The following is a 133,870-nucleotide window of genomic DNA, read 5'->3' on the forward strand; positions in this document are numbered from 1 at the left end:
GATAGGAATGAGGATGAGAGATGAACAGTCGATGGGAGATGGAGGGGGGAAGACAGAAAGAAGGAAGGGGAGGGGGTGCCGGAGAGCAATGAGTTTGGGAGGCAGCGGGTGTGGGGGGGGGGAGAGCGTGGAGGGGGGGTCACATGGGTGCTGTTGTGAGGTGGGTGGCATTATGTATTCCGCCTGCGTATTTGGAACCCAATTAATCAAGCAGAAGAGAGGAGAGATGCAGAAAGGATGAGATCGCCCTTCACGTTGATGAGGCCTGGCTGGGGCAAGCGCTCAACCACCTGAGCTCCTAACAGCCGTGCCGACACACACTGGAATTATGGCAATACCTTTACACACGCACGCGCGCACACACACGCGCACACAGACGCTCGCTCACCCCACTATGTGGCTCTACCAAGACAGAGTTTCAGGTTCTCTTCTAGGATCTTTAAGCGCAGGGGTCTCAAACACGCGGCCCGGGGGCCACCTGAGGATGCGCCCACGGCGTCTCAAAGCTGAGAGATCTCAATTTGTCACCATTTCGAAGCCTGATTTAATATATATTGTGAGGTTTTTTTGTTTTGTCTTTCTCATTCATTCAAATTTGGCAGGCTTGTTAACAACACTCTTCTCTGCGGCATGTCAAATGTATAAGACATTTATACTTTCACTTGGACAGACTTTGTTGATTGCGGACAGCCACAGATAGTAGGTTAACCATTCACCCACTCGATTTTCTACCAGTTAGCGAGTAGCTCCCATGTGCAACCCCTTCCTTGTTGAACTATCCATTGGTAGGCTAAATAAGATGGGAGGAGGATTATCAACACCTAGCGTTTGGAGCCATACATACTTTGGCCAAAGATACAATATAATGCATTGGATATAAACTATGAAATGAACTCTAATGATGTGTGCTTTTTGTGTTCAAGACTAAGATTTGAGGTTAACATTTATAGTCCGAAGTTTTAACGATTGATTGAAAATGTAAAATTGTGGTTCTTCACTGTGATAACTACTTGAGGAAAATCTTTAATGTACATACAAGAAGAATTAACACCTTCAAAATAAAAGCAGTTTTGCTAACATGTTTGCGGTCAGACGTTGCGATATCGACTATAGTCGCACAACAAGAGAGCGACTTGACTGAATTAGATTTACCTTCACTAGAATGCAAGCCTGATGTGGATGCCTCTCGGACGCCTCCCTGGTGAGGTGTTCCGGCCACGTCCCACCGGGAGGAGACCCCGGGGACGACCCAGGACACACTGGAGAGACTACGTCTCTCGGCTGGCCTGGGAACTTCTCGGGATCCCCTCAGAAGAGCTGGAGGAAGTGGGTGGGGAGAGGGAAGTCTGGGCGTCCCTGCTAAAGCTACTGCCCCCACGACCTGACCTCGGATAAGCGGTAGAAAAGGGATGGATGGATAGAATGCAAGCCAACAGGCGCTTACATCAGGGATGGGCATTGTGGCCAAATCAACTTTCCACATTGAGTGGTGAATTTTGTTGGTGTTGTTTTTTTTCAGAACAACTGGCTGCTGAAGTTCCCTCCTTTTTAGATCTCCCGCTGTGTGTTATTTGAATCCCGACAAGTTGGAACACAGGTCCCCGACCTACCTATCTTCTCCACCTACTCGCGGCTGCACTGAGCGATGGTGGGACCCGCAGGTCTCTAGTTGCCCACGCCTGATCTACATTGTGCTCCACACAAAAGGACTCTTTATACTCCCGCGGTCGCTCGGCCGACAACGCCCGCATTGCGTCACGTGACCGACGAATTCCCCCGTGCGGCCCCTCTGCATAGCTTGATTCGCACACAACAAAATTTGTTGCTGCGCGTCGAACGCCGCGGAGATCATCTCTCAGGTTTGGTTCGTTTTAGTCACATGCTGTGATGAGGTACCAGGGTTTTAAAGTTTCCAACAGTAATAATCATCCTAGCATTGTTTATGGACCTTGCTTTATGTACTGGGGCACAGCCATGCTTGAACAGAAAAGGGATTTCCTTCTCCAGAATGTTCCCACAAGTTGAAAGCAGGTACTTGTCCAAAATGTTTGATTGACTGATTGATTAATTGATGAGGAGATGTCTTGGAAGATGACTTTTGTGTGTGCGTGTGTGTGTGTAATTGAGTAATGGCCCTAAAATGAGAGACATAAGTAACTTTGTTGCCACACTTTTTGCGTGTGGGCATCTTTAAAGCTGTCATCATCTGTAACTTCAGTGAGGATGCGTTGATTTGACCAAGCAAAAGTGTGCAGAAGGACAACTCCAAGAAGTTTGTTTTTCCACTTCCAGTTTGCTGGAGCCACATTTTTGTTTATCCCACATTAAGTGTGAAGGACAGTTTCCCAAAATATCCCCTGCGAGTTATCTCTACTCCATCGTTTCCCCACATCGACTTTACCCCCCCCCCGCGTCGCCCCACACCTATCTGTCACTTCCGCTGCTCACCTGTCACCTCATCACGTCACAAGCAGACACCCTCTATCCTTTTTTTTTGGGGGGGGGGGGGGGGCGAGAGGGGGATATGAAATAATTTTGTTGTGGGGTCCCCGGGCGGTTTTGTAATTTCATGCCTGTGTATGATAATTTTATGCTGTCCTGCGTCGCGTAATTCAGGGCTGCCAAAAGCTGACAGGTGATAAATATGATCTTTTCCGCCCGTGTGCAACAGACCAGCAGAAAAAAAAAAACAAGCAGGAGGGGGTATGAGGTTTGTAGTAAGGGCTCCTTTTGTCACTGAGGCCTTGGCGGAAGTAGTATGCACAACAGTGTCACCACTGATGAAGCAGTTGCTGTCCACACCTTTCTTCACTTTGGATTCACTCCCTCTATCTCCCTGACCCCCCCCCCCCCTCCCCCCCTTTACTCCACTCCCCTCTCCATCCTCTCTCACTCTTCCTCCGCCCAGCAGAAGCGGAGAGGCTAAGAAGACTCTGGCAAACTTGAGCAGCAAGCATAGTGATCGAAGCATTTGTGGTGCACACAGTAGTCACAGGAAATCAACAAGCAAAGGTATATTTGCACACATTCAGGGATAGCGAAAAGGTGGAAGAAAAGAGGCAGACAGGAATAGCAGTTGTTGTTGGGGTCAAAAAGGACAAGAAAGTGACCCAAGCGTGGAGGACTGATGGCTTTGTGAGTGACGTGATTATTCGCCTCCTTGCGCCACGCAGTTAGAATGATGATATCAAAAGTCCAGCCTGTGCACGTCAAACGTATACAGAGTACACTGCGACCTTCACATTATACCAGCACATCATGCGTATTATCGTTGATTGGTTATGGCACAAAGATAGTTCTGTCAAACGCAGTAAGGCTCACCACTGCCCAAAGACAGATGTTTTAAATTCACCTTTCTGACATTGACTGAAATATATTCATCCCTTATTTCCATTTTTGCTTCAAATTAGATGTAGCTACAATTCCTTTTGATTGAATTGATCATGAAGATCCCCACAGCATATATTCCGACGTGTGCGGGTGATTTTCTACCAGTTAGCCAGTAGCTACCATGGGCAACCCCTTCGTTGTTGAACAATCCATTGGTAGGCTAAATAAACTGGGAGGAGGATTATCAACGTTTGGAGCCATACATCCTTTGGCCAAAGATACAATATAATGCATTGCATATAAACTATGAAATGAACTATAATGATGGGTGCTTTTTGTGTTCAAGACTAAGATTTGAGGTTAACATTTATTGTCCTAAATTTTAACGAATGATTGAAAATGTAAACTTGTGGTTCTTCACTACGATGGCAGCATGTCCAAGAAATCCACTCAATCAATCGTGGGGGCTCGGGCAGCACGACTGCGGTTCCGAGTCATTAAGCAGCCAGAAATTAATTGACTTCATGGTGCTTATATGGCTGAGCGTGGGTTTAACCCAGGCACGGCAGCCTCTATTAGTATTGCGTGTGTTCCTAGAGCTGCACAACTGGTGCACATCATCCACCTCACCTCAGCAAAAAAAAAACTGTCCTGTGAATAATCAGGTGATCACATATAGTGATAAAGCACCTCAATGATACATTGTAAAAGAAAGGTTAATAACGCATGCATGTATGCGTGCATATAATCTGAGCTCATTATGCTGCTGACACTGTAGCAGTATGTCAACACGTCCCAGTATCGTTTCCAATGAGGTCTGGTGTTCATCAAACGGATGACAAAATGGAAATTCCCGTTTTAGATCCTTCCTGTTGTACACTTTTCCCTGTTCGGTACAAGTGGTTGGAGGAGACGCACATAAACAAAAACAAACAATTCCATTACATTTTGGAAATACATTCGCCACCACTGTTCTATCCAAAACGCATTAACTTGAAATTATTAGGCTTGTCGTTCATGAGGAACACCTTGTAAAACACACACACGGATGTACGCATTCATACACACATAGATTCGTTCGTACGCACTACACAGAGAGGCGTGGCCCATCCTCAAGGCGCTCTTTGACCTGTGTTTGAGCTCACTTTCAGAATCCAATCACACGGAAGTCTCCAGAGGGGAAACAGCGCAGGAAGATGAGAAGCAAACATTCTGAATTCGGGGAGCAACAGGAGTATCAAGTTAATATAAACTGGGTCCATTTCTATGTACTGGATGCTGATAGTCTATGAAGTCAATGAATAAGACAGACCACTGAAGTGTATACAGAATGTGCAAAGTAAACCGCTTACAAGACAAACATTTATACAAAGTGGGAGAAGGAAGAATACAATATTGTGAGGACTGAACTATTCTTTTATTACAGCCAAAAACAACTAGGACTGACATCACACAGTAGTAAAGGGGGAGATGGCTGTTTGGTTCAGCTGCGTTAGAATTTAGAACCCGACTCCAGCGTTTCAGTGGCACGATTTCCTCTTTGGGCTATTTTTGTCTCTTTTCTGGTAACACTACAGTGCAATATCAATGACGAAAACAGATAGAGTGGTAAAATTATAGCTTTTAATCAATTGGTTATTACATCATTTTGTTTGTTTTCCCAAATAGGGCATGGGCTCTAGAATCTCTTGCCTGCAGCATATTTGGTGAAAATGTGTAAAAGGGGAGCAGAAAATGTGGTCAATTATGTGAGCAAATAGAGTGCCTAATAAGCAGAAACCTACACGTTAATCACCTAAATAAGATATTGTTTCATTTTAATCCCATCAAGTTAGCTCTCATATCCACCGATAGCGCACAAGCCAAGCTTAATCTCCGTCTTGATTTAAAAATCCATATATTTACCTCTATGCAGTAGGGATAGAAATCAATAAAAGGGTGCATCAAATGTGTTCTGTGGCAGAGGTATTCATGTGTGTGCATGTTATGGATTGGCCTACGCAGAATGCGCTTAATAAACCTAATCATTAGCATCATGTCAAGGAAGAAGGCCCACTGTGCTCAATAAAACAATATGCTAGTTATTTCACACACAATAGCCCTCTGCTTAAAATATACAAGTAAAAGGGCCCTGAGTCTCTTGGGCCTCAGCGCTTGGGGGGGGGAGCAAGGATTGTTTTACATTTTCACCAGCTGGTCTCCTAAAACAAGCTGCTCATACATTAATGTGGCAAGTTTGGATTTTTTTTTTTTTGCCTCTTGCTTTCTTACATACTGAGAAGTCTGACAGTGAAGGAGATTAAGTCCCTTGCTCTCTTAACATGCGTTTTCATCAATAAATCACAATCAGAAGTGGAACCGAGGGTCTCACTCCCCACATGGCTGTCAAAGACACAACCTATGAAGCATTGAACTGGTAGATATAGTCGTCTCTGGTGGTTGAGGGAGGTTTCAGTTGGAGGAAGTTGCATGTGCGTGCGTGCGGGTGTGTGGGTGTGTGTGCGGCAGGACAAGGGAACTCCAAAAAGCATTGGGTCGCTGAAGATCACATGGCCATGGAGATAATGGGCCAAACAACCTTGACTAGAGTGGAAGTGGTCTCTCTATTTAATTAGAAACTTTAATATTTCATTCTCTGCTATGCCTCATTAGAGTTCTTCCATCACGCACTCACAGGCCTGTGCCCACACACACACGCACTTTCCGCATTGGAGGATTCTCAGTGGTCATGAACGCTGGCCAAGAATAATTTTTGCAGTAGTTTTGTCACATGGTCATGAGTAGCGGATGCTTTTATACATTGCATGAATTTGAAAAAACACTGATAAAATATATATACAATGTCATGAAAGTTTTTTTTCTTTCTTTGTTTCACATCACCACACCAATTCTAATATCTCACAAGACAACCCTAGTAAATATAAAATGCGGTTTTGAAATATTATTTACTAAAGGGGAAAAAAATAATCCCCGGCCCCGCCCGTTAGGAGTTTGCATGTTCTCCCCGTGCCAGCGTGGCTTTTCTCCGGGCACTCCGGTTTCCTCCCACATCCCAAAAACATGCGTGAATTGGAGACTCTAAATTGCCCGTAGTTGTGAAGGTGAGTGCGAATGGTTGTTTGTTTATGTGTGCCCTGCGATTGGCTGGCAACCAGTTCAGGGTGTGCCCCGCCTCCTGCCCGATGATAGCTGGGATAGGCTCCAGCACTCCCGTGACCCTTGTGAGGAGAAGCGGCTCAGAAAATGAATGGATGGATGGATGGATGGATGGAGAAACTGCATTTCATATTTACTTTGGTTGTCTTTGTGAGATATTAAATTTGCTGGATGATTCCAAATATTTCAGTGTGATTAATCAAATATGCCCAGAAAAATCAGAATGGGAGCAAATATTTTTTCACAGCACTTTATACTAAAAGGGGAGCGTAGAATCATCATAAAGGGAACTTTTTAATTGCTGTTATAATTGTTGGGTCAGTGTGGCCTGGCCACCTCGTCAAGTGTGAAATTAAATAACCAAGTAAATGATTATTTCTGTGACCCGACTCGGTCTGGCTTTTGCTGACTACTTAATGACTGCTCCCACATCAAGTTTCTGTGGCCATTTCAATGAAACTTATTTTTCTTTATGAATTTCACCATAGAGCCACCAAAAATGACAATGGCCGATATTAAGGCTTTGTTCTTGTTTTTTCCTGAAAAAAATAGGACTGTGGTTAAAGACTGAAAACGGTGCATTCGATGTATTCCCCAGATTCATGTTTGAGCTATAAATGATGGCGCCAACAAGAACTCATTGAGTCTCTTTACATTTTGTGTGGCATCGCAATGACCTCGGGTGACTAAGACACGGAGATGTGTCAGCCCAGACGTCCCCCTCCCACCGCCGCTGCCACGACCCCGCCTCGGTCCTGGCAATGGGAGGCAGGAAAGTGATGACCAGACACTTTGGCCAATTCTGTTCAAGGGCGCGTCATTCTGGCAGTGACAACACTTTAACCTGAACGAGGCATCTCACAGGACACTCACTGCTTTTTGTTTTTTGCAAACATTTGCAAAGAGTCGACACCTTGCACCTAAAAATGTTTACAATTGCCTCTATGAAGAGTTTAAACCCTGAATACAATCAATCATCATCATCATCACAATCACCGGAGATGACAGGGTGGTAAAGTCTGGATCGTTTTTTTGTTTGTTTTTATCGTTTTTCATGAAAGTTAACAGCTGATGAGCTGTTAACGGATAGCTTCTCCACATAAGGCACAGTAAGTGCCAAACTAAAGAAAGTTGTTTGTGATATATGTATTTTTGAAGAATGAGGGTAGCGTGTATCGCTGAGTCATAACTGTGGTAAAATGGCTAATAGGAAAGTAGTCATTTGGTGGCAAAGCAGCAACACACAAATTAGAGCGGTGCAATGGGTGCATTTTGCACCAAATACTTTTCGTTGTTGATTTAACATTTCTTTTACTTTCTTTGCACCTACTTGGAGTTATTCAAGTATTTAAGCCGCCTGATTACACACTGAGCCAAAGAGTGCGTTCCTTAAAGTAATTAAAACAACGTGTGGGTTCTGGTGTACCTAATGTTGTGGCTGGCGAGTTTGTGTATGTAGGTTTGTATGCATTATTCTGTTTATATGGGATTTATTCCTAGCAGGGATGTATGCGTGTGTGGAACATTTTACGTTTGTGTGTGAGCGGGCCGAAAATATGCAGGATAATTACCAGGAAGAGGTTGGGATGCAGATGAAAAGGCTCGTATTGATTCTTGAAAGGACCTGACAGCTTGCCTGAGTGTTTTATTTCTCCCGCATTGTTTGTTTTGCATATAAAGGGTTCCATTTTCTCACAAATTCTGATTGCTGTAATGACAGCGGACCTTCCGCATGCTGAGAGGCAGACCAGGCTGTGGTAACGGTTTAGAGACAGAGGAGAGATGTGGAGAAATGTTTTGACCTCGACAGAGAGCCTCCTGCTTGTCAAACCACTGACAATCAGTGAGAAAATATGAATGAAAATGACTTGAAACAAAGACGCCAGTACAGGAAGGATACTTCCGAAATGCAGAGCGACTAAACTGTGCGGACTTCTGCGATTGGATTTCGGAAGTGGCTGATTGTCATAAACTCATTTTGCTGCACATCGAAGGTCAACAGCACTGCAAGTACATATAAGTACCTGTGGCTAAAAAGCCAAGCATGGAGAGTCTCTGTCAGTGAATGGGGCGATGATTGCCAACAGCCTCTCAATTATCCGACTTTCTCGCCCGTTTCCTTCCTTTGGTCGGTTACGTTTCAGCTACAACGGCCAGGGAAATCCGCTTCTTCCTTGACGATCTTGCCATGGGTTTGTGTGTCATTAAAAAATGATCCAGTAAATGTGAAGCCGCAAAACTTTGTTTCCCGACAAGAACGGCGGGAGTCGCAGGATTTGCTTTGCAGCGAGTTGGTTGGCGTGTGACGGTCGATCGTCAGGCGTACCGGTGCGAATCGCTGACTGTGATTTGTTCGCAATTGTCCAGTTCAGTCACGTTGGACCACCTCTGTCGGTGTGCAGCAGGAAGTACTTTAACGTGACTATAAACTGATGACCGAGACAACGACATACATATGTATGCATTTTAGCGAAAACATGGATCCGGATCTGGTGAGGCCACCGTGAGCGCTGGAACGCAGCAGCACGGAGCATCAGTGTAAACAGTCAGCGCACGTGTGTGCGTGCCTTCAACTTCTCCAGCGCTGCTCGCCATTCCAATCGAGAGTGACCAATCCTACCTACCCCATTCAGACCTTTGTTCCACCCGCTACCACAGATGCAATCTCAACCGCACAATTTTTTTTACACAAACACATCTGGATGCTGCCTCCTGCAGCCTGCCCCTATTGTAGCCTCCTCATGTTCGAAAGAATGTAGCCTTGCTCAATTGGAAATCAAACTGTTAAAAAAAAGTGCAAAAACAAAATTGCATATGGTCCCACTTTAGGATCGGATAGAAGTTTTCTTCCTTTGCTCAGGCTGCTCTGGCAACACGGATATATCGTGTACAGGGTGTCCACAAAGTTGCTTTAACCTTTTTAATAGCAAAAATTCAAACATCACTTGATGAAATGTGTCAATCAGATTTGTTTTTTTTTTTAATACTCAGAGGTTATCAAAGTTTTTAACCACATTGCAGTCATGGATTTCAGGTAGCCTTGGTAATGAAATATGTTCTGTGAAAAAACATTTATAATAATAATAAAGTGGTTGTATGTATATCGTGGTCTATTGAAACAAATTGGATACGCAAATTCAGCAAAATTGCAGGATTAAGTGTCGAAGACATCCACCGTCTCGTCCGTCCATTTGTGCATGGCACAATAAATAATGACTTATAACATAACACGTATAAAATACATAAATATATGAACAAGATGAGGAATCTTTAAACATTTATCCATGCTAGCTACAACAATAAATTAAGCCTGCACCATCTCATAAGATCCAATAAACTATCCGAACCAAACTCTACACCAGCAGAATATTCGAAACAGCTCTCAGTACGATGCGGTACGGTTCTACGCTACTGCAAAATACCATCATAATAACGATCATGATAATTATATTGTTAAATGGATAGTGTCAACCAAAATTGAACATTACATGCTGTATACCAAGTGTGCCGCTATAGAATTATATTGTTGTGTCGTAGTGGTGCAGATGTGATGTGCTCCCCAGCAGTTTTCCTAATTGCGCCGCAACCTGTTAGAAAGTTAGCTTGTTAACGTACACAACGCCCACAGTTCCACGGTCTGAAACGTGCTCGCTCATCCGACTGTCACCTCCGTTTCAAACCATCACCTCCATCAACGCCATTTTGCTACCGGTCTGAAAAGCAATTGAAACAATGTTCTCGCCGGGAATTATCATCCTTAATTGCAATGAAGGGCACGTTTTTCCTGTCGTTCCTCGGGAGTGTTTTTCTCTCCTTGGGTGGAAATGTAGGCATTGCCACTGAGCGTGGGCTCTCTGAAAGAGGTCATAATTACATCCTTCAGTATGCTCGCCGTCGGCAAGGATTTTATGCCTCATAATTATTAAATGGCAGATTCATTCTCATGTGTGTACATGCGTGTGTGTAGTTTTGGCTTTGTGGTTGTGTATGCGCGTTAAATTGCAGGGTGAAAACAGAGAATTTGTTCTTCATTTGCTCAACAGATTATTTGTTTATTCTGTGCAAACTCTACAGAAAACCCACCAAAATGTCTGCTTAATGTGTTCAGTTACTTCAAAGTGTAACATTGCCGTTATATTCGGCATGACTGGCTGTAACTAAATCGATGGCACCAAGTTCACATGTTTTCTGAAGCAAAATTAATTTCCAGTTTGTAATCCATCATACAGAACAGGCAAATTGTGATTCAGTTATTATTATTACTATTCTCACCCTGATAATTGACATTAGTGATAGCTGAGCACCAATCACATTGGCACTACTGTCCTCTTGACGTAATTTCCATATCATAATTATATTGTCTCATTCACAGCAGAGATGATGAGATCCCGCTCTCAACATTCCTAATCCGCCTCCTCTGTCCTCAGGCTCCCTCCCTGGAGCTGCCACTACCACGCTGTTTACGCTACAGAAAAGAGTTATTGTGGGGAAACAAATGCAAATAAAATTACTGCTGTCCCTCTGAAATAATATTGTAAGCTGTTAAAGCAGACATTGCCACACAACGACAGTTAATGTACAACACGGATATTCGCAAAAACTTTAAACTTGCATTAAGTGTTTTGTTTTTGTTTTTTTCTTTACCTAATTGATTGGTCTCCATGAACTTGAGATTTTCCGCAACAACATGAAATGAAAAATCAGGCGCTAGATGGAAGCAAATTATGAGGATTCGGTTAAATTATCAATGAACTTCAAGTTGAATATTTTTCATGTGCTGGAGAGTCAAAGTTTGACAAATAGGCCAAGCACCTGCTTTCAAATGGTGCATATTATAATATGTTTAAATATTAAATGTGGGCATTGATCATTCTGGTTCATAGTGTTTGTCATGTTCATGCATCAAGTGAAATCCAGCTTGAATAGCGGTGATCGTGATCTTGCACCAGAGTTGTGGTTTTAGCATTGATAAAGGGGAGAAATGCAATTTCCTGCAATTTATGCTCTCCACTATTACAAACTAAAACCATGATAAAAAAAATAATAATAATAAAAAATTCTTTATTATTTTTGGTTCAGCGCTCGGATCGAATGAGTTTGTGCGAGTGAGTCCAGTGAATGTAAAGTCCGCGTACCAAACGTGGCGCCCAAATATTCCAAGTCAAGTCTCAGAGCTACATATCTCAACAGGGGGAAGGAAATGAAATAGTTTAGAACACAAGCAAGTCAATAGAAAATAATACAAGAAAAGTGACTCCTGCATCTCTCGGGAGAACCAAACATCTCTCCTTCAACATATCAAAACTTCACCTGCCTGGCACGGCGAGGGTGTCGAAAACGCCCTGTTTAGTTGTGTTCTATTTCTTCACAAACATGTATTTTTCAGGTGGAATGGAGGAATCAAGACTCTTCAGTTGTCTTGCTGCAAACAGACACCCGAGTCGGAAAGTGGCAGAGAAGTTGAGCCGTTAGATCTCAGTAGCATCGCCTCCCCCGGGGAACGTTCCGCAGCTCAGGGTACCGTCGTCCCACGCTGCGGTGGAGCTCGTTTAAAATACTGTTGTCACATAGCGATCACAGGCTTCCACTGATGGCACACAAATAGTCCCCTCGCGAAGCTCTTGAAAGCCCATTAGACGCCAGCACACACTTTGCTGCAAATGCCAGTGCTAAGTGCTCCCAATGCCAAAGAGAAAACACTGTGACAGACCTGATACCTGATGCGGAACAATCCATGTTTTTACCTGCGCTTTTCTTTTTCCCTTCCCACAAACATGTTTGTTGACTTTTCTGTTCATTTCATGCGGTAAATATCTGAGCAAGTGCTAACAGACCTCAGATCAGGCCACGACATTTTTTCATGTTTTGAGAGTGTGACACAGATGTGGAGCCGGTGAAAGCTGACTCCTCGGCAGCGTTTGGCTTCCTTGAAGCGTCTCGCGGTGAAAGAGAGCAGAGAGAGGAATATGATCCTCTGCAGGTAGAGGTCAAGCATGACTGCTGACTTCATGCATGAAGCAGCTGCTGAAGTTGCGCATAAGAGGAGAGGACCGTTAACTTGCTTTTGTTGGGCTTTTTTAATACAGTATGTGGAAGCTAAATAGTGCCATCTGGTGACTTGAGCCGAATCTAGTGGCATGCAATGTTAATGCAATGTCAAAATAATAGATGAAGTACTTATTCACACAAAGCCTCTCTGAGTGCAAATATTGTAATATAGGCAAATTAAACATGGATTTGTTTTAAAGTTTAAACTATCAAGTGTTCTGTCTTTTTAACGACATTCCCACACCCTCTTCCATCTCGGCACCCTTACAGCGCAGTGATTAATTTTAGCAAAGCAAATGTACTGATTCTTATAAATTCCACAAGGTGCCAGGTTTGCAGGTTTGGGGGAAGCAATACGAGGTGAATATATGGCCAACTGCAGGAAACGCTCGGGGAGTAAACAGCGTCTGTAAGCTCCGGCCGGTGCTGGGTGAGGCTAAATAACACCGGGGCTCTGTGATCATTCCTCTCCAAATGGTTGCTGCAGGGATTACGGCTCCAGGAAGAGCAAACGCTAACAGCCTCTAAACAAGGACAAACCTGTCCGGACGAGCTCGTCTCTTTAATTGCACTTCATTACCTCATATTGATTTAAGTAGCGACGGCCGTGCATTATATGGCCGGGGTATGAATGGCTTCAAACAAAGGGGCAAAAATATACATATCCTCATTTTGGACAGGAATTGAGTCAATGGCGCACATGACAACACTTAGCTCATTCTCTGTAATTACAATGCCATCCCGAATACATGCAGGCACAAATAGAAGGCTTTTGACCACAGGCCTCAAAGTCTGCCTCGGAGAACAAGAACAGGTCACTGAGTTGATGTTTTCTTTCTTTGGGAAACTAGTTAAACGTCAATATAATTCAAATGCTTCTGTTGTGTGTGTACGTGCATGAGTGTGTGTGTGTGTGTGTGTGTGTGTGTGTGTGTGCGTGCGTGGGTGCATGTATTTCTATATTGAACATAATTGTTTGCCATCTTTTAAATGTTGGGTGTACAGTATATTTGTCAAGTTACGTTGGCCACACATAAATAAACATGAAAATCCCGGGAAAATTACATCACAAGGAGACAACAATTAAAAGCTCATTTCAGTGGGCTGTACTGACTTGTTGCAACGGACTTTCCCACTGACCGGACTTGAGAAAACCACAATTGCACAAAAGGCCACTGTTCACTGGTGGATGGGAAAATGTGCGTGTGGCGTGAGCTTACACATAACCGATGATGACCGACCGAAGTTTTGTCGGGTGGTGAGCGCACAGAAGTAGGTGTGACAATTTGAGAACATTTACAGCTGAGCTCCTTTTTGCTTTTACTTGTGAAACAAATATTTGTACATTCCTTTTTTTTTTTTTTTTTTTAATGAAAGTCATTTGAGAGGTCAGACACAATAAAGGTTCCACAATTTGAAAAAAACAGACTAAAATCAGGAAAGTCATGACCCAAAATCTACAAAAACAAATTCACTTCACGTGTGGAGGAGAGTAGGTTTTGTCCAAAGGCCTTTTCACACTGCGCTTAGCTAAGTGCCGTGCGCCGCTGACCCACCAATTAAGGTAACGGCAGAGAAATGTTCAATTTGGACGACAATCCATAGGCGAGGTGGCGGCGGATTGATTTCGGAGTGACAACGGCAAGAGAGTTTGGCAAAGTTGCACAGTAAACTCGTAGATGTTTCCATTGGTTTCGGAACTAATAATTCTTGAATCCAGATGCAATCGTCGTTGGGCAGGGTTGCCAGGTTTGCGGTAACTTTTCTTTCAAAAGCAAAAGGCACACTATAGACTATTGAAAATTCAGATTTTTAAACGTAAACGGGCGGACTTGTCAAATCATGCGGTTCAACTCAAAGTCCAGTAGAGTCCCATGAATAAAAATCGCTCGGTGTGCGGCAGGCCTTAGCCAAGCAAGTCGCAAGTCCGTAAATTGGCAAATCGAGTCAAGTGATGTAACTAAAATCCTCTCCCTCTGAATTTTAAAACGAATACGACCTTTTAGACACAAACTCGAGCTAGCTCACTTGGCTTCTGAGTTAAAAATGAGCCAAGCGTAACAATCACTAAAACAACACAATCTGTAATTGGATGGAAGTTGAAGGCCACCGTCTTCCTGAAAAAGTGTTTCATCACAAGAATTGTTGGTATACTGTTGGCAATGTTACTCCACCAAGGATGCAGCAAAGGTTGGAACGTCACAAAGAATGTTTTTCGCCAAGCATTCAAACAAAGTAATATAATTTTTACCACTACCACAGTAATGTGCGCCACAGAATTCTTTTAATCAAAAGGAGATATTGCTTAAAACTCAAGGTATGAAACAAACCTGTTATTACTTATAATACCTGCGTAATATTTTAAAGATGTATTATACATTAGCATATCTACCAAAAAGACGACAGTGAGAAAAGGCAAACTTCATAGGCACAGACTTTCCCAATTGTCGCAGCCTTTTGAACGCGCTTATCTGCCTTTATGTCGCAGCCCTTTGAAGGCCCGGATATACTGATGGAATAAATGAACAGTTCAAATCGCTAACAGGGTTTAAAAAAAAAAGGGGTGAGCTCGACTTCACCTCGCTTCATTTCATCCAGCAGACGTGAAAGTCTTTTGACAGCGCTGTCATCTGTCGAGTCGTCCACCCAAAAACCAAAGCTGCGGGCCTCCTGGAGTCGTTCAACCTCTAACCTCGCCAACTCAACTCAATGCTGTGCATTTCAAAAAAGAGCTATATAGTTATATTCGTGTCCGACATCTATTCTAGTATTGTATTAGGTGTGCACCAACCTTGGGTAAATCAATATGTGTGTGTGTGTGTGTGTGTGTGTGTGCGGTTCATTCAGAAAGAGATGGCAAAAAACTATTTGCACTGGATAGCAAAGTGTTCAAGGTCCACAGCAGCAACCTGCAAACACTTAAAAGTAAACGTAGGTTGAGGTCACCATTGTAAAACCAACATCTTTTGGACACTCAGACCCATTCAGCGGCTTTAAATTGTTAAGCAAATAACGGCGTGGGCATGATTCTATTAATTTTTTCGCCTTTCCCTCCCTTTTCTCCACTTGGCACAACTTCTTCTGGAGCGTATTCGTGTCTTCTTTTTCACTGGGCTCGCTTGGCGTGATGGATGGATGCACTTGGCAGACACATCAAATCAGCCTGGCAATGTGAAGAAATCTGGTGCCAATATAAGAGATTGTACAGATGGACGTGAAACGTTGCTTTTTGCTGTTTTATTTCTATTATTTCTAGACACCATCGTCTCACTTGTGTTTAAAAACATCCTCGTATTTGAATGCTACCCGCAAGGCTCTCTGCTCAGAGGCTGAGAATTGGCCATTAGGGTATAGTGTATGTTCAAAGGACACATCATCAACGGCTAATTAACAATTATTAACTGCTCCGCTGTGAAAGAAGACAAATTATCATAAATTACTACCTACTTAAAATGCTCACTCAATAGTTATAAATCATTAATTTTAACACCCTTATCACATGCTGAGGAAAGCAATTCTACAAAAGGTCTATTAGACAAAAAAGGAATTCACTGGTCTGTTTCAGCACAAAACCTCACTTTCCGCTTCTCGTCACCACTGCAGAGTCATTAGCAATAATTACTCTATGTAACACATTGGCTTCATCCGCACATATTAAAGAATAATTAAACCGCTGCCTAATTGCATTAAGTGAAGCCGTGTGTGGTAGTATGCGGTGTATGCAATTAGTGCGTGAAGATTCATGGAAATGTTGAGAGAACAAACCAAGTAGCCTAAATGGTAGAAGGACATACAGTGGACACAAAATTGCCGACGCTACAGATTTACTCAATGAGCTGCAATAGAAACTCTTTCCAGACAGAGATAAAATACTCCATTTTGATTGACAGAAGTTACTGATTCAATTTAAAAATGTTTATTATTGGAGGGCATTGGAAACAGCTCTTGGTATGATGCTGGGCAGTTCCAGTGGTGGGAAAGTTCCTTCTCTAAGCGAATTAGTTCAAAGTTCAGTTCACCATTCCAAAAATGAACTAGTTCAGTTTGTAGTTCATACATTTTGAACTAAGTTCAATATGTTGCTGACAGGCTATTACCCTTAAAATACGGCATCTGATTTTCCCATTGTTGCCCCCCATCAGTCCACAATTGTACCCAGCTGCAACTTTTACCCTACAATCTCAAAAACATGAGGGGGAAAAAACGTGTTGCTTGAATGTTCTTTTTTAAAATGAGGACTTTAAACAAAAACAGGACTTAATGTACAAACAAAAACACGCGGCACAGCATGACAAGAACGATAGTGAAAGGACAATAATAACGTTGCATTCCGTGCCGCTCTGGCTGACTATATTAACAAAATATTTTATTGTATCTATTCTTATATTGCAAAACAAAATTAAATTCCATATCATGACAGTGTGATCACACAGAGTTGTAAGTAAAGCTGAATGTACCGATCAAGAAATTGCAAGGCCAGGGGGAGCTTGTCACTGTTGCCTATGGCAACATCAGAATGTGAGGCACAAAAGCTGTTATGGAAAGCCCAACTCTCTCAGCCATTTCCAAGCAAGCATGCGAGCACACCATTCAGCGGAGGAATTTCATCACGTGTGCAGACATCAAGACAATTTTACATTTTTTGCTGACTTTCTCCCTCGATGTGTAAGGTGTTCCTCCTGTGGTTCAAATGGAGCTCACTGACCTGCAGCGCAAAGCTCTAAAGCCAAGTTCAGGGAGGTGAGTGGAAAAAGCAGACAAGCTTGGACAGTTTGTGATAGAATTGCCCCCCCCGACTTCCCTCAGCTGTCCTGTATGTTCAAGCTAAGCATAATAATTAATAAGTCAAAGTACAGGTCCAAACATAATGATCATCTTCAAGCCATACTGAGGGTCTCAACTGCTTCATCCTTCAATCCAAATGTGGCTCAGCTATGTAAGAGGTGCCTGGGAGGAAGGAGGAGGCAAGAGAAGCCTATGTTCTGAAGAACCGTTTGTGTTCTCAAGACCAGGTTCATGTTTTGAAGAAGTGCTCATCTTCTTAACTGTTACTAACAACGGTTACTTAACTAACTTGAGAAGACTGGATCAGTTGTACTTTTGGGGGGGAATACCTGAAACCTTTTTTTTTTTTTTTTTGCTCACAGTGTCGCTTTTGGTCCAAATTCGCCATCCCAGCCACTCACGCAAACTGAGCTCATTCTAGATGGCTTCAATGCAGTTCATCACCTAGGACCGGCCTTTGTCACGTCGTCACGCGAGCCGCCTCAGAAGAATAATGTCATCGCCTCCCTCGGACAGAGGGGGTGCAGCCAATCTGTACCACCTGGACAGGGATTTGGATTTTCCCGTTGGACAGCCTGGAACACCGGTTGGGCAACTGCAAGATCCGGCTGAGGCAATCCAGCATGATGTGGATCATTGTCCAGTGGTGTGAATATGAGTGTGTTGCTGGTCTATATGTTCCAGGGTGTCCCCTGCCTCTTGCCCAAAGTCAGTTAGCAATGCTCATGTTAGCCTATCTGGTTACACCATTCAGGTAACACAATCTTAAAATCAATCATTAAAACATACATAAACCCTCAATGAGTTGCTCCTCCAGGCAGCACGGCAAGGTAGCGATTAGCATGTCTGCTCTGTTGAATGGGGACCAATTCAGGGTGTATCCCACCTCTTGCCTAAAGTCAGCTGGGATACGCGCCAACTCGCTTGTGACCCTAATGAGCAAAAAAAAAAAAAAAAAAAAAAAGTATTCTTCAGTTATCCAGGTTCCTGAAAATTGTTCCACATGACATTCACAGTCTGTGGCTCCAACATCGTAGGTGCTGATGCCTCACAACAGGAGTTTTGGTCGTAGTTTTCATTAATAACGACTGTCAGCCGAGTGCAGATTGTGTAAAAATCACTCTTAACACACTTCACACCACCAGATAATCTGTCACAATCTTCTTTATAGACATCAAATGATCAGGTCTTTGCTGACGTAGGTTGGAAAGGGGGAGTCAAGAGCCAAATCAGACAGACTATCTTACGTGTTTTCCCCCTTAAGGAAATACCCATGTGTTAATACACAATGTAGCTACAGTACCTCCAAAGACAAATATTTCTAAAGAGATACAGTTCATAATTAAACAAAACCTTTGGGGTAGATAAGCCTCAAGGGTCCCAAGAAAAAAGGCTCAACAGCCATCATGTGTAACAAAAAGCTTACCAGTGACAGAAAATGACATATGTGATGAGGACCACTGAACCAGAAACGGAACTTGTGATGTCGAAAAGCAGTGAACAAATCTCGGTCCTGAGTGCTCAGGACAACACTGTATGATAAACGGAGCAATAAAAGCATTACTGAAACAATGGTGCAATGAACACCACAACACACACTACAGTATGTTGTGGGTGTGAATGGGAAAAGACCTCACTGGTACACACAGTATTATTGCTATTATAATATTGAAATATAGTTGTTTGACTTTGGAGCTTCCACTGCATGGTTTTTGTTCTTGCATTCAAATAAAGTGTATGTTGTGTTGCGTGATCCCTACTCTGTTCCGTAATTCCAACATATCCTCCATACGTGTGTTCGGTAACCCAAGGCTCCTGTTTGTAGCATTTCTTTCTCTTTTGTTTCCTGTTGCCTTCGCTCTTTACCCATCTCGCTAACAAGCAAGCTCTGGTTCCAGGGAGGTGAGCTTGCAGCGGGGAAGAGGTGTTTTGTTTAGAGCCGCTTCCAACTGACATCCAGGTAAATGGCTAAATGTGTACTCTCATCCATATTCCAGCAAGCTGGGCCCAGGCGTTTGTCCAAAGCCAGGCTATGAAATATTAAAAGGATGAAGTGAAAGGTGGAGTACCCAGAGGCCCTGTGGGCAGTTAAACAGCTCTTTGTGTGCATGCGTCCTCACTGCAGCGCATCCCCACCTGCCATCCACCACTCGGAAAGGCTGAGACTTCACCATGCCCTCATTGTGTACTTCCTCCAAGGTCAGTACAGCGAGCTCGAATCCAACTGTGCTCTATGATCAGCTCTTACCATCGTCAAGCACAACCGCTGATGTTCACAACACAAACAAATCAATAACTCTGTAGACCGCATGGCTGGAGAGGACACGGTGAGATGTGGAAGACACAGTAGAGGAAAAGAAAGAAGGAAAGAAAAACTCAGCAGCTCGGAGTGTACGGCACAGCCTGCTGTAAGAATGGGATCAGGCCAACAAGGACTCAGCTATATCAGGTTTCAATTAACCACAGTTCACAGGGGCTGTCCACACAGGTGACATGGCCCTCACTCTCTCCATCCCATGCTTAATTGCAGCCCTGGGGAGAAAGTAATGAGATGGGTCTCTCTTTGGCTCTCCACATCCTCCCTCTTATTGTACGGGTGCCCGACACTCACGGCCAAAGGGGGCCTGTTGACACCTAGGACAGGTGCTTTGCCTAGTTGGATCCAGTCTGCAGCCTGCAAGCATATTTGGATACGAGAAGCGGTGACACTGTTTGCCCCTCTAGAGCGCTCTAGGGGGAGATATAATGAATAGCCTGAATGCAGGCATGCACTTGCACCAGAACGCCTATGTTTCAAAATATATATGTTCGAGAATGGTAGATATATGATGAAGGGGCGTGCTCGTTAAAATCATTAAGTTAGATAACAAAACAGGATTACCAGAGAATACTGAAACCTTCTGTGTCACAGGGTATTTTAGAAAAGTCAAGTTTTTTTCAGTCAATTCAATAAAAAAATTTTAAAAAAAGGAACAAAGAAAATGTCAAACAATGGCCAGCAAGTTTTGGTAGTTATTTGTACAGCAGTAAATTGTGTGTTGAGTGGTCAAACAGTTTCCAGCAAAGCGCTCCACACAAACTAAGAGATCAAGGTCGACATTGCTTTGCACACTGGGGCACAAAGCATAGAATTGTCTAAAATGAACTGGTGAGATCAATAGTAAAGATTTAGGGGAAACTAATGGTTCTTGTGCAGCCCTTACTTGACAAATTAAGAAATGTATGCCTTGACATTCATACCACAATTAATGTACTTATTGGGAGGGTGGAACAGAACACCATTCACATTCTTTGCCAAGATCTCATTCGATAAATGCTTTTTATGTAAATTATTGTTTATTTTATAAGGTTGCTGCTCTAAGTAATTTGTTCTGGTCTAGAATTCAGCCAGTGACTGAAACAAGTCAAAAAGGGGCACGACCAAATATTTGCTTCCAATGCCCCAAAAATTCCAAAGCAGAAGTCGGCGGCTACAGCGCATCTGTCACCAAGAGGGATGGCGGTGTCATCAGCAGCTGAGGCGGGAAATCAGAGGCAGTCGCTCTAAGATACACTTCTTGACCGAGCCACTTTTTACTTTCTGCTGAGCACCCCTGGAAAAATCAAATCGAAATCCTGGCTGTCACTATGTGGCTTTGGTAGACAACAACACTGGCCAACACTGAATTATGGACACTTGAGCGGCAACACTGCTGCTTCATACAGTTGTTATACAATAAAACATTTTAAGAAAAGAAAGCGTGTGTTTGTGTGTGTGTATGTGTGTGTGTGTGTGTGTGTGTGTGTGTGTGTGTGTGTGTGTGCAGAATAACAAGGATGAGAAGGGCTCAATGTGGCTGCACAGCTGCATTTTCTGAAAATCAAATTCCTCGGTAATGAGGCAGACAACGGAGACTCAGGCGCACCCAGAAGATTTGAAGGGCAGACAGAAAAGGGAGAGGAAGGAGGGGGAGCTGAAAGGATGACAAAGAGGGGAGAAAATTATTGAATTAGTCAGACAGTAATAGCAGAAAGACATGAGCCTAATATGGACATGCAAAGGGGGAGGGAGATAGGAAGTAGTGGCTATTACCTTAAATAAAAACCACCCAAACAATGCTGAGATTGAATTGAAAGGTGAAGCTTTGTATTTGCGTCATTCATCAGAGGGAATGGGGAGTTACAAGAAAATATTCACACCTGTGTCTTCCATCAACTTAACTGATTGTATCAAATTTCTAATCCGCCTTTCATGATCACATGCAAAGTAAGGTTATTATAGTCAGGGATTATCAACCATGAAGTGCGTAAAAAAAATAAAAAATGTTGAGACCTCAGTAATTTGTAGTTACAAACATAACTTACATGGGATCCAAATGAAACAGTCACTGGTGGTCTACACATTCCAATGAAATCTCATTGTTGTCCACCGTCATGGACAAGAGCCCACGAATCCACAGTCCTGCTGCAACAAAAAAGGGCCGTCCACAAACTTTGATTGCTGGAAGCATACAATTGTCCAATATGAATTGGTTAGCTGAATAATTAGAATTCAGGCAGAACCAAGAGGTCGAGTCGAGCCACTGATTAATCAACTCAGATCCGTGTTGCTTCAATGAATGTCAGTATTGGGGGAAATCCTAAATAAGTAGAAGAAGTTACGCTTTTAATAACTTGACTGGAGAACACTCAAAAACTGGTCAACATTCAAAATAGCATTCTGGGGGGAAAAAAACCAGTGAGCATGACTATTATTTATGTGTATATACTGCTTTTGTGTGCATTTAATGAATTTGATTGCATTGATCTGTTCATGTTATGTAACCTCCTCCAATTTACAAGCCCAATTGCAATGAAGTTCGGACGTTGTGTTAAGTTAATGATTATTTGCTAAAAATAATAAAGTTTATGAGTTTGAACATTAAATATTGTGTCTTTGTAGTGTATTCAATTAAATATAGGTTTAACATGATTTGCAAATCATTGTATTCTGTATTTATTGATGTTTTTCATTGGAATTGGGGTTGTACATTTTTGAAAGCTTGTCATGGTGGAATATTTTCCTTAATAACTCAAATCTAAATGGTCTGTTTCATTCGTTGTTTATCTCTCGTGGCAGTTCACGGCCATATTTGCCGGCTTATTATTATCATGTTTTGATATGGTTATGTTAGATGCACAATAACACAATGTGAGTTGTAGGCAGCGTTGCACAAGAGGGAGATCAAGAAGGTTACCGGGTCAAACCTCAGCTTCTCACATGAAAGTATCTTTGCCGACGACTAATTGGTTTGATGTGAAGCAGCCTTTACTGCCAGTGTGTGAATGGGTGACACCGCATTATGCTGGTATGAGTTGCCATACAAATTCCCACACATTCAACATTGATTCAATTAAACCAGTCCATGTTTATGCACCCACCTTGAATAGAATTTTGTCAACGAACACCTTGCACACAATGTTAACAAACATCTACCTGGGGGAGCATCCAAACGGGTTATGGTGGGCATCGATGTTATTATTATTATTTTTTTTTTTTCCAGGCATGAGAAACTTTGATTTAGCCACAAACAATCTTCCATGTCCTAGGGAGTCTGGCTTGCTGGATTTCTTCGAAGGTTCTGGTCCAGGGTCACATTCTTGGCTCCCATGATCTGCAGTCACACTGCAGATTCCCAGGGAGCGTGTCACGGTGGGGGGGGTGGGGGAAGTAAAAGGGGGGCTCAAACGCTCAGCTCGTTACTCTAAACGCTGCCTAATTAATAATGTATCAGAGCGGACGCACTGAGGCACAGCAGGGCTCCTCGGCTTGTCACAATCACTGACAAACGCAATCCCTACCAACTACCACACACGCACACAATTAGGAAGCAACTCCTCAAACCTCATCACAACAGAGCCCTCTACCCAAGCTTACTATTCCGGGCTCTGAATATTTACAAACCCTTGTTGGTACACTACTGAAGCGTTGCAGATGTACACATCTACATAGTTGAATCATTTTATTAACTATTATATATTCTATTATACTATATATATATATATATATATATATATATATACACTATACTATACATTTAGAATGCACTATTAGTTATAGTTATACTACAGAGAACCCTTAGACACCCAGGATTCTGTTGGATTAGTTTGGGGAAAGTATGTAAAGTGTCCACACAAGATGGGTGAGAAGGAGATTTTTATTTATTTATTTTCTGTAGACTGCACTGTATGTCCTGAAACTGACAAACATTCACCCGTTGCCTTTGCTCCACCCACCACTTCCTTCATGTTTGATTTATTTGCTTCTTTGTTTGTGTTTGTCATATGGAGAGATGTAAATTTAGCCACCCCAAGGGAGAGCATCCTCACTACTGACACAAAAAAAAAAAGAAAAGACAGGGGGGAAAAAAATCAGAATAACATAAGCCACAAAAAAAAGTGCAGGGGGTGGGAGTAAAAAGTAAAGGAGGGATTGTAGTTTGAGAACAAGGGAGGGAGGTTTGAGATGTGCAGGACTCTGTAAACAGTCAGTGCGGGGGCTGGAAAATTAACGCTGCATAAATAGTGTGAAACATGTCCTATTTTCTCTCCATTCCTTCCCTCAGAATGCTCTTTTGAAAGGGTTCAGGATGCAGGGCTGTCAGATGAACGGCAGACAGGCATTTTCTAACTTTGTTTGATCCTCCTCCTTTTAAAAACACTTGCCGATGACAGAGAGGAGGCAGAAAAAGGTTGCGGCGTGTGTGCTGGTAAGTGAGGGAGAGGAAAGGCAAGCAGACAGTCGACACATGTAGTCACACTTACACTTGCATTGACACTCGCTTTATAGCTAGCGCCACCTCTCACTGAGCTTGTGTCTGATACACGTGTCAAGCCCTCAGCACATCTGTTCAAAAAAATTATAATTTAGGTAACAGGACTGTGCCAAGCGTTTAACCCCCACTATATCAATCATATATGATGGGGGGGGGAAATGAGTGGGCTTACTTTTGGCCTTCCCATCGCCCGCAGAACGTCTGAAAGATGCGACTTCCTGTGGACCATGTGATTTGTGGACAGTGACGAGTCTGCATATCGACAGGGAGCGGAGCGGCGGTGCGGCCGACACAACCTGGAGCTGAACACGCTCAAGACTGTAGAGATGATCGTGGACTTCAGGAGGCATCCTTCGCCACAGCTGCCCCTCACGCTGTCCAGGTGCCTGGTGTCAACCGTCGAGACCTTCAAGTTCCTGGGAATTACAGTCTCTCAGGACCTGAAGTGGGCAATCAACATCAACTCCGTCCCCAAAAAGGCCCTGCAGAGGATGTACTTCCTGCGGCTTCTGAGGAAGCACGGCATGCCACAGGAGCTGCTGAGGCAGTTTTACACAGCGGTCATCGAATTAGTCCTGTGTTCTTCCATCACAGTCTGGTTTGGTGCTGCTCCAAAAAAGGACAAACTCCGACTACAACGGACAATCAAAACTGCTGAAAGGATTGTCGGTACCTCCTACCAACCCTTGAGTACTTGCAGGCTGCCAGAACTAAGACAAGAACGTTCAAAATCCTCTCGGACCCTCCGCATCCCGGTCACCGGCTCTTCCGGCTCCTTCCCTCAGGTAGGCGCTATCGATCAATGCAAACTAGAACTAGCAGACATTCCAACAGCTTCTTCCCTCTTGCAATCAACTTCTTAAACAGCTAACCTACAATTCCATTGCAACATGCTGCCAATTTTTTTTGTCTTGAGTTTGTTGTCACATTTCTGAAGGGGCCAATGATATATTACTCGTGCACGCGCTGTAGTTGTCTCGCCACGCTGCACTATTTGCATATCTGTTGTTGACCAATACTGGCCACTCATGTGCCTGAGTAGCATCTGCACCACTTGCACACTGACTGAGGAGTATCTGCAACATTTGCACAATCGACATTGTCCCAGATTATTGCACTACTAGTCACTTTAAACTGCATACACTCCTTGAAGTCTCAGCGCCCTTTGCACAATGGTCATTGCACTGGACTATTGCGAGATTAGTCATTCAAACTGCTCTAAATGCTAGAGGACTCTGCATCTTTTTGCACGATTGTCAAAAAAAAAAAAAAATTTAAATAAATAAATTGTGCCGGCATTACCAGATAACTAGCAACCCTTTATTGCTCAGTGACTGTTTTTGTCAATGTCTTTATGTCTCAAACGTGTTCTGTCGATTGACTGCATGTTGTCGTACTAGAACGGCTCCAACTACCGGAGACAAATTCCTTGTGTGTTTTTTGGACATACTTGGCCAATAGAGATGATTCTAATGCTGATTTTGATTCCAAACAAGTGAGTGGGTAATGCGTTCGGGCGGGGTGTCCAAACTTTGTCCTTAAAGGCCCGCCACGTACAGAAAGGTCGGAGGATACTGATGGACTTTAGACTTCTTTTTCATTTCTTCAATGGAAATGGCAAAGAATACTTTAAAAAGTGTGTTTTAATATGTTTCAGTGTGTTTAAAGCGTGAAGGAGCAGTACAACAATACTGTATTTAAAAAAAAAACATTTATATGGTCTGTTTATATCTTGATTACATCATTCCATCAAAGTGGTTAGGGTGTAGTTCTACAAATATTACTACGTTCTATACAAATGCTCATAAATATTTGTGAACATGCTGTATGAAAGCTGAAATTCTGCTCAAAGAACCTGTACAATATCATAAATGTGTTTACAAATTACGGGATGCACAGGTGAGCTTCCGATCTTCTTAGCACCAACAAAAGGCCACCCCCGCGTGTAAATTTATGTCTGGCGTGTCAAACCTGGCCGTGTTTTAAATGATTTATTCAACTGCTCCAGCTGTCCCATTTACACGTCATTGATATGGAACCGCTGCCACCTCCAAAGCGGGCTAATTGTGTGTGACATTCTGTTATGTCTTCCCATCTCACACAGTTACATTTGCACCATGAAAGTGAGGTGTAAAATTGGATCAAAAAATTCTATGTTTGAATACAAATCTCACGCAGGATGGTTGATGATTTGTCTTGACTTCATTTGAAATGAATCATTTACCATTAAGACCGTGATTAGTGTTCATAAGAGTTCCGGTCAGGAATTACACTACAGATTACATTGAGAAGCCCCTGCCTCCTTCTGGCAGGTGTTCATCTTTCATGTTTGAAAAGAGGTATTCAAATAATAGTGAGGGATGGTCAATAAGTCACAGAGGAGTTGTCCTATCTCCTCTTGTGTATCAAAGTTATCCATCTTGAGCTCTTCTTCCCATAACAACAACCCTAACTTCCGTTCTCCTGGTAACAATATCGTCTTCACCCTTTGTGTCAAACAACATCTGCCTGAGGTTTCTTCGGCAGCTAATGAATTCCAAACAGAGTGAGGAGGGAAAAAAAGCAGGTCATCTCTCCTTGGTCTCCTTCTTTCTCCCGCCAACACCATTTCCATTTACAATTTCACTTGTTCATTTGCATGAGGAAAATGTGTTGGGTGACATGCGTAGAGGTTTACCCCCCACGCTTTTATTTTCTGCTTAATTTTTCCACTAATTATAAGCAGCAATGATGCATTATTTACATAAATAATTGTTGTTCCGTCTGTTGCCTCATATTTTCCTCCATTCTTTGTGCGTCAGAGTTGTTTTGGCATTTGTCGTCCGCAGGGGTAATTCTCCTTGGAGAACATTTTCAGATCTCTCATGACTGAAATATCTTGGATCGTGTTTTGTTTTGTTTTTTTGTTTTTTGCCTGGTGTTTGTTATGGTGTTTTGCTGTCCTTTGTTCAATAAATAGATTCATCCTACATTTTTACTTCCCCTCAAAACTTCTAGCTTTCATAAATAAATATGTCAACTGTCAACACCCTTTTACTATTTTTATTTCAAGACTGAACGCATTTTCACAAGTTTACAGGGGAGGTTGCGGTATAAAGCATCAAAAGCAGAGCTTGGATGTAAGCTGCACGAGTCAGAATGTTCTGTTTATTGTAACCGTTTTGTTCTATCTTGGTTTTCTTCCTATGGATGGATTCAGGGTTAGAGGCTAGGACGGTTTATCACAGGTTGAACTGTAAACTGACCTCCTGCTGCTCAGAGGACTTTCACATGAAGGACGGAATAAACAAACAGACCATGTGTTTTATTTAAAAAAAAAAAAAAACATTTCTGGTGGGAAAGTTACTTGGAAAAATGGAGAGGGCGAAGTTACAAGCTATTCTACACTGTGTAAGGTGTACTAAAAAAATAATTTAAAAAATAGTGTATTCGTTGGAGACGCGGTCATTGCGCTCATCGCTCATTTTTTATTTTTTTTCCCAGTTATCAAGTATCAAATTTATTATTTGAATAGACCAATACAATCTGGTTTTGTAGAGAAAATAACAGGGACGAATAATGTATATGAATAACCCAAAATTAGGATACCTTTCAGCTTCATCTGGTTTTGACTTTTTCCTGTCTAAATTTCCGTCACTCGCAAAACATGTTGCTACAGTGCTATGCTAGTGTTTGTGAAGTTGTGATGACTAGCTTAGCTGGCGATTGTTGAACGTCTGTCCTTAAATCTTGCTTGCACGTCTTGGATTGGACAGGACCTTCTTTTGGGGGTCGCATCGTAAACACCGATGTACTGTGAGGACTTGATAAGGAACACAAATTTATTAGGGTATGGCGAAATCGGATTGACGAGCTGTACATAACTCTGTCCTCTCTGCTTCCATTTCTATCCAGCTGCGCGCTTGCTTCAACCAGAAGATAGCTACTGTACGTAATACGTGACGTCAAACGGAAGACATGCATTTTAAGGTTTAGAACTTCCTGGTCAAATGTAGCATCTGTGAACACTACCATGCTATCGCTAGGTGATCGCAAAGGTAGCTTCGCAACTCAAAAGCTAATGATGTTGAAAACAGCGACACTATGTATAAAGCTAGCTGCTACTGGCCATCACTGGCCATTTTATAGAAAATCTGTTGACACTAGCTGATAGTTAATCTTTAACAAATATGTTAATTTTTGTGGTCGTTTGCAGTAGTTTAGAAATATAGTGCACAATTATTTTCGAACAATATCGTCAAAATGGAGTTTACTACCTTTGTGAAGGCAAACATTTCTTGTGTTGGGTCCCATTGAGTAATTTATCTGTATGATACTGCATATTAGTAAGAGTAGAAGCAAATCAGTATTATCAACAGTAATAATATTACTGAAAAAAATTACATTTTCCGATCTTAACGAAGGATCATCAGGGTTGTCCCGAGCTCAGGGTGGTCTCGACAAATCAGTTCGCCACAGAGACAAAACAAGTAGGATCAGTCATCTTTTTTAAGTCATCCTCATTATACAGCCTCTGACTAATTCCTCATACCTAAATACCTGCTTGACTCGGATGTCAAGGCTCTGTTTGGTTTTGGACCTTGACCTGGAGGTCACTATAAACGAGAGGACCGGGCTAGACAGTATGTAGGTTTCTGTCTTCTAATTGAGGCAAGGAAAGTGTGCATGAAGTGAGGGGCAGAGGGCGATCTTCAGAGGCCAATTAATTTGGAATACAAAGTAGTGGTGCAATCTGCTCGGGTTTCTGTCCTGGTGTGTGACAAGCTCACACGGACCGTGTCTCGGAGGTAGTGGCAATGGAATAAATTAAAGCTAACCAAAGTACCTCTCCACCTCCCATCGTTTGCAACAAACTCACACAGCTCCTGTTATTGTAACTGAAAATCCAAAATGAAAAAGTCTAAAAGTCATCATATGCACAATATCCTTTCCGTGCTTTCATATGTTTTCACACCGACGCCCTTTAGTCCAGTCCAGGTTGTAAGCAGAGAGTCGCCACACACAGACACACACACACTGTTATGTTACCTCATTGATAAAACTGCAGAAACAGAAACTCAAACATTGATCCCATGACACTGATATCGATCAATATCAATACAACGTTGGTTTTGATATTATCGATATTTGGATTGATCTGCCCACTACTACTCATACATTCAAGGGATTGTAGATCGACCGCCTCCTTATCATCTTTTCAACGTCTGGTTAGACGCGACAATACATTAAAAAAATAATAATAAACTCTGGTTGCACAGGGTATTGACTGAATGCCGTTCAGTGCATCTTTACAGTTCTGTGAAAAAGAATCCTTTCTGTGGTAGTATATGTGTGTGTGTTTGTGTATTTTTAATGCACAGTATAAAGTTTATTTATTAAAAGGACAGGTCATACTTTCTTTCGTATACATTCAAAATTGTTGCACGGTTTGGGAGTCAATTTAGATTTTAAGAATTATTACGCACGTGCAAAAAAACTGACTGAAAATAATTCCTTGATCTTCATAAATTGATTTAATCGTAAAGTGCAATACTGAACTTGTCATGGTCTGTGTTTTTGTTTAGATTATATTTACTTTTGTCCTGTTTTGCTGCGTCCCATTTTCATGTCGTCTGGCTCTTTAGGTTTTCATCTGTTCCCGTTATCCCTGTTCCTTGTGTCTACCAATCAGGCCCCTCGTGTCATTTCCAGATGTGCCTCGTTGTCTCATCACTTAGTTTATACAGTATTTAGTTCCCTGGTTTCTTTCAGTCTGTGTCAGTTCATTGATGTACTTGCCTTAGTCACGTATTCGTTGTCATGTTAGTATCTTATTGAGTTTATTCCTATTGTTTCTTTAATACTTTGATTCTTGACTTTCTGGGACTTTGTTCCTTGTTTACCTTTTTTTTTTTTGTAAATATATACTTTTGAGACTCCTACATTCCCACGTTGCTTCCTTGCATTTGTGTCCTCCACGTTTTTGCCTCAACACCTTGAAAACCAACTGTGACAGTACTATATTTTCCCGTTCCAAATACCTGCGACTGACGTTTTGTGCCTAAAATCATGGTAATCAGTTTCAATGCGCGCATGCGGATAAAAAACTGAAGCAAATTGCACGTTTTTATTGAGAAATCGGAGATTGTTCTGAATGTTTTGCAATATCCGTAGTTCATTAAACACAGGTTTTTTTTTCTAACATTGCACTAAAACAAAAAGGGAAAACACCAACTCATTATCGACAGTAAATTAACTATGCTTTGACTTTACTGGTCCGGCTCACTTGACATCAAATTTGACTGTTTGTGTCCACTGAATTACAATGAGTGTGTCACCCCTGTTATAGATATTTTAAAAAAACATACAGAAAGCAATAGAAAGCTGGTTGTTAGCCCCATCTTTGCTACACAGCACAATAAATCCAAAATGCACGTTCAACATAGTCTTTGTACCATACATTGTTATGATGATGTACTTAAATGTGTAAAAATGCTGATATACTGTATGTGTGGGCTGATGAAGGCCAGGGTAAAAGCCAAGAGACAAAAGATGCTAACAAAGAGCACAACCCTAGTTGTGGAGGAGAGAGGATTGCAGGATTGAGCTCCTCTGTGAGATGATTAATTTATAAGATCAGTGGCGAGGTAACGCGACGGGTCGAGTAATGGTCAGGAAGTGTTTGAAGGATTCTTTTGTCCTATGGGGCAGTCTTGCATTGATGCCACTCGTTTATCTTCTTCCCTCCATCCATCCATTTTCTACCGCTTATCCGAGGTTGGGTCGCAGGGGCAGTAGCTTTAGCAGGGACGCCCAGACTTCCCTCTCCCCACTCACTTCATCCAGCTCTTCCGGGGGGATCCCGAGGCGTTCCCAGGCCAGCCGAGAGACATAGTCTCTCCAGCGTATCCTGGGCCGTCCCCGGGGTCTCCTCCCGGTGGGACGTGCCCGGGACACCTCACCAGGTAGGCATCCGGGAGGCATCCGAATCAGATGCCCCGACCACCTCATCTGGCTCCTCTCGATGCGGAGGAGCTCTATTCTGAGATCCTCCCGGATGACCGACCTTCTCACCCTATCTCGAAGGGAGAGCCCAGACACCCTGCGGAGGAAACTCATTTCGGCCGCTTGTACCCGGGATCTTGTTCTTTCGGTAACGACCCAGAGCTCATGACCATAGGTGAGGGTAGGAACGTAGACCGGTAAATCGAGAGCTTCGCCTTTCGGCTGAGCTCCTTCTTTACCACAACGGACTGATACAAAGTCCGCATCACTGCAGACGCTGCACCGATCCACCTGTCGATCTCCCGTTCCATTCTTCCCTCACTCGTGAACAAGACCCCAAGATATCTGAACTCCTCCACTTGGGACAGGATCTCATCCTCGACCTGGAGAAGGCATGCCACCCTTTTCCGACTGAGGACCATAGTCTCAGATTTGGAGGTGCTGATTCTCATCCCAGCCGCTTCACACTCGGCTGCGAACCGCTCCAGTGAGAGTTTGAAATCACAGCTTGATGAAGCCAACAGAACCACATCATCTGCAAAAAGCAGATGATGCAATACTGAGGCCACCAAACCGGACCCCCTCTACGCCTTGGCTGCGCCTTTAAATTCTGTCCATGAAAGTCATGAACAGAATCGGTGAGAAAGGGCAGCCTTGGTAGAGTCCAACCCTAACTGGAAACGAGTCCGACTTACTGCCGGATATGCGGACCAAACTCTGACTCCGGTCGTACAGGGACCGAACAGCCCGTATCAGGGTGTTCGGTACCCCGTACTCCTGAAGCACCCCCCACAGGACTCCCCGAGGGACACGGTCGAACGCCTTCTCCAAGTCCACAAAACACATGTAGACTGGTTGGGCGAACTCCCACGCACCGTCGAGGACCCTGCCGAGGGTGTAGAGCTGGTCCACTGTTCCACGGCCAAGACGAAAACCACACTGCTGCTCCTGGATCTGAGATTCGACTTCCCGACGGACCCTCCTCTCCAGCACCCCTGAATAGACCTTACCAGGGAGGCTGAGGCTTTTATCTTCTTTTTCTCACTTTTTGTTTTTTGTTTTACACTTCTCCTCAGTGCACACCGTTGCACGTCCTTTCCTTGCAAAAGTAATAAATTTTGGCTACGCTATGAATTCAATATTTGCCATGGTTTAATCAGTATCATCTCTAGGATGGGTTGTCAGCTCTGTGTCGCAATGTCTTTTACAGTAACAAACCAGGGTTACATGTGACATATTAGATTGTTTTGTTTGTTTGTTTTTTAAATAACACACTCTGTTTTCACTTTCTCTTTAACCTTAGATTTTTATTCATGGTAAATGCGCCTCCTTGTCTTTCCTCAATCTCTGGTCCACCTCTCTCACGAAGTCACACTCTGTCTCGCTCCACCAAGCCCCCCTTTGCTCTTCCACCTAGCTAGATCTGTGGCTCATTGCTAATGCAGTGCGCATAGCTGCAGCCATAGACCTCAGTGTGGAAACACCCAGCAGACAAGAAAAATGACATCCAGCGCAATCTCATTTTCAGAGGGGCTGCAAGTCAGGCAGGAAATGGCTATTATTCCATCGACACTGTCGGTATTAAGTTATTTCCTTCTCTAAATACGTGAATGTTCATGAATATCTATTGAGTTCCAGGTGCAAGTGCGGTAGGTTTTGTCACCGCACACTTGGGTGATTGCAGCCCTATATTCCGCAACCTCAATTCTGAGATTGAAGTGAAAGACAATGGTAGTGGAAATTGGCTCATAAATCCAGCGGAGCCAAAAGCCCGTTTGAGTAATACTTCCAGCTCATGCGTGCTTTTTAAGAAGCACAAGCCCTTGTGGCTTACCTCCTCCACATGCTTTTCTTCAAAGTAGGTGGCCAGGTTTAATAGCTTAAGTCTTCTTTTACGGGATGGCTGTAGTCGTTTAAAGAGCAAGACGTCAAACCAGTGCAACACTAGATATGTGTACATGCACAGTTTAGTGGCGTTACGGCTGTAGATGGAATAAGGCATTTATCAGACATTGAGATTTCTTGCATTTTGACAGTGTACAGGCCCTGGCCAAGTATTGGTCAATGTGACCACCTCCACCACCTTATGTCTCTTTTGCTTGTATTAGCTGACCTATAGCATCACATCAAACTGCTACGAAGTTAACAGTGATTCGGACAGCATTGGATAGCAGCACTTCTATCACAATCAAATAGCTGATGACATCATTGATATTTGTTCAGTACAGTACAGTGTGCCCCAAACGTTTTGGGGGCCACCGACCGTTTTAATAAGAACAAACAGTGATTTTGCAATAAGATTTTATGTAAAATATTTTTTTTTTAGCCGATTAAGCGATTAATTGATGGCATAATCAATAGAAGAATCAATGCTGAAATTATTCAAAAGCTGCAGCCCCAGTCGAAAATTCTCGTTAAATTGGCCGACTGCAACCGTTCAAACATTCAGTATAATCAGGGCATTTTTGCCTCCTATGCCAAGCTCAGGTGTTACTACAAACATCTTAAGTGTGGTTGAAGATCGAGATTAAAGTGATGGGACGGTCCATCACACTGTCTTGCCAGGTCCTCCCACACCAGTGCTTTGTTGAAATCATCCTTGTGCTTCAGCATCTACAAAGCCAGTACACTTGTTTTCACCCAGCAGTCGGGCACCCGGTTCTGCCTTTTCTTCATTTGAATTTTTCAACTGAAACAAATCCCAATTTTCAGGACCTTGTCCTTGTGACGACCACGATCACTTGACGATCACTTCGGTACGCTTGTGAAAGGAGGAGCTAGGTGTTGATTAATCGAAATGCATTTGTCCACCCTCTTCTGTGTTGCAATCGAACTTTATTAATGGGAAGGACATATAAAGCGATATCTACTGTTATTTTGACAGAACATGGATTCAAAGCGTTGTTCTTATTTGCAAGTACTGTCAGTACACTGCACTGTATATGTGCTTATTTTCCTTTTTTTGATTGGCTGACACGGCTATCAACACCCCACCAGCAGATCTTGGTATGGAAATGCGAACCTGATCAGCATTTACCTGATCTGAACCATGCTGCTCCCTCCCACACTTCTTTTGTCACAGCACTGAGGAAGAGCAACATTAACCTGTACTTGAACTATTGGGTTGAAAACTAGTGCACAGATCAAGACACCGAAGAGCCAGGCTCTGGGGCATGGTTGCCAGATCACATATGCAACGTACAGGCAGCGCACTCCGTCAAACCTCCCCATAAGTGACAAAGAGATGTACAGTCAAAGCTGAGATGGCGCACTTATGACAAAACCACAGGCAATTTGCATTTGTCCAAGTTGTGCTTGTCGACTTTCACCAAAGGCTACACACATTGTTCAGCAGGTCTCTGCCCTATATAACTTCCATTCATGAGGTGATCATGGTGGAGGGTGGCAGATGAAGAGTCAGACGAGAACAAACAAAAAACTACAAGTGGAAATAGAAAGAGGTGTGCAACTCTGCTTACATGTGTCCGGTCAGAAGCAGTTCGTTGCAGAAAGGAGACAAGCGCAGAATTGATTGAAGGTGGTGGACCAGAAATGAAGATATTGATTTTGGGGTCAGAGTCACAGGATGAGGTCCTGAAATAAATTGATATAAACATATCAATACATCAAGTCTATTACACCCCAAGCACACACATACACTGTCACAGATTTATTATGAACATTGTTTAGCCTTAGAGATGCTTGATGAATGCACATGTAATGGCTTTTATAGGTAACTGGGTGAAATAAGTTAACTAGGTAGTGATTTCTGACCGTTTGTCAGAGATATCACATGCCTTTCAGTTCCAGTGATTTAAGAAGCATTAGAACAGGGACATTACTTTAATTCTTTTCTGTCATTACTGTCAATGTTGCAAATACAGCAAAAGGTGCCGCTAAAATGGATTTTAAAAAAAAAAACACGCACACATAAAGAAGGGGAATTCATAAATGGCAGCTATGAGTGCTACCAGACTGTGGAATTTGAAAACCCATCTCATCTGCATAGTAAAAGAATAAAAGGAGCGCCATAAAGAGAGCACTCAAAAAAGGTTAAAGCACTTCATATTTATGGGTCAGAGGAAGACCATTTAGCAGGAAGAAATGAAATGACTTGGCTGGGAGACCAACAGAATCTCAGTGTAAAGACACAGCAGCCAATTAAGAGAAAGGTCAAACCATAAAAGAGAAAGCGGTACAGGAGATGCTCTGCACGCATAGCAATGGCATCTCCTTTTTTTTTAAACTGTCTGTCTCACCACAGCCTAGATAGTGCTTGCAAAATGCATTTGTCTTTTATAATGACGATTTGTTTTATGAACCACAGTGTGTAGAAACTTCACATGGATAAAATGTGTCAAGCTGCAGGAGAGCTAGCAGTGCACTCAAGTTGCGCTGAATAACCGCATAACTGTACAGGTCGCGATGGCAAAGACTCCGTCCGAAGACGCCGTATGATCAGCAAACACTACCGCAGTTCCTACCACATTTAGCGACTAATGTCCCTGCTTTGTTCAAGTGGTGACTGGCGGGGGGTGCTGAAGTCCAGCTTAGTCAGACACTCGGGAGAACAGACCACCCCAGGGAGTCTATGCACTCCCAAGGAAGTGTCTCTTGAAGCCTTATAGATTACATTTACTGAGGTAATGAGACAGAACAAAAGCTGTCTATATCAAGCTGTTCCAACGTATTCGTCTTGCACTGATTTTCATGTCCAGAGGCTGAAAACTGCTGTTTTTTTTCTATCAAGATAAAAGTGCGCGTGTGGTATTTGTAAAGGTCCCCGAACCACAAAAAAAAACACAACAACAAGAATAACTTTACATTTTTAATAAAATAACAGGATCCAACTATCCGAGGACATTTCTAGATCCCTGAGGTTCCCAGGCAAGGAAGACCAGGAGGGCCCCAACCATCAAAAAAAAAAAAAATGGACAATGGATACACAGATATATTTTTAATTAACTTGACTAAATTGACACATAAAATAACAAATAACGACCAACACAGAAAGCAAACATAAGAAAACAACATATTACAATAGCTTGCTTTAACATGTTTGTGCAAGAAAAGCCTTGCGTGTGCCACAAACACAACTTTCAAGAAATGAATGGAATGATAAATGACAACTTCAAAGCTTCACATGCACATTTTTGTTTAATATAACATTTTGCCTAAACCAGAAAATTCAAGGAGGTACACTTGCCTATACGGAATATCTTTCTATTCTAAACACAAATTAATACCAGATTGGATTGACCAAGTTGACAGCTGAATTGACTTAATTGAGCTAATTTGTACCTGTTCTGTGTAGACAAATTCAAACATTTTGTGTATATATATATATATATATATATATATATATATATATATATATAGACATTTAAAACCTAAAAGGTTTTCACTATACATACATTTTCTGTGAGTGGTGAGGAAATATCCAACACGTAACAATAAAACATTCAAACACGAGTTAGAAACACCTGACGTGTCCGCTCCAGCCTCTGCAGAGCATCTGGCTGCGTACATGGGCACAGGAGCGTGCATGAGGAACGACAAGTGTAATGTGAAGTGGCGTGACAATTTAGGGTATTAAGTGTTCCTGGAGATGGACTGGAAGGGTTGCCACACTACTGGACGAAAGGTTGTGCAAAATAAGGTAGAAGAATCTTCTGGTACTAGTTAGTACATTTCAATATTTGTATTACTTCTTAAATCGTAGTCATTGCTACTAAAAGCTATTCACTTTCTTCACACACAAATGAATGATTCCGAGTGTGTGTGCGCACTTGTCAATGAAAAGCTGTCACGTTGCATTGCAATCAGGAATACAACACAGTGCGATTGAAAGCACAACCTTGAGTTTATATTACATAGAGGCATTGCTGCTGCAACACTGAATTGCGCGGACAATTTACATATTGTTAGTCCTAGATTATTGTGCAACGCAGCAAGAAAAGCACACGTACTGATGCTGATTGTCTTTTGTCTGGATGAACGGTGTACGTAGTTTAGAGGAAATTTGGAGAATGAGAAGGGAAAATTGGATGTTTTTCTTCAACTAACAGGCTCATCTAACATTGGAATAATGACCTAACTGTCTTTAAATCCATGATATAAATGAGAAACAAAACCTTGTAACCTGCTGAGCTAAAAGGATCCAACAGTGGATGGGATGTAGAAACGTACAACAAAGGTTTTGCTCCAAGAGTATACTATACAAAATTAAAATTCAATGTCCCCTTATGCTCTAAACTATACCGTTGCAAACTGATTTTTTTTTTTTTTTTTTCCTTTTACATTTTTAATGTAGTGGGAATTTTATGAAATCACTTTTAATGGTATAAAACCTACATTTCTCTTCGTCCCTAACTCCACGACCGTATGTTTGGTTTCCTGATTCACTCTCTCTCATCTGTCCAGGCTTGTGTTGTGAGCGAGCGGGTGTGGCGCGGCAACACATTGAACATAAAGCCACCTGTCTCTTTCACCCTTCCTACCTGCCCTCGTGGAGCTGTTGGGCAGAAGGCCCCATCAGCGCTCCATCTGAGCCTTGACGACAGCACTGCCAAGCCCGGCTCCCAGTAGAGCGCTCGGAGTTGACATTCCAAACAGAGTGCGGGGAGACAGGGCTGCCCGGCCGGCTGGCCGGTTGATGCGTCTGTGCTGGAAAGAAACGCGGCGCATGTAGAATCAAAGCCAGTCCCTTATGGGGTTCCATAGGCCTGATTCACTTCACATGTAACCCCCCCCCCCCCCCCCCCCCACACAAAGGGCGAAAAAAAAGAAAAAATATTTTTCTGAATATTCTATAAATATACACACACGTGTATACATATATCTATATACATATATCCATCCATCCATTTTCTGAGCCGCTTCTCCTCATGAGGGTCACGGTATGAGGAGAAGCCTCATTTCTGGGGCACATGCAAAATGTTCAATATGCTTGTGAAAATAGAATATACATCATCAAAATGACTTATTTAATTAAATACATTGTTGTAGACAATAAAGACATTTTTTTTTATTATTATTATTATTTAGTATCATTTAACCATATATTACACACATTGTGGTTAGCAGAGCAGTGTGTGTGGGACATGCCAAGATCACGTACATCCAATGAAAAAAAATAATAAAGGAAACACATTTTAAAAGACTTATTATTGTTCGAGTATGTGCACAAATGTTTGGCCACCAGTTTGATTATTCTGCTAAATGTTCTTATGAGGACACCAAAGGCACTTTATCATGATATTGACCCATATATGATTTTTGTCGTCATCGTTATATTGGTGTTTTCAAAGTAATTTTCTTCGTTTGTCTGTTGTTTCCTTTTTCTTCTGAGTGGGGCAACGGAGCCATCTGTCTGAAGTGGCAAGGACACTGGAGAATGTGAGTGGGCATGCCACTTGTTATTGAACTTCGGGGCACATATGGCAAGACAAATTCTGTTCTGCAGCGCTGGTGCACCTTCTGGCTGGCCTTTTTTATTTTTATTTTTCAGTTAAATTAAAAAAATCAATAAGCCATTGGTAAATCAATTTGAATTTGAAATTAAGAGCACTATATTTTCCTGCTTTGTCAATGCGGCCTCACGTGCCTGAAGGTTGATTCCATCGAAAACTAGATTGACCAAGGGTCCTGGAACGCTGCCCACCGCTCCAATGTTCCACTGAATCGCTTGCTGAGTTCACTAGTGTGAAGCACATTTGGTGCAGTGTATTTAAAACATGTTCATGACTATAAAGAGGTTGTTCTTTGAAAAGCGAACCTTGCATTTTACACAGATTGACATGTCTTCCATTTGCGTACTTGTCCCGACTGCCATACTGTTCCATCCGTCTGCTGGTTTCGTATCCCGTGGGTGTTGCTTTGATACATACGGTATCAGAAGTGCGCTTGCTCGCCATGAGGCTGTTGGATGTTTGCCCAGTGCAAAGAATAAAAAGGAACGTTCTCTGGAGTTGAGTGAAATGCAATGATGTACGCTCTTGTGAGTGCTTCGTATTATTCTACTGTCAAAATAAATGTGTCGGAAATTCAATGAAAAGTTCAGTACAGTCCTAGAAAGAGTAACCTGTAAAGTTTAATGCCAAAAACTTGTACAACTCAGGATTTGCACAAAATATTTGTTAAAGTTTAGGCAGAGTGCATGGTTGTTTGTAAACTGACAAAAGCAACGACAAATATTGAAAACTGACTGACGGAAAATCAGGCATTACCGTACCTACCATGAAACTGTGCAAGGTGCATACGAAATCTTAAGACTATCAAGGACCTCTGGAGCCAAATGTGCTGCTGAGTGTCAGAAAGGTTGGTCTCAGCTGCAGGCCATGGATCTCTCCAACTGCAAAACGACCCAAAACACAAAGATGAAAAATGGCTGAGAGCAAAACATCAGACTCTTCTAAAGAGCCCATCTCAAGCCTATTGAACATCTATGGAAGGAGCTGAAGCATGCAGTACGGAGAAGGCGCCCTTCAAGTCTGAGAGTCTGCTCTCATGGACTGGGCCAAAATACAAGGTACCAAAATACAGGGTACAAGGTGCGCAGTCCTCTTCGGGAGATGCAGAAATAATTCAGTCGCAGCCTCAGGAGGTTGTGGAACAAAACAATTAGGGTTACTAAAGTCAGTTTCATGTTTTTTTTTTTTTTTTTTTTTTTTAATGAATACATTTCTGTTGGACCGTAAAAACAAAGCAATTTAATCTGCAATAAATGTATTTTTACTTTTGGTAGTTTCCAGTTATTTCAGCGATCACAATGTTTTTATTCTTTCTTTACCAATAATGATGTGCAAGTGTCTACAGTATACAAAGTTTACCTGCACTGCATGAATATTAAGCTCAATTTTCACGAGAAGAGACTACAATAGTGTAACGCTGTCAAATGTCCTTAATGTTGTAAGTTCAAAAATGGCTTGAGTCAGAAAACCGAGCTTGCACCTCTTTTAACTGTTGTGCTCACCGTCCTCTAATTTGAAAATAGTTCGTCCTTGTGAGTTTGTCAATGTCACCTTTCACAGCCAATCAAAATCAAGAACGGGCGTACGTTTGTGATAGCAACACTGTCAACACTGACACAGACCGGAACTTGATCCTCTTTGTCAATGACAATCAGCTTATTTGCAACACAACCAAAGGTTACGAGGATCAATACTTAAAATCGGAAGCATTGAAGTACGTTGTCATGTCAGGTGACTCTCTTCCGTCACCTTCTGATTCAATTCCTTTTGCTGAGTATCACCCAATATTATGACAAGCAGAGTACAATAACATTGTCACTTAATAACAATCTATGACACGAAAGAGTCTATAATTAAACTAAGCCTTGACTCTATTTCTTCGAGTTAATGCAAGAATATTGTTGATTTCTGCAATGTCAAAGTGATACCAGGAGCAATTAATAGCACTAGACGTGAAACATTCACAGAATCTTTGAAATATGGGTATAGGTGGAGAACAAATTTAAAAAAAAAAAAAAATCGATAAACAATGCGATTGGCTGGCGACCAGTTCAGGGTGTGCCCCGCCTCTCGCCCGAAGATCGCCGGGATAGGCTCCAGTACGCCTGCGACCCACGTGAGGAGAAGCGGCACAGAAAATGGAGGGATGGAATCATAAACATCCTTCAATGTTTTCATTCTTCAAGTCAGAGAGAGCATAAAGAGTGGAAGGCACAGGGAGGCCGTCGGTGTGTGATCTGGGCTCAGACGACACTGCTGGCTCACATCATTTATTGAAGCAAGTCCTCTTGCTAATGAGGCCAGCAAAGAACTCAAGGGTCAAATTGTCACACACACACGCGCACGCACACACACACACAGACTTTGTCTCCACTTAAGTGCAGTTTTGAAGTGCGGCATTCAAAAGAATATGAGTGTAGACTTGAGTAGTTGATTGTTAATTAATTAGGACAGACACCCTTAAGTTCATTAACCCTCGTTGCCACTGAGCGATTGAGAGCCTCTTTCATATTTCATTATTGTTGCAAATCGCATCGTCATGACCTCGAGAGACTTTTTTTTGTTTGTTTGGTTTTTTTTGTATAATCTAGTTTTAGACTGACTATGGGCATTAAACATGATCAGTGCAAGGGAGCCATGTAAAAAAAAAAACTGTTTGGCATCCGGTTCAAACTAAGTTATTAGACTATGATTAAAATAAATTAACTTGGGTTTAAATCAGACATGCATTAAAAACAAATTTTAAATAATAATTTAAAAAAAACAGTTCCAAATAGGGCTGCTCATTATGGCCAAAATAATACAATTATTTTGATCAATATTGTAATCACAATTATTCCTCAAGTTAGAGATTTTTTTTTTTAATCGCACTACTTTTTAACAAACAATATGAAACTGTTTTCAGTTCAAAATGACGTTAAATAAGCAACTTAATGGAAGCAAATACAATGAATGCATAGAAGGCTTTTCATCTGAAAATCTCCGTCGTCAATATAGTGAATTGTCAAGGACGGCACGTCTCCGTTCTTCTGCTCGACACATGGTAAGTCGTGCACGGTCACAAACTACAAAGAACTCGACAGGTGTGATTTCCCTCTCTATTTACTCCTTTACTCCACCGACATGCTGAGAGAGCCAATTTCAAAATAAAAGCTGCATTTACTACACTAGACAGCAATACCATTTTAAGCTTTTATTTTGAAGTTGGCACCGGAGTGCGGTGCCGGAGCTTAATGAAGCCTTAACCATGCGTTCTCCTCCCGGTGGCTGGCTGACTAGGTTGCGCGCACTACTGCAAATGAAGCGCTTCTCATATGCAGCAGTGCGCGCATTTTAAATGTAAAAGAAAAATCATAATTAAAAAAATCTGGCTCATCTCATCGTGGCTGCCAAAATCGTGATCACAATTAAAATTCAATTAATTGTGCAGCCGTAGTTCCAAGATATCTTAATATGAGGGCCTCTGGCATTCGGTCAAAATATACGAAAAATGTGGCATTAACAGCACACTAAACATCCACTTGTGACACTATGGTTGCGATCACTCAGTTTTGAGGGGCGGGTTTTGTCTCATGCAAACGAGCCACTAATCGCTCGCACAATGCCGAGTCTGGCGGATTTAGGGCATTGCAACCAGGCAAGCGGCTACTTGTTCCCAAACAGAGAGACCATAAAAGCGAGGCCCCATGAAGACAATAAATATAACATTTGCATTTTCAATTCATGGAAGCAGCACTTCATCACCATCCCATCCCAATTACTGCAGCAGATCCATGCATGTGGTGCACGCAGTGTACACTTCTCCAAGCACAAACACCCCTACCCCCCATCTAAAAACTTCAAAGTAGTTGAGTATGTGAAGTTAACAAACGCTAACGCTGATAAAACGTATCTTATGCTAATTTGTGCAACACTCCAGCTCTGCTCACCTTTTGGCTTTGATATGATAGGAATATTGTCTCTGGCTGCCACCGTCAAAAAGTGTACTCATTAAAAACCTATTACATTTTGGTGCAGATTTTTTTAAATGTGTGGGAATAAACATCAATGATTATTGTTACTTTAAACATGGATATTAGTGAGTTTGCAGTCTCACTGGTGAACCACGTGCCCACAAGGACATCTTTCACTAAGTGGCATACGCTATTATAATGAAATCATACCGGCAGACCTACACGCACACAATCATATTCTTCTTCTCTGCAGGTGCTGTCATGGCCTCTCCAGCCTCCCATCCATTCCTCACGCTCCTCTTTTTCCTTTTGTTCCCCAACTGCACACCGCCATGTCCAGGTCTCGCCTCCAGGGAGTTGAGCCTGGCAGGAGGCTGGTTTTCAGAGCTTTGCTCGTTTCTCACCATCTCTCCTCTTTCTTTTTCTTTTTTTATCTGTACCGGTGCAAGCTAATTAGCGGCGCATTCTCCTCCTGCCAAGTGCACGCCGCCTCTGTCGAACACCTATCCACTTTCCACCCCCCACACCAGCACTGCCCCCACCCCTCTGCTTCTCTCCTCGTGGAGAGAGGGGAGGCGGAGGGGATGGGTACAGATGTGTATTAATGAAGCAGTGAAGGGCAGGGGGTGACTCATAGTGAGGGCGAGAGCGAGGGAGAGGATGCGGAGCAAAAGGCGATTTGCATGCAGAGACGGAGAGATTCTGCACTTTTTTCCCCCGACGTAGGCCTCGCTTCCCTATCTGTCTTTCTCACGCATACTCGATCTCTGACTGTTCCTCTCTTCCTCCGTGTCCCCTTCCCATCATACCGGCTTCTTTCACTTTGCTGCACCCTCAGTCTCCTTCTACCTCCCCGTCCCTCTCCTTTGCTCTCCAGCTTGCTGCCACCGCTGATTTGAATAATTCAGCGCAAGCTGGTAGTCTCCGGGGCCCCATTGTCTGCGCGAGGCAGGCAAATAAGGAGCGCGGCGGAGCAAAAGAAGCGAGAGAGAAGAGGAATGGGGGAGTGCGGGGCAATGTATGTGTGAGTATGTGAATGGTGGAGGGGAGTGGGAGGTCCGCCCTGCCCGCCGTCACCTAGCTATGGTGTAAATCAGCACTAATGAGGTAGAGGAGGAATACCTGAACCTTGTACGAGACCACAGAAGACTCGGGTAGGCGAGCACATAAAAGCGGATACACAGACACGCGGGTAGCCATCTGCGTTCAAACAACACTTTCATAACCTTCATTGTTTTGCTTTGTTTTCACTTATTGACTTGTTGCTAACATTCACTCCTTCGAATGCGCGCACAGACTGGCGCACGCTCAATGTCATTTTTCAGCGGAATGAGTATTGGCAAGAAAGCGCTGATCCTAAGGTTAGAAAGACAAACTTGGCAGCGTAAACGATTGTCACTATTCACGTCGATGTACGTCAGCAGCAAATAGCTTTAATTGCTTACACGGATGGCGAGCAATTCAACTCAAGGTTAATTTTTTTTTTCCCCTAAAAATTGCTAAACAAAAACCATTTGCTGTGTACAGAAGGGTATTGCTGTCACACCACAAGAACAAAAAGTTCAGTATCTGTCAGATAGGCTGGACAGTGTAAGGTGATTTAGCTCAATTTGAGTATGCTCCGTCGAGAGTGTTGTTGAGTTTGGCAGCTTTAATTGCATTCTAGGCACACGTAGGGACAGTATGGCAGATTTGGATTTGTGTTGGCCCGGTTGTGTCGTATAAAGAATTTTTTAAAGGCTTTATCTTGCCGGGGGCTGCGTCATGTGCGCAGTCGTCTGGTTGATACCTCAGCTCAATATCACAGTAAAGTGTATTAGCTCAGCTGCACAATGATGGGCAATAGCTTTCATCAAGTTTGACATAAACATGAATAGCTCGGGTGGTAATGCATAGCTTCAAATTACGCTAAACAAGAGTAATTATTGGCCGACTACGGCCGCAGGCGTCACGTAATGGCGGCGCCCATGAAGCACACTTGCAAGCCTGGGACAAACTTAGCGTGACAAATAAACACTCAAACTTAAGTGCGCCACTCTAAGCACACTTCTGTACGGACTTCTAACAGGAAGAAACAATCACCGTAAATGACGTGACAATTAAGGCACGTAAATAGGTCATCAAAGGGATGCGCCGGTGGCTGTGAATCAAATCGGCGACAGAGAAAAAAAAAAATACAAATTAAAAATAGCCACAGAAAAGGGCAGTACCACAGCTGCTCGATAAACGAACGCAACACAAACTATAATAAGTCATCAAATAATCACTAGTGTACTCACTATTGTTCAGAGGTGCACACGAACGCAGCAAACGGCACACAAGTCCAGCTGCGGGAACTGCTCTGTAGTTATGACCACATTTACCCAGAATGCATTGGACACCTCAAGTGACACGTACATTTAATGGCTTAATTTATGCCTGGATCAGACTAAAAGACAAATTTGGTCTTTCACGATTGCACTATGTCAGACTACTCCCATAAAATCTTGTCGTATCTCGGTCAGACGGTGGCAACACTACACAGTATGTATTCCAATACCGCCGTATTCAGTCTTTCGCGATCACTGGGCTTTATCTTGTCAAATCAAACACTATCGGGGAGGAGGGACCACAAAAAAACGTGTCACCTTTCACCAGATACAACCGCTACCATAGAGACGACAAATTGTTGTAAAACAATGGATTGTCGAGGCAATGTTGGGAAAAAGATGGTGAAAAAAATGCTCGGAAAAGCACATTTTGGGCCGTCCATTCAAGAAGAGCTTGATGTATGTTCACATACTTTTAATACAATACAGCTAACCCTAACCCAAGCAGGTAACAAAACTTAATGTAGCCTAGCAAGCTAGTGCTAGCACTAGCTTGTTTATGTTTGTATGTAAACATGCCGGCATTTCGTCAAATCATGCTCTAAAGCTTCGGTAAACATTGGTTTGTGCGCGTGAATAAATGTTAACAACGGCAACCAAGTATATTGCCGATGGCAAGAATGCGCCGGTCACTATATGCAATCCTATTGGTCAACGTCAAGGTGCACTCAAAGAGTTGTTGTTTAGATGTCAGGCTACAAGGAAGCTATCCAAAACAATCAAACATGCTTAACATTTCATTTTGGCGTCGTAGCGGTATCATAAGGCCAAATTGTTGGTCGAGGATTATGTCACGCTGTCTGGGAAATTGCCCGCGATAGCTAATCGGGCAAATATCGGGGCTAAAATCCTGTCAGTCTGATCAAGGCATTACTCTTAATATGAAACACAAAAAATATTCTACTGGTAATTGTAATACATAAATATTTGGAACCATTCTAACAGTACATTACATTGTGTTCTATAAATTTCACTTCTTGATGTGATATATTTCACGTTGTCATGTGATCAATGTCATGCTTTAACATGTTACCACAAAATATGTGCGTTAGCCCAGTAGAGTTTGTGAAACACTGCTTTAGCGCCTAATTGATTCCGTGTTTACAGTCGCTCACTTGCATGAGACAGGGAAGCTCTTCAAAACATGTTAGTTTCAGCAAGACAAGAAATATGGAGTGTAAAATATATTAATCTGGATATGAAGACACCTGTGACCTGTTTGAAATAATTACAATTGTATTTTATTTTTTACGAATGTTAAAATAAGCAAGCACAGTTTTGTCATGGTGACTGTTTAAGCCTGTAGCAAATTAATTTATAATCCATCCATCCATCCATTTTCTACCGCTTATCCGGGTCGGGTCGCGGGGGCAGTAGCTTTAGCAGGGACGCCCAGACTTCCCTCTCCCCAACCACTTCATCCAGCTCTTCCGGGGGGATCCCGAGGCGTTCCCAGGCCAGCCGAAGGACGTAGTCTCTCCAGCGTGTCCTGGGTCGTCCCCGGGGTCTCCTCCCGGCGGGACGTGCCCGGAACACCTCACCAGGGAGGCGTCCGGGAGGCATCCGAATCAGATGCCCCAGCCACCTAACTTAGAATTATTATTATTATTATTTTGAAGAAAAATGTGTTGAAATTAGAATAACCTGGGCATGATTCGGATTTTGTTTGACTTAAGTGGCTCATCCGAATCTCTTTGCTTGGACGTTAAACATTTTTTTATTTGGCAAAATAAAACACCTCCGGTCACTGTGTGCCTTCTTCCCTTCTGCTATCAGAAGTGACTTTCACTGAGGGTGGCCGGGGGGGGCTGAAATGTGTCCCGTCCATGGGAACTTCCCCAGATGACAGACAATATAAAGACTGGCCTCAGATCAGCTGAATCTAACAAAGCTCCTGAGACTGTATCTACAATGCAGCTTCTTCACACCCAACTGGTGATTTGTTCCCATAAGAAAATATGTCAGTAATCGCTACACCTTCATGAATATGGATCAATGTGGAAGCTTTGTGCCGGCTACACGGTGACTTCAGTCAAATGGCACTCTCTTAGGAGATGACACACGAGCCTGTGAGATGGCAGCTGCTTGGATTGCTTTTCAAAATTATGTATATATCTAATGTATAGACATGAAAGGAATGATGCAAATGTTGTGAAAGGACTTTTATAATTCTACTGAGCCTGCTGATAGGCGTGGGTATTGTGCAATTGAAACATTTGAAAACATTTGGAAGCTTAAGATTCCACACTAGGTAATACCCATAATTTCAATCAATGCATCATCACTTTTATATTTGACTCCTGTAGGCGAGCAACTCAAAAAACAGAAACAAAAGAAAGAAAATCTGTGTGCATGTGATGGCAGGCATGATCACAAGTGTTTCAGAGACCCCGAGCCTGTTTCTCTGGGCGCACTTTACAACTCTAATAATACAATGCGAACATTTATTAGGTTGTTTAAGTGAAATAACAAGGTAGCAACATGTTACATTGGTTGTTAAACATCAACTCACAAATCATGTGCACGTTATCAAAATGATTTCATTAAATCAGAGATAAGACGATAACATAGCTCACTTTACACTCATATCCTTTTCATCAAAGTGCCGCCAAAGAGGCCAAACAAAAAAAAAAAAATCTTGTCAATTTGACACACCACAGAGAAGAGGTTTTTTTTAAAAAGCCTGCCAAATTTGAATTAAAATAATAATAATAATAATGTTCGTAAATTGAGGCTCTGAAATCATGAAAAATAAGGCCCGCCCTCGAACTTTAGGACTGTGTGGGCGTGTCCGCTGACGGCGCTGGAAACGCCCTCAACCTTCACCTGTCCTTCAAATACTTTCGCTCGAAAGCTGTGTCCTCAAGTGTCTGTAGTCAACTACTGGCTGAATAACGCGTGCCGCTGTGGCTATAGTTAATAACGTTCATTTTCTCGTGTCTCTGTTATGCGGGGACCCTCACACAACAAGTCGGAGCGAAGTGCTGACGTATTAAACGGCTACGCCGCGGTTGAGCGAGCTCTTTAACTCCGCTCGCTAGCTCATGGGCTACTGAACGTAATAAACGGTTAACTTTCTCTTAAGTGTCTCTGTTGTGTGGATCTTTGCGCGCCGCACGGAGCAAAGCTGCGAAGTATTGGACGCAGTCGATGCCGGTCCGCCACCGTTCCACTAGTCCACCGGCGGCTAATATGTACTAGCATAGCCGCTAGGAGCAGGCCACGACAGAGACGCTAGCCCAAATAACACAAAACGTGCGCATATGCATGCAAAATATGCATTTTTGGGTGGTAGGCATAGCTTGATGGCAGCGGTGATATAAATAGGCCAAGCTATTATTGCTAAGTAACTTGCAAATCCGGTGACTAGACATAGATGGCGCTCATTAGGACTGACTCCTGCTTTTCTCTGGCACATCTCAACAATTCAGGACTAAAATTCACGATTAAAATGTTCTCAGTGTTTGCACATGATTTCAGCACTGACCTTCAAACATATCATGGCTCAGTGACTCTCCGTACTGTGTTTTATGGGGGGGGTTTTTTGTCGCGAAAGTATTTTCGCTGTCAAATGGCTGTCGAGTTGTCGTACTCGAGCGGCTCCAACTGCCGGAGACAAATTCCAGGCGTGTTTTTTTGCACACTTGGGAAATAAAGACGGTTCTGATTCTGATGTGTTTAGAAACAAAACACAACAATGACTTTGGTGCGACTAACAAACGCACTTGCCTGTGGACAAGTCATTTGCCGAAAATTAGATGAGAATGTTATATTCCAAATACATTTTAAAGGGGGGGGGCTAGAAAAGCAGACCAGAAGACATCTGTTAAACAGCTGAGAGGAAATGCATGGAGAAAGTGCAGGATTAAACATAATAGAGATGAGAAAAATGCTGCAGGAAAGCTGGAGCAGGAAAAAGAAACAAGAGATCCAAAATGGCTGCATTGTATTAAGATGATTCTATTGATTGCTTTGATTCATGCCATGCGGAGCGAAAATACATGCCATTCATAAAATGTCATTTCACTCGAGAGGCGTGACCGCTTGCCTCCTCGTGTCAAGTTCACCATCATAAGTGGCTGAACCCGGCACATCCGGGTAAATGATGTCGTTTAAAGCAAAGGTGAAGCCTTTTCGACAGCGAAAGCCACACAAAAAAAAGGTTACACACATCCTGAGTCGGCCTTGTCAGTCCGGCGGGCACAGACGGTCATCATGAGGAGGAGTGAGTGCTTAAGGAGCGTCAACAGAAACAAACGCCGCGCATGGTTTAGGCCAGATTGAAGCGATAGCTCATTGCCAGCGACATGATGTAGATGAATGGCGGTGCGAGCCATCAGACGAGGCTCGAGGAGAGGAAGGGCGTGAGGCTGCTCGTCGGGATCTCCTGTTAACAACGCCGATCCACCCTTGTACAAACCGTCGGAGAAAAAGAGAGCGAGAAATACTTATTTTCGTTTTCTTTTTGTAAAAACGACTCACACTTCTGCTCTCGATGGATGCATTTGAGGCCTCTGGAGAGTCAAGTTGTGCACACACAGCACACACACACACACACACACACAGCACTGTCGCTCGCGGACACGTTGTGACCAACACAAGAGCGACATCTAGTGGTATGAATGTGAACTCGACATATTTCGTCAGAAACTGGTGGGAAAGTGTCCAAAGGTTTTCTGCACGCCTGTCAAACGTCACAAAGTCAGCTGTGATGAATTATTGTAGTATGTTACAACAATGTCACGGGGGGGGGGGGGATATTTCACATGAAAGCGGATACAGTATGCTTTGAACATGTTCTTTTATATACTACATCTGCACGCCATCTTTCACATGACGTCATGTATCCTTGTCCACAGTCTGTCTTGTCAATGAGTAACGGGTGCATAACGACAGAACGGAGGAAACAGGCAAAAAGACAGGGCGGCTTAATGATTACTTATTGAGTTGTCAAATATTTGATAAAAGAAGATCAAATTGCATGATCAAAATAAACATGAATTCAATAAGCAATGAATATATTGATATTTTTTTTTTTTTTTTTTTTACAACTTGATGTTTAATGATAGGCGGCAGTCCCGTCATGAAACAGCGGTTCCCTTTGCAGCCATGCATCATGGACATGCTGCAACACCTGCAACGCCGCCGCCACTCAATTTCATGCATGACGTGCTCATGATTTGGCTCCTTTTTACCTGAACACATTTTGAATTTCTTGTCTTTCTTCTCAGCGATACCCACATTATTACTCCAAGCTGACCCCATGCAGCGACTTGTTGAAACGTAGTAATTTTGTGATTTATTTCAACCCTAACCGTATTTCTGACACCTGACACTTCGCTCTCCTCATCAAATACGTCTCCTATTCTGTGTCAAGTTTAACTTCCCGCTTTTCCACAAACATCCCAAACTGCGTCTTGGCTGTTCGTGAAGCTGAAATGCAGAAGCTTGCAAGATCTCGATAGTTTACACTTTCCACTGTTACAACTTTTCCTTTGTCTTCCCGTTAATCTCAATGACCTCGAAGAATCAAACGTATCAATATTTCGATTCGGGCATTGATTTTCGAGCATATAGACCTGGTATTTGTCGTTTCGATCACTAAGTTCAGGCCCAATGTACATTGAAGAATCTCCATATTATGGACACTGTCCATATAAAAAAGATAACATCTCATTTGTATGTGTGAGTCTTGTGTGAGTCTTTCTGCGGTATATGTGGTGCAATGAAAAACTCGATTCCGCAAGTGTTCAGATCTGTTGCCTATTTGTAATCGCCAAACCATTCTGTGATACTTTAAAGTCTATATTTGTCATTATTTTCACAATGGGCTTTATAAAAAGCATACGTGCGTGCGGTGTCCCTCAATAAAGTCGCACACTTTTAAACGCAACAAGAGTATTTAAAAAGAAAAGAATAAAAATAAATCAATAATCTGCAACACTTGCAATCAATAAAATCATGTTCAAGTTTGGTTCTAACAGCGCCCCCAACAATGTCTGCTCAACTGATAGAACACAGAAAGCTGTGTTTCTGCTCCTCATCCTCAAATGTCTGCCCCCCCCAACCAGCCCCCCCCCCCCCCCCCACCTCTCGCTCTCACACTGTGTCTCTAACGAGTCACGTCCATCTCGCAATTATTATGAAATTAAAGCTATTTTCCATGGCCGATGTTTGCCCCGGTAATAACCACACCAAGATAGGCCTCATTCATTTAGCATTTTAGTTCAGCTCAATTCCTGTCGCATTAGCGACTGGAGCAAAATCAGAATGTCACTCAGACATTCTGGTTAATGGTTTGGCAATTTTTTTTTCTTCTCCTTCTTCTTCTTTTCCTTTCACGATCCTCCTAACCCTATCTTCCTGCCAATTACGCTGTTTAATCTATATGTAGATAACGGCGTCCAGGACCTCCCTGTTGAAATGTCAGGTGTGAAGAGGTTATTAGCTAACTTTTAATTACTGTCCATCATTCAGCAGCTCAGAGGACAGATTGTCTTTCTTCGACCGTTCGCTTATCTGGACACTGAATGTTGGCGGCGAGAAGGGGGAAAGAAAGACATTCCGGATGAAGTGAGAGCTTCGTCTCACCATTTTCACACGACTAACGTGGCTGAGCGCGGGGCAGAAGATGCTGTGACCGAGAACATCCTTTGTCTCGTACTTTAATGCTACACCTCTTAAATAGTTCAGAAGCAAAAAGGTAGACTTGAAGAAAGTGGAGATGTATGCAAGCAATTTTTGCATGAACATACATCAGAAGAAGAAGAAGAAGAAAAAAAAAAAGAGTGTGTGCTTTAAAGTTTTTCAAAAACTTAAAGCGTATTAGGTTTTGTGGTTGAGCAAACGCTGAGCCATGTCATCCTCTGGAAGATTTGTTGGTCTCGGGAACCTGCAGCAGCTTTGGGACACAGATGGCCCTTTTCATTGCCCTTTTTTTTTTTCACAGCCATTTTCCTCCTCTTCAAATGTTTTAAAAGTCTGCAAACCATTTTCTCAAACTCCCCCCTGCCCCTCTGTTAAAGACCCTATTGTACATTTCAAGAGCGGCAACCCCTCACCCTAATTCCGCAGCTCTCAACTGCGTTTTGCCGTCTTCTATAATGCGTCTATGGGGCCCAAAATAACATGAGCGCAAGCCAGAATCTCTGCAATCCGGGACTCACGTTCTAATGCATACAACTATTTGCAATTATGAAAATAACGTTTGTCCATATGTGAGCAGGAGGCAACCTCCGTTTTGTTGTTGTTGTTGTTGTTTTTTTTTTTGTTTTGTTTTGAGGACAAAATAAGACTACCCTTTTTATTTATGTATGTTTTTAATTCTAAGGATGCAGCAACCGTTGTGGATCCAAACATTTGCTTTTCAATGTGTTACTTAGCCTGTAATTTAATGGCGATGTTAGGAATAGAGAACAGTTTAAAAGTAACTTCAACAAAAAAAGCAAAACAAAACATTGTTCTCTCCCTGCACTTTGATTTCATCCATCCATCCATTTTGTTATTCCCTACAGGTATAGGAATAAGAGTTTATCGCCGCTAACCGCGAGTAAATGGCAGCTTCGACCCTGGCCTCGGTCATCGCTCAATCGCAGGTCTCTTCTCCAGCTGCTACGTTGCAACTTCGACACGTAACCGCTTCCTCGCGAGACATCCAAATCACAACCAACCACAGTAATTCATCCATCCATCCGTTTTCTATACCGCTCATCCTACAAATAAAAACAAAACGCAGATTAAAAACAGAACAGAAACAGAAACAAACACATCAAGACAAATTACTTTTCCACAATTGAGCTAGCTTAGAGTGAATTTACTATTTTTAAGCTCGGCAGTGCGGACCATCACTTATTACAGCTACCACACTTACTTTTCTACAAACACTGCAACATTTAGCTCACACTTTCACACATCCACAGCTAGTTTTCTCTTTGCTTCTGTTCGAGTCCACACACATGCACCCGAGGAGTATGTTTTCCTAGACTGGCAAATGTTAAACCATTTAACAGAAAACATCATTAAGTCGATTAATGCTTTTCATGCCAGACTACCTCCCTTTGAACTGGAGCGTGTGTGATATTTAAGACTTTAAGTGGAGCCCGAGTATTCTGTGAGGGGTATTGTGTGTGTGCGAGGACTGTGCTTGCAGCGCTGCTGTGAATTATGGATGACCCATGAAGACCCCGGGCCCCGCTACCCGTACCTGTGGAAACCTCTGTCATCTGGTTCGCATCCAACTCACATTTTGTGGAGTGGGGGGAGAAGTTCTCCCTCACGGAACAAGTGAAGAATTGGGTAAAGCTGGTGCTGGGATCAGTGGGGGGGGGGAAACATCATGACATTAGTTCAGTTTAGATTCAAACTGGCTTTCATAAGTAGAATTGCACTCTGTAAAGTTCAAGAGTTGGATCAGCACATCCGCATCTATACCTGAAGTTTGTTATTGAGATTTGATTATTGCCCTCATTATGATCCCTCAAGCGGAAATTCACTTTGCACTCTGCTGGATGTGTTTCTGTATAGTGACTGCGCCCCGAAAATGTGTTTCGGGGGAAGCTTCCGTGTCTTGCTCAAAGGAACCTCGACAGCGGTCAGGATGGATGCAGACTAATGTTTCGCCAATGCGACTAGTTGCAATTTCTTTTGCCGGCAGCGGACTCAAAAGTGTCACCCTCTGGTCCCAAAGATCTTACACATGCGCCGACAATTTATTCACGTATTTGTGTATTCCTCTTAGGGAAACTAAGAAAAATGTTGATAAACATTTTTTAAACTACTTTTAGTCCTTTGACAATTTAGTAATTTGGTAAAAATCACATAAGTAGGTTGCAAGGTGAAAAGGTAACAAGTTCCTGTTGCGTAGTACTTAATGATTCAACTAAAATATTTTGCACCAAAGAATGTACCTAAATAAACGGTTTAAAATAAAGACTACTTAAATAATAAATGCTCATGTTTTGGACTTAAAAGTTAAATACAACTGTACTGTACTGTTCTGCACATGAAAAGCACACCAACAAAAAAAGAATTGACAGGGTTTTAAAAACGTTTAGGCCACTGTAACATGATGCACTGATGGAACATAAACAATGCACTTCAATATAAGAAGACCAAAAAAATAGGAAGCACAAGATATCGAAGTCCAACTCAACAAGTGCATCGGCATAGCAAAACTTGTTTTCCCCTGACACACTTGGGTGGCATTCAAACATTCAGCATGACTTCCATACCGTCATTGTGTTGTGACTTTTGTCGAAATGTAATCAAATGTAGTATTAAAGCTAATGTGCAAGCTTAGCTTAGTGACTGGAAGCCCGTTAACATTATTACTCCAAAGAGAGGAGTTCACATATTAGTATTCAAAGTAGTCACACGAATCTATTTCTTATGTGTTTTAAATGTTGTGCATTGTATTTCAAATAAGAGTCCCAAAACTAAGGCCAATGTCCATTTTTTTTAATCACCATATTATTTTTGGGGTTTTTTTCAGGGGAAAAAAAACTCACATACTGTTAATGTGTTGTGAGTTTTGCCTAAATGTAAAAGAAATCCAAATAGTGCTTGCTGCGAGATGCACTGCGGTGTCTCCATTCAAGTTCAAGTCGACGCGTCAAGCAACCACAACCTTCTTCCAATTGGATGAGGCTGCTGCCCCCTCCTGGCACATGGCAGCCAGGCCAGGGGAGGTATGTTTGAATATTGTTGGAATATGGAATCAACTGTCGTGAATGAGCCGTGATCTTGGGCAGCAATCATGCTTCTCCATGATTACACCAATCATGCAACTAAATGTGTCATTGAGGGGAAGGGTGCTCCAGGACTTTGCAATCCAAATTGCACTCCAAACAAAATAGCCAATTGAGTGTACGTTGAGTACTTCGCAGGAGCACCGTCAGGAGGAGAAAAGTGACAGTGATTCTAAGGGCCCGTGGCTAGCAGTCGACATAGAAAATATGCTTTATTGTAAAGTCATGCGCGATTGAACAGTGCTCCTGCACGAGCCACAAACTGCACACAGAGTCGACAGCGCCTCACCTCTTTTTTCAAGTATTTGTCTCTTTTTGGTATCTTTTGGTGTACATAGTGTTTGCTTATTTTATAGCCCCTCAATTGACTTTCGTTGATATGTGCAAATAAAAAAGGACGGATAATGTAATGTTGGATAAATTGTAGAAGTTATCATTCATTTGCTTAGCTTGCATGAGTATGATGGACAATTTTTAGAAAGAAAGATGTCTCGCCTTCAAGAAGATGACTCGGTTGGGTAAGATAAATCCAACATGTAAATAAAGATGAATAAAAATAATTGGTTAAACAGCTCTTTGGCAGCACTTAGCACGTCAGCAGAATCTGCGTTTCTATCTAAAAGGGTTGCTGTCACACTCATATATTTAACTTGGGTGTTGTCCATTTCTTCTGAGATGGTTCTACACCTTCATTGGAGTCCAGCTGTGTTTGATTATTCTGATTGGACTTGATTAGGAAAGCCACACACCTGTCTGACCTTACAGCTCACAGTGCATGTCAGAGCAAATGAGAATCATGAGGTCAAAGGAACTGCCTGAAGAGCTCAGAGAGGCACAGATCTGGCCAAGGTTATAAGAAAAATTCTCCTGCACTTAAGGTTCCTAAGAGCACAGTGGCCTCCATAATCCTGAAATGGAAGACGTTTGGGACGACCAGAAGCCTTCCTAGAACTGGCTGTCCGGCCAAAGAAGAGCCTTGGCGAGAGACGTAAAGAAGAACCCAAAGATCACTGTGGCTGAGCTCCAGGGATGCAGTCTGGAGATGGGAGAAAGTTCTAGAAAGTCAACCATCACTGCAGCCCTCCACCAGTCGGAGCTTGATGGCAGAGTGGCCTGACGGAAGCCTCTCCTCAGTGCAAGACACATGAAAGCCCGCATGGAGTTCGCTTAAAAAAAAAAAAAACACCTGAAGGACTCCAAGATAGTGAGAAATAAGATTCTCTGGTCTGATGAGACCAAGATAGAAATTGCTGGCCTTAAGTCTAGGCGGTATGTGTGGAGAAAAGCAGGCACTGCTCATCACCTGTCCAATACAGTCCCAACAGTGAAGCATGTTGGTGGCAGCATCATGCTATGGGGGTGTTTTTCACCTGCAGTGACAGGGAGACCGGTTGCAATCGAAGGAAAGATGAATGCGGCCAAGTACAGGGATATCCTGGACGAAAACCTTCTGCAGCGTGCTCAGGACCTCAGACTGGGTCGAAGGTTCACCTTCAAACAAGACAATGGCCCTAAGCATACAGCCAAAATACCGAAGGAGTGGCTTCAGAACAACTCTGTGACTGTTCCAAGAACCTGACTTAAACCCAATTGAGCATTGCTGGAGAGACCTGAAAATGGCTGTCCACCAATGTTCACCATCCAACCTGACAGAACTGGAGAGGATCTGCAAGGAGCAATGGCAGAAGATCCCCAAATCCAGGTGTGAAAAACTTGTTGCGTCATTCCCAAAAAGACTCATGGCTGTCATCGCTCAAAAGGGTGCTTCTACTAAATACTGGGAAAAGGGTCTGAATACTTATGCATATATAAAAAAAAAATGGGTTGGTAAAACTTGGATCATTTTTCAGAAACAGAACTTGAAATTAGTGACAGCGACCTTGTCGCCCATTCTTGAATATGGACATGTGCTTAATTTGAGTGCGTGATCCAAATGTCTCCATTCCTCGGGCTCCTGAAGTTTGCAGATGACACCACTGTCATCGGCCTCATCAAGGACTGTGACGAGTCTGCATATCGACAGGAAGCGGAGCGGCCGGAGCGGCCGGAGCTGCGGTGCGGCCGACACAACCTGGAGCTGAACGCGCTCAAGACGGTAGAGATGATCGTGGACTTCAGGAGGCATCCTTTCGCCACAGCTGCCCCTCACATTGTCCGGCTGCCTTGTGTCGACCGTCGAGACCTTCAAGTTCCTGGGAATTACAATCTCTCAGGACCCGAAGTGGGCGACCAACATCAACTCCGTCCTCAAAAAGGCCCAGCAGAGGATGTACTTCCTGCGGCTTCTGAGAAAGCACGGCCCGCCACCGGAGCTGCTGAGACAGTTCTACACAGCGGTCATCGAATCGGTCCTGTGTTCTTCCATCACAGTCTGGTTTGGTGCTGCTACAAAAAAGGACAAACTCCGACTGCAACTGACAATCAAAACTGCTGAAAGGATTGTCGGTACCCCCCTACCCACCATTGAGGACTTGCACGCTGCCAGAACTAAGACATGGGCGTGCAAAATCCTCTCGGACCGTCTGCACCCCGGTCACCAGCTCTTCCAGCTCCTTCCCTCAGGTCGGCGTTACCGATCAATGCAAACTAGAACTAGCAGACATTCCAACAGCTTCTTCCCTCTTGCGATCAACTTCTTAAACACCTAACCTATAATTCCATTACAACAAGCTAGAATTTTTTTGACTTGAGTTCGTTGTCACATTTCTGTGGGGCCAATTATGTATTACTCGTGCACTCACTGTAGTTGTCTCGCCATGCTGCACTGTTTGCATATACTGGCCACTCGTGCCAGAGTAGCATCTGCTCCATTTGCACACCGATTGAGGAGTATCTGTAACATTTGCACAACCGACATTGTCCCAGATGATCGCACTACTCGTCACTTTAAACCGCATACACTCCTTGAAGTCTCGGCGCCCTTTGCACAATGGTCATTGCACCGGACTATTGCAATATTAGTCATTCGAACTGCTCTAAGTGCTAGTGGACTCTGCATCTTTTTGCACAATTATCTTTATGTCTCCAAAGTGTTCTGTAAATTGACTGTCTGTTGTACTAGAGCGGCTCCACCTACCGGAGACAAATTCCTTGTGTGTTTTGGACATACTTGGCAAATAAAGATGATTCTGATTCTGATTCTGATATGCAGACCTTGGCCGAGGTCTGCACTCCACTGAGTGCCGTACTAGTGTCTACTTTTGCTCTTTATTGCACAGCCGCCACGCAGTTTATGGTTTTACAAATGTTGGTTTGTTCGTCTGTGACCAACAGGATTTCCATGATTTTCATAAAGGTAAGCTATAGCCATAACACAATGCCACAAAATATTGTAAATCTGTTTATTACGTAATGCAAGAGCACTCTAAAAAGGTTTGCGTTGTCGTAAATTTAGTCAAACACATAATAGACAATGTCAGAACACATGATCGCTTGGTGCTATTACCATGGACAGGTAAACGTTAACGGCTTAACAGTAGTCGCTCCCGAATGTTTAAAGCAGAAAGGGTGTGTCGTTTTATATGTGGCATCATATTTGGAGGGCAATACCATACTATCGACATGTACAATACTACTATGCTTGGAATCTACGAACATTCACTCAGAAATCATGACGAGAACATGACTTTTGTATTCATAGTAAGAGTCGTTCAAGAATAATGACTGGATAGGATCTCTATGCTACAGAATAGGGCCAACCCCTTGTTTGATTCTCAGCTAAAACAAAACAAACATGAGTCATGTAGTCGTGACAACATTGTGGATCCTTTTCTCACTCTTAATTGGTACGCTCAAAATATTCTTTCGGATGCCAAATCCTGTAACTGTCCTCCATATGTGCCCGCCCACACACACACATTTCAACACAAGTTCATTCAACTTTGTTAGCGCACTTAATATGTGATGCAACTATTCTACTGCGCGATGACCGATTCAGTAACCGACCTCAAAGTTAGTCAGTTTCGTTGTTAGTTAGCTTGTTTGTTAGTTCATTAGTATGTTAGTCTGTTAGTTATTAGAAGCTTTTTGGTTAGTATTTGTCATATTTCCAAGAATGTTAGTAGCTTGTGGAAAAAAAATCGTCTCGATTACACCAACGATTCATTACACCTCAGTATGATTTTGAAAATGAATTCTTGTTAACACAGGCCATGCTTTAAAAGTCCGGCGATCGGCAAAGAATACTTAGTTTTGAAATCATGAAAAGAGTCAAAGAGTTGTGCAGAGCAGAGATGTTAGTACTTGGCAGCCGTGCCACTGTTAGTATCGGAGGGAGTTAGTCATGTTGCCCCTGGTAACAACAATCAAGGCACTCACCGACAAAGCTTGACCACACTGTGCACACAAAGTCGCACGAATTTGTTTCTCGGACCTGAGGCTAAAAAGATGTGCCTCAAGTCTACGTTGCAGCTTCTTCGAATATACTCAGCAGTCACGAGATCTTTGTGAACTTTGTGGTCAAGCCAGCTTGATGGGCCACTTTCCCGCTTGTGGCTCATGCCAGTTCCTCCCCAAATCTTGAAACCCTTCTTGGTGCACTCAGCTAGTGTTTTTAGCTTTGATGTCCTTCTATAATGATCAGCCTGAATAGTTCACAAAAGAGGGGTTGCAGGATTGAGAGAGAGGCTTCATGTGTGGGTGTGTGTGTGTGTGTGTGTGTGTGTGTGTGTGTGTGTGTGTGTATGCGGCCAGAAAGCAGAAGGTTAGTCACTGACTGAGAGGCCAGCCTACATAAAGCACTGAGCGGAGAGGTTAGTAATCATCACATGGTTAGCAGAAATGAGTGTTGTTAGGGAGATCGTGTTAGTAGAATCCAGACCTGGGGGAAAATCCATTTGATTTTTATGCTGGATTTTGTTTATGAATCAGACACAAGTTAGTCTTTTAGCAGCATTCACAAGGATTCTCCATATGAGTTAGCTTGGTCTCATTGGCATCGTTTTATATAGCACATGGGGCAAAATGCCAAATGGTGAGTCGTTAATACTTTGTCCAGGGTCTGGTGCATTCAGCAGCAGGAGGTTTTAGAATACACATGCACAGGGACACACAAGGACACAAATATTTCACATGCATACCGACGTGTGCTCACACAGACTCACACGTCAGTAAAATCCACATATTACATGATCTAAATAATGTAGGCCATACAAAGCTGACTATGCTCATCATAGAACATTCTAGATTAGTGGCACATTTTTAGCTGGGAAATAATGTGTGTAGGATTTTTTATTTTATTTTTTTAACTTAACTATAACAGCTATGAAATGTGAGGTATTCAATTATTAATGACTTCTGGTGCATTTAGATGTGTTATTACAGGGAAAAGAGAGCAACTATTTGGAGCGGTAACCAAGGCAACAGGAGGTAGGTCAGTGCACACAGCAGAAAATAAGTGTTTTGCAGCCACAGTGGCTTTTTCAGGAGCCAAAACGCGGCTTGTGAAGCTAGTTTAGCATTGAAATGCTTGATTGAAAGAGAAAGTGGAGAACAGTGTTCATATGACACCCCCTTCCCACTTCAAATTGGATCTATTTCACTTTCTAACAGGTAGAAAGGTCGAAATCGGAGCGCTTATTATAGTTCATAGTTCACTGACACACAAAAGCATAAGAAGTTGAGCCATCCTTTGAAGGTACAGGCTAGCAGGTACTTGGTAGTTCCAGTATCCCCCTGCAGGGGGAAGAAAATGCATGACACTTAGTCCAAAGCCCCTTGAACCAATTGAAGTTGTATACAGTATATAGCCGAGGTTGTATAGTTTGGAATTTGACGTGACAGCTCTCTCAACATATGGCAACACATCTATCCTGTTCCAGTCTGTAGGCACTTGATATGCACATATGCCACTCTCACAAATAAATACATACAATACAGAGTCATCTAGTGAGAGGGGAAATCAAAATCGTTACCGTCATTGAGGCAGCAGCGGGAGAGCCATTCAAGCGATGTCATCAGCACACGAGCACAATGTGCCAAAAGTGAGACCCAAACTGGCGTCGATCGGCGTAACTGCAGCGACACACGACACAAAGCTGGACGAATGCTGAAAGGAAAAAAAAAAAAAAAAACTGCAGTCCTCTCAAGCCTTTATGCTTTTAATCCTGCAGCAACTACATATAATTTACATGAATGAAACTACATCCAGTGTGTCAGGTAACACAGCAAATGCTTATTGGGATCACATTTATTTAAATAGGCTAATATTACAAGACATCAAATTTATTTCGATAATCCAGTCTTGAGCACATAACCTGTCCAGCTGTTGTTTCCCACTCAGATCTTTCCAGTAGCCTGAATTGATGTCATGTCACCAGTCCTTGAAGATGAATCCAGTAAATGGCTGCTCCTTACTTCCTAAAAATCACAAGCATAGAACAGCAAATGAAATACAATTCAACTGGGGAGTTTCCCCTTAATTTCACCCAGCAACTTTTTTTCAGGAACCACAGCCAAAGCTCGTGTTGAATTTAGGTCATTTAATTTGGCGATAAAGCAACAATCCGTCAATTTATGCTACAAATGCAGGAGCCTACATTAGCACAATGCTGATATGAAGAAATAAAAAATAAAAAATCGTTGTAGATGGAGAACAATCGCTATTACCCCCTACATGCCCGACAGTAGAATCTAGTGGGTTCTCCACATTCACAGTGACCATTGATGAATGTTAATTTAAGAAAAGATGAACCGACTGTGCCCCACTAATACAACATTTCTTACAAATATCACTAAATAGCATGGATCTTTTTCTTACCAGTCATCTGCAGTTCACACGTGTCCCACAACGTCGACAGGATTCTCACTAGAGCTTCCAAACAAACGAGAGGTGTGTTGTTGTTCACCGCAGTAAAAGAGAGAGACGGTCGCTCCTACACGGTGTTCAGCTCCGGAGCTGCGGCAAGGACGAGTGGGAGTGCCGGGAGCAGCTGCGCACAACCCAGTTTGGAGCACTGGATAATGTGGATAAGTCCCCAAACAAAGGACAGTCTTGGCTGGAAGCGGCTGCGCCCGCATGAATAAGTCAGTGGAGCCGCTCCCCAGCTGCTGCTGCTGCTGCTGCTACAGGTTTGTGCTCTTTTGTATGCTCGCCCTTCATCCGCCATCTGTTTCCTGGGCAACAGAGGACTGCCAGCGGGTAGCAACACCCCCAGCCACCACCTCAAACATGAAACGCTACTATTTTTGGGATCATTGTGCAGGAATATAAGCGGAACTTTGTGACACAGTTCATTTGGATATTTTATAACCTGCACAGCAATAATATAATAGCCTGCTTACCTTCAAGCACATTCCCGCATTGCAAAGAACACCCCGAAAACAACATCAAGTGATCAAGTTGTTAGACGTGAGTTTCATTATTATCAATGGTCGGAAGTAACGAAGTACAAATACTTTATTACTGTACTTGAAACACACACTGCCATTGACGGCTTTAGAAGTCAAATATCCATGTTAACTGGGAAGGCTGGCAGTGAATGAGTTTTAAGAAGATTTTTCAGGTATCTATACTTTATACTTGAGTATTTATTTTTTGGATGGCTTTTTACTTTTACTCACAAGATTTGACAAGAGATATCTGTATTTTCTACTCCTTACTTTGTCAAAATTGGGTTGATACTTTTTGGACATGTGAAAATGTGAAACAGGGAGCATTAAAGACAATGAAGCAATAGACTCAGACAAGATATAAGATATTGACAATGCATGGGCTTACTTAAGGGATTTGTTTTATGATTCGGTCTTGTGCCAGCCTAAAAAAAAACAGCTTCTGGTATTCAAAAATTCTCCATCTAATCTGAATAAAACAAATAAATGACAGGTGTCTTTTTTGTTGTTGTTACATTAGCTAATTTATCATTTTTGTTAAATTGTTTTGTTTTTCTCATGCAGGATGTGCTGTCAGTTAAGTCCTTGATTATCCTGTCAGAAGTTATCTTACAGGAAATCTGTTCATCTAGTGATTTTTTAAAAATATCTTCTCAGTGCGTGCAGTACCCAAATTAAAAAAATTAAAAACTAGAGGAAAAATATTTTCTGTCCACATAAGTGTTTTGTGTGTGTGTGTGTGTGTGTGTGTGTGTGTCAAGTTAGGAAAACACATTGGCTCTTACTGACGATACAAATGTATTTCTACTTTTTTACTTTAACTTTAGGCTACGTTAGGTACATATAGGCTTACGTTTACAAGTGGCCTATATGTACTTTTACTTCAGTAAAAGGAGTTGAATCAGCTAGTGTACTTTTATCAAAGTCTTTTTTTTTTTTAACACAAGTATCACTTCTACTTAGAGAGTGTGAGTACTTTTGCCACCTCTGGAATTTACCATTAACTGAAAGAAAGAAAAATGCCTTAAAATATTTAACATCTCATCCAGCTGGGGGCGACAGTGCGCCAATTTCTACAAATTTGGCTCCTCTCGGCTGTGTTACAACAGGAAGTAGCATGTAGCATGTAGCATAACTTTTGTTTCGTCGCAGGTAGCATAATAGTCGGTTTGTTTTGAGGCACGTTTTACTGACATGTACGTAGCTTGACTGATTTTGTGATGCATCCACCGGTCATTGCAAGTCTCTCTGGCCTGTGTCGAGTCAGCGAGCATCTTTATGTGAGTAACGGCAGAGCGGCGAGTCGCGCTTGTCTGCTGATTGCCAACAACATCACGTGCGTCATTAACGTGACGGAGAGCGACCGCGACCGCCCCGTTCTTCACGGTGTGGAGTACATCCACATTCCCCTGTCCGACTCACCGTCTGCTCCCCTCGGCGACCACTTCGACGAGGTGGCTGATCAAATCCAGCACGTAGCGCGGCATGGCGGCCGCACGCTGGTGCACTGCAACGCGGGCGTGAGCCGCTCAGCTACGCTCTGCATGGCTTTTCTAGTCAAGCACCACGGCGCCACCCTGGTGGAGGCCCACGCCAGGCTCAAGGCCTGTCGGCCCATGGCGAGGCCCAATAACGGCTTCTGGAAGCAACTTATCCGCTACGAGGAGCAGCTTCGCGGCAGCACGACTGTCCGAATGGTGTCGTCGTCCATGGGCGAGATACCTGATGTGTATGAAGAGGAGGCCAGAAATATGATGCCACTGTGACAAGCTGCTGCTGCTGCTCCTGTGTGGGGAACTAACTCTTCAGTGTCGGGACTGATGGTCATCGTTTACTCCAGACTCATTAGCGACACTTTCAAAATATAAGAACTGCATTAAAATGTACTTTCAAAAAAAAAAAAAAATGCTTGCCTTGGTATTGACACTTATCAATTGGGAATTTTAACATGATGCATTGAGCTGCTGCAAACCTAGAAAAATTCACGGCCTCCAAATTTATGAGTTTCCATATTTTCAAAATTTTGTCAAGAACATTACCTTGCGATAGTCATAATCATATTATAGCTTCGATATTTGTCATTTTAATGTTTTTATTACATCAACCTTGTAATGGCGGACACAGTTGCAGCCTGAATCAAAGTACCACTATATGAGATTATTACATTCCGTCATCAAAAATAGGGGTCTATGGATTAATTTGCATTTTACCCATTCTGTTTCGAACCCTGGTAACAAAAAAAGCAAGTCTACTAAAGCAGATTAATCAGATCTCAAACATCAAAATTAAAACTCAGCACTCTAAAAAACAGTGCTGATAGATTGATTTGGACAGTTTATGTGGACAATAGTCTGTTTCTATTTCGTCCAATGTACTTCTTGTATGTCTTCTCTTGCGTGCTATTTATATAACATTTCTGATAGCCACAATTGCTGCTGAAATGATGCAAATTTCCCCATTGGACTAATAGTGATATCACAAATATTTTATATACCTTTAACCTGCCCACCTTCTTAAGTGGTGTGTGCAGTGTGGTACTAATTAACTTCAAGTTCAGATCCTGTGTGGGTGTACATTATTTTACATTTATATCTATAAACATGCATTAATTGGCTTGTTATTTTGTTGTTCAAAGTTGGTGACTCGCCATAAAAACGCAGTTCCAGCCAGACCTATGTGACAAAGTGTTCTGTATCACCAAATTACTTTCATCGATGTTTTGCGACTGCGAACGACAGCTTGGCAATTATCGTGACTTAATATTCTGTAACATTTGACAGCTCGCGTTTGGTTTCTGCTTTGTCCGATTATCAGTTGTAAAGGCTGAATTGTTCAGAAGGTTGTCCAACTGTTACAAGCGCTCTCAATTCATTGCAGAAATAACCACAACCTACTTTTATGATCATGCTTTCCTTTGTGAGGTAATATGATGTGGGTGACGGGGGGGAAAACTCCATACTCCATCACTTTAAAGTACTCAAAAACCATTTATTTCATCATAGACAGCAAGATGTTCCAAATATTTTGGCCAGATAACAGTAATCACACAGATTAGAATTTTTCTTCATAAATTATGACCACTGCCATTGAGAAAGTATTCCTTTCAATACATCAATGTCAAATTGAATACAATACAGTGAAGCACTTTATTTGGCAGACACAAGTTTAAAAAAAAAAAAAAAAACTTATTATTCCCCGTCATTCATGTTTTTTCCAAAGGTGCTACCACCTTTGAAGGATTGCATCTGTCAATAATTAATCAGTTAAATTTCACTCCAAGTAGCAAGTAGAAAAGGTCAAAAACTGATTTACTGTCCTGAGTAAACAGGGTGATAATTTAGATATATTTAATTTGGATTTAATTTAAAACTTACAAAGCAATGCGGCACAACACATTTATATCACAATTATTATTAGTCTGGAGAAACACATTAACATTTACATGTGTGGCAAACAATAGAGTGGTTAAGCATCATCCACTACGGAACCAATTCAAACATTTCAGGAACTACAGTAGCTACCTTGCTTCCTCTCTCATTACCAAATTCAAATAAAAGAACAAAAAGGCATAGCACAAACTCATCTACTAAATCTGATTCGACAAAACGTTGCCTTAAGTTAGGCTTTATCATGTTCACAGGAGTCTTGCTGGTTCTTTGCGCTATAAATGATAATACGGCAAACTTTCTAATTCACCTTCAGCATGAACAATATATATATATATATATATATATATATATTCACAAATGTTTTAAATTACTCCTATTAGATAATTTTTGGATTCATTCTTGGGAATCAAATGCTATAATAAATAGAGGCGCAAACATGGACATTTTAATAGATGGAGGTAGCTACAGACCTTAACAAATAAAATGTTTTACTTTTACAAGGAGTCATAATGGCTTATTTGGCTCACAGTGCAATCATAGCTGTACAAACAAAGCGAGAAAATAACATGGAAAAGAAACAAAGCTTTCATCTGCTACTGAACTATATCCTGAGTCGTGGCCTCTCATAATTATAAAGTGGAATAAAGACAGGTGCAAAAACAGCATGCGTGTTTAACTGTCACTGCGTTTGACTCGATCTGACAATAAGGCAACAGTGTCCTCTGCATAGTCATGCAATAAGCATCCATCTACAGAACAGAACAAACGTCCACACGAGCCAAAAAGCATGTCAGCTCAAACGCTCACTTCCTCTGATGCCGTCCCACGGCGCTTTCAGTCTCAAGGCTACAGCATCTGATTACAACTGGGGGGGAGGGGGATTCTTTCATCAAATTCAAACCAAAATAGGAAAATGTAAATATTCAAACATAAATAAACTTACATGCTGTTCCAACTTTTGGTACTCTGTGGATTTTGGTCGACGAGAAGATCTTGATTTTTTTCCTTCCAAAACAAAGGCAATTATCTGAAAATAGGAAAACATACAGGCATTGGATGAAACGTGAGAGGTTGGAGACAAAAAAACAGCTTAATGTTTTTGCTGTGTGAACTCACAACTGTGTAATGTAAAAACATTTAGTCAATACATTCTCAACTTAGTACTTTTGTGTCCAACAGAAAAGGACATTTAAAAGTTATAAATTATTTGGAATGTGCTATTTTCCTAAATTGTCTATTCAATTTACACCCTTTTTTTTTATCACCAATGACAATCGAATGATCCAGATTTCATTGAACAAAACCACCACAATGAGAAGAGCATGACAATGATAATGCAATTACTCAAAATACACTGCAGTTAAAAAATAAAATAAAACATGTTGCCCTTTTTTTTTTTTTGCATTATGATCAAGAATCCCTTTGTGAGATCACCTTAATAAATCTCATCCATTGAAATTATAAGTCCAGGAATGGGATCTCTGCCTCGATCTCACTTGAGTAACCTCGCAGTTCCTGTTTGGAGGAGTACGACCATCCATTCTCATACATCTTCCTTTTAAAGACGTCCCACAGGCTCCCGACGGGTTACGGTCAGGCGATGATGGTTAAGGGTGCGGGTTAGGCTCTCTCTTTTTACCCATCGCATCTAAAGCGGCAGTTGTTTATTTTGCAGTGTAGGAACGCACATTTTTTTACACCATGGCAGGAAACGGTCAGCTAGAATATACATATTTGGCAGACGTCATTTTGCCATCCTCAGGCACCTAAAGGGGCCTAATGTCTCACTGCCCATTATTCCAGGCCAAAAAGATAATAATCACTGTCTGCCTTTTTGGGACATGGTGGCCATCCACCAAACCTTCAGAACTCCACAGTGCGAGTTGAATTTCCCCTGGAGGGACCTATGATGAGTACAATCATCATCATTTATTATTATTATTATTGAGCAAAGAGGTTCTTGGGAGAAACTTGTTTTCTGAGACGGGAGGATGGAGCTTCAGGACACAAAGCAGGGAAACAAGTCCTGAATGTCGACAATATTCATGACAGCCCATAGGTAAATATTCTTTACTTTCACCTATGGAATTATATTTATCATTCTGCCCAATCTTTGAATGTTAGGCACAGAAAGACCAAACAGCGCTAAAGTCTTGAAGCTCAGTTTACCACCCTTGACAAGCGGAGCGAGCTAATTTTCTTTGTGCTAATAAAACAACAGTTCTATGTTTTGTCCTGATCTTAGAATGTATGTTGTATCTGCAAATAGGTTGCATGGTGTTTGCCCGGTGGTACCAATCAAGCAAACAAAAGTGAAGAACCAATCTAACAACGTCTGGCCTGTTCATTGATCTGAGGGCCAACTACAGCTAAAACCCGTCCTCTAAGAGACGATTCATCCAAAAGAAGTTTGCTAGATGCGCCAAGTGAAGAATCTTCCCCTCTACAGCACAGGACCTACATCTGCAACCTACGTTGAGGCACAGGCAAAATTGTGAACTTCAAGACTCAAAACATAAGTTGACACAGGCAAAATTTCTATTTGTTCTATATTATGTGTTGTGTAAGTTTCAAAATACCTCCATGTATGTACTTTGATGTCAAAGCCATGTCAGACTTGGAACCATGTAATGGGATCACAGTCACCTTTAAATTCTGACCAGACATTCAAAGGTATACTGTTAAAATGTTATTAGCAGAAAATATTACACAAATTGGCCATCCTAGAAATAGTAGTAGTAAACATTTGATCAAAATGAAAGAGCTAATACAATCCTTTCGAAATCAGAAAATGTGAGCTAGATCTAATGCAAGCAAGCGGTACAACTTAAATCCTCACCAAAAAAAAAATGAAATTGGGAGCCAAGGCAAAAGAAAAAGGAACTGCCGCAAAGACATTGCTAATCGAGGAAGGCTAGGTAGGTAGTGCATCGGGATGGATATTTAGAGGGCGTGTGGCGCGTATTTTTTGTGGTTACGTTTGCTGTTTTATCCAGGTGTTCACTTTGTGTTCTATTGTTTCCCGTAAAATGCTTTGGGACTGCTACATTGCATGAAAACTAACTTGGTTAATAATGTGGAACAACCTCGGGTTGTTTTTCCTAATTAGGCACAGCTGGGAAACCAATGTAAACTGATTTTTGTGCTCTAAATAGGATAAATGACATGCAAAAATCTTCCACAGAAAAGCTATAAACTCTTAAAATTTGATTTTAATTTTAATCCTATATGAATAATAAATATTCAAATAAACTGTTGTCAAAATATTCAAGTGCAGTGTTACAAGAAAAACATGGCTCCAGATAGTTGATACAGATGTGATCATTGCAGTTGTGAATCAGCAAAAAGAAAAACATTAATGAGAACTCCATTTTTCACAGGCCACGTACGTACCTTGCGCTTGTTGTGGTACGCGATGTAAAGCACTGCGACCACCACTGCTGTCGACACAAGGTATGCAAAGAAATGACTGCTTTCCACCTCGTCACTTCCACCAGGTCGCCCATACTGACGGTTGCCTCCCGTTTTTCGATTTGGCCCTTCCTCTCCGCCCAATTTGGCCTCACTGTCCAGTTCTTCCACTTTTGCCTCTTTGGCAGGCTCTCCTGGTTTCACCTCCTCGCCATCTGATTTCTCCTTTGCAGGCATTCCTTCAGGTTTCTGCTCGTTTGATGGCTCTCCTCCTGGTTTTTCCTCTTTTGCAGGTTCTCCTTTTGGTTTCTCCTCTTTTGCAGGCTCTTCTTCTGATTTTTCCTTTTTAGGCTCTCCTGTTTTCTCCTCTTTTGCCAGCTCTGCTGATTTCTCTTCCTTAGAAAGCTCTCTTTCAGATTTCTCTTTCTCTGCAGGATCCTCTGATTTTACCTCCTTCAATGGCTCTCCACCGTTTTTTGCCTTCTGTGCAGGCTCCACTTCAGGTTTTGCCTCTTTTGCAGGTTCTCCTTCAGATTTGCCATCCTTGTCCGGCTCTTCTCCTGATTTTGCATCCTTAGTTGAGTCACCTGACTTTGTCGCTGGATTCCCCTGAGCTATTTTGCTTTTGGCAACCTCTGGCGAAGCTTTCACACCCCCCATTCCTTCTTTAGCCTCCTGCTCTTTTGCCGTTAAATCGTCATTCACCTTCTCCTCTGTCTTTTTCTGTATCGGAGACATAGGCTCAATTTTTAAATCTGAATCTTTCTGGTCCTTCTTTTCTTCAGGGGGATTTTCAGGGGGATCCGCTCTGACATTTTGATGATTGTTTGATGCTACTGGTTCACCTTCACCCACATTTAAAAGTGCTGGGGCCCCTAAAAAAATGAATACAATTATTTATTTCCCCCTTCAAAACCCAACATGCACCCTATTCTGGACTTTCATACAAAATGACTCCAACCGTCAAAATGTCTTCACGCCACTGCTGCTTGCTTTGTTTGCTTTGTGTGTGTGTGTGTGTGTGTGTTCAGGTAGAGTATGGCCTTCATCCATACAAAGCGAATTACACACAACCCGCCCCCACAGGCCAGGAAGCAAACTGATTCCGCTGACTTGATGAATCGATATTGTTATAAGGGGACTATTGCGATGCATTGAATAATCCAAATTTCTCCTCACCCCTAGTCACTACTTTTGCATTTTCTGCACTGTCAATTTGAAATAATGCCTTGTTTCTGAAGTACAGATTTTTTTAAATAAATATTTTAAAATCCGATTCATCGATTAATCTACAAAATAATCAACAGAAATTATCGTTAGTTCCAACCCTAATTCTATTTATTATGAATAATGAATTATATTCCTCAATGTGAAGACACAGACCATGTTAAGAATTTCTCACAATAACTATCAACAATGATTTAACATCGTAGGAAACGGATACATTTTCTATAAATCTCTGCAAGTGTTTACATTTTCAGGTGGCCACTTCTACATTACTAGGAAATCACAATGCCCCATCATTGGTGAGTTAGTTTTAGAACAGGCCAACGGGTTAGTGATGTGGTCCTTGGGGACGACCTGCTTCCTGCGAGCACCATGTTGGTGACCCTTGATTTATAGATTACGTCTTTAAATTACAAAATGTAAACAGCATCATATGGTGACAGCGGTCTGAATGGATTTAAACTGTTTGCTAGATATATTGAGGCTCCCTCAGTGGAAGCTTGCACTCTTGAGTGTTATCTATATTTTGTGGTTATAATCTGCCCTTTTCTTTCCGATTGTGTGTCTCATCAAATGTTCCATGTTTCGTTCATTCCTTCCTGCTCAGGTTTGATACGCCACGTTGTTGTTTTTTTTCCCCCCTCAGTCTTTTGACTGATAATGACTTTGTCTTTGTTGTGAGTTGAAATGTTCTTTAACAGGACTTCCTTGGGTTGATGATACATTTAATGTGTTCTGGTTTGACAACTTTCAGTAATCACCTGTTGCATCCTGGTATTAAATCACACCCAGTGATCATTATCACAACCTGTGACCCGACATGCTACATGAAAATTAAAGTAAATATTGAATTGGTATGTACTACACAATATGGTCCAAAAGCTATATCTTGTTTTTTTTGTGTGTTTTTTTTTTTTGGACGGGGGGGTTTGTTTATGACTGAACAGCAATATATAGCGATCCTGGTATTTTCTTTCTTCTAAAAGTTGAAAATTGTTCTAATTTAAATCAAAACATTTGGATTGATTACCACATCATAAAGGATCGGGATATCTTTAGTAAGGTATGAATTACACACAGGCTCAATTGCAACTTTGATGTCACGCATGTCGGTATCTTAGAAGACGGTAGCACCCTTAAGCATTCTCATGGAAATTCTTATTTGTTTATACAAACAATGTATCTGTGTCCATCCGACGATCAATGCCAGCGACGTATAGTGACAACAGGCAGGAAAATTCAATTCTTAAGACTTTACACTGATTTTATCGCCCTTATTGGTATCGGCCGACAATTAGCATTTTATGCTGATCGGCTTGTCATAATTCCCCGATCCCATCAATGACATCATTGATCGACTCCGCAAAATACGCCTTTACTCCGCGTTGCCATCGTGCACAGTCTATTTGAATACAAAAGCTAATTTATTTTTAGCCTTGTCACGTGGCTTTTGGCGTAGTCCTGTAAATATCTGACGGTCAATACAGTTAGTTTTATATAAAAAAAAAAAAAAAAAAAAAAACGTCAGCTGTGTGGAACGGACAAGACGTCTGAGACAGACAACACGGAATGCCCGGATCAGACAACAAGACAAATTTGCTCTTTCACGCAATAAAATCTTATATTCTGATACCACCGCATCCCGTATTTTACGATCACTGGGCTTCATTGTGTCAACGCAAACGGATACACTCGTTACCATGGCGACGACAACAATAATGGATCGCAAAAACAAAAGGGGAAAAACGTGTGTTGGTGGACACCAGCGATCAGGAGAGGACGTTCGTTTAAGGCTTGCTTGAGGTATGTTCACGTACTTTTAATACGATACGGCTCGCAAGCAGGCAAAAAAACGTTATGTAGCCTAGCAAGCTACTGCTAGCACGAACTGTTGGACGTAAACATGCTGCTGTTCTGTCCGATCATTCGGTGTGGGTGAAGTAATTTAATTAAAAATTAAGTAATTTAATTACAGTAAGTTAGCACCCATTATTTCTGTCATGTTGTAATGTTGGTTGGTTTGACCTGACTGATTAGAATACACGATCTGACTAGAGCAGTGATTTCCAACCTTTATGGAGCCAAGAAACATATTTTACACTTGAAAAATCTCACGGAACACCGACAAACAAAAATGTCACAAAAAGTGGATACATTAATTACTGCATTTACTTCCTGCCATCGAGTAGAAGACCATTAATTCTGTGACCATGCCTCACTGGCATAAATAGAGGAACAAAGATACATTTGACCAATTAAGTACACGAGTATATGCAGTAAATGAACAGGGCATTTAAATAGACACATTCCTCCATCATGTGATCGGATCGGTTATCGATTTTTTAAACTCGCTGATCGGCCCCAAAAATCCTGATCGTGTAAGGCCTAGAAATTCTCTTCCACTTCCACACATCATTTCAGTATAAAACATTTTGTTCGGTGGTGTGCCATAAGACTTTTTTCAAATATAAAATATGTGCCGTGGCTTGATGAAGATTGGGGAACCACTTGACTGTCAACATAAACAAGACATTGGAGACACATCCTGTAGCCTGAAAAACAGCTCAATGTAAATACTTTTGAGTTTCTAGGTTCTGAGAAGAATTCACAATAAACTTAATAAGTAATGTCGTCTTTTGTTACTTCTGTGTGATCATTATTAACGTTTATTATTTAGCTCGTTATTATCGTGTTTGAAAGCAAAGCCATGGCCGTGATTTGATCAATATTGATTCCCCGAAAACTATCAAAAGACATTGGCCATTTCAAAGCCACTTTACTGTCCTGGCCCGTTTCCTATCAGGTTTCAATCGACAATAAAGGCTGATTAGGGCTAGGCTTAAATGTAAAAACTCCACTCACCAATTACCACGGAGGAACACGCAAGTGTAACACATGCCAGGAAAATAAACCTCATGGTGCTCGCAAAGGAAAGCAAAACCGCTGCAAGTAATCGCTAGCGGCGTTATGCTAGCGTTAAAATCGGCGTTGACAAAATAAACGTCACAGCTCAAATCCGCCTCCTTCTTCCGGGTACGCAACAGCTTCTTCTTCTGTGCTGAGTTTGCTCCGCACGCACGTAAAATATTCTTTACTGACATCTACAGTCTGGAGCCAGAAGTAATGGAACAATAGTATTAAATTAGCCGCTAGATGTCACTGGTATGACGCCGTCGCCATTTTGGACGGCACCCTAGGAAATGAGGAAACGTCAGTCAATTTTTTTATTTATTTATATTTTTTTTACGAGTCTTCGACTTGGGACAAGACGACTAGTGTTCAGTTTGCACGGGGAATGTTTTCAAGCAATTTGTGTTGTTTCAACGCTCCTCACCTTTTCCACTAATTTAACATGATAATGTGTTTCCATCCCATAGAACTTCATCATTGAGAGAGATACTTGATTAGCCTGCATTTTATTTACTGCAGTGTTTCCTGTCTTCGGGTCATGGCTGTCAGGAGCCACTTCTTTGAGGACGTCCTTACAGTTTTGGAGAGCAGAGACTTTTGTGCGAGAAAAGCAAAGCAAAGCAAATGTATTTATATAGCGCATTTCATACACGTGGTAACTCAATGTGCTTTACATGATTAAAAGCATTTAAAAACAAAACAAAAAAACAGCCTATAAACATTTAAAACAAAGGGGGGGGGGAATATAAAATAAAAATACAATTATAACAGCATACAGTGCAAGAAATATCATGTAAAAAGTGGAAATGCTCTAAAAAGCATGGGGGGAAAAGAAGAGCTTTATCCCGCACTTAAAAACATGCACACTTGGGCTGTCACTTCTGTTGGGAACATATTTCATTTGTGTGCAGCATAATAGCTAAATGCTGCTTCACCATGTTTGTTTTGGACTCTGTGCTCCACTATTTGACCTGAGTCTGTCCATCTCAGAGACCTACTCGGTTTATATCCCGTTAGCATTTCATTCATGTGTTCAGGACTTAAACCGTTCAGTAATTTATAGACCAGTAGCAGAACTTTAAAATCTATTCTAAAGCTGACTGGAAGCCAGTGTAAAGACTTTAGAATTGCAGTAATATGCTCTGACCTCTTTGTTCTAGTCAGAACCCGAACCGCAGCATTCTGAATGAGCTGCAGCTGTTTAATGCTCTTTTTAGGGAGTCCAGTCAGAAGACCATTACAATAGTCAAGTCTACTTGAGATAAAAGCATGGATGAGCTTCTCCTGGTCTGCTTGACACATGCAAAGCCTTCACTCTGGATATGCTCTTCAGATGGTAGAAGGCAGTTTTAGTAATTGATTTGATATGACTGTTGAAACACCGAGGTTCCAAACTTGGTCTTTGGTTTTTAAAGAGAGTGACTCCAGGTATTTACAGCAATTCTCTTTTCTTTATTGCCAAAAACAATTATCTCAGTTTTGTTGTGGTTTAATTGAAGAAAAGTTTGACTCATCCAGATATTTATCTGTTTTAGACAGTGACACAACACCTCAATTGAACTGTAGTCATCTGGAGACACTGCTAGATAGAACTGTGTGTCATCTGCATAGCTATGATAGTCAAAATTAAAGTTCTGAAGAATTTGACCCAAGGGTAGCATATACAGGTTGAACAGGAGGGGTCCAAGAACTGACATTTGAGGGACCCCATAGGTCAGGGGTGTCAAACAAATTTTTGTCACGGGCCATATTGTAGTTACGGTTTCCCTCAGAGGGCCGTTATGACTGTGAAACCATAAAAATCTTTAATGGCCTCATCATATTTACACATGAAATTTATGAACTAGTTTTGGAATCAGAAATCAAGGGTAATGGCTTTTTCAACTATTGTTCATGTTTGGTAACACAAAAATGCTTGCAGTAGCGCAACATTATCATTTATTATATATGTCTATTTGAAATTTCGATGCAGATTTTAACAAGAATCATGGAAGTTGGCACACATGATTTGACTTCACGGGCCACATAAAACCCGGGCCTTGAGTTTGACACCGGTGCCATAGGTCATTGCCAATCGATGAGATTGGGCACTTCCAATGAAAGCAGAATCCATCCCCAAAATGCCTTATTGTCCTCAAGCAAGCACATTGATTGTGTCTTCACATGCTATGCATCTGGAGAAAATCAGGTGAGTCAGCAGTCTTAAGACTTTCGGCCATTAGTTTTTTTTGTTGTTGTTTTTTTTTTTTTTTTTACGTTTTGTAAATTTGACACACCACAGAGAAGAGTATGGTTAACAAGGCTGACAAGTTTGAGTGAATTCAAAAAAATAGCCAGTTATGCAAAATCAGCCTTCAAAATTGTGAAGAACCGAGTCATTCTGTCTATCAGCTGTCAATCAAATACGCGCCTTCTCTCCCGGCTCCACAAAACATATAATCCTTCAGGGAAAATGTTTTTCTTTTCAGGTTGTAGGCATAGCTTGATGGCTAACTGCACGCTGTAGTGGTAGAAATCGGCTTAGTTATTATCAGTAAGGAAGTGGCAATTGTGCCAAATAGTCACTGATGGAAAGAGGGCGCTTGGGGGCGGGGGGCGCCCACTCATGCCAGAACCCCAAGTGCGCACCTGGGCCCGTTTTAGCCCCGCCCCAAAAATCCGTACAACAAAGATGGTGCAAAAGACTTGAACTCTATATCGCAACAATTCAATGCTAAATTGTTCTCAGTCTTTGCACATTTTTCAGCACTTATCTTGAAATCTGTATTTCGAAACAAATCACCAAAAATGACTTTATTGGGTCTTGAAGAGAGATTGGATGCTCATATTGACAAATGCAAATACTGCATGTAACAATCATGTTAAAGGACTTCTGTGTGGTTCTGTGAAGTGAGGCACACAAGGTCAGCGATGCTTCAGTCTCCATTTAATTGATATCCTCCAGCCCCTCCCTGCCTATTGCCGTCTTAGATTTATCAACAAATAAGAAATATTATGCAGGCAGCACACTGTCATTCTATAAATGCCAATTCTGTACCTCCGTTTAAAATGTAAAGTACTCCAATATGCATAACACTGGTATGTATCATCAAGCCTTCTTTTTGTTAGATTTTCGTTATTTTATGGATGCATCTTGCTAGCATGCATGGTTCCCATACTGAGCTACGATAAAACTATGTTATACATTATTTTATTATGTCTTTTTAGATATTTCTTTTTAAGCCATATTAGCAGCCATGATCAGTTCAACGAGGTAAATGTCTTATGAAAGACAACTAGAAAATTGAAAAAGTACTACTGCATGTGGCTCGTGAAAAGTGACGATGAAAAATTTTCCACTGAACACAATTACAACTACTAACTTATATTATAGACATTTCATAAATGTATGCTAGAGCTAATAAGAGATGAGATAAGGTAGGTCTTCTAATGTTAATTCTGGGTGTTTTACATCCCAGCAGGGTGTTAGGGACCTTGGTTCTTGTAATGAATATGTCTTAATTGTGCTATTTGACATTTGAAAAGTCCAATAATCCCTCTCATTCTTGACAAACATTAGCATTTCTATCTTTAAGGTCAAATGGGTATGAATAATACATTAACAAGGTTGTTAAACTCACAGCCAGCCATACCTAGCTTCACAAAGGCAGCAGCTGAGTCGTGCTAAGATCAGAGATTGCTACAGAAACAATCGATTCATTTCACTCCGGGGAGCCAGATGTGATGCAAACACAGCATCCTGTTATTTATAAGAATATAAGGTCGATGGAAGGCCTTTTCTGATGAAGCCTATCTTAATGTGCGTCAGCCAATTTCGCACCAGTACTTGCAGTAGATACACAGCGGTATGCACGTGCAAACATCTCGATAGCGCTGGGTGCAATATTGGGCAGCCTATGTCGGCAGGGATTAACCTGGATTGAATTGAAGATCAAAGTGACTGCAAAAAAACAAATAAATAAATAACCCTGGCAAGCGATCGGAAGAATCGAATGAGCAATACGAACAGCGGCTAAATCTGACTCATGCTTTTATGACAGATGCTGAGCAGTGCAGCGATTGGACGCATTATTACTCAGAGATCGGACTGCGGAGCTTTTCAACTTCATAATGACGTGCTGCTTTAAAAATTGGTTAGGAAATGTAATCTGATCTTCATGTAAGTCACAACAACAGACATTCTTGAACGAATACCACACAAACAATTATGTTTCCATGTTTTGAGTGAACACAACATGTAAACGTCACAGTGGAGTGTGGAAAAAGGAGGAGAACGTTTGGATTTAATAACTGGTTGAGCCTCCTTTGGCAGCGATAATACTTTTCAAGTAGTTGCTCAGAAGGAATTTTGGACCATTCCTCTTCAAATTCATTTTTATTTATAGGCGCCTTTCAGAGCAGTCAGGGTCACCATACAAACATAGTTGAAAAGAAATCAAGCAATACAATAAAAATAACAGAGCATAAAACATCACTTAAAATGGCAAATAAATGGCTCTTTACACAACCTTTTCTGTTCCGAAATATTCTCGGGATGTCTGGTGTGAATGACACTCTGCACACTCTGTTTCTAATAGTTTGCTCCTCTCTTGTAACTAAAATAGTATTTAAAATATTAATAAGTGCTCTCAATATAAAGTGGTGCAGTTGTACACCACAGCAAACCACAACAGCCACAGGAAGCATATTGCAAAATTCATCTTTGAGAGGATTAACCATAAAAGTGTAGTATCATTATCATCTCTGTGCAGGCAGATACTTTGATAGAGGTCTCATATCAGATATCTTTCAATCGTACAAGTGTACCTAATGGTATGACTTTTGCGGTTATGTTATGCCAAATGAACATCCTGAAATAAGCAGCATATTTTGAGTTGCTTTTGATACGGTTTCATAACAAGGGTACATCTGGCTTAGTCCACTCCATGTGTGGCCTTCAGGTGACATGAGCTGCCGACTGTTTTGACAACTGGTTAGTTACCTATGATTTAAGTGACAGATCATGAGGTTCAAGTGACAGCGACTTCGGGTCAGCAGCCGTGGCATCACATTTCTGCTTTGAATGAAAGATAGCAAAAAAGCATGTTAAGATTTATTATGTGTGATATTTGCCTGAAAACTAAATGGGGCGGTGGGGATCGGTAGTTTTAGTCATGATTTGTTTTAAAAAGGCTCAATAGATCTAGTAATCAGATCATGTAACCTTGAGCCGATAGAAGAGCTGTATCAACAATTGTACTTGTACATTCCCAATGCCTGGTTTTAATTGGCACGGTCCGAGAACTTGTAATTTTGTTTATTAATGTGGTTGTGGTTTGCAGTAGTGTAATACATCTTCCTGACAGGTGTTTCTATGCTCGTGAAGGAATCCAACAATTTAACACATCTTTCATTATGATAATTTGACAACATATCGTTCAATTAATTCTTCTCTGACAGTGCATTAATATATTTTTTGATACAGCACTTGTTGCATCACATTAGATTGCCTAATTGTGAACAGGCGCCTACGTACAATGTACTGTATCTCATTGATTGTATCAACCACTTGGAAATAAAGGATAACGTGCTTTCATTGGCAACATATTTAATGGGGTGATTTTCCAGCGCAAATGTCCCCCACTGTTACTGATGTTACTAAAAGACGTTGGGGGACGTCAGTGTTTGTCCAGGTCAGTCCCCCTGCTCCGGCATAATTGGCCCATCTCTGGCATAACTCCTCATCTCCAAAGGCACCAAAAACTGTAACCTACCTAGTGTGTTTTTCACTAATTGAAATGCCTAATGAGCTCCCAAGGGCTACAGCCCATTAACTATGAATTAATTAAAGCCTAAGCTGCTCGCCAAATGGTGAATCAAGATGCAGTAAAAGAGCATGACGAACAGAGATCCCAAGCAGGTTTTGCTGTGCCGGGACAGTGCAGGACCTCCTTTCGTGTCATTTGATATGGGACACTATACTTGTATGTTGAGAAGGAGCAGATGCTCATTATGATTTTATTTGTTTACTGCAGCCTTAAATTTTAGTCAGCCTGGTTCAGGTTCTTATTATCCAGTGTGGTTTGACTAATTGTGTTTTATTAAACATTAAACTGTGTGGCAGCATCAGCAAGACTTTTTGGTAGCCGTTTCCACTTCAGAGCTACGCAATGACGTTCGAGGCCGTGATTCAATTTAAGTTGAGTTTTATACAACTCATCAATAAAGATTTTGTTGTGATCACGAGAATATTAATCCTAACTACATTAAATGATAAAAATTAATGTTATTAAATCACATGGACTAAATGAACCTGAAAAACAGGAAACATTTGCTGTAAGAAACCATTTCAAATGTTTATTTAACATATCAAAGAAGGGTCACACACTCATGAATTGAAAAAAGGGCTGCAAAATTATTGGCCAGCTCAAGGACAAAAAACAATGCTAACATTAATCAGATTTTGGCTACAAAGAATATGTTTTTGTTCAATTTTTGTTTTATAAAGAAACTGTATGTACATTGGTTCTTTTATACAAGAGGTTCATTGGATAAATGCAACAAAACAAAACAGGTTTTGCGGTGAACTTTACAAAAAATACATTTTGTTTTATTGAGAGATGTAGAAAAGGAAACAGTCAAATATTGACCAATAATATTTCTTCCTTTTCTTTATCGAGAGAAAAAGGTGGCTCTACTACCTATCTTAAAGAAAAGCAATATACAGCTTAATAAATGGTAGAAAAAAAAGTTTTTGCAGATTCATTCAGTTGGTTTGGTAACCAAGGACAAGGGCTGTGACTGGAAGAGGGCATGGTGGGAGTGAAGGGCCGCCTGATGGAAAGACGAGGGCGGAGAGAGCATGGAAGGGTGCAGAGACGCGAAGGGGATCGGCCGGCTCAGGATGGGTGTCGTCGACTGGCTACCCGAAGTGCCAATCGGGATAGAAATGGTCGGCTGGGAGACGGATGACGACGAGGAGAACGAGGAGGACGTGGCTCCCGAAGCTTTTCCGAGTACAGAGAAGTGGTGGGGCATGCGCCCCTCCGGTTTGGTGGTGAGCGACAGAGGCTGGGCCTGCTCGGAGTGAGTGGCCGCAGGAGCGGCTGGGGAGGCCAGCGCGGCGGACGGGGTGGCGGGTGAATCCAGCATGCTTCCGTGGGACGACGCCGGGCTGTCGCACATCTTCTCGGAGGGCAGGTACTGAACGCACTGTTTCTTGCTTCTTATTGAGAAGTCTGAGGAACACATAGGAGAGACGGAGGCGTTTGAATAATGGATCTGGTGCTGGCTTAAAAACTGGTACACGTCCCTCAATGCCGCCAACTGACAGAAGTCAACGAGTGATTATTAAAACAATGGGGGTGGTAGCAATGAAATGTTCAACTCGCAAAGTGATAAATGTTCAAGAATCAACTGGTACACATGAATGATTAAAAACATGATACACTGAAATGTGGAAGGCCCCCTGGACTTTGGGCAACCTTCTGACGTTATAATATTTATTGCATAACAGCAGACATACCTGCCACTATTGGCACTGTACCTCATAAGCTGCTTGTCAAAGTATAGATTGAAGAAAGTAGAGTTAGTGAAGGAAATTGATTAAAAAAAAAAAAAAAGTAGATTCAGAGTATTCATTGCGCTTGAGCTTTGTTGCTGCTTTTGGAAGGGAAATATAAGTGACCGACTCATTACCTTCTGGTTTTGAGTCAGGTTTATTGTCCCGCTTCCTCTTTTTCCGTTTTCCCTGCACACATTACAAAGAAAAAACAGTGGTTAACTGTGCGCAGATCCACCTTGACTCTGAGCTGTGATGTGAAATGGAATTGTCTGACTCACGTAGTTATCTCGTGCTGACCATCCAGGGTAGAGCTGAGAGTGGAGTTGCCTCTCTTTTCTCGCCAGCTCGTAATATTTGGCTTGTTCCTCTCGTGACAGGGAATGCCACTGTAGAAAAATAGCCAGCGTATATCAAAGGTTTAGTCAACATCCCAGTGGACAAAAGATAAAACACACACTACCTCTGTCGGGGCCACTTACCCGTCTTCCAAGGATCTGGTTGATGGCAGCACTTTCTTTCAGAGTGCACTCTGCCACTACTTTGGCTCTCATCTCCTTCATATACAACATGAAAGCATTCAGAGGCTTTTTGATATGAGGCTTCTTGTCCTCTTCTTTCTTGGGAGGGATGGGAGATTTCCTGCTGATCCAACACATTGGAGCGATTATATTGATTGTGACAGAAAATGCTTGGTGGGTTTTTAAATCAGAAAGTTCGTTTGTCTTACGCATGCATCGATGGAGTAGTGTTGTCGCTGTTGGGCTCTTGCTTGATGGCCGGCGACACGATGGCAGGATGGGGAATGCCGGTCTGGTGGAGGCTGTGAGGCGGAGGAGTCACCATGTGAGGGGAGAAGCGACTGGACACCAAACTAGGAAGAAAAGGCGGTGAAGGAGGTTACAAAAAGGCCATGAACTCAACATGAAAAGGTTCGTTGAACATACCAGAACATATCTCCTTCTCACATTTGAGAAAAACTTAAAAACTAAGCATCTGTGTCTGTCTAGACTAAATTTATACACACACAATGAGTGACATGCTGGCTTTTTTTTGTTCAAATAAAGACTTTTTCAAAGGACCCCTTTATTCAGCAATGGCAAGAGAAAGTTAAGTGTGTTGCTACCATAGCAACAGCATGGCCGTGACACCTGAAACCACTTTCCTTGCCACGTTCCAGACCAGGGAGAGTGTTCTAACAGCCTTGCACACAGAACACCTTTTTAAAGTAACAAAAGTACACCCCCCCCCCAATGATTCATACAATGAAGCTCTGTGGAGAAAATTAGGCACCATAACCCAACTATCATGAGGGCCATTTAGATTGGACAATTCCTTGATTTTGTCTTTTTGCAAAGTCGAATGTATCATGACACAGACACGATACAATAAAAGCTTGTTTCTCTGCTTAGTTAAAATGCAAAGTCAGCAGCTTAACTGTAAAATGCACACTGAGTCAGCGTTAGCCTAAACATGGAGATTGTTTCAGTGGTTTGGAAGAGATTTGGCCAAGTTCACTATTTCACTGAAAAAGGAATGCATACTCATGAAGTGTTTAAGTAAAAGCAGTCGATACTGAAGTCTGCCAAGATATATAATACTCCAAATAATTTGACAGGAACCAAGCGCAAAACAACGGTCAATATATATATTTTTTTGTTCAAATGTATTTTTCAACTATCACCATAATGCTATCCGCAATTCCATTTTGAGTGAGGGTCAGAGTTTACTCTGTGTTGCTTCAGATAATCTGTGATTGTGTCCTGATTGAGTCTTTGTTCAATATGTATGTTGTAGCGAGCCACAAAACCCTGGGCGCGACTCAGAACTTTAGCATATTTTAGCTCATTTCTTTAATCCACTGAAGAAGCTAAACCAGTCTTTGGAAGGCGTTACTTCCATTTCAGTCTTAACAACATTGGTAGTTTACTTCATTTTGTCATAGCTAATTTTTGTCATAGTCTTAATTATGTTATGTTAATGGTTCAACTCATCAGCATTGAAATGTCATATCTGACATTTATTCTACACATTCTGTAAATACTCAAACTTGTCATGGAAGTGGCAACTACAGTTGGAACCTCAGTTCAAGAATTTAACCCGTTCCGTCATGCTGTTCATGAACCAAAACGTTTGTGAACCAAGATAATGTTTCCCATTGAAATGACTGGAAGTGCAATTAATCCATTCTAGCCCCAGAATGGAGTTAGATTTACTTTTTTTCAATGTGTGGTTGAAAATAAATACAGTACAATACAGAATAAGTGAAATTACACACTGTTCGCTATCAAATCACGTTACAAGATCTTACAGTACAGTACTGTACGCTATAGACTACAAAGCCACACTAACAGGTATTGAGAAATGCATTCATCCATCCATTTCCTATACCGCTTTATCCTCACAAGCGCTACACAAATTAGATTTATCCATCCATTTTCTTTACCGCTTCTCCTCACGCGGGTCGCGAGCTGCTGGAGCCTATCCCAGCTAGCGATTTGAACCCCGGCCGGTCCCCAGAACTGTGAGGCAGATGAGACACCGTCCACCGTGCCGGCAAATTTGATTTATTATTATTATTATTATTATTGTTACAATAGTACAGTTGTTTCACCAAACCAGACTGCACAGCGAGATCACAAACACAAACACTAATCTCATGTTTACCTATTATTTCCTTTTTATTTTATTTTTCCCGTTTTACAATTAGGATACCTAATTGCCTACATTACCTGCAATAAATGCAATGCGTTTTTCCAAAATATTCATAATAGAAAAATAAAAAATTCATCAAAAATTAAAAATTAAAAGCTACAGCCATATCAGCAGCCATATTGCGGAAAGACGCGTTGTTTCATGTTGATGCACGAGAGAGGTTTCCCTGCATGCCAAACAAAGAGATGAGTTGACTCAGAGGCTTTGTACATGTCTGTACTGTACTGTGCATGCCACGGGCACTCATACAAGGGGCGTGATTGGTTCCCGGCGCGACATCGACCAATGAGAGCACGAGTGGATTTATCCCGTGAGCTGATTGGCTGCGCATCATCGCAACCTCACCCGGCATCTTCCCTTGTTCTGTCTCGCCAGTCTCGTTCACGCTGTTGACTGTCTCGCATAGTGTATCTTAGTGTTGCGTTCGTGATAACCTTTTTTGATTAGTTAAGCCCTTACAATGCTGCCTAAGTGCTGTGCCCCTGCGAAAGCTTCTTCCGGGGCGCCTAAGAGGAAGAAGAAGATGATGACCATCAGCGAAAACGTGAAACTTTTAGATATGATCAAAGAGGGCAGAAGTTATGCATCTGTGGCACGCCATCATGGCGTGAATGAATCTACAGTGCGGCACATAAAGAAAGAGGAAGCAAACATCTGCAAAACTGCTTCAATAAGGAAGCGAAACGTGTGGTAACTCCGCGTAATAAGAGACGGGGTTATGTCCTAGTACAGGGGAATTTTTAAGCAAGAGGAAAAACAAAGACAACAACTACCCATCACCATGTTTTTCTCCCAGGTAAAATCCCAGCTACACCATCAGCGCCTCCAGCAGGAGAGTCTCCGAGTGAACGTAAAGCCTCTACGAGTCAAGTGAGAGCCTCTCCTCCGCCACCAGCGCAAGCCTCTTCGCCTCTCTCAGAAGGCAATGTTGATGAATGTTAATTACTGTATAAGGTTTTATAATTAAAGATTTAAGTAAATACGTGTACTGTTGTAATCTTTGTCTCAAATATGTAAAGTATAAATACTGTTTACAAATTTTAAACATTCTGGTACCCACATACATGAAAATTCCTAGGGGGGGGGTTTCACCTTCGCAGTTTTTCACCTTTCGCGGGAGGTTCTGGTCCACATTAACCGCGAAAAACAAGGGATTACTATAAGATTTCTCTCATTGGGAAGGCGAGCGTGTTGCTGAATTCGATCCACTCACCTGGACATGGATGCATTCATAGCTAGTGCTGGATAGGGGTGACGGAATCCCCCAGGAGGGATGGAGTACATGTGCTGGCCCTGCCTAGGAGATAGAAGGAGAATGTGATGGAAATGTGAGGTGGATCACACACAGCTGACAGCAAACCCAGCAGAACTAATCCCCTACTCATCAACTCAAATCCCCTGCTTGTGGAAAAGCACCGTGGCAAACAATTCCGTGACTCCTGGAATAATTCATATATGGCCCTATTTTCCTGTGAGGAACTGTTAACTTATTTGTTTTATTTATTTGAAGTGTAAAGCACATATTTTGCATTGTAACACAAGATGGATATTGCACTAAACATTGCACGTTTTCGAGTGGTGAGAAACTTACTGTGGCATGAGCCAGCCTAACGGGTGGGCAATAGAACCAACTGCACCAGGAGACAAGGGGTAATACGGAGAAAGTTCTGATGGGTGAGGTGTCCGAGGAATACCTACAGATGCCCCCCCCCACACACACACACACACACACAAAAATACTTTTAAAATGTGGAGTACAGTTCAGCTGCTGAAGTGACACATTCTTTTCAAACTGGTAATTTAATGGGAAAAAAACGTAACTAGAGCTACCATTCACTTAGCATGAGAGTGGAATTGACAACAGATTCAAACAATAACCACTAAGGGTGGAACGGTTCACAAAATCCGCAGTTCGGTTCCTACCCTCGGCCTTGTGGTCACGGTTTTCAGTTTAGTACATGTTTACGCTTCTGTCTAAAATTTGAATTATTCAAATTATTATTTCCACCTGTTGCAATTCATACAACAGAATAAATCATGGCTTCCTGAAAATACACCATCTTTTTGTTCAATTACACAATCCCAAATTTCACATTACATTTGTGAGTAAATTGAGACAAGGTCATTATTTCAGTATGTATACTTTAATGATATTTTTGTTTGTAGGTATACCGCAAGGTTTCTCCAATGTAAAATAGGTGCCTTGGTTCCAACACTGGTTTGAAAACACTCATCTAGTCATTACCCACCTAAATAAAAGCTCAAATTAAATATTTGTATTATTATTTATTTATTTTTATATTATTATTTTTATTATTTTATTATTATTTACCTGATCATAATCATATGTGAATCAGCTCAGCTCATGCATAAAGTTCACTCCATACACCTCTTCATCTCTACACTACCGGTCTCATCTTTTTGGCTCGCAACACCACCACCGTAGATTTGAAATGAATTGAACAAGATGTGCTATAACTGCAGACTTTCAGCTTTAATTTGAGGGTAATTTTACATCTAAATCAGGTAAACGGTGAAGGAATTTTAACAGTTGGTGTATATGCCTCCCACTTCTTAAGGGGGCCTGCTAGCTGCATGCAAGCATCACATATCCTCGGCTGAAGGCAAGTTTCCATGGTAATCAAAACACCTCAGTAAGTATCGATTTCCAGCGAGTTGTAATTCAAAGTCGTCATTTTATGTACCACAGATCTTGTGTTGGAGAGATACAGACTCGGCAGGAGGTACTTTGATCTCGCTAGGCGTTATTATGAGTCCCACTCAAGTACGAGGCAGGACGCGCCACGCTGCAATATGATTGGCTGCTGCACCGCTGGAAGTCTATGACGCAATGTCGTGTCCTGCCTAGAACTCAAGGGGGAGTCATGACAATGCGCTGTAGCAACAATGCACGCCGCCATCTTGTATGGCAAAACCGCTACTGTACCGGTTTGCCACATGATTAAATATGAAAAACACAGAGTTGTGTAGCGTGCCTATGAACCGAATGGGACACATGCAGACCGAACCGAAACAGTTGAACCGAACCGTTTGGACGCTTTTCAAAAAGGGTTCCACCCCTAATAACCACTTTTAAATGGAGAAAATGTATCTCAAAGTGAACCAGCCCAACAAAGCTATTTTTTCTTCTCCTGAAAACTCTTAAAATCAACAGCTTTGCTCAAGTGTAAATAAACACACTTGATTCATGAGCTCAGTACAAAGAGAGTGGGAAGGGTTGTGCCGATTTAGACAACCTACCTCATTTTCTTGAGGTCAGACTACGTTTTTTGTTTTTTTTCAAGTTGTGACGTAACATAAATTGAGAGTTTTATTTTAGTGTATCCAACATGAATTCAGGTTAAAGACCAGACCATTTTACTTACACTCTACCAACTAGTGCATTACCTGTCTTTGGGTCAAGTATTTCCGGAGAGAGGTGTGATGGTGGCGTGCCAGGGGAGAAGTGTTCATTGCTGTAGGTGATGAGGGGTGTCAGCGGATGAACGTGGTGGGCATGCTGCACCACAGGAACTTTATTCGACTGTTGATGCAAGAAAAAAAAAAAAAGAATAGACCAAGTTTAGGAAGTGATCACTGGCTAGAATCATATGAAAACATGGAATTCATATAGAGGAAATGTTACAGCAATTGGGTATTGTTTGATAATCAAAGGAATAAGTCTTCATTTGTGAAAGGCCTTCATGCACACAGCATTTGTCTGACCGTTCCGCTGATGCAATCTGGATCAGAACCAAAAAACACTTAAAAAGCCTTGCAGACACATGCCAAGACCATTACAACCATTTAGCAGAGGAAAGAACTGTTTGTGCAGCCCAACTAGAAAAACAACAGCACCACCACGTCCAAATGTCACACTAGTAACCCACAAACAATTGGGCTAAGGTAAACTTAATGCCGGTAAACAACTGGAGACATTATCTCCCACTCAGTCTGACAGCAGTAAGTTGACGGGCATGTGGGAAATAAACACGAATGGCTGGATTACACTGCCACACTGTGATACTCTATGCATGACCCCAATCTCACAAAAACACTCCAACTTCCTCGTGGAGAACACTAAGTCCCGAGATAACACCTGGCTTTATTGAAGCCCTGGCATGTTTTTTTGTTCACCCCCCAACACAAACATTGCATCATGATGAAAAATGGGGATCCTTTACCAGATCTGACCAGTGTTACCACTCCAATGAGGATGAAGCTAATAACAACAACCAGCGTCTACTTTCATTAGGCAAGGCTCAGCCTGGCAGTCATTTCTCTCTGGCTGCCTGCTGAATAGAGCACTTGTTGGCTCAACTTGTCACATGGGAGGGTCAAGGGGTGGGGAGGAGGGGAGAAAAGAGTCTTGTTCATCCAGACTAACCTTTCTTCAATATTCCTCCCCTCCCCCTTCCCAACCTCTCGTCTGTCCAATGAGGTCTGCAAGGGAACAAGGTTTGCATTGAGCGCATTTGTACACGCTCTTGCTTCACGCTGCTTAGAATTGTTCCAAATCTCTGCCATGCTACTTTTTTTGCCATTTTTAAGGAGGGCCCTGCCATTTCCTCCTTTTAAATCTTAAGCAAATTGTTTTCTTCAATTTCTAAAGGATACTTTGATTCTGGTGTTGCCAGATGGAGAGAGGAAAATATTTACTGGTGTTAAACATGGCTATATTAAGATCACTTTGCTCTGGGATTTTTGAGTTTCCCCAGACCCGGAGCATTTAAGGGCGATGTATACTTAGCAGAAACATTTTATTTTTCTACAACTAAAAGGAAGCTTTGATGAAGCTTCAAGCCAGAAGTATTGTGGACTTGCTTGGTTGGAATCCCAGGTGCCACATGTCATGTATATTTGAGTTGTACTTTGTTGTTGTTCTTGTGTGCGATATGCTGGAATTTTCCCTATATTGTGAAGGCTGTTTGAGACCTCTAGACCTGGGTGCCAACACATTTTGGGAAGCAGTTCAGAGAGAATTTGAAATGATGCCTATTAATATTGCATAGCCTGGAATACGCCAATAGTGTGCTCTAAACATATCTTGGAGTTTGAAGGCACAACTTTCAACTCAAAACAGCCTTTGAGTTCAGCCTGATAAAATAACAAAATATTATGACCTGTTTTCTGTGGGTTGAGGGCAGATATGTTCAAGTCATCGTGCTATGCTTGTCGAATGATTTAAGAATTCAATCAGTATTTTTTCATCTAAAGTAATTAATCCCAATAGTTTTTATTAATATTTAATGCAGCCCTATGGGGGACACAAGCCAGTGCAAACTGTAGGCCGGTCCCAAGCCCGGATAAAAGCAGAGGGTTGAGTCAGGAAGCGCATCCGGTTTAAAACTTTGCCGAACAAATATGAGCGTTCATCCAAAGAATTCCATACCGGATCGGCCGTGGCCCGGGTTAACAACGTCCGCCACCGAGAGAAGAAAGACTAGAAGAAGCAAGTGTGGTAGACCAGTAAGTGGTTAATGTCTTGGAGGTGAAAAGAGTATCAGATTGAGTGATGAGGCTGAAACTTGAAATTGAGGGTGTTATGTATAATGTGATTAGTGGCTATGCCCCACAGGTAGGATGTGACCTAGAGGTGAAAGAGAAATTCTGGAAGGAGCTAGATGAAGTAGTTCTGAGCATCCCAGACAGAGAGAGAGTCATGAGTGATGCAGATTGTAATGGACATGTTGGTGAAGGAAATAGGGGTGATGAAGAAGTGATGGGTGAGTACGGCATCCAGGAAAGGAACGTGGAGGGCCAGATGGTGGTAGATGCAAATGGCTGTAGTAAACACTTTTTTCCAGAAGAGGCAGGAACATAGGGTGACCTACAAGAGCGGAGGTAGAAGCACGCAGGTGGATTACATCTTGTGCAGGTGATGCAATCTGAAGGTGGTTACTGACTGTGAGGTAGTGGTAGGAGGGAGTGTGGCTAGACACCGCAGGATGGTGGTGTGTAAGATGACTGTGGTGATGGGGAGGAAGATTAGGAAGACAAAGGCAGAGCAGAGAACCATGTGGTGGAAGATGAGACAGGACGAGTGTTGTGTAGCTTTTCGGGAAGAGGTGATACAGGCTCTTGGTGGACAGGAGAAGCTTCCAGAAGACTGGACCACTGCAGCCAAGGTGATCAGAGAGGCAGGCAGGAGAGTACTTGGTGTATTTTCTGGCAGGAAAGGAGAGAAGGAGACTTGGTGGTGGAACCTCACAGTACAGGAAATCATACAAGGAAAAAGGTTAGCTTAGAAGAAGTGGGACACTGAGAGGACCGAGGAGAGGTGAAAGGAATACATTGAGATGCGACATAGGGCAAAGTTAGAGTTGGCAAAGGCCAAACAAGAGGCATATGATGACATGTATGGTAGGTTGGACACTAAAGAAGGAGAAAAGGATCTCTACAGGTTGGCCAGACAGAGGGATAGAGATGGGAAGGATGTGCAGCAGGTTAGGGTGATTAAGGATAGAGATGGAAATACGTTGACTGGTGCCAGTTGTGTGCTAGATAGATGGAAAGAATACTTCGAGGAGTTGATGAATGAGGAAAATGAGAGAGAAGGGAGAGTAGTAGAGGCAAGTGTGGTGGACCAGGAAGTGGCAATGATTAGCAAGGGGGAAGTTATAAAGGCATTAAAGGGATGAAAAATGGAAAGGTAGTTGGTCCTGATGACATTCCTGTGGAAGTATGGAAGCATCTAGGAGAGGTGGCTCAGGGGTTTTTGACCAGCTTGTTCAATAGAATTCTAGCGCGTGAGAAGCTGCCTGAGGAATGGAGGAAAAGTGTGCTGGTGCCCATTTTTAAGAACAAGGGCGAGGTGCAGAGCTGTGGGAACTGTAGAGGAATAAAGTTGATGAGCCACACAATGAAGTTATGGGAAAGAGTAGTGGAGGCTAGACTCAGGGCAGAAGTGAGTATTTGCGAGGAACAGTATGGTTTCATGCCTAGAAAGAGTACCACAGATGCGTTATTTGTCTTGAGCATGTTGATGGAAAAGTATAGAGAAGGTCAGAATACACATTGTGTCTTTGTAGACCTAGAGAGAGCCTATGACAGAGTACCCAGAGAGGAACTGTGGTACTGCATGCGGAAGTATGTTAGAATAATACAGGACATGTACGAGGGCAAGAGAACAGTGGTGAGGTGTGCTGTAGGTGTGACAGACAAATTTAAGGTGGAGGTGGGACTGCATTAGGGATCAGCCTTGAGCACCATCCTGTTTGCAGTGGTGCTGGATAGGCTGACAGGTGAGGTTAGACTGGAATCCCCGTGGACCATGATGTTTGCAGATGACATTGTGATCTGCAGTGAAAGCAGGAAGCAGGTGGAGGAACAGTTAGAAAGATGGAGGCATGCACTGGAAAGCAGAGGAATGAAGATTAGCCGAAGTAAGACAGAATATACGTGCATGAATGAAAGGGGTGGTGGGAGAAGAGTGAGGCGACAGGGAGAAGAGATAGCAAGGGTGGAGGACTTTAAATACTTGGGGTCAACCGTCCAGAGCAATGGTGAGTGTGGTCAGGAAGTGAAGAAACGGCTCCAAGCAGGTCGGAATGGGTGGAGGAGGGTGTCAGGTGTGTTATGTGACAGAAGATTCTCTGCTTGGATGAAGGGCAACGTTTATAAAACAGTGGTGAGGCCAGCCATGATGTACGGATTAGAGAGAGCGGCACTGAAGAGACAACAGGAAGCAGAACTGGAGGTGGCGGAAATGAAGATGTTGAGGTTCGATCTCAGAGTGACCAGGTTGGATAAAATTAGAAATGAGCTCATCAGAGGGACAGTCAAGGTCCGATGTTTTGGAGACAAAATTAGAGAGAGCAGACTTCGATGGTTTGGACACATCAAGAGGAGAAATAGTGAGTATATTGGTAGAAGAATGATGAGGATGGAGCTGCCAGGCAAGAGAGCTAGAGGAAGAACAAGGAGAAGGTTGATGGATGTCGTGAGGGAAGACATGAGGGCAGTTGGTGTTTGAGAGGAGGATGCAGGAAATAGGCTTACATGGAAAATGATGAGAAAGCCGAAAGGAAAAGAAGAAGAATAAGTGTTGATTAATATTTGAAATGTACAGTTACAATCAAAAAGCGAGAGTAATGAGTTAATCGTGGCTCAAACCTAAATGTTAATGTGTCAATGGCTTAATTGACTTAATTTATTTTTGTAGGTGATATTATTCCAGTGTCCAGCTTCATCCAGTAGTATTCATGACCCACAAGAAAAGTGTCCAAAGGAAACCACATGTAACATGAGCTGTGTTTTAAATATCAACATCTACATGGTAGCACATATAACAAGCAACCTGGAACCAGATGGTATCGACAATGGCCGATAGAAACTAGGCTCTTACGTAGAAGTGCTTTCTGCAAACAAGTCTGCAGTGGTGCATAAATATTAGCCAGTAACTAAAAACAGCAAGGACTGGTCCTGCAGAGATAAGACATAGTAACAGGAATTTTAACAGGAAAAGAAGCAAAAGCAAAGCAGCCAATGCAGAGGAAATACGTACATCTGTCTCACCCTAAGACGTTCTGAAGCTAACTAAAAAGGCAGCGGTGGCAGTACCTCGCTTGGTTGTCCAACTTGGAATGGCGCTAAGAAAAGCACAGTCCTTAGTCAATGTGGGTGGAGGGGTGGATTTCATTCAAGCAAACATGTTTTTGGATCCTGCACATCTGAATTGAATTACTAGGCAAACAGCCGATGGGGAAGAGAGCTTAGAACAAACTGAATAACCCTGCAGCTTTGTGTGTCTTTATGCTTGGCAATTCTGGGTGGGAGGCTCAGAGGCCTTTCAAAACTCCAGGAAAGACAGGGTGAAAAGAATGTCTGGCATGCTGAGAAAAATCCAAGCCTTGTTTGTCAACGCCAACAGGAAGCGGACGTGAGAGGGAGACTGACCGTGTCCTATGTCTTTAAAATCAACCACTCCAAATACTGCCATTCGTCAAAGACAACGTGTGTTTTACGTCTGGTCATTGCCTCTGAAAAGGTCAATGGCAGCAATATTCCGGGGTTAGAATAATAAAGAGCAGACTGGCATCATATTACTGCAGTCGCCAACTGTGAAAATCCCCATCGGTCATTAAATTGAGCAAAATCAGCAAAGCATCTGTGGGACGCAAGCTTAAATCCTCTGCATTTGTTTGGCTAATACGCACAGTAACAAAATAGTAACAGTATTTTAACAAACAAAAAAAAGACTTGTATATTTCCGACTAGAATGCAAGAACTGGTTCCTTCCTTTTTAAAGTGGGATCTTGTGTCTTGAGTGGCCCAGCAAGACTATTGACCCAAGATCAGTATTCAGTGCATTCCTCCTCGAGCCTTTGATTTCATGATGGATACCGTTTCCCCCCGGCTTAATATAAAACAAGGAATTCTCCACAGGCTTCCTCTCACAGAGTTGTTGAACGAGTATTGGTCAAACGCAAGTAAACATATACCTTTAATCCTAATAATAAAAAAATACAATTTATATAGCACTTTTCTGGACACTTTACGCTACATACAAAACAGAAGCAATAATAGCAAGAGGGGTAGGGAGTGTGTAAGAGGCGCGCTCAGGATGAAAAGATGGGACGGCGTCCAGCATAGCAACGCTGGAGTTGGACTTCGGCTTCCACAGTTGAATGGGAGAAAATGGAGCAGGATTAAACCACCACATGGCAGATGGAAAAGAGTCGAAAGGTGGAGCAGGATAACCAAAGCAGGACAGGAAGTCATTCGCCTGTGCCGTCAGCTAGTTAGCTGGTATGAAAAGCCAGCCAGCGAGAGCTAACCGCACCAATACAGGTGAAAACCTATCCGGGTTCCATCTTCAGCCAGCAAATCATCCTGAGAAAAGTAAACCATTAAAGCTAAAAAAAGAACAACTCTCTGATGGAGAAGCAACAGCCAAAATGGATTGAAATAAGGCTATATCATTTAGAATTATTCTCACTTCATAAATCATTGTTGGGCCCAAAGAGTTGACAGATGCAGGTAGACATACGACATATGAGGAATGCTCCTCTTGACCGTATCACTTCAATTACTTGAAGAATTTGGTAACTAAGTGACTTCTGACATGTTGACAGGATCATGTCTCGTATTGGCCATTGGCAGTCATACAACACTCTAACAAAGAGCTCAATTCTTACACCAATGTCAAGGGAAGCGCTACACATGTTTGAGCTGTGATCTGATAAGCATCTGGGGGTCAGACACTGGTCAGTTTTACTGCATTAAAGAGTCACAGCTTCCAACAATCAAGTATAACAGCAAAGGCTATTGACAAAGAGAGAAGGCCTTTGAGGCAAATTACTGCACGTGCCGTAACGACCTCAATGAGTGCCGTGAACAGACTTGATCAGATCAGCCTTAATGGCTTATAATTCATATCAGCATCTCTACTCTCAGGTCCAGCTTAGCCACCACCGAAAGGATGAAACGTTCCCCATACTGCATCACCTGGCCTGAAGCTCATTTGATGGATTATTCATAAAGAAGCAGCAAGTTGAACACAAACACATATGAGGGCTTTTGGGGTTTGTGTGTTGTTTGCCTAGTGTCCATTATCCTCACGGAAACATTTAAGGCTTCTTTATACTCGCGCGGACGGTGACCGTGCTGACGTCACTGCGGCTGTCCTGGCTTAGGGTTATGTCCTGTTTGCCTTTTTACTCGAGCGCGACCCATGCGCGCAGTTTTGAAAATGTACTGCAGTTCACCTCCAAATCGGGGCGTCGCTATGGCTGGTATTGGCTAGTTTCCTCTGCATTTTTTGGACCATTTCCGGTAGCCGTTTTTACTTTCCTTTCTGTAACAAGGAACAAAGCAATGACAATGCCGACCGTGGAACAGTGTCTGCTAGAACATATGGACCTAGATGACCAGATGATACATTTAATTATGCTGCAAAAACGATCGAAAAGGGGGCGGCGTAGATGGTATTTAGAACCGAGGGGCACGCTGAGTAAGTCATCACAGCATGTGACTAAAACGGACCAATCACAAGAGATGATCTCCGCGGTGTTCGGCGCACAGCAACAATGTTTGCCGCGTGCGTGTCAAGCTACACAGAGGGGCCGCCTGGGGCAATTCGTCGGTCACGGGATGCAATGCGGGCGTTGTCGACCGCGCGACCTCGGGAGTATAAAGAGGCCTTAATTCCCTTCATCCCAGTTTTCCCACTACCATCGTTACGACCAAATGCAATAAGGCTTCTTTAAACTCGTACGGACGGCGACCGCGCTACCGTCACTGCGGCTGTCCCACGCGTAGTTTGCCATTATACGTGTGCGCAAACCACGCGCGCTGTTTTGAAAGTGTGCTGCAGTTCTCCTCCAAATCGGGGGTGTCGCTACGGCTGGTATTGGCTAGGACACCACAGGGTGGAGTTTCCTCAGCATTTTCTTGGGCCATTTCTGGTCGCCGTTTTTACTTTCCTTTCAGTAAGAAGGAACAAAGCAACAACAATGGCGACCGCGACAGAACAAATGGACCTAGATGATCAGATGATCATGATGATGACGCCGCCGCCTTCTCGATGCGCGGCGTAGATGGTATGTAGAACCAATGAGCACGCTGGTACGTCATCACAGCATATGACTAAAACGGACCAATCACGAGAGAAGATCTCTGCGGCGTTTGACGCACAGCAACTATATTTGTCGGGTGCGCGGCAAGCTACACAGAGATGCTGCGCGGGGCAATTCGTCGGTCACCTGATGCAATGCGGGTGTTGTCGGCCGCGCGACCGCGGGAGTGTAAAGAGGCCTATACTCGCTGAATGCTAAACAAACCTGTCTATTGAATAATTGAGGCTCTCAGGCCAAAGGAGGCATTGATTAGCATAGAGGCCCCATGGACCCAATCTGCATAGTGACAGGACTGGCCTTTCCATGACATTCCTATCTACCAAACATTAGATTTCCAATTTACAGTATTCTTCCTTGTTCTACACCACCAGAAGTAACACAGTAATAAAATTCCGACTAATACTATACTTGTCACTGCGATGAGTAATCGATAATGTTGTATTTCCTGATAGCGCAGTCTGTATTGAAAACCATGCTATGGAGTAGCTCCTGGATTTATTTACGTACATAGAAGGATATGAGACTATTGAGCATCTCTCTTTACAAGTAGACTGAAAAGGCTGAATGTATACTATACAAGATTTATAGGAGCCTATAATGAGGTCTTTTCTACTGTATTATAAGAAGAAAAAAATAATGCACAACACGTCAGGAAATGAGTAGATGTCTGCTTAAGCAGCCGCGACTTGTGTATCATCTCCTTGGGTCTCTTTCTGGCTCCCTTTTCGCCCTGGGCAGTAATCCTTGGACCCCCGGGGGTGCCCACCCGTTCCCCTTGCTCTCATTAGTGCGGAGTCGGGGGCCATGGGAAGCCTGCAGGCCTGGGGAGACAGCCTGCTGCTACCCTCCCACACCCACTCTCTCCTCAGCTGGAGTAATGAGCATATAATCAGCCTTGCTCCCCCTCAGCAGCGAGACAGCAGAGGGGAATGTGGGCTCCTGGCCCGAAGTGAGGTGTAAGGGCACCTTCACTCAACTGTACCCAAGATACCCGAGATTAGCACCTTTACCACCATACATCAAATAATCCTCTAGTCACCAGATAAAGCATAGTGAATTCCTCATCTTTGTGTTTTCACTGCCAAATCTACAGAGGTAAACTTTCCCTTCCTCGATTTTGCATTTGATCTCAAAAGTCATTAAATTGACTTTTTTTTTTTTTTTTTTTAATCTTTCATTAGTACATCGCCTTTGATGAGAAGATTAGATTTGAGTCATGTCAGTAAAAATAGTCGAAATAAAGTAAAGTGACTGTCCTTTACTATACAAAATACATTGACATTACGTTATGTTTATTTTAAAGCTACACTTTAATCAAATCTGCTTTTTGGTTGCACATACGCACGCACGCATACACACATACGCGTGTGTGTCTTGACCTCTGCCGAACCCATGAGACAGACTCACCGAACCTCCAGGGTTCGATCAAACCCAGGTTAAGAACGACTGCGCTACAAGAAACCACCACGTCCAAGGAAAAACAATCAATCAGAGACAGAAAGTGTGACTTGCAATTGTTTGTCCCTCACTCACAGGTTCACCCCCGTAGACTCGCGCTGACCTGTTGCTTGTTATCCTTGAATAGCATCTTATTCATAATGGAGTATTACTATTACATTAAATTTTATTTTTTACGAGTGTGGCCACAAGTCGGCGACAAATGATTGACACGTCGTCAGTCAAGCTTTTTGTTTCTGATTGGTGGTTTTTCCTTGGGCACAGTGGTTTCTTGTATATCAAATTAAGAGGCACACGATGGGGCCAGAGATAGCTAATTTTTTTTTCACAGATCATATTTATCATGTACAACTGCCAAGAGCATGACTTCTTTAAGTAATATAAGTTACTTCTTTAAGTAATAGTAATTATTTACTGCAAACTTCCCTTTAAATAAGCAATATTGTACAACCCCAATGAAGTTGCGACGTTGTGTTAAACAAATAAAAACAATACAATGATTTGCAAATCATGTTCAACCTATATTTAATTGAATACACTACAAAGACAAGATATTTTATGTTCAAACTGATAAACTTGATTGTTTTTAGCAAATAATCATGAACTTAGAATTTTACGTCTGCAACACATTCCAAAAAAGCTTGGACAGGTGGCAAAAAAGAATTGGAGTTGTAAAACTCAACGTAGTACCGTAATTTCTCGCATATAATGCGCACCCATGTATAATACGCACCCCCAAAGTTGACCACAAAATTCTGGAAAACCCTTCGACCTATGTATAATGCATTTTTACAATGCATGATTTTGCTTCTACCCATACTATCAAAACATGAAGTATTATCTGTATTTTGTTAGTTTTTTCAAATAATTATTCTGAAGTCAAGCACTTTATTTGAACACGTAATACTTTATTTTTATTTACTTGCTCTCATTTTGAAATTCACAGTCCTACTTTTATTTAGTAAATGAGAAAGCAAACAGTTGTGCTCATATGTTTGATTATCCAGGCAGAATTTGTAAAATGTGTACAATTCTTTAAAGAAAACATGAAAGACCAGCCAAATCACATTTAATTTTGTTTGAATGGGATTCAAATTAAACTGTCAAGCATTTCAGGAAAGCATTATCATTAAATAAAACATAACCATAAAGAAATTAACGATGGTTGATGTTCAGTCAGCAGTCGTATTTAAAAAAATGTAATAAAATAAAAAATACAATATTTCACAAATTTTACCTGGATATGTAAACGTATCAGCACAATTGTACGTATATGGGTTTATTTGATTTCGGGCACTTTTGATTTTCGTTTCTGTCGTCACCACCAAACTGCACTATGTGATGAGATGTGATGGTAATGACATTTCAAAGTTTTCAGCTAACTCTGCTATGCTGGTAGAGTTAGCTTATTTTTTTCTTTTAGCTTGCTAGTCCTGTACAACATTTTTATATGATTATCAAGTTTTTACAGGAAAATCTTTAAACATATTAACACTACAAGTCGTTTGGTAATGACATGCAATAAAAATATTATGTGATTTAAAGGTACAAATGAGGAAAAAACTTACTTCTCTCTGCCCTAGCATGTGCTTGAGTGACAAGACAAAATGACACAGGGAATTAAAGAATCAGATTTTGAATAAACTTTATTGATCTGAAAATGGTCAATGTGGCGGTAATGACAGCAACTTTAAGGGACAGACATATTTTTTTAAAAATAAAAGACGGAATTTGAAATGTTTTGTATATATAATGAGACATCATTAATTCTATTATATTTTAAGGAATTTATGGTAAAAGTTACACCATTTTAGCATTTTTTTAGTAGAAAGATAGAGCCTCATATATCCAAACCCTTTGCTAGGGACAGGGTGAAAACTGTAAAATACCACCATAAAACCACTCCAAAAATGTCAAAATATACTAATATTAACTTGAAATTTTAGACAACACTTAGAATTAGGCACGCCCACTGCTGGTTATTGAAAAAAATATATTTAAATATATTTGTTCTTTAAATTTTACACCAAGGACACAAAAAGGCCTGTAATCAAATAAACACCCATATACAGTCATAAGTACCCCTGTCATATTGGAATGAAAGTGTAGGCTACACCTATTTCATAACCTCTAGGTGGCAGTGGCATACTATAATGAAAGTGTACAACTTTTCCATAACCTCTATGGAGCGGTGGCATATTGGAATTAATGTGTACAGCTTTTTCATAACCTCGAGATGGCGGCATACATTTATAAAATGTGAAAGTTTTTTTTTTTTTTTTTTCCGCCATACCTATGTATAACGTGCACTATTGACTTTTGACAACTTTTTGGGGGGTGGGTGTGGGGGGGTGGGGTGAATGCGGATTATACACGAGAAATTACGGTATGTATAATTTTTAAATATGCATTTGAAAATGTTGATGTAGTAGCCAAAGGTTTACCTCTTTAACTATTGTCTGATTCTTTTCTGAAATATCATGTTCAACTTTTCTATTACTTTAAATGTATTAAGAAATGTTAAAATCATATCATCACCAAAAGCCACCCAAAGACCTTTAATTTATTACTCTCATTTTGGTACGTCAAAACTAAGTGAACAACACACAGTGAAGTTGCAGAGCCACTGTGACTGTTAAACGAAAATTAATCAGGGTCTTTGGAAGGTCAGGACTGTATTTGTCATTGGTTTCAATTGAAAAGCAGTCAGTGTTGAATTCCCACGGGCCAACACCAACCCATTCACAACAGTTTTTATTGAATGCGCTCGATGAGGACATTATCATGTGCACCACTGCGATTATGGGATGCGGCAAATTGGCCACAAACTCAGCAAACGTCTACAAAGTGTATCTAAGGTCAAGCGGCTGAGTCACGGCTTCTTTACTCAAGTGTGACTCTTGTTCCATGTGGTGCCTGGCATGACCCGCCTATCAATACAATCAAACAGGTGGGTATGTTGATAGATGGCAAGAAGTTCATTTAAATTCAGTTAAGCGATTAATTTTTTTTTTATGTTTTCAGTCTCATATGTCACAACCCAAGCACAAACCAAACAGGTCTGCTGACGCCACGCATCATCTAACCGCAGAGAGACGCTACGAGGTCAGCAGGCACAGAGAGTCACACTTGAGAGTTTGATGGAAGAAGCTAGAAAGAGTTATTGCCACATAGACAGACAAAGAAGTCAAGAGTTTGCCCCTGGGTGCTGCAGCTGTTTAGAACTGGATGTGGAGGGATGTGAACCAGAAGATTTAAATGCAGACTATAACTTTGTTATTGGGAATAACCATATTAAGGTCATAGTTTGATTAAAGCATTTATTTTCTTCACTGTAAATGGATTCCCCCGATAAACTTGCATGATTGGTTTGATAATTTGATTAACGTTCTTAGGATATAGTCTGGAGGAAACATCACATTAGTAACAAACATGCAGGAAGGAGCGATTATTTTTAGAGAATATATACGTTGTTATATGGGATTTGTGTTTAACGACCCCTGCAGCACGCGCCCCAAATTTTGAATGTCTTCCCCCTTCAGGTCATGCAGCACTTTTGTCAAACAGATAACTCTTTATCTCTGAAGCAGGCATCAACACAACAGTTTCACTAATGTGAAAAATCGAATAGTCTGCAAAACAGGCAACACTGACTCAAAATTTGATCCTAGTTCCAATTCAATATTTCAATTAAGGTGTTTACTTGATAGCTGCTGTGTTAGAGTGTATTTGTGCACTCACTAAATGGCCCGGTGTTGGAGAACGGGAGTCTTTGAGTCCGGCAGAGCCGGGGACGTCCAAGAGGGGCCATTTCATCTGCAGGTACTGTGGAGAAAAGAAAATAGAAGATTGAAGAAACAGCACAAGGCATCTAGCTAGACGAGCATACATGAATATAAGATTTGCTGCATTAATGCATTGTGGTTTCTGTTCTATCGACACCTTTTACAAAAGTAAAAGTGACTGTTGTCAGCAACAGACTGGTAGATGGCTGTGAAATTGCTGTTTGTCAAGGAAAAATAAGTGGCCAGCTGTGGATGCCCATCGCAGCGCGGGTGGGAAGAGACAGCTGGAAGGAAGCGTGCAACCAAAGGTTGGGCTGCAGAGTTGACGCAAAGTCTGTCTCAATTGATTTGGCCTTTTGTCCCACCTTCTGTATCACAATTTTTCATAAATTTTTCACAGTTATCATGAGGTTGTGTAATTATTTGCATTCAGTAGCGCTCAACATCACAGAAAGTCACAGAAAAGAGAGCTGTGTACTCAAGTTTTTCCCCCCACTTCTTTTGATTAATAGAGCAACGCAACAAGCTGAATATTTTTTGTCCTCCAGTAATCGAGTTAGCATGAAGCCAGATTTCGAAAAGCACGTCTCGACCATCTGGTTTATGAATCACTTTTAAATGTCGCATACAGCAGCTTGTCATGCATGTGGGTTTTTTCACCCTGGGACAATTTCAAATACATTTTCGTCATCCATGTTCACGTTAAAAAAAAAAAAAAAAAAAAATGTAAAAAATAGCGTATCAAAGTAGATTTTTATTTTTGTTGTTGTTTTAATCTTTTGGGCACATGCATTATGCGCTCCAAATTCCAGCTCACTACACCACTGTCATTTATTCACACAGCATTGTGCTAATAATGGCTTTGCGTTCACCAGCAGTCTGATCTCCACTGAATCAAAAACTGCTGAAGGCTGGATTACATGTGACACTCGATGACAATACTAATAAAACAATATCTGAAAAGCGTTGTCCCACTTTCAAAACTTTTTGCAGGATAAATGATGACAAATAAGCTCGCTGAAGGAGTCATGCTTTCACGTTTGGATTTTTAAAACACCATTCATCACTCTGGTTTGTAAAGAGGAAGGAAGTTTGGATGGCTGTGGGTTAAAAATGGAAAATACATTATAACAGAGGGGGAAAAGGGACTAGAGGGAAAAAAAAAACATTTTCAGGAATGAGTTTGTCGAGCAGGCGGAGGGTATTGTTTCCTGACAGCTGGGGTCCAACAGAGTACTGGGCCAGGGGGAAGGGGACCCTTTTTCTCTTCAAAAAAAGAGGGGAATTTCTTGACATCAGCCCTCTTCATTTTCACTATTCTGCGTGAGGCTGAATTGTGGGTTCCAACTAATGGGCCCGAGTCCATACAACTGTCAGGAGGCAGTTGCTTTTACAGACTGCTCGCTCACTATTGAAACTTTCTGCCACTGTGTGCATGGTGCCTAATGAATGCTGCACTGTGGGGATAAAATCCAAAACAATGCAGTTTTCTACATCTAATCTATGTCAATCATGAGGCCTTCCACAAATGAAACAAGTGCTATTGTGAGCATTTGGTTAAGCCCAACCCTGCCCACCACGACTCTCCTACCCAATCCGTCCATTTTTGACAGCTTTCTGCCAATAATGAGGAACGTGCCCTGAGGCCTGTTTTGTTTTGTTTTTTCAGAGCACTCACCTTTCTTTTAATTGCCAGCGCACCCGATGGCGCAACTGTTCACACACTTCCTAGTCGCTCACTGTCACGTTAGCTGCTGGGCCTACATTCCAAACTATAACAGAATGCCACTCACAGACAGACGAGAGGGGGTGAAAGCGTATGAGGGGATGTGAGTTGTTTCAGGAAACAAATGGGCAAGAATTGTGAGCTGTGTTCCTCAGCAAAAACGTGTTAGTCACAAATGAAGAAATAAATGTATTATAAATATGATTATTATACATTTCAAGACTAGGATTTAATCACCAGCCTACCTATGTAATTTGGAATAAGTCACAACCTCGTCAGCTTCATTTGATCTTTGCACAACTGGAACAGATGTATGGTCGTATGGATGTACGTCTGATTCGGCATGGGAGTTGAAAGCACTGTTACAGTAAATAGACTCGGACGGGCAACTGAGAGAAATGTGTGGCTAAGTGGTGTTTAGCTGATCCATTTTTACAATTCTTTAGTTGTCTTCCAGCCTCGCTTGCCGCCTCCAACACTCAGAATAAACATCAGTCAATGTGCTACTTTTACAGGGACCCAGATGCAACAAAGGTGGCAAACATGCCACAGATTTTTTTCCCCCAAACTGAAACTCTGGCTTTTTGAAGAGTGAATATGCCATACACTCTGGGGCATATGACCTGCCAGAGTGGGGCTCTAATTGTTACGCTGCTCTCAGAGAGCGCTGGAAAACACAGCCAAAGGTCTTTGTCATCTCTGAAGTGTGTGGTGCCATACTGCAGGCCAACATCACAGTGTGGAAAAGAGACAGATGTCTGGACATTTGCTGTCAAACTAAGTCACACACTCTGCCAAAGGGACAGAATACTAACCTCATATTTCAGAGGCGGAGCAATAATCTCAACTGCACAATCGGACAAACACAAAAAAATCTTTCAAATTCAATCGAAAATTCGATCCAAAACTCCAATCGGAGCAGGATAACTTTTTGCTGCGTGGAGCTCAAATCCAATCAGACAAAGTCAAAGAGCAAATAAAAGAGTGAATGTGTGCAAAGGGGCGGCTCAGACGAGGCCTCACGCTTGTGAAATGGCTTTGCCTAACTTGCAGTGAATAGCATAGCAGCAGGAATGCCTCCACGGATCGCTCCAGCAGATAATGTCAATCACCTACTGTGTGGAGAACCCCTCCCCATTGTTTTCTTTTAGCCCCCAACAGCAAACAAATGGGCCACACAGCTTGCTCTTTTGACTGAGGTGTTAATTACCGTCCCCTGCCCATATGAACAGCAGCTCCAGACAATAGCCCTGTCAGGCCCCGACACAACAGTCCCTCCCTGGTTTGCTCTGCTCATATCACCTGCTTATGCGGGGCCTATTGACACCTCAACCTGATCTATGCATGAAACACAATTAAAGCTTTCAGGACAAAGAAACTGTGATAAGTAGCCCCCGCCTTGGCTCCAAGTTTGCATTAAACTCATTGTTTGCCAACATTAGAAGCAATTACATTGACAATTCTTAAGCAAACCTCGGCAGTCATTGTGCTAATTAGTGTGTAATTGATGGGGAAACGACAAGCAGCTCAGCTGGTCAGACCCGCAAAGCCCAATTGGGCCGAATCAAAATTTTGAATGGCCACCAGACCTTCTTATCCCATCACCGTGAAGTAAGTAGATTAGTGAAAGAGGAAGCCATTTATTAAGGGTATCTACAAAGAGAGTACAAACAGAGAGGCACAACAAACATATTTAGAAGGCGGAGTAGAAAGTAAGCCTATTCCCCAAGATAAACACCATGTCTCTTTGCACTCTACTCAGTGCATTTTTGCGACCCTACAAACTACACTCGAAACCAGCACTGACGCATTTTTTCAGACCACTTTTTATTTCAGCTATTTTCTTATGAAGCACAGTCTTGTTATATTAACACTGTCAAGCCCGTGATTGTATGTCGGAGATAGCATCCAGCTAATGGCGACCACATTTGAAGTGCCCATTAGCCTACTGAGGAATGAAGTTAAGTGACTATGTCAGGGACACTCCCTCGGTTTGCCGGGCTTCTTTTGTGACCTGTTTGGTCGTCCCGCACTCTTATTCACAGCCAGTAAAAAAAAAAATGGGTCAAAGGTCAGACATCCAGAGTGCTGTGGTTTCTATGGTAACATGGCCTATTAAGGCCAGGCTCATTGGCCTCTTAACATGCTCTTGTACACAAAAGAACTATTAGTGCAAAGAGGGAAAGAGGAGAGTGGAGAGTGGAGGCAGCATCAGGGAGGTCCTAACAACACAGCTTCAATGTTTTTCCAAGATTTCTAAGATGATTACAATTGAGCCGCTGGCACCTCTGTCCAGTGAGCATACATTTTCAAATTAGTTCAGAATATTTGGAGAAAAATAATGTTTGTTGTAACAGCGGAGAGCAGCGTCATAGTCCACGTCTTGCCCTATGCAACGCTCCAAAAATGTGTGACTGACTCATGCATATTCTGTACGTTGTCAAACTGGCCTGCAAGCTGGGTTTATTTGAAAAGTCCTGGGAGTGAATTTACTGCAGTTTCAGTCATAAAACAGCATGAACAAAATACAAGGCCAAGATAAACCCACCCCCAAAAGAGCTTCTTTAACATTCGAACCCAGTGAGTTAGAATTTTTGCAAGTCAAGCAACTTTTGCTGGATTTTTTTTTTCTTCCTTCTGCATGACACGATCCTGAGTTATTGCTTCCTGTATCCACAGCTTTAGAGCTTTAAACTCAGCGCTCGCATGTGCTTTTATACCAAAAAGCTACCCTGACGAGCTGACTTTCAGGTCATTTTAATCACATATAGTTACAGGAAAATTCTTTACCCGTGGTTAAAGTGATGAATAAATGAGTTATTGTGTAAGGGAGTACAACAGCGGGTCATGTCGAGCTCACTGTACAATTAAACACACCAGAACATAATTATGCATCTGGTAGGAGCGAGGCCATCTCATAAAGACAGAGAGGAGGGTGTAAAGCTGTTCAAGTCAATTACAAGAAGTTAGTTATGTGGTTTCTCATACCTTCGAGATCTGTTTTCAATTGTCACTGGCACCTCTGCTCAGTGTCAGCATGCTCTCATGTCAGGACTCCAGTGTCAGAGGTGTCGTTACGTTTCGTATCCTCTGGCATTGTTTGTCCACTTGCACAGGAACACAACTTTTTTTTTTTTTATTGTTCATGGAGTAGTCTTATTTCATTGAAATTCACAGCCGTAAACGTCCGTATAATTAATTCCAGAGCACAAGGTGGTTAGCAGCACTCAGCTGGAGGTTTATAGCAAAGCTCGACTTAGAATACGGTAAGAGTGTGCACCTCCAAGTCGACGCCAGTGGCAAACAAGTGAGAACTTTTCATTTCTACCCCAACCCAGACTGATATAATGCAGATTTTCCTGCCGAGGCATTAGAGGTAACGAACAGTGTGAATAGCACATCACAATGATCACACCACAAGCCCCCACCGCCATCTTGCGTTTCTAAAACAGGGGACAGTAAGTCATTTTTCTTGGCTCTCCTTTTAATAAACTTCCTTAAAAAGAGTGCTGAGAACAGACGAGGCAGTGAAGAAGTTTGAAGCAGTAAGGTGGGGAGAAGTGCGTGTAGGAAAGGCAAAGTATTTTTTTATTTTTTAAAAGTGACTAAATTAAACACATTTGTTTCAGCTCGCACATACCACAAGTCTTATGAAAACAGAGGGCTGATTGTGTTCCCTCTGCTGGTCCACCCCCATGCCCCCTTCCCCTCCACTCCTCACCACCACCTAACACCACCCAGCTTCCCCAAGCCACCCCCACCCCCTGTCCCAAGCGGGAGACCCCCCCCGACCCCCCTCCACACACAGCTGCCTGCAGATGCCTCCTGTGTTTGCTCTGCGAACACGAGCACAAATCTCCAGGCCCACAGACTTCTGGGCCCTGCCTCATCTCACATTTTACTACCTGACATCCTTAACACCCCACTGTTAAACCCACTCGGACTCTCCTGTCTGACTGCCCACCACCTGCACGCCAGCTCTGTCCCACTCAAACAGACACACACACACACACACACGCATTTGCACGCCACAAGTATGCTCTGACACTCAGGCCTGTGGGAATTGTCCCTTATGGAATATTTTGGCACAGATCATAGAACAATATGATTAAGAAAATCATTGTCAAAGGTGCTGCAAGCCAAATCATTTGGTTAGGACCTTCCAGATCCTAACTAAATTAGACAAATAATAGCAAACAAAATATTCTGGCATGAAATTGTTGATTATACAACACTACTATCTGAACAAGAAATGTTTCTCATAACATAGATTCATCCTTCCATAGTACGACACGAAACCAGACCGACTAGCGTAACATTCCCCAGGGTTAGCTATGCGTATTGTCAGCAGACTGCAGTGAGAGCTGGATCGCAGCCGAGCATTTTTCAGTCTGACATTTGTTAACGGTCCCCACTTGCAATTTGCAGGCTTCATTTTCATCACCGTCGCCACAGTGGATGACTGGTTAGCACATCAGCCTCACTGTTCTAAGGTCGTGGGTTCAAATCCGGGCTCCGGCCTCCCTGCGTGGAGTTTCCATGTTCTCCGCGTACCTGCGTGGGTTTCTGCAGGTACTCCGGTATCCTCCCACATTCCAAAAATGTGCATGTTGGGTTCATTGAAGACTAAATTGCCCTTGTTTATATGTGCCCTGCGTTTGTCTGGCGATCAGTTCAGAGTGTACGCCGCCTCTCGCCCAAAGTCAGCTGGAATAGGCTCCAGCACACCCGCAACCCTCATGACGATAAGCGGTATAGTGAATGGATGGATGGATTTCCGTCATGCTGTCCGTGCAGTATTGAAGAGGGAATCATGACCCAGTGATATTGGCTATACATTTAACTGGGCTTCTTGCAATAGATACATTTTCCAGCTGGAATGTTGTTGTTTTTTTTAAGTTTCATCAGACTGTATATAAACAAAGACGCATTAACATCTATAAATAATGTATCTGTTGATATACAGTAAGAAAATAAACTTCATACAGTATACATACTGACAGATGTTTCAGATCAATTAAAATCAGTTCAATGTTTCAATGTTTAGCACTCAAGGCTGAACTTGATATTTTAAACAATATGTAGAGCTTAAAACTTCTGGGTGATTATGATGTAAATATCAGATTTCCGCTGACTTTGTTCAGTAGAGTCCCCTTACAATTACATAGTATCTTGGAATGCAAAGCATGAACCACGGACAAACACTCAAATTTTGTTATGTTAACATCAACGTAACTGTCACTTTCAAGGTGAAGTAGGAAAGTTTATCTTTCCTGAAGAGCTGTTTCTTAACCCTCAAATCTTTGCCACAACAGAACAAACTTCGCAGTCCAAACTGCACACTGCTGCAAACAATTAGCGTAAACCCAAGAACTGTAAGTTGTTCTGAGCGAGACACTGAGAAAAAGACAGAGAGCGAGAGTGAAGGGGGAGTGACCGAAGGAGGAGAGGGGTGCTTTCGCACAATTACAGCAGGGATTTATGGCCTGAGAAACAATTTATAAATCACAGTGCCTGTGCTAATGTGCTCCAGATTGTTCTCCATGCAGCTGCAATTTTGGTCTGCGTGAAACGGCATAATAAACTTGGCTGGAGGACATGTTTGGGTGGTGGCGGGGCAAGGAAAAGTTGAGATCGTGGGTGGGGGCTGATGAGGGTGAGGTTATGTGCTCCAAACTTCCAGAGGTGTTTTAAACAAAGGAAATGTGAGCCCTTTTTTCATTACCCAGTGTGAAAGATTGCCCAAGTTCCCTTGTCTAAAACTCAATCTTTGAGAAGTACTGATGCTCAGAAAATGTGAAGAATGCAGATTAACGCATGTTTTCAAAGTCAATATTGGATCGGCACAGTAGCCGGACGGCAAAAGCTTCCAGAATTCTTCCCAACAAGGAAGCGCAACACATTGTGCAGGTTTACACTCTTAAGTATCCGGGCCAAAATCGAACCAGATTTCTGACCTCATTGTGAAACGCGACACTTATTACATTGTAACATAAGTGAAATGAATTGTCAATTACAATAAGAAAAGGCAAATGTTGCAAGCTGATCCCTTCATTGTGGGAGAAGGTTGGTGTGGAAGAAGGGATCGGATGTGCCAAGGATAGCCTGGGCTTTTGTGGCCACTCAGCCAACTGGCCCTGAACCTTGGCCTCTAACCCTTCACCCTGGGGGGCAAACAAAGCTCTGAGTGACATCTGAAACTAGACACTGTGGAGAGAGAGTGTCTGCTCAGGACTCCAATAACCCCATTAACTCTGCAGGAAAAGATGTGTGGCATTTTACTATGTTTTTGATAGCTCTGTACAATGAGGCTGTTGGAAGTGGACACCATCTTGTGTACTTATACGCATATCCATCTTGCGCAGAAATGAGTTAAATGCTCCATATTTAATGACTCAAAGCAGAGTAGTGATTGTGAGGGATGCACACATGCCTACGATTAGGGAGTATCAAAAGAAATTGCTTCTAATAAGAACAACATGAAGCTAATCTACACTTTTTATGAGACCCGCTGACGCATTTCGCCCATCGCCTCAAAGAGGGATTCTGTGAACTGGGGTTCTTAGAGCTCTGGCATTAGTATACTGTAAACAAAAACAGAGAAAAAGTTGATGGCGTATGTGCAGCCATGTGAATGCGAGCCTCCGTCTCCAGTACGCTGAGAGCCACTGTAGTATTTAAATCGGGCAAGGAGGGAGGAAGACTGGGCCAAGCATTCTGGAGCTCAGCTGTGAGGCTCTAAGCCGTTGCCCTAGGGTTTTTGTCCTGCCTTTCAGGGCAAGTCTGAGGTAGTCAAAGAACCTATTCATGGCCGGCGCTCCCCCTGCCAACACACCCATACAGCCCCAGTTAAGTCAGCGGTGAGCTATAGAGCCTCCCCATTTCACACGAGAATCAGACCTGCCCCTAAAGCCTGCTTCAGGGATCTCCAATGGCCAGCCCCTCCAACCTATGTACAAATCAAACAAAAGGGCTCCTTGGACCATTCCATGTCATATAAGGCTGATTAGATCTTTTTTTTCCCCTGATGTAGATACTCTAAATTTGAGGCAAAAGCCAGCAACATTTGTAAGGATTTGGTTGTCTAACCATAGAAATGGTTAAGGGTTTTATGTCAACAGCGTGCCATCCAAGCACGCTTACAATAAGTTTCTCCTCATGCTTGAACTGACAGTACAACCTGAACGTGTCACGTGATGAAGAAACTTAATCATTCTGATCATCTCAAGCAGGCACAAGGGGAATCTGACTCGTGTCTCATGTCTAACAAACACAAGGTTCCTCAACCACGGTCATTACTTAAAACTAATCAAGAACATTAGCATAACATTTTCAGTTAAGCAGAGAAGGTCAAGAAAGAGTGATATCCTGTGGTTGAGGCAGATGTGCCACGGGCAGTCTGTCTGACGTTACAGCCGTCTATTCCAACAGGATCCACAAGTCGGTCTTGAGATAATGCTGCTCCACATTTAGGATGACTTGTCCTTTTGCTTGGCTTTAATCTAATTTATTGCTTGCCAGAACATTGTGACTCCTTAATTAACAAGTACAATTGGTTTATGAGGGTAACTGAGGGAAGTAAGGGGGACCCAGAGGTTGCATTATTACCAATGCAAAAATCTGATTTCATGGGAGACTGGTATTAAAAGAATGATCCTATTATTGGCATAATCACTGTCAGCAACTATTCAGTCAAGGAAAAATTCTCCCCCTCAAATTTCAAACGTTTCAATTTGAACACATTTCTAATATGGTATGACGGACATAGTATACAAAGTTTTATATTTTACTTCACTTAATATTTTCCAAAACATCAACAAAACTATCAAATATATTAAGGTTGTTTATCACTTGTTGTTTTATTGCAAGCTCATGAGTAATACAAACCCGATTGTCACGATACGAGAATTCTGACTTTGATACTATACCTGCATTGCTACCGATACTGAAACGATACCACACCAAAAAACCTAAAACATCAGTGAAAGCAGCGGCAACGTGGCTGATAAAACGTGGAACTTCAAATTATTAGTATTTTTTATAAATTCAAAAAGTTCGTAATGTTTTTATAAATTAAAAATAATATTGGACTGTGGGGCGGCACGGTGCGAGACTGGTTAGCACATCTGCCTCACAGTTCTGAGGACCGGGGTTCAAATCCCGGCCCCGTCTGTGTGGAGTTTGCATGTTCTCCCCGTGCCTGCGTGGGTTTTCTCCGGGCACTCCGGTTTCCTCCCACATCCCCAAAACATGCATGGTAGGTTGATTGAAGACTCTAAATTGCCCGCAGGTGTGAATGTGTGCGTGAACGGTTGTTTGATTCTATGTGCCCTGTGATTGGCTGGGGACCAGTTCAGTTTGTTTGTATGTGCCCTGCGATTGGCTGGCAACCACTTCAGGGTGTACCCCGAAGGAAGCATACATAGCCTCTTTTAGGGAGAACTGTTTACTCTGCCAAAGTGAGGTTCTAAAAATACATGCTATAGTTTTAATTTTTGACAGCAAGGTATCACGCTACATTTTAGTACCGATATACTGTGGAACCTTAATCATTACATTGTGAAATCCAGAAGATTTGCTTGTGTTGACTTGTGCAGTCATGATAATTTCTGTTTTTAAATTCCCTTAACATGAAACACAACCAGATTGTTACTACTGTAAATTACTATACATGGTCTGGTGCATTCAAAATGGATTTCATGGAAACGTCATCTATTAGGCGCTGTTTGAAATGCTAAAGACGAAGTCACCACTTTGATGGGCTGGTCGACAAGTGTATAAAGGTATAATACATTGTACCTGACATTTCTGTCAAAGGATGCTATAAAGTTGCATCACCACTACTGGAACAAACTGAGTGGGAAGCAGCTAAAGTGATTTATAGGTTTTAACATGAACAACAGCTGCTCTGCTTGCTGTCAACTACTCTCATATTGGACAGATATCCATTCACTTCTTAATTTAGTATGACCACTACAACCTCACTGATATAAAACATATACACTATGACAGGGCCTTTAGCCATCCCTCTGTGGACAGAGTGTATATGAGGCGAGGGAAAGCCTGATGGAAATCTTAGCAGTACTGAAGTGACATGTATGCGATTTGATAGCTTCATGCTGTTTACTGATTGGGCTGCGAGAGGGAATGGCAAGGCACGGTGCTCTGGGGGAGACAAGAATCCCCCGATAAGTGAGTGCCTCAAGGTCTGGAAGTGGGCCCACTTCAGGATAACAGGCAAAGAATCGCAGGACCCATATCTGCCCCATTTTCTGCTCCCTCCACCACCATCTCGTCAACAATCTTCCTTGTCTTGCCTACCCTCTCTTCCTCCTCTGCTGTTGCCTGTAGAGCTTAAACTGAAAACAGCTGCTCAGAATACCAGACTGATGAAACCCTGTTTAGAGCATTTTCTTTTTCTTCCTGCTGTACAATCACATTTTATTAGCATGTAGTGAAACGTTTAAGGCACAATTATGGAGGATAAGCATTTTTTTATGTGAACTAAACTATAGTGTAAAGTGCTAGTTGCAGACTCCAGAGCAAGACACAATATAACCACTACACCGCCTACGAAAAACAACTTGAGTTTTGGAAAAAAAAAAAAAGAGCATTTCTTTAGCAATCATATTATCTTAGTCATAGTTAAAATAATACATATTGAACTTCAAACAAGACAGAGAGAAAAGCAGCAAAGCAATGAAGAGATCGCATGGCTGCGCCTGCAACCTGCGCCTGCTGCACATCGAAGGACAATCGTACCACGTTTTTGTAATTCCATTTTAAAAAATAAATAAATACAGCGCAGTATATTGTACGTGGAGCCTCAAACCCTGATGCAGGGTTGAAGTTTTTCCGTTGCAGCATGTCAGTTGATGCGCGGTGCTCTATCGCTTCATGTGCGGCGAAGAGTCGCCGACTGGGTTTTGTTTTTTTGCGATTGTCGGCTGGGTGTGCGGCGGGCGTTTCGACTTGCACTTAAATGATGTGCATCATCACCCACGAAAAGCTCAAGAAAGAATACAGCCATGTGCACTGGCCTTCAGGACATGTCTGATGAGCTCCAATGACGAATGTATTTCATTACTATGTAATGACAACAGAAAGAAAGAAAGCAAAAAAAAAAAACATGCTTTGAATTTGTCACGTATTGCACTGAAAGTCAACAACACAATGAAAAACGAGACACTCGAGATTTGACTAAGCATCATCTTTTACAGATTTTATTTAATCGTGGACCAGCACGAATGTTTTGTTAAGGGTGAGAAATAAAGCCTAACACTATTAGTCCTTACACCAGGACTCTATTTCAGACCACAGAAAATGACATGAATGAAGTTTCCGTTTATGTGATATACATCTCTCCATCTCGTCTATGGTTAATGATAATTAGCAGCTGGAGGTATTCAGAATCTTCCCCAAGCTGTCAGTTGCACAAAGGCTGAATTGCACACTGATCTACTGACCATCCACAACTAGCTCTAAGAATAAACGCTGATAACACATTACATGTGCAGATACATACTGGACAGTAGTAGGAATACATTTGTTTGAGTTATTTAATGAGATATCTTCATCTCTCTGAAAGAAAGGTCTGTTTCCTTAAGATATTGAACATACATGGTCAACATCATACTTTCAAAGCTCTGAAGAGGGGAAAAAAGGAGACGATAGAGCAATATCAGGAGAAGCATGTGCACCTCTGCCCAACAACAAAGTTCACCAAAATGTTCACACCACTAACAATAACACACGTTGTATTCGGATATCAAATCACAGGTTACATTACAAGGATTGCACCACACCACTTATCAGTAGCGCTGGCTCGCACATTTCCCACATCCTGTCCTGCCCTGCCATTTTCTGTCCTCTCTCATATTGTCCTATTGGTTAGGTGTTGCATGTCCTCACTGGGTGTCCCTCCCCGTCCACAAATAACAACACGATTTGCCTTTTTTTTTTTTTAAACATTACTTGTGGTCAAATACTATATCTAGACTGTGTAACTATTATTCTGCTGTGGTTTGCGCCCCTACTCCCCTTGTCTAGTTCTGTCTAGGCTTTACACGATCAGGATTTTTGGGGCCGATCATCGATCAGCAAGTTTAAAGAAAACGATAACCGATCACCGATCCGATCACAAGATGGAGCAATGTGTCGATTTTACATGACTTGTTCATTTATTGTATATACTTGTGTACTGTATGCTGTATCCATCCATCCATTCATTTTCTTTACAGCTTATCCTCACGAGGGTTGCGGGCGTGCTGGAGCCCGCCCAGCTCAAATTATTCTCTAGCATTTTAGACAAAAGTTATAACACCAATGACCTCTAGGGGGCATTCAAGGATTGGCCACTGACATACGTTTAGATCAAATCAACATTACATGACAGAAATAATGGGTGCTAACTTACTGTAATTAAATTACTTTAATAAATACTGTTAATGACATGCTTACTCTAACTTTCTCACTGTCGTAGCTATACGGACGGGTGTTGTCCAGAGTTCGAGTCGGTTTGACTTTTTTTTTTTTGCCCCCCACGCTGCGTTGCTCGAACACGGCATGCTCCTCGTGTACATTCTTCAGGTACTCGATCAAATTTGCATTTAGATGACGTTCCCCGCGACGTACATCAGTTTTGCACAGGCTGCAAATAACTTACGTGTTGTTTGTCTGAGACACCGCAAAATAGTCCGACACCGACGACGTGTTTTTTCACCGACAAGATTGAAAAACTTTATTCACCGTCAGATAGTTACAGTACTGCACAACAAGACACGTGACAAGGCTAAAAATAAACTAGCTTTTGGATTCATACGCGACCAAGACGCGGAGTTAAATGTCTTGTGCGGAGCCGATCGATGATGTCATTGATCGGATCGGCGACTTATGACATGAAAGCCGATCAGCCGATCAGCATAAAATGATCATTATCGGGCAATACCGATAACACCAATCAGATCGGCGTAAAGTCTAGTTCTGTCCCTCAGTCTGTCCCCTGAAACCCTTTTCTGTTCGGCTGCATTATCAATAAACATTAGAATTATTAAAAAAATATTTTTTTTTAAATAAGCAGAGGGAGTATTTCAAACTCCCCTGTTGCACAGCAAAACTGCTCCAGCACAAAAGGCATCCAGATCCACCATTTGGCACGGCTATGCAGCTGAGCAGGACAGGTTAAAAAAAATTTTTTCACGTGGATAAACTATGTAATGAAAACCCCAGACTATGTAGTAACATTAGCCAAACATGGGAAGAGAAAAACACATCAATCAATAAAAACACATTCGTGCTCTTACATCAAAGGGATTCATTGATGTCACTGAACATGGGGAGCGAGCGGCTTGAGAGGGGAGATGTTGGTGATCCTTTCCTCAAAGGGTGCCGAGATGCTCCTGATGGGCCCCGTGCTGGAGAAGCCAGAGTGCACTTTAAACAGAATTTGTAATGCCAGGCGGGCGGGTGGGTAGGTCGTGAACGAGCTAGGCTGCGGGGGTAGAGACAGTCATTCACGCTCTCGCTCGCTTTTCGCAGAGACCCACGGGGGAAGGATACAGACCAGGACTGACACCGTTTCCAACAGATCCACAAAAGTGCTGCGTGGAAGTAAAGAAACTAGCAAAGCAACGTGTGTTCCCATTAAAACCCAGAAAGACAGGTTGTGCATAAAGCCGCAGAGGTAACGCATTATTTACGTGTCACTTGACATGGCATCTGCTGATCTGACAGTTGTACAGAGTGAGTACTTTTGAACATTTCATAGGATGTCAAATTACCACAATACTCAGCTTTACATTGTTTTGCGCTAATTAAACTTAGACAGACCCTTGACGAGCCCTTTGTAATGTGCGGGAAATACTGAGAGTCGGGTACAGTATAGGACAATATTAGAATACTTTGGAACCTCTAAAGGTGAATGCCGCTGAGATTTGAAATTTTGCCGATATTTTCAGGAGAACTATTCCTCTGAAGCATAATTTCGGAGTTTAGTCTATGGTCGGACGTGACATCAGCATACAGTTGGAGACTTTAGCATACCTCACGAAAGCTCATCTCTTGTGTATTTTGCTTTTTCTCCGGCATTTTGTGACTATTTTAATGAGGACCAGCGTCATTGCGGGAGTTAACAGAAGAGCGTGAGAAGAGAAGAATATTCAATTCGATAAAGCGGACTCATATTTAAAGCGTCCGGTATCACTAGTAGTGTAATTTATCTCAAAATTAATCTGTAATATTTTGTTGGTTTTAGGTTTTACTCTTAACAGTGGTTAACTTCATTTTACGTTTGTCGTAAGAATGCTAACGCATGAGGTGCACCTGTGAATTCCCTTCGCGTCATGCACTTGTCATTAAATTTACGAGTGTTTTGATAATAACAGTGGCGAACCTATTTTGACACATGTATGACTGACAGGATTATCTGGGTTTTCTCCCACATTCGTGCTGGGCTCCAGCTCGGCCGTCGCCCTCACGAGGAGAAGCCGGATAGAAAACGGATGGATGTATTAATATAGAAAACGGTAGAAAAAAAAACAGATGAAAACGGATGGATGTATTAATATTAGCAAGTACTCAAACCAGCGGTGACATTTTTGTGGTTGCTGCCAATTGGGTTCTAATTAATCAGTGACACTAAACTGATGTAGATGTTTGCCTCTAAAGGGAAAATCGAAAAACTATATAGCCAGTCAAAAATGGTGGCTCTGTTGACACAGTGCTTGGCTGAAAAAATATTTGCACTCTAGCATTCAGATTAGTTGGAGCGGAGGAATACAACACTGGGGGTTGTTAGAATGTGAGCGCTGGACACTGTTGCCTCTGTTCCAAAGTATCCTGAGGGCTTCACCTGAACACGCCATCACCACCTCCCCTAACCCTCGCAGACTTTACAAACACAAACGTGCTCCACGCATGAGTGCGCGCGTACGCACACGCGCGTACCAAGGTGAATAGAGTGCGCAACCCGATGAAAAGACGCCTCCACACAAACAGCATTTGCTTATGTAGGGAGAGGCCCTTTTATTCATCAGGACAATGTCTGTGTTGACTTTTCTTTGTCCGTTTTAAGCAGCAAACGCAACAGAAAGCGGGGGGAGCAGTCGGAGAGGCATGCAATTGTAGCCTCTGACATGTTCAGACTTACACAAGCTCTCCATTCATATCTCAATCACCCACAAAATTCTATTCAACAATCATGCTCAGGAGTTTTTATGTTTGATGAAGATATATTTGGGAGGCTAACCTCGCTCTCGCTTACTCGCAACTTCTCGCACACAAGAGGCATTTCACTCTTTAGTGGCAATGATGATGATGTTGATAGTTGCGGAATTGTTTCAAAGTGCTGATGAGGCTGTCAGACGGGGCCACGGAGCAGATTCAGGCTTTAAATCTGGCACCGCTCCGTCACTCCTGGAACAATGAGGTGACGATCACGTCAGTGGATTGACAAACAACGAGCTGGATTTAGTCTTGGTGGGACCAACCTCCAACCCTGAACAGGCAGGCGTCTGGTGGAACATCTCTGCAAACATAAAACCTCCTCCTCAGCCCTCGCTGGATTACAGCGGAATGTCAGCTCGGAACAGCCTTTAAATCAGTTATGCTTGGCCCTCGGGGGAAGTCTGAGCTGATCCCATGTAGCCCGTCTCTCATTGCTCATGATAGGCTCGCCGCATCCAAATTTAAAAGCTCCACAACCAGGGAAATCACTGCCTGATTACTCTTTCTGTATTTCACAAGTTTGATTATATGGCGTGTATGTGTCGTCAAATAGAAGTATGCCGCGTTAAATGAGATGACACCAAAAGTCGAAGTCGCTGAAATGATATGACCAGATACAAGCAGGCTATATAAAACCGAAAACAAGCCTGCGTGCATTGTTGTACATGTAACCACAAATTAAAATGTTGATTACCCTTTAAACCTATTAAATAGCGGCTCTTGACACGCAAACAAAAGCAGAAGCTCATGTTACCTGCTATTAATCACATGATCTGTTTGCAACTTGAGCGTGTCTCACGTTGCACAAACATACAAAAAACTGCACATAAAACAAACTTGTTAGGCCCAAAGCAACAAGGCACAATAAATAAACCGTGCCCCGGCCAATGGATTGTTTGTCTCGTAAGGCTCGAGGGACGACAGCACATTTCAGGGTACCCTTGGGGCAAATCTTATCTCACAAGACATTCTGTGTTTTTTTTTTTTTTTTTTTTTTTACAAACATGTGTGTGATGAATGTAACTGTAAAGACCATAAGATAAACTCCCGCCCAAATGTCAAAGCAGGCTCTCGGACAAATTACTGTATAGTGCGGCACTTTACTAAAATGCATATACAAACAGAAACCAGAGCTTTTGGGGGTGGGGTGGAAGCCAAGCCACTCATCAATTAGACGTAATGTTTAAAAAAAAAAAAAGCGTGCAATATGGAGACCCCAAGATGGCTCCCAAGTATGCCAGCTTTTGTCTGCTTGCTTTTATTTCTGCTATGGTGATGATAGACGCAGTCAGCTAGCTCTGCCCCATTGACCTCATTCTTTCCCTGCTCCTGTGGAGGGTCTTTTCACTGTTTTTAATCTTTAGCAACAAGCTTTAATTTAAATAGAAGAAAAAAAAACAACCAAGACACGGGGAATGAATCAAGTAGCCAACAAGATAATATAAACATGTGCAAATATAACCTGTAAGAAACATACCAGATCAAAAATGTGCAAAGACATCGACTATGGTGGCCAAAAGAAACAAAAATATATATGGGCTACAAGTTGCTGTGTATGGCCCAGTGAGACCAGTGTGGCCATTTAGTTAATGAGCCCCGACGGAGACCTCCAATGAAGCCATCAAGACTGTTCAGAATAACAATGGTCAACTAACGCCTTTCTAATTGAATGGAAGGTACAGGGAGGTGAGGGGAGAGGGCCTGCAACAGTGAAAAGACGACGGGAAAAAAAAGATGGGAGGGGTTCTTTTCACTCCCGTGCCTGCAGGCCTTAACGAAAGTACTTGTTTTGGGGGGCGGGGGGTTACAAGGGTTGGGGGAAGGACTCATCTCAGAAACAGCGCTCTCCAGTATTCAACTTTTTATGAGAACGTATGGCCCGTTGAAAGTTGAACTCGTATCATTCTGGTAAAAAAAATAAAAATGTAAAAAGACTTCGGGATTCGCATTTAGCATAGTGGGCAATTGTAATTTACTTCAAATATCACCATGTCTTGTTTTTTTTTAATAGCATTCACCCACAGTTGCGCTGAACATAATACTAACTATACCAACAAAAGCATCGTATTTTTAGCATTTGAGATGCACTCAGCTGCACACTGCATGACATACCGGCACTAAACGAGTCCCTGCAAGCTCTCCATCAACGCGTTAACTCTGTCTCATCAAAACTTGGGGGGGGGGGAGTCTGTGGGCAACAACTGTCACAGACACTGCAGTGCGATACCTCCTATATATGTCAAAGCCAGCTATTACATCGTTGTGACCATTGGGTGTGACCAGCAACTGCTTTTATGAGATGCACAGAGTAAACACGTCGAGCTGACGGCTAGCAGCGTGCGACAACAAAAACACTTAAACTATTAAAGAGTATTGCACATAGAGCCAAATTTCCACAAGTTCGTATGCAACAACAAAAATTCTGAGTAAGTCCACTCTTTGCATAGTCAAAATGCAAGTGTGGAAGACAAGAGTAATTGAGATCACCCCCAAAAGGACAAAAGAAGTAGTTGTTCCTCTGGAGGCCACTCTGAGGGAATATGGCGGTCTGGCATGCCACAAGAAACTTGAAGGCTCGTCCCAAAACACTGAAAAAGTTGCTGAGGACTGCGAGAGACGACGGGAAAGAGTGTTGGACGTGGGAAACTTACTGTTCTTGCACCGGGAGAGAGAGAGCCGTTGGATAAGTATGGGTTGCTGAGGTCTGGGATCATGAGAAACGGGTAGCCGGGGTAGTGGGGGCTCTTGAAGAAACCTCCATCGTGCTGTCTTCTCAGTGCTGCAAACACACACATACCTCCATCAGCTCAAGCAAAACCAGTTTGGAGGCCACACTGGATTTGTCTTGGTTTCTATGTTTTTTTTTTTTTTTTTTTGTCTTACCTTCAGTAAAGTAGTCTCTTGCTTTCTCATAACTTTCCGAGTCCGCTCTGGTTTGGGGACGCCTCTCCGCTTGCTGACGGGGGGCATGCGCACATACAAACTACTTCAACTTTGCAACAAATTCAAGTAAAACTATAGATAATACAATCCAAAAAAAAAAAAAGAGAGAGAGAGAGAGAGGCTTCATTTGGTTTCTTACCTCCGAATCTGACGAGCTGCTGTTGTTTTCCGACTCGTTTACCAGCGAGGACTTCACGTCGTCCAAGTCTCTTTCCGCGGAGACGTTTTCGGAAATCTTTTCCTCCTGCTCCCCTTCGTCTTTGAAAGAGATCATTTCATCATTTGCGCCCAAATCATCCCCGCCGCCTCCGTTCAGCTGAGGCATTTTTGCACACCAGTCAAGTGGCTCGACCAGAGGGGAAGGAAAAAAAAAACCACACACGCACGCACGCACACCAAAAAAATAAAAAATAAATAAAAATTTTTAAAAAAACAAACAAAAAAAAAACGCTAGAACAAACCACTCAGTGGATACACACTACTAACTACAATAACTTGTCCGTTCTTCATCTTCTGGACGTGGTCCTGACGCCCATGGCAATAATAATCCACGGTATTTGCAACAACTTGTCAAAGTTTGTCTCCTCGGAGGCGCGTGCGTCTCCGCTCTGGGATCTCCTCGTGCAGAGCCCCGGGGCCCACGGAAACTGCTGCAGTCCGAGCCAGCGAGAGGTTACTCAATGCACTCGAGATCCATGCGTGAGGAAACAATGGCTGCAGCACCCCCCCACCCCCCCTCCCTTTAAAAAAAAAAAAAAACGCGAGAATGTGCGGCGCTACTCGCCTCCTAAACTTTGAGCCAACGTGGGGCTGATTTCGCTACGGGAAAGACAAAAAAAAATACAAAAATTAAAAAAGTCAAAATGGCTTGTTGTAAAAACAAAATGCAAAAAACATAGAAACAAAAGTGAGGGAATAGGTTTACGTGGCTCTTTGCGTCCACATCGCAGCTCCCGGAGAATGCGTCCCGATAACAACAAGTTGGCCGCTCAAGTGGAAGAGCGCAGAGCGAGCGAGCGTGCGTACAGAGGAGGAGTTTGCAAGTCTGGAAAACGACACTTCTTCCTTCTTCTTCTTCTTCTTCTTCATTTGCTTCTTCTTCTTCTTCTTCTGCTTCTTCCCTTTCTTCTTCTTCTGCGTCTTCTTAACCCTCGACACACCAGCACGCGAGCAACGCGTCCGACTTTTGCAATATGGCAAATATTTACACACTGGCCACAAAATTAGCTACACCGACACGATCAGCTGTACATTCCTGACGCTGCCATTATCATTAGCAAACAACTATTTGAAAAAAAGACGAAATGCATTTCGCTAGTTGAATTAGGTTCAAATTTTGTGACATTAATTGAATTATCTGTTGTTGATTAGAATTAGGATTGTAAGGCTTTTCCTGAGGTCATTATTGTTCACTCAAAAATAATCAAAGGTTGTCTTTGAAAACGCTGTAAAGTACATTCGGGGATTTATAAATACATTATGCATATTTGAAGAAAATGTACAGAGGCTGAGAACTGTGTCGTGCTCAATTGTGGCGATTAGTGTTTGGACTCGCCCCGGTAAATCCCCATTGAAAATCTATATTGACAATAACAAGTGACGATCAGATCACAACTGAATCGTTACTTCTGCTCCCGTGCTATATCGGAAATAATAGTATAGCAAGCATTTAGGTCTCCCTCTGGAAAAGGTTTTTTTTTTTTTCTTTTTTTTTTTTTTAAGTTTAAAATGGCTTACTTTAACCAGGATCCCTCACACGGATCGTTTTTTTTTCCAAAAATGAAAAATTCTGTCGGCATCATAAATCCTCACTCGTGCCTTCTTGCCTTGAAACAGTCGTAAACACCACAGGCCCCGTGGCGACACTTTCATCTCTCATCAGAATAAAGTAAGTTTGTCCTTTGAATCGCTGCGATTCAAAATGCGAAGGTTCTGATTTGACGTTTGTTTATTTTTGGTTTCACTCCCGAGCCGATACAACTCACCACTGACTCTGGTTGAGGTACTGTGTTGCATTCATCTGTTTATCACCATTTACGTTTTTCAGCTTTTTTGGGGGTGTGGCTTCAGGCCACAGTGATGCACTTGGGCCCTGGCATTAGTCGCCCCTCCCCCACTATATATATAAGAACTTGAGCGCATTCGTTCACATCAGCGGTTCACCAGCGCATTTGCCATGCGCCGTTAGCTAGCATCCCAAAATTGCACCTTCCCTTCAGATAGTCTACTGGTGTGGCCACTTTAGAGCGCCACGTTGTAACAGCGTGGAAAAGCTTCACGACCACCCGGTGAGATATATTTTGGCAACTCAAAGATGTAGTTATTTGTAGGCATGAGAAAGATGCTTGTGGAAGTACCATCCATTTTTCCAGCTTGTAAAAATTGTATTTGATTGACATTTGACAGTTGAGCAGGGTGTGGTTTTATTGCATGAATGTGTTTTGTAATTGGGTATTTTTTTCATTCAGATTTGTCAGGGTGGTTAACAACACTCTTCTCTGTGGTGTGCCAAATTTAGACGACATTGTCATTAATTTTCCATTAATAGGGACTTAAATTCATACTTTGTATGTCTACCTGTGCCACCCAATTGCATTTGGGTAGTTCAAAAATAAAGTAGCATCAAACACAAGTGTTTTGTGTTTCACTAAGCAAATACAAATGCGTGGAAGCGTTTTACGTTAAAACTATCAAGTTACTAATTGCGGTCGTCGTTTGCTGTGGTGGATCACGAAATATTAGAAACACATATGACGCAATATCTGATAATAAACATTTCAGTAAATAATACCTGCCTTTCTGCCAGCCAGCAAAGAGCAGTAATGACAGTAGTGTATAATATCCCGGTAGAAATGGTAGAAAACTATATCATTTTGATATATTGATATTGATAAAATGTCATTTTATGGTGTTCAAATGTATTTCGATGAGCGTATAAAGGATTCATGAAAGTGCGCCTATCATTGCGGTCAGTGTATATTTTTTATTCTTGTATCCCTGCTAGTATCATTACAGTATTGCCACTACTACATATGGTGTACTTTTCTATTCAAGTTGATGAGTGTGTCATAATTACATGCTGCCATAATTGCGTGTGCCGTAAAACAATCATCTGGCAGAGATACAAGCATGAGCACCTGGGATCAGTATGTCGGTGGCGCAACTCAAGGCAGAGTGAGGCAAGCTCGTGACTGTCCAGGGCCTCTTCTGGGAGTCTGCCTCTTGTTTTCTCTCAAACAAGATTTAAATACAGGGGCCACGTTGTTCATTTGAGGAACAGGACTGGAGGGCCAGTGTCGCAAGCAGTCATGGAAGAAGGGAAGTGGTTAGAATTCTTTTTTTTTTTTTTTTTTTTTTCTCCTGTGGAGTAACCTGTACATAAATCTGATTTGTGGCAGAGAGATACAAGAGATGTGTTTTCAAATGTGGGGTCATGAAGAGACACCATTGGTACAGTTGGTGCTATGATGCTTCCTTAATCATTCCTTACTACAACCTTTACCCTCTCTACTTTAAGTCCATGGACCTGCAAAGTTCTAATGCAATTCGACAGGCTTCCCCTCATTGAAAAAATAAATTTTTGATGTTGTGGACTGTGTGTCACCATGCTGAGGGCTGACTGACAATTGAGTGTCTCCACGGGCCTCATTAGATCCCCACTTCTCCCTGGGTGTGTGTATGTGTGTGTGTGTGTGTGTGTGTGTATGTGTGTGTGTGTGTGTGTGTGTGTGTGCGTGCGCGCGTGCGTGGAACTGTATTCAATAAAAGGCAACCTATAGTTGACTGCATCACCGAGAATTGTATAGAGGGTCACGGTTTGCTTGTTTGCATCAATACATTTGCACTTGCAGTGTGCATAGGTGACTACTTGCCCCCAGGCCAACATATCTTTGTTTTCATCGGCTACGGTATGTCATGAACGTGATAGAATGCTTTCTGTTTAATGCCCGCACAAAATGTTATATTTTTTTGCCCCTGAAAATGTTTCCTGCTGCCACCTTGTATTTTAATGCACTAAAATTATGTCCACGTCCAGGGAGGCAAAAGAGAGATTTACAAAAGAAATCACAGGTCAGGACAGGCATGCCCCAGCAGGTGCAACTGCAATTATTCAGAGCCTATGAATGATTAATGATGTAAATCAAATATCAAAACAAGTTGACACAGAAAAATTATTTAAGCATGCGGTTGAATAGGGATACGGCATCACATTCAGTTGTGTGCTATGTCTCAGCCACTGTAGACATGCAGGCAGACCCCTGTTGTTCACAGTACAATGTTGCAGCACAGTGAGACATAGCACACTTGTGACGAATACACAAATCTTAGCTGAGATGTTTTATTCCAACAGAAAGTGGAAAGGAGAAAGGAAAACTAGGGCCCGCTGCACATATATCACCACCAAACAAAAAACAAACGGGTTAAAAACATCATTTAAAATGTTCATTTACAACATGACAAGAGCATTGTGTTGCCTGATAACGCAATCATTCGAAAACAGGTTGGGTGAACATTTTTTGACACGCTTCACCTAAAATCAGAAAATGGTTTGTGAAAAATGGTGACATGTTCAGTCTGAGTATGCGCAAATATTTCACAACTAAAACAACAACGGTGGACCGCAGTGCTGTTGTCGCTAGCTTCTCCAGCTATGCCCAACTATATGTCGATAATGGTTATTCAAAAGACGCTTTTGGGTCAAACCCAGAAGAACACGTAGTTGGTGCGCATGTGTCATGTTTCTTTACAAAGCGCTTTCGCCAACTACAGGCCTGGCATGCGTATTACAACGTTTTTACGCTGTCATCAGTACGGGAAACCTTTTTAAAATGCATAGGGGAAAAAAATCAAGTTTTCGTTTAATGCTGTTGTCCAAACAGACCAAGAATGGCACTTAATAAGTCACAGACCTCTGCCAAGGGTGATACATTAACAAAGCTGGGCCAAAAATAACATGGAGCAATGTAATAGTGTTTGTTAGTCCATTCATTTCGTAATTAGCAGGTTACTTTCTGAGGCATGAAGTTTGACGTTAGACATTGCATAAGTCAGATATAGAGTAAGAAAGTACTGTTTGTATTCTTTGGCAGGGGGAATGCTTGAACTAATAAAATGAAGTGGAAGAAATTGTGGAGCAGCACATATTTTGTCTGTTGTTTGTTACATAGCAAATGTTGTGACTCAGAGAGAAATTCCTCTAACCCCAATTTGGTCCCGAATTTAATGGGTTCTTCCAGTTTGATCTGGATTTGTCTCAGAATGTAACGGGTTCTTGCTTAGTCCGTGCATCGCCTCTTTAAAAGGGTTTGTGGGAAATGGTTATGTAGTTTAGATGACATAATCTTTCTATTAACTAACCAAAAAACAATTGATGATTTTAAAAAATAACTGTTGTCTTCAACTTTCAGACTTAAAGTAAATAAAGGCAAATATTTGTCATATAGCACTTTGAAGCATTCATCAAACCAACGGCACTGAGGATTCCTACAAGAAAATCATATTTAAAATGTTGTGTTTAATGTAATTAATGTTTTAGCTTCAGTAAATGGGGGGTCTTTGCCGCCTTGATATTTACCCAATCATCCTCTTCTTCCATCTGAAACTGTCTTGTTAGAGCAGGATTGATTTTAACGGAGCGATGATGAGGGGTCAGCAGAGATTTGAACAGGCGCAATCTTCGCCCGAGGGCGGATCGACCGGTGGCCAGAAAACGTTTTCACAGGATGTTGTCCCTACATCTGCCTCCCTTTGAAGTTGCTCACTCTGCTCTGGCATGTCGTACATGACCGCTTCATTCTCCTCCCAACACTTTAACGAGTGTGAAAAGGCCGCAAATACTGATCTGTGTTCCACAAGGTATTTGTGCTGCTGTGTGTATGCGTGCGTGTGCGCTGCCATGTTGGAGAGAGAAAGCAGCAGAGCGAAGAGAGAAAAAGAGGGGAGCGACTCGAGATGATGCGAGCCAATCTGCACTTCCTCTGAGAATTCAAGGTCATCCTTCATGTTTTGCCAACCATTGGCCAGTCACGTTCCAATCAAAGTGGTGCTTTAATTCAGTGGTAATTTCCATCTCATCATGTTTTCACCTCAGCCTTACCAGAGGAGTTTTCTTCTGATCTGCTGCCGTACATCCAACATGTCCTGCCAGGTCGAAGCCGGTGGGTAAAGCTCTCTAATGATACTTGTATATTGTGTGATGTTCACAATGTGCAGTATTACTACATGAACCACCAATGTCACTTTATGTGATGTAAGATTCGCTTAATTGTCTATTTTATTGGTGCCTCAGTCACGTTTAACTCATTTTAACACATTATTGAAAACCAATAGGGCAAATTTATTTTAGATCATAATTATGATGATGTTTTAGTATGTGTTATTCCCACAAGCTGCTGATTTTACAGTAGCTACAACTGTCTTCAAGTAAAAGTTTTCCCTCTCATTTATTGTTTGCCACTTTGAATGAACTCCAAGCCTTTCACAATCACGGCCACAACATTAGGTACACTTGCACATTTGAAGTCTTATATTTCTGGCTTTCAAAGATAATAATGCTGTGGGTTATGTCACTGAGTTAACTGGATGTTGATCTTGGTTGAAATATTGGATTTCCTACTTGTTGATTAAAGTAATGACAAATGTTCATAATTTGCATTAATAATGTAGTGGGCGGCTATGGCTCAGTAGGTAGAGCAGGTCATCCAGTGACCGAAGGTTAACTGGACCAAATCCCGGCTACGACTGTGCGCATGTCGAAGTGTCCTTGGGCAAGACACCGAACTGTAATTTGCTCCCAGTGGGCCTGGCAGCTCCTTGCATGGCAGCAGTCGCCCATTGGTGTATGAATGTGTGTGTAAGTGGGTGAATGTGAGCCTTTGTAAAGCGCTTTGGGCACTGTGATGGTGTTGATAGAGTGCTATATAGTGCAGTCCATTTACTATTTAATTGTCGCTGACTGCATCGCGGTTGACTCACCTGGCTTCTGTTTTTTTTGCTTTTTGCCAAAAGTCAACTAGGATACTGAAAACTGGATAAGCGGTATAGAAAATGGACTGAGGTATACGTAGTTGTTTGCAATTGCATAGAACAGCACTGCATCATAACAACAGGTGTTTTAAAAAATATATATGTATGTATTTGAGTTACCTTATTAAGCAACATGAATTTTTCATATTGGATCTCAATATATGGCCAGGTGCATGTAATGTTGTAGTGATCAAGTATATTGTAAAATTTGCAGAAACTGCATCCATCGATCTTCTCAAGCAAGTTTTTCCACATCTATGGCTAATGAGCTATGCGTCTTGAACAATGCAATACATGTACAGTATGTAACCTATTTTAAAAAATGAATGTTCTGAACTCCTGTTTCAATGCCAGACTTGTATTGCTCCAATTAACACTGCTCAACATCCTACAGTTAAGCTAACAGCGCCTGTGTTGTGGCGTCCAGGTAGTACACTCCATATTTTCCTCAACTGCTTCATAATCAATAATCAATTCGGGACAATAACCAGAATTTGAAATGACTCGTCATACAATTACCATTCCCTTTAATAGTAAACATAAAACAGGAACTTATTTCCAAACATTGTAGACTGATAAGAGCTTAATGAAGGCCAATATTCATTGCCGCAGCTCTGCCTCAGCATGTGCCGTGGAGAAGCTAACGTCCTCAGTCTTCGCGCAACATCTGTCTGGGAGTGGCTCATGCAATCGTGGATGTTAAAAAAAACAAACAACAACAACAAAAAAACTCATATCCGTTCTAATCCATACATAGGTCCCCTTTTCAGGCTGGTATGGGCATAAATGCCATTTAAGATTGTGTGAGGATATGATTAGATGACGGTTTTTACTGCCTGTAGGGTGTAACTGAAACACCAAACAGTCCAGAGGGGAGGAAATAAAACACTTAGTTGTGAAGTTTTACTCCTGCTTTTCTCCTTCTTTCTGGTGTAGTGTTGCATTCACAGGATACCTTTTCCAGATGGGTCTTGAGTTCAAGACAAGGGAGCTTTTTCCCTCCGTTGAACAGTCAGTGGAAAAGTAAAGATATGAATCGTGTGGAGCTCCTCACAATTCAGTCCCAGTTGTCGTTCCGAAATGTGTGAATGGCCAAAGTTTTGTTGAACTTTATCCTGCGTGTTTTTATAGACTCCAGCAGACAATATATTATTGCCTGAATACATTTATGTGGTAAATGTTTCATGAGAAGAAGCCACGTAATATTATTTTTGTAAGGTTATAACATTTGAAGGGAACGAAAACAAAACATGTCTGTCGTTGCCAAGCGGGGTTGACTGAAATACATGTTCATGTTTTCCAGAATTGTCAAGGATGCTTTTAAGGAGCGTTATTTTCTGACGACTTCAAAGGTGACCAAGAGCACTCTCCTTTCGGAGTGTGCACTGGCTTGAGAATGTGCTTACATTTTCTAAATAGAGAGGAAACGGCCCTCGCTGGTGAGGTGATGCTAACGTGGTGTGATGTGAGTTTTCACTGTAAAATGTTGTCTCCATGCGAGACTCTTTACCTTTTATAGGCTTGGCTTACAACTTAATTTTCCCCTCATTTCAATTATAAGAAGACAATGTGTCAATTATTTTCTGCTGTCTATTTGGAAATTACTTTTTATGGTTGAAGTGGAAAAATAGCTCAGCCAACACTATAAACAGATCTTCTACGGAGACTATTTAACATGTATGGCTACTAAAGCACCCTAATTGTCCACATAGTGTGAGCCAGACTCTCTCCAGATGTTGCATTCAGGTTTTATAGAATTTCTTTATCCTTTGCAAGGTCACAGTCTTTAAGCGTCTGTGTTTTCTCAGTTGAGGATGCGTGGCTTCGCATCCTCGGAAGACTGGCAATTCTTTCCCGTGATGTAAACCAAGCCGAAGTGCGAGCCTGTTGACTTCATTGAGTAGCCCTGCCAGATTTTTTAGAAGCTTTGTGCAAATGAAATGGTTTGCATTACGTGTGACCTATACGTTCCGCAGAGGCATGCGCGGCTGTAGACAGCTGGAAGTAACTTGAGCCCTCCCTCGGTCACTTATCAGCGCTGGCATCCCTGCCATTTCCCATCGCCATCTTCAGGCCAGAAGAATCCAGACATTGTTTTCCTCTCTGTGGGCCATGTGTTAACTCTGCCTCGCTGATTGTTGCCCATATTAAGGGAGCTTGTCGATATGTTGTGGTGCATATATCCCTGCCTGTTGTGGTGGTAGTGGTGGGTGGGGGTTAAAGATGATGCAGTCGCAGAGGTCGCCTGCACCTGCACTGCATGTCAGCAGAAGGATCCGGGGCAGACACTCAAGCGGAGTGTTGGCTTTCACACCGCTGGCTTCCAAGAAGCTCCTTAGCTTCGAAAGACAACAATGACCATGCATCTTTCAGGCTCTTTGGCTTTGGCACCTGGTCTGTGTGGCCACAGGATTATCCACTGGCTGAGCTGTCTACAGTCAAGCTTATTGGACTTCCTAATGTCCTCTTGTTTTCCTCCTCTCAAGTTTCCAGGATGCTTTTTGACTGTCTGTTTTACACATAGAGACAGGATCCCCCATGGGGGTTGTTAGGGGTGGTTACAGGAGGGGGGGCAATGGGGTCAGGGAGAAACTGTCTGTCTATTTCCTTTCTCTGGCCTTGGGAAACTTTGTACCGCAAGTCTTTAGCATATTTTTAGCTTGCTTGCTGTTTGTGTCCGTGAAGCCGTAAATGATAAAGTTATTTCAAGTTCACTGGGATTTTTGTTTTTCACACGGATTACATATTATTAGGGTCTTGGGCTCCCTTTTTACAGTCCAGTCTCGTCCTATGTACAGACTGTCAGCATAACGCATAGCGCCTTGAAGTCATCATTTTTATGTGCGCTTGCAAAAAAACAACAACTCTCTCGTAGAACTGTTGCACAAACCTCCGTTTTCTGATACGCAAACTGCAGTTTTCAGTGTGGGTGTGTTTATGTGTGTGTGCTCATGTGTGTACACATACTACTGTATGAGGAAGTTTTTTGAGAAAGCCATTATTGATAATATTGTAATGATTCATTCAACAATTTCAGTTGTTAGTTTTGAAAGCTAAAATACTCTCTTAGCAATATTAATTATATGGATTTCATTTTTTTTACATCGAATAAAGGTCCAACGCCTGCATTAAATTTGACGTTCTGTCAAGATTTCCAGGAAAAATATGCCTTCGTCTGCCTGGCATCGACCCAATGCCAGCCATCTTGAAAGTAACATTGTGCGTGTTTGACTTTTTCCTTTGGCTTTTTGCAACACCTTTTCAAAAAGGGCAGCGATATGAGAACGAGAAGAAAGGAAGTTACTGTGAAGGAAGCAGACTCACTTAAAAAAAAGGAAGTACTTAGTGTTTTAGTGTCATGATAGCTGGAGATGATCCCCAGTGGATGACTTAGCGGAAGTGTCCTTAAATCTAACTGACTTGGAAACTCTGGCAAAATATTGCATTTTTGTGCAAACGGTAGCATAGCATGTTGGCCATGTTTGTGGAGTCCGCCATTGGGATCTGCACAAGCACATGGAAAATGTCGGTTTTCACTCTGTCGCCCCTAACTTGTGTGATTTGCTGCTCTACACTCCTGATCATGTTGTAAATCTAATGCATTTGAAATACTGACATGAAAAAACAAACAAAGAACAAAGAAAAACACGACAACATGATTAGCAATTATTTGCCTTTTGGCTGTCCATTGGATACTGGGGGCAATTACTAAATTGGTGCATTCAGTAGAATAAGAGAGCTGTTGGAGACCCGCTGGACATTAGATTTATGTACTGTACATTCAGACAACATTTACTGAAAATCAACTTAAAGATGCTATGGCCCAGATAATATTGCTCCAAGACACGTCTTACCTGCTGAACCACATTTCCTTGTGTTATCTCAAGGTGCACAAACACTGCGTCTAGAGTGAATGATGAGCTGTTCGTAAAATAGCTGCAGTATGTCTTTTGAATAAAAACTCCATATTGAAAGCGCAGTTGAAGCTTCCTGCTTGGGCTGTCAACACCTTTGCTTACGTCAGGATCATTCTTCGGCTTCGGGCAACAGTCACTATTTGTGTTTGTCTTGCAGTGTTTGCTGTTTGACTCAAGTATTTGTGCTTCTGCATCACACGAGAACGTGCGGTGAGTTCAGTGCGCAGAGTTTACATATAACAAAAAGATATTAGAAACTCAGTGACTTGAAGGACAGATGGCCATTTGAACAAGGCATGTCGTGTTTAATTCGGGCCCACCTATCTGTGATACACAACTGTGCAGCTGCACGGTGGAAAACAAACAGCATAGTGCAGCTGGGCTCCATAAGACGGCGAATGGGGAATTTTAATCAGGTTTTTTTTTCCTTTGGCACGAGTCAGATTTATTCGGTCATAAAGAACGGAAACCAACCCCATCATATGAGAAGGACTGAGAGGCGAGAGTGCAATGCAATTTATGCCAGAAGTCATTCCTGCTGATTTAGAAACACTCCTGGAGATGAAGTTCCGCACAAAGCAAAGACCAGTCAGTCCAAATGATGGCACATGACTGTTGGAAATGTGCAGCTCACATCCAAGTCTCGCAACCAACCTCTTGTGCTTCGCTGTACTGATATCATTCACAGAAAGATCTTAATGGCAACACGTGTCTCTCTCCTCCATTGAAATGTTCCAGAGAGGCTCGAAGCAGTTCCAGCTGTCCCGTCCCTCAGCCCGTATATGCTAACCTGATATGACAGGGCAAGACAAGGTGAGGGTCAGGCCTCGAGGATGATTCATGACATGTAACTCAAACTACGAGCATTATGATCATAATTGCCTGTGGTTGAAAAGTGAAGACCGCTGTGCACTGCGTCTTTTGTCTCTCATGTTACTCTGACTCTCATCTCGTTTTACATCAGACATAAGCCCTCACAAAAACAAGGATAACGACAATGGAAAGCCACAACAATGTAGTTGTGTAACTGCTTGCATTGCTCAAGTACTGCACTTACTGTAAGTACAATTTTACTTTTTTTAAACCATTTTTTTTTTCTTTTCTCCAAGCTTCTGGACTTTTGTCGAAATTATAATATTTAAATTCTACTTCCATACGCTTCCATAAAACTAATAGAACAACCCCCCCCCCCCCCGCCCCTTTTGTTACTTTGGGTATATCCGGCTAATAAAATTTACTCATCATCATAATCAAATATTATCTCAATGAATAATAACTGAGGATGCTGCTGCTATTTACATTTACAGAGTTAAATATACTGTTAACATTGCAGTTCATTGTTGTACTTTTGGAGATTATTTTTGTTCTGCTAAATGTGACGTACTTGACAAGTCACATTAAGCAAGTCACAATAAAAATAAAACTTTGGCATTGCACGTTTTTACACGGGTACTGTGCAAAAAGGCTTTATTGTTTTAATCATTTTTTTCCCACAATTTTCACAAAGCAATAAACAGTAAAGAGTAGTAAGGTGTTAATAATGACATTAATTATCGTTCTATTCCATTTTTGTTTTGGAGAAGTCAGCTTCGGTAATTTAACATTGTTGTATAATTTGTTGTTGTTTTGTCCTCATTGTACAGATATTGCCTTGATTTTATTGATTATTCTTTTAAATTAGAGTTGTAATTCTGTGAAAATCAAATCAGTTATATTATGAATTGTAGAAAATTGTAATAATATGAGGATAAAATCTAAAATCATTTTTAATGACAGTAAAGGCGCAATGATATGGTCAATGTTTTGGTGCATCAACACTGTCATCAGAATGAAACGTTTACTTTCATAGTGCAATTGTTTGTGTGACTGTTCTTGTGAAAAAAAGCTCCTTAACATCATTTCTTTCTCTTAAAATTAGGACTTTAATCCTTTACATGACAAGTTTTGTGTTACTCTGCAGATTTGCAAAAAGGGTATTTTGTCCAATCGCCACATTAAACATACATGGAGGGGGCACAGTAATTTTGGGGCAGTTTTTAGTACTCTTTACCGCCCCTGCCCAGAGGTGCCCCCCGTTTCTGGCGTTCAGATCACATTTTATGACCGATGTGTGCAGAAATCCTGGTAATTACAAAGGCTTTACATATGTTTTCTTGCCACTGTATGTTTGTATATATTTTAGTGTTGCTAAAACAACAAACCTAATGGTGACCTAAGACTTCTGGACAGTTCCGTATGTGAATATTAACTACTTCATAAGCAAGTATTGTTGGTATTGTTGCAGTGCAAGGTAAAACGATGATACAAGCGTGATGCAGCAAACATCTGGGCTATCATTCAATGCTCAAGCTTGGCTCTGTAAAAAAGATGAATGTCTCCCTGTGAATTTCTGGAGGAAAGCATGTCTTCCCATCCAACTCGTCCAGCACCTGGAGGCCTAAGACAGGCTGCAGGCCCAAAACTGGCCTGACCCACATTACGGTCTTATACGTCGAATCTCAAAACTTGTAGCACAACGTGGCGCACAACGCAAGTTAGTGTGGTCAATTTGAGAGGCTCAACAGTTTCCATTGTGGGATCGTGATGTCTCTGTTTAACGTCAAAAAACGTCTGCTATCGTATATTTATTCATGCTGCAAAATAGTACTTTCAGTATATGCCTCTTTTAAGCTATCTTGTTAAAAGGGTCATTGCTAGCGTCAGTCTGTGTTTGAGCTCTGTCTGTGGGTTTGTGTGGTAAGAACTCTACAATACAATCATTCCTTTCTTGGCTGTTCTTACTGTTTTAATGATATGCTTACCCCCGGTTTGCTGGTTGGATTGTGTTTTCCATATTTGGATTGCTTTTAGACTGAAGTCTTTCTTGGGTCCAAAAATGAAAGCATTAAAGAGACTGTAGGCAGAGATCTGTGTTTTGTTTCGAAATACATTAAATATATTTGAAGGTAAGTGCTGAAAACATACATGATGCAAAGACTTATAACAATATAGTGCTGATTTTTTTAGATATAGCTTAAGCATATTTTTCACAGTTTGCATTTTCCTGATTGTGGGTGGGGCTAAAACACAGCCCTGTGACATCACGGGGCTGGGACGTACACTTTCTAGTGCGAGTTCCCTCCCCCACTATATAAGTACAAAGTGACGTCATTTCGTCACTTTGTACAAGTAAGAGGACAAAAACTTACCACTTTCATACGGAATGGGAGGAGTATTTTTTCACGATGACATTTTCGAAATGCGTATGCCTCATCTGCCAGTCTGCCATGGCATTACCAAAGAACGGAAATGTGGAGCGGCATTTTAGGACTGTGCCCGGAAAATACGACACTGACTACGCATCCTTGGCTGATTCACTTCAGTGCAAGTCATCGGAGTAAACTCAGGTAAAGACAAAATAAATTACATTAATTATGTTGTGTTGTGGAAGATTGGCTCATGCGGTGATGCAAGGTACATCAACATACATTGGTGCTGAGCTGTGTAGGCGACCCGGAATTTTAGCTCACTGGTAGCGCTCTGCGCTCTCAAACTGGAGACATGGTTGCGGCCCCCCCCCCCCCCCCCCCCCCACAAAAAAAAGGTAGATCGCGGGAGGTTGGCTACTTGAAAAGTAAATCTTGGGGCAAAAATGTTTGGGCACCCTTGGTATAAACTATCACCCCCTCAATATGTTTGTTTCCTTTTGGCGCATCCATTCGACACGCCCACAGCGTCTGAGAGCTGAGAGGTGGCCCTTACTATTCAAGTTTTGAAAACTGATTTTATATACTTAGCATTTTTTTAATTATTATTCATTGAAATTTGGTGGGCTGGTTAACATTACTCTTCTCTGTGGTGTGTTGAATTTACATGCCATTTTTAGGGCCTGTTTAGTGCCTATTTTAGCACAAATCAGCAAAATGATAAAATGATACTACATCTGAAGCCACCCAGGAAAAACTCTATTACCATGTCAGAACTTGATACAGTTGATCAAAAAACTGTAGCGAAAACGGCTCAGAACCCATCAACGAGCTGTCTTGACTCAATACCATCTGACTTTTTCAAAGCTG

The 133,870-nt window shown here is 42.0% G+C and overlaps 3 protein-coding genes across 4 annotated transcripts; 1 reads left to right on the forward strand and 2 right to left on the reverse strand.

Moving 5' to 3' along the window:
• Positions 1-63,075: 63,075 nt before the first annotated feature.
• On the forward strand, positions 63,076-65,202 carry zgc:153044 (uncharacterized protein LOC751678 homolog). Its single transcript, XM_061671472.1, has one exon. It carries the CDS (start codon positions 63,187-63,189, stop codon positions 63,730-63,732), a length of 546 nt encoding a protein of 181 aa, XP_061527456.1. The 5' UTR covers positions 63,076-63,186; the 3' UTR covers positions 63,733-65,202.
• On the reverse strand, positions 64,938-73,021 carry tgoln2 (trans-golgi network protein 2). Its single transcript, XM_061671471.1, has 4 exons — positions 72,856-73,021; positions 68,749-69,641; positions 66,299-66,382; positions 64,938-66,220 (listed from the first exon to the last, which is right to left on the reverse strand). The coding sequence occupies exons 1-4, from the start codon at positions 72,908-72,910 to the stop codon at positions 66,215-66,217; spliced, it is 1,038 nt and encodes a 345-aa protein (XP_061527455.1). The 5' UTR covers positions 72,911-73,021; the 3' UTR covers positions 64,938-66,214.
• Positions 73,022-79,465: 6,444 nt separating this feature from the next.
• Positions 79,466-119,584, reverse strand: tcf7l1b (transcription factor 7 like 1b). 2 transcript variants are annotated; one of them, XM_061671475.1, is made up of 12 exons: positions 119,012-119,584; positions 118,813-118,885; positions 118,581-118,708; positions 99,937-100,020; positions 86,567-86,702; positions 84,750-84,852; positions 84,372-84,455; positions 81,174-81,317; positions 80,926-81,085; positions 80,725-80,832; positions 80,581-80,632; positions 79,466-80,120 (listed from the first exon to the last, which is right to left on the reverse strand). In XM_061671475.1, exons 1-12 carry the CDS (start codon positions 119,195-119,197, stop codon positions 79,645-79,647), a joined length of 1,734 nt encoding a protein of 577 aa, XP_061527459.1. In that variant the 5' UTR covers positions 119,198-119,584; the 3' UTR covers positions 79,466-79,644. The 2 variants fall into 2 exon arrangements, with proteins under 2 accessions (XP_061527459.1, XP_061527457.1); XM_061671473.1 differs by having other exon boundaries at positions 80,926-81,088.
• Positions 119,585-133,870: the final 14,286 nt, after the last annotated feature.

Source organism: Phycodurus eques, chromosome 3, assembly GCF_024500275.1.
Source record: "Phycodurus eques isolate BA_2022a chromosome 3, UOR_Pequ_1.1, whole genome shotgun sequence".
NCBI lineage: Eukaryota > Metazoa > Chordata > Actinopteri > Syngnathiformes > Syngnathidae > Phycodurus > Phycodurus eques.

What these genes read in the sequence shown, in the direction of transcription:
- tgoln2 (XM_061671471.1), bottom strand. Translation starts at nt 72,910, where the DNA reads ATGAGGTTTATTTTCCTGGCATGTGTTACACTTGCGTGTTCCTCCGTG. An exon ending in GTGTTCCTCCGTGGTAATTG is followed by an intron (nt 69,642 to 72,855) that starts GTGAGTGGAGTT and finishes TCATTTTTTTAG; the next exon opens with GGGCCCCAGCACTTTTAAAT. An exon ending in CGTACCACAACAAGCGCAAG is followed by an intron (nt 66,383 to 68,748) that starts GTACGTACGTGG and finishes TCCTATTTTCAG; the next exon opens with ATAATTGCCTTTGTTTTGGA.
- tcf7l1b (XM_061671473.1), bottom strand. Translation starts at nt 119,197, where the DNA reads ATGCCTCAGCTGAACGGAGGCGGCGGGGATGATTTGGGCGCAAATGAT. An exon ending in TTAGGCTGGCTCATGCCACA is followed by an intron (nt 84,456 to 84,749) that starts GTAAGTTTCTCA and finishes TCTATCTCCTAG; the next exon opens with GCAGGGCCAGCACATGTACT. An exon ending in ATGAATGCATCCATGTCCAG is followed by an intron (nt 81,318 to 84,371) that starts GTGAGTGGATCG and finishes TTTTCTTCCTAG; the next exon opens with TTTGGTGTCCAGTCGCTTCT.
- zgc:153044 (XM_061671472.1), top strand. Translation starts at nt 63,187, where the DNA reads ATGCATCCACCGGTCATTGCAAGTCTCTCTGGCCTGTGTCGAGTCAGC.